Source organism: Lutra lutra, chromosome 6 (genome assembly GCF_902655055.1).
Source record: "Lutra lutra chromosome 6, mLutLut1.2, whole genome shotgun sequence".
NCBI lineage: Eukaryota > Metazoa > Chordata > Mammalia > Carnivora > Mustelidae > Lutra > Lutra lutra.
The window spans coordinates 69,557,782-69,697,955 of NC_062283.1; the positions used below are offsets into that span (position 1 = coordinate 69,557,782).

General features: G+C 36.3%; 4 protein-coding genes across 8 annotated transcripts in view; 2 read left to right on the forward strand and 2 right to left on the reverse strand.

Moving 5' to 3' along the window:
* Positions 1 to 1,331, forward strand: part of RSPH4A (radial spoke head component 4A) — a 12,010-nt gene extending 10,679 nt beyond the window's left edge. Inside the window, exon 5 of one of the 2 annotated variants that reach the window (XM_047733994.1) lies at positions 325 to 478. In XM_047733994.1, the coding sequence (XP_047589950.1) occupies positions 325 to 347 (23 nt within the window). In that variant the 3' untranslated portion in view covers positions 348 to 478. Of the gene's footprint in view, positions 1 to 324 lie in introns of both variants that reach the window. The other variant, XM_047733993.1, reaches the window with a different exon arrangement.
* A 2,217-nt stretch (positions 1,332 to 3,548) lies between these two features.
* On the reverse strand, positions 3,549 to 32,788 carry ZUP1 (zinc finger containing ubiquitin peptidase 1). 2 transcript variants are annotated; one of them, XM_047733995.1, is made up of 10 exons: positions 32,542 to 32,788; positions 30,668 to 31,243; positions 20,834 to 20,944; positions 19,018 to 19,139; positions 17,076 to 17,244; positions 13,846 to 14,034; positions 13,263 to 13,428; positions 8,717 to 8,868; positions 7,443 to 7,663; positions 3,549 to 3,790 (listed from the first exon to the last, which is right to left on the reverse strand). In XM_047733995.1, exons 2-10 carry the CDS (start codon positions 31,227 to 31,229, stop codon positions 3,743 to 3,745), a joined length of 1,740 nt encoding a protein of 579 aa, XP_047589951.1. In that variant the 5' UTR covers positions 31,230 to 31,243; positions 32,542 to 32,788; the 3' UTR covers positions 3,549 to 3,742. The 2 variants fall into 2 exon arrangements, with proteins under 2 accessions (XP_047589951.1, XP_047589952.1); XM_047733996.1 differs by lacking the exon at positions 3,549 to 3,790 and having other exon boundaries at positions 7,631 to 8,303.
* Positions 32,789 to 34,770: 1,982 nt separating this feature from the next.
* Positions 34,771 to 91,273, forward strand: KPNA5 (karyopherin subunit alpha 5). Of its 3 annotated transcripts, XM_047734417.1 has the most exons (15): positions 34,771 to 34,998; positions 35,130 to 35,288; positions 41,327 to 41,460; positions 42,887 to 42,988; positions 43,092 to 43,191; positions 44,169 to 44,263; positions 46,288 to 46,419; positions 48,836 to 48,924; positions 58,357 to 58,456; positions 69,051 to 69,214; positions 71,181 to 71,259; positions 73,722 to 73,847; positions 74,619 to 74,746; positions 85,246 to 85,424; positions 88,690 to 91,273. In XM_047734417.1, the coding sequence occupies exons 3-15, from the start codon at positions 41,332 to 41,334 to the stop codon at positions 88,875 to 88,877; spliced, it is 1,611 nt and encodes a 536-aa protein (XP_047590373.1). In that variant the 5' UTR covers positions 34,771 to 34,998; positions 35,130 to 35,288; positions 41,327 to 41,331; the 3' UTR covers positions 88,878 to 91,273. The 3 variants fall into 3 exon arrangements, with proteins under 3 accessions (XP_047590373.1, XP_047590372.1, XP_047590375.1); XM_047734416.1 differs by lacking the exon at positions 35,130 to 35,288 and having other exon boundaries at positions 34,772 to 34,998; XM_047734419.1 differs by lacking the exons at positions 34,771 to 34,998; positions 35,130 to 35,288 and adding an exon at positions 35,737 to 35,755.
* Positions 91,274 to 106,138: 14,865 nt separating this feature from the next.
* Positions 106,139 to 113,155, reverse strand: FAM162B (family with sequence similarity 162 member B). The gene is made up of 4 exons (XM_047734980.1): positions 112,746 to 113,155; positions 112,475 to 112,586; positions 109,177 to 109,285; positions 106,139 to 106,322 (listed from the first exon to the last, which is right to left on the reverse strand). The coding sequence occupies exons 1-4, from the start codon at positions 112,915 to 112,917 to the stop codon at positions 106,224 to 106,226; spliced, it is 492 nt and encodes a 163-aa protein (XP_047590936.1). The 5' UTR covers positions 112,918 to 113,155; the 3' UTR covers positions 106,139 to 106,223.
* Positions 113,156 to 140,174: the final 27,019 nt, after the last annotated feature.

The following is a 140,174-nucleotide window of genomic DNA, read 5'->3' on the forward strand; positions in this document are numbered from 1 at the left end:
TGCTGAAGAGTAACTGTTTAAATTAGTTGTTTTGTTTTTTTCTGAAAATAGCAATTAAATGATTAAAGATGGTGGTCTAGGTGTAGCGTACATGTTGACAGTTTGGCCCACCTCTTAGCCAGCTTAAACGGTTTGGATCACAGTAGTGTGTCCTGTAGTAAAAGAATCATCGAGGGCTCTTTCATCCCTAGCACTTAAAATGTAATGTTTTGAAATTATGGGACCATAACACTGAGAGTGATCAGCTTTTACAGGAGAGAAGGATCAATTTTTCTTACTGAAAAATGATATAATGATCATCAACTTTCTTTTCAAATTTTATAGAAAGTTTGAAAATTTCTACATAGGCTGGGGTCATAAATATAGTCCGGACAACTACACACCCCCACCTCCACCACCAGCTTGCCAAGAATACCCCAGCGGGGCCGAAATTACAGAAATGGATGATCCTAGCGTGGAAGAAGAGCAGGCTTTCCGAGCTGCGAGGGAAGCAGCAGTTCTTCCTGTTGAAGAAATGGGAGAAACTGAGGAAGATGAAGATGAGGACGATGATTCTGACCAAGAATAGTATCAGCCCAGCCTTGTGTGAGACTGGTACACATATACTGTGTGTGGACTCTTGGTTTTACATATATAGTATATAGTACAGAATTACATAAAATTGGCAACTATTCATGTACAAAATGTTATTCCTTGAAAATGTCCAGTTTGGAATTTCATATGTTCAACTACTAATATGTACCTCTAGAAAGACATTCAATGGAATTTTCAGAGGCTAAATAACACGTTCCTGTTCTGTTGGCTACAGCTAATAGAATAATGTGCATTCTTAAAAAAAAAAAAGTCTTAGGTTTAATTTCTAATATGGCAAACATGGAAAGATGTAATCCACAAAATCTTCTTAGGGACTTGAATATTTGTCAGCAGGTACTGGGACCAAAATTATTGATAGTCCCTCAATCAGAGCATGTATTTTTAACCAGTCTGTGAAGCTGTACACAAATACTGTGTATGTATGTGTGTGGGAGGGCTTGTTTTTTGTTTTGCTGGGGAGAGGATTTATAATTCTATCACCTGCTCAGAGACTGTGAGCACTCAAAATTTTGACACTTTAGTCACTTTTTTTTTTTTTTTAAGATTTTATTTATTTGACAGAGAGAATGAGCACAACTAGGGGGAGAAGGCAGAGGGAGAGAAGCAGGCTCACCGCCAAGTGGGGAGCCGGACACTGGATGCAGGCCTGGATCCCAGGACCCTGGGATCATGACCTGAGCCGAAGGCAGATGCTTAACAACTGAGCCACCCAGGTGTTCCTCCTTGTTACTTCTTAAAAAATGTTCTCAATCCTGGAATCAAATCCTCCATCTGGCTCTTTGCTCTGCAGAAGCCTCTTTCTCCCTCTGCCTGCAGCTCCCCCTGCTTGTGTTCTCTCTGACAAATAAATAAATAAAACTGAAAAAAAAAAAAAAAAAGTACTCAGTCTGACTCCTTTATCCTACAGAAATTGGTTTGATCTGATTAGGGAAAAATGATCTGCACAGAGATGGCTAGCTGGGATATCCAAAGACTTCAGACCACTATTTTTCTACTACTGTTTCTCTAAAACTAGTTATTATTTCCATTCATTAAAAAAGGTTTTTTTTTAAGGCCTCTATGTGTCAGGCACTCTGAAACTACTATTAAAAAGTAGGCATTGCTCCTGAATCCATTCAAGGAGGGAAATATGAAAAGGGAAACAGAAAATCAGAACAGTTTGCAACTTAGCAGGTATTGTGATATAAATGTCACAGGGTACCATAGAACAGGGTTTCCCACAGTGGCATACCAATTTAAAAATAAAAATTCTCATCCAATGCCACTATTTTGTGAAATAAAGTTATCACAACAATTCTGATTTCTGTAATTATCTTGTCACGGACTGGCAGTTCTCAGATCACTGATCTATCTATACTTTGAAAAAGACTGCTATCAAATACTTAAAAGGTGCATTTAATCCAGACATGAGCTTTGCAGAAAGCATTTCCAAGAGGTAGAGAACTATGGGAAGATGGGTCAGAGGCAGCATCAACTGTTTTTTGGCAAAGGACTGTAGGCTGGAAGGAGTAGAACTTTGAGGGTGGTGAGAGATGAGCCTGAAGAGGTAAGCAGGGCCCAGGTTGTGTGGAATGTCTGGACTTTATCCAGTAATGAAACAATGAAGGCTCAACTAGGAAGTCACAAAATCACACCTGTATTTCAAAACATTTGGCCTATTTGTGGAAGACTGACTGACACAGGATCAAGACAGGGAGACCAGTTAGGAGATTATTATATTATCTAGATAAAAGGTAACGATGGCACAAAACAAGATAAAGTAGCAATCTGTAAAGTAGATCTAAAGTAGAAACAAGATAACATAGGTTACCTGTCTGAGAGATAGAGTATTAGGAAAGATGATTTCCAGAATTTTCCAATTGGCAGTATTATTCACTCTTCGGAGTGCAGCTTTTACTATTTGATGGAGTAGCTAATATTTATAAAACCTTATTCAAGTATGTTCTTTTTTCATCGTGTTGCTTTTTGTTGTTGTTGTATAATATCCATTTCCTTATCTACCCTAATTTCAAGAAACTGCCTCTATCCCATGGCATAGTCTCATGCCAATCAGATGTGGCCTTTCTAGAATCTGAATTTTTTTTTTTAAAGATTTTATTTATTTATTTGACAGACAGATCACAAGTAGGCAGAGAGGCAGGCAGAGAGAGAGGAGGAAGCAGGCTCCCCACCGAAGCAGAGAGCCTGATGTGGGGCTCGATCCCAGGACCCTGGGATCATGACCTGAGCCAAAGGCAGGGGCTTTAACCCAATGAGCCACCCAGGCGCCCTAGAATCTGAATTTTGAACAGAGACAATTGACTTGGCTCCTAACCAGATAGTTCCACTATAAATCAGACCACATTCTAGTCTCCAGAATTGCCTTTGTTCCAGAACAGTTTCCTAGTTACCTGTGTATTCTCTGAGCTTCTGATGATCTTTCAATGAATTCCCTTCTGCTCAAATTGGCCAAAGTAGGATTTCTGCTTGCAACCCTACTGGACACATCCAACATGAATCTGAAAGTTTGTTTCCTACAGGACATGTGAAACATAGGTTCTAACTCACAATTGCATGGGTAAGAGTATAAATATTTAACAAAAGCAAAACCTCTTTTTAGAACTATACCTGTTAAATATTAAGGTAATTTCTAAGTGATGAGGAGGGAATTTCATTATATACGTTTTATAACAAAAGAAAGCAGAATGCTCAAATGTAAGAGCTTGGAAGTAAGACAGCCTGGGTTCATACCCTTGATTACAATCATTTTCTTGGGTGAATTATAAACTTTGCAGAACTGCAGCTTCCTTCCAGGACTAACAAAATGTCTCACAGAATTGAAGATTACACTAATTAAAAATGGAAAAATACTAGGATACCTAACAGAAGGACCCAATAAATATTATATAGGACTACTACACAAAACCAGTTTCTAACACATATGAGGAATATGAGGATATGAGGAAACACAGAACTCATAATGCAAACAAAATAGTTTATTGAAATAGTTACTAAACAGTGAGGTACTTGAGGTATGATTTAGATGTTTTAGACATTAAATTATAAGTTGAGTATTTAAAGAATTTAGATTCATAGCTGTATTAGGGACTTCAATATCTGAATTTAGAAAATAAAATAAAATTCCATGATCATTGAAATGCTTAATTCTTCAAGGAATCTTCTCAGCTGTGAAGACTTGAGAAGCTTGTCTCCTGGCCTTGAAAAGGAATTTTAAAGAACTGTTAATTTTAAGAAGTCCATTATTTAGAATTTATATTAATTATCTAATATAAAAAATAAAATCTAGAAAATTTTTTGAAGATAATGAAAATTCCTTAAGAAAAATTACAACTTCAAACTTAAGAAAAAGAAAATTCAAACTTAAGAAAAGAAAATTAAACTTTTTTTTTTTTTTTTTTTAAGTAGACTCCTCACCCAGAGTGGAGCACGATGTGGGGCTTGAACTTTGGACCCTGAGATCAAGACCTGTGTGAGAGCGAGTTAGATGCTTAACTGAGCCACCCAGGCACCCCAGAAACAAACATTTTTAAAGCCAAACCAAAAAAGAAAAAGAAAGAAAAAAAAAGAAATTAAACAAAATACCAGGTGAAAACAAAACAGAAAAAAGTAAAAAGAAAATTCTATGTTTTAAGGAATAATGAGTCAAAGTAAAAATGATGGCTCACAGTCAGAAAGAGACATGTATAAACACAGAGGAGAGAGAGAGGGCTGTGAACAGAGAATCTTTAAGAAAATTATTTCCTTCATTATGGCCTTAAAAATTTCACTTTTAAAGACTTAGAGAGAGAGGGCGTGCACAAGAAGGGGGAAGAGGGAGGGGAACAAGCAGACTCCCCACTGAGCAGGGAGCCTGAGGAAGGGGAGGGGAGGGTGGCTGGATCCTAGGACCCTGAGATCATGATCTGAGCTGAAGGCAGATGCTTAACTGTCCAAGATACCCACGTGCCCCTAAAAGACTTTTAAACATTTCTTCCATTTTCACAACTTGTGTTTACAAGTCAAGACATATTATACCAAGCTAATTTAAAACAAAGTTAAATCAAGTTAAGAGTACAAGGATTACATAATGGAAAACAAAGAATGCAGTGATACAATTTAACTACAACATGTCAACACATAAAAAGAATTGAGGAGAATGGCTATTAAATAGGTTTGTATCCATTACAACTGAACTGTATTAGGAGATACCTTCCAGCATAAATCCTTTCACCTAAACAAGTGGTCCAAAATCTGTAACAGTTTGGAATTATTAGATACTCAAAATATATTTATGGTAGAAATGTATTATGGTAATTATAGGACAGCCGCCAGAATGAAAACAGTTTTGTGAAAACCAATTCCTCTCCTTGAGTAAGAGCTGCATGATTATTAAAATATAATTAATTAACTCCAAATATGAGGAACAAAACATAAGATGCAGTTACAAATATCTACATTTTACAATACTTTAAAATACCAAATTTGTTCTGAAATTCCTACAATTAAAATTATAGTTATCACTTAGGAGGAAAAAGATATTTTAAAATGAGATATAAGAAAACCACCACCCTGAAATAAAAAGTAAAGTCATTAATGCGCCCTTAGTTACAGACGCCAAGTTTCTATCTGTTGATATGCAGATCACTCAATACATCAGTATTTGCTGAATTCCTATAATGTATAAAAGCATTGTTAAAAATGGCAGAATAACTATAAGACACAGTGATTAAAAAAAAAAAAAAAGGAAAAAACAAAACCCTGAGTTTGCAAGTGATATACGGAAGCAATATTAACTGATGATTTTTCGGTTTTCAAAATATACTGTCCTATCTTTCCAATAAAAGTGAATTGTTCACATATAAGCTTACTTAGCAAACATGAAATGATGAGACTTTGTATCCTCCCAGAAGAAACAATATAGAGGACGCTGGATGTAGATGGACTGAACTGGAATCCTGCCTCATATAACTTAGCAGCTGCATGACTTTAGAAATATAACAACTTATTGAACTTAGGTATCCTCATTTGTAAAATAGTGCCTACACTATGGGGTAGATTATATTAGTTAATATCTGTGTAAAATGCTTAGGATGGTGCCTAATACAAAGCAAGCATTATAAAGTACTACTTTATTAATATTACAATTATAATCACTAATCATATTGTTATTTCTTCTCTATCTGGCGGTATTATACAGTTAGTCAAGTCCTGATTCTTTTGGTTAAAGACACAGCTACCCTCCATGACTCAAAAAAAAAAAAAAAAAAAAGTACAGTAGCATATTACATTTTTAGTATTCTACCAACACCAATGTCTCAGTTTCCAAAACCAGAAAGTTAACAACTAAAATGTTCAGCTAAGGCTCCATGATAATATTTAATCTCACCTATACTCTGCTGATGAACATTTATAACTACTAAAACTAACCTCTAACAAACAAAAGCAGACTCTTAATTATAGAGAACAGATAGCTACCAGAGGGGAGGTAGGTTCAGGGATGGGTAAACTAGGTGAAGGGGATTAAGAGAACCCTTAACTGAATAATGTATAGAATTGCTGAATCACTACATTGTATAACTGAAACCAATATAATATTGTATGTTAACAACACTGGAATTACAATAAAAATATAGGGACGCTTGGGTGGCTCAGTTGATTAAGCGCGTGCCTTTGGCACAGGTCATGCATGATCTCAGGGTCCTGGGATCAAGTCCCATATTAGGCTCCTTGCTCAGTGGGGAGCCTGCTTCTCCCTCTGCTTGCCGCTTCTCTGGCTTGTGCTCTCTCTTTGACAAATAAATAAATAAAATCTTTAAAAATAAAATAAAATAAAAATATAGGGGCACCTGGGCAGCTCAGTCAGTTAAGCAACTGCCTTCCACTTGGGTCATGATCCCAGGATCCTGGGATCGAGCCCTACTTGGGGCTCCCTGCCCAACAGGGAGCCTACTTCTTCCTATCCCTCCCCCTGCTTATGTGTGCACGCATGCTCTCTTGAATAAATAAAATCTTCTAAAAAATAAAATAAAAATATAAGTCCTTTTAAAAGTAATAAATTGATTTTGGCATTTATACACAACAAAGAAACCTTTAAGATGTAATTAACTGAAGAACTTCTGAAACAATCTTCACCTTTATAGTCCAAGTTGTAAGGCTGAAAAGATGAACTCTAGTTCTCTCTCTCATTTCAAGTGATTTTAGTGCTTTTTCTTGTAATCCTATTACTCTTCATAAACGCTCCTCTCTAGTCCTCTCTTTTCTCCTCAGAGGGAAACAAATCATGTGGAGTAGTCTGGTAGGGAAATTTCTTAAGATACTGAGGACTGTATTTTCTAGAATTGATATAACATTATGTAACTTCAGTTTATACCAAGTGGAGGGTTTTCTATACCTAGAAATTCTTCTGAATGTACCAGTCACCACTTAACTGTAAAGGATAAAGAGGCAACTGTATGAAGTTAAATTCTAGAACTGTGTCGTATATCCAGTAACTGCAGATGTTTAAGATAGAGCCACAATAATTATAAGAATCATACTTAATAAACCATAATTATTAAGACCAATACGCATCAGGTCTCCTGGGATTGAGTTAGGTTTTCTTACCACATATGTTGCCATTTTTCATCATTTGCCTGGCATTAACAATTACATTATGTAAGATTAAACATTTTTATGAAGCTGAGTAAAGTATTTGAAAGTCATTAGGTAGTATTTGAAATTTAAAGATGTCCACTCCAGAAATTAAATGATACAAAACCAAAATAATGCAGAATGAGATACAAAGGGATAACACTGATTTTAACTAAAAATCTTAAACTTGTAAGTTCAACTTGTTCAAGCTTCACATAATCAAATATGTAGATACTTACAACTTTCTCCTCTGAAGAAAGGACACCCTCTACTGCCACTATCTGGTATTGCTTATGTTTTAAATTTCCCACAAATTTCCGAAGTTGCTTGAGATTGCTAGCCTCCATGTCTTGCTTTAACAGTTTCTGCATTTCTCGAGAAGGACATCCAGGATCAAATATTAGTAAACATAATGTTCGGTTTTTTCTCTCTTCAATTCCAACAACTGTGCGACTATGACCTATCAAAAAAACAAAAAAAAAAAACAAAAAAACCCCCAGCTATATATGTATGTGTCCTATCTATTGCTATACATATAGACATGTTACTGAACATACACACACACACAGTATATATATTCTCTGCAGTATGTGCACATGTGTGTTTAGAATAGAAATACAGTCAGTCCCTGTAACAGGTACTCTCTCTCTGAAGACACAATAGTTTTAGTTCTATTTCTTAGCCTTCAGTTTTCATTTACTCAATTTTTCTTTTCTTAAAAGTTTCATTACAAAAAACTCTGTGTCTACTGTGCCATATTATTTTAGTTTTCCTTTCCTAATCCCTTGATCTTTCTTATCCAAATTATCTCACAAGAAAGCATTTGAAAATTACCTACCACAGAAAAAAAATTCTCATGAATCCAAAAGGTTAACAAAAGTAAATTTATATATACTAGAATTTCAATGGAAAGGGCTTAACTTTTACAGCTTGTATTCCTAAATGATGAAACTCCCAACATTTACTTCTCCTATTTCTGTTGCTTCAAATCATCCATTCAACAAAATTTATCAAATGTCCATGTGCCAGGTGCTATTCCAAGCAGTTAGCTATACAGAAGCAAATAAAACAAACATTCCTGCCTTCATGGAGTTTTCACTCTAAAAGGAAGGAATATAAACAAAGTAAATAAATAAGCATATTATTATGTTAGAAGCAAAAAAAATAAAGCAGGGAAGAGAAACAGAAAATGCCAGCGGTGAGGGGTGGATAACAAGATGGAATTTCAAATAAGGTGATCAAGGAAGTCCTCACTGAAGTCTTAGGTGAAGACCTAAAAAAGTAAGGGATGAACAAGACAGAACAGTGAACTGGGTGGCCCTGAAATAATATAAGGGATAGCACCCTTCACTACCCAGGAAGGTACCAATCATAAGGACAATGTAGCTCTGAAAATCAGACTAATGTCACAATACTCTCCTCTGCCGTATTACCTGAATCTTAAAAGAGCAAACGTCAATTAGTTTTCCTGTAAAGGTATAAGCTATACTTATTATCTATGAGTTATACCAACCTTGATGCTGAAGATAGATTGGAGGTTTAAATGTACACATTACTTTTGGACTCCCTTCTCGGTCTGAAGAATAATAGTTCAATATCCATTCAAATAAACGAGGATGTGTACCCAAAGGACCAGTTGACTTATGAAAATCAACTATGTGGCACCTATAAAAAAATTGACAAAATGGACTGTTTGTAGAAGAGTTTTTAAAACTTTCACCAATGGAGTCATCAAATACAAAGAAATTTTAATTTAGAACTAATTTTATCTCATCAGTATTTTCTTAAGAAGAAAATAAATATAAGTTCCATTATGTATCCAGAAAAATGTCATTTTATGACGAAATAATTATTTAAATAATTTCATAATAAGACTGATCACTGATCTAAAAGTTACATTTTCTGACACACATAATCCCCATGAACAGTAAATAAGGACCATACTTGGTTTTTAAAAGTCATCTACATGTAATGTGAGACACAACTTTCATCCTAAATTCTCTAAACCTGATGATCAATTAGAAGCTGACTTCTAATTTTAATTCCGCAATAGCCATTCACATCTATCAAAAATATCCTGAGTATTTTTCCTGTTGGCTCTCACAAATTCCAATAACAGACAAGAAAAGAATACCTACAAAGATCTCAAAAAACCCTATATGGACTTCCATCTATACATCTATCTATCCGCTACTTGGCACTAGACTACAGTGGTATTCCTTCCACAGAGGAAGTCAACCTTGAATAAATCAAATTATTTTAACCAGAAGCACTATTGACAGTCCTCAGCAACTATTTTTAAAAGGTCAGGTATAAGCAAGGGGCACCTGGGTGCTCTGTGAGTTAGCGTTCTAACACTTGATTTCTGCTCAGGTCATGCTCTCAGGGTTCTGGGATCAAGCCCCATGTCAGGCTCCCTGCTGAGTAAGGAGTCTGCTTGAGATTCTCTCTCTCCTTCTGCCCTTCCCCCAACCTGTGCGTGTATGCTCTTTCTCTCTCATAAAGAAATAAAATCTTAAAAAAAAAAAAAAAAAAAGCTCGGTTATAAGCAATAGCAATTAAAAAGTTTTTCTTTCACTTTAAAGTATAGGACAGATATCCTGTCCTTCCTTGTCTCTCTTGACAAAAAAAGTCTCCCAATACACTAAAATTATAATGGTTGCTATCCTTAGCCTCAGCAAGTTTAGTGTTGAGGCTAACTTTCAATTGATTACTATTGTTTTATTTTTTTAATTTTAATTTTTTTTTAAGATTTCATATATTCATTTGTCAAAGAGAGAGAGAGAGCGCACACAAGCAGGGGTAGCAGCAGGCAGAGGGAGAAGCAGGCTCCCCGCTGAGCAAGGAGCCCAATGTGGGACTCGATCCCTAGACTGCGGGATCATGACCTAAGCCGAAGGCAGACGTCCAACCGAGCCACCCAGGTGTCCCTACTATAGAGTTTTAAACACTGAAATGAACTTCTGAATAAATTTTTTAAAAAGCAGGTACCTTTCAGGTTAGAAATTGACTGCATATTTAGATTTAGAATCTGAATAGTACCGTCAAATATAACTCAGAGAGTGAAAGAAAGACATTTAAACAAGTAGTAAACAAATTCAGAGCACAGTATTAAAGAGGCTTTACTAAAAAATTAAACTGTTTCAAGCACCAACAGAAAAAGCTGGATATTAACCAGGTATTTTAGACAGATATTTTCCTTTCCTTAAATATTATTTGAAAACTTAGTATATGATATATAGATGTAATCCGAAAATGTGAACAGACTGGCAAGAAGAAAAGAAGAAATAGTAAAGTTAGAAAACATTAAAAGTCCTTTTGATTTAAATAATTCAAGAAAATTATTAATCAAGGTTTTCCTATTTGTTTTCTTTTAAAGATTTTATTTATTTTGAGAAAGAGAGCACGAGTGGAGGAAGGTGGAGAGGCAGGAGAGAGAGAGAATCTCAAGCTGAGACTCCACACTGAGCAGAGAGTCCCATGTGGGGCTCAATCTCACAACTGTGAGATCATGACCTGAGCTGAAATCCAGAGTTGGACGCTTAACCAACTGAGCCACCCAAGCACCCCCAAAGTTTACCTATTTAAAACTTTAAGAAATAGTTTTACTTCTGAACCTAATCAATTAATGTGATAAAAATGATATAAAACAAATATAAAGGAAAACAGAGCCATGAAGCTTAAAGGCAAACTTTCCCTTAAAAATGATCATAAGCATCTATCTCCATTCCCTCTTTTTTTTTAATACTTTTTTTTTTTTTTTTTTTTTATTTGACAGAGAGATCACAAGCAGGCAGAGAGAGAGGAGGAAGCAGGCTCCCCGAGAGAGCAGAGAGCCCGATTCGGGGCTCGATCCCAGGACTCCGAGATCATGACCTGAGCCGAAGGCAGCGGCTTAACCCACTGAGCCACCCAGGCGCCCCTCCATTCCCTCTTGAAAGCCCAACATCATCATACTGAAGGAGAAAATGATTCAAACAGCCAAAGACAAAGAGAATGGAGACAGCCCAAATTGTCCTGTATTTTTGGGAAATGAAAAGCAGAAAAGGAAACATAAAAGTGAATGGAAAAAACAGACAATTGTCTTAAAATCCCAGAGATGCTGGAAGCTCAGAAGCACTAGTTATTGGGGAGAGTAGTAATGGGGCTATAATGTTAAAGGAATTGAAAACTTGCATAAGAAAGGCAAATTACTGCTTAACTAACCCACTCCATCAATGCAGGAGCTCCAGGCAGGAGAGTGGAGAACTCTTCTCTGAATGGCTCCAAGAAAAGATCTCTTCCTATATTAAAAATTCTGGAGTTCCCCAAACAAATAGCAAGCTTCCACCCAAAACTCTATAAATGGAGTCTGCTTATCTGCAAGCTCCAAGTAATCCTATAGGACCGCTGATCTTTTAGTGCTTCATCCTCACTCTAGGAATGGACAACTAAGGACTTACAAAAGTTAGAAGAAAGACTTCAAAATGCAAAAGACTAAAATAAATAGATGTGAAAACAAATTAACATGGAAAAAACCCACAAAACGCAAGGAACAGAAAGAAAGAAAATGTTGGGAAAAAATTTGCAACCATAACAGACTATGATGCTATGAAATTACCCCTTAAAATTAAAAACATGATTGCTAAGATACAAATTTCAATAGAATAGTTGGGAGATAAAGCTGAGAAAATCTACATAGTAGAGCAAAAAGCAAAGAGAAAAAAAAAAAAAACATGACCAATAAACTTAAAAAGTCAAAGGAGTTCAGTGGCCAACTACCAGAAGTTCAGAAAGAAGAACAAAGAAAATGGAGGGATTGTATTATCATTAACCTCTGAGCTCTAACTACATTCCAGTCATAGTTCTAAGCTCTTGATCATCTCAATATCACTGCAACTCTATGGAGCAGTTACTATTTACATGTTCTTTTAATCAATGGTGGGACTAGACTACAGACAAATTAAGTCATACAGCCAGCCAATATGCAGGAAAACTAGAATCAGTTGTAGGAAGCCTGACTCTGAAGTCTAAGCTCTTAATCACTACACTAGGATCTTACAACTCACAATTCTAGATTCAAAAGGAAAAACAAATGCCTAATACAATGAATCAAAGCCCCATGGTGAAATTTCATAATAGCAGGACTAAGAGATGATGCAAAAAACTTTCAGAGAAAATAAATAGGTTATACAAAAAAGGAATGAAAATCAGATAACATCTTACCTTCTCAATAGTAACACTGATTGCTATAAGTTAACAGAGTAAAAACTTAATTTGATATGAAAATGATTTTAAATTTAGAATAACACAGCCACCCAAATGATCATTTAAGTATTAAGGACCAGGCACCTTTTTTTCAGGAAGCTTATGAAAGATGTACTTAAGCAGGAGAACAATCCAAAAAAGATAGACATGGAATCCAGAAAAAAGTCCAGGCTCCATTTCAAGAAAAAAATGAAGAAATGCCACATGGTTATAGCTTTGAAGGGGATTTAGGAGACCAGAGCAAAGACAATAGAGAGCTTTAAGGAAGAAGTGTCCAGGATAGGAGTGCCTCAGATTACATAAGCAGAGGTTGTGAAAAAGTTTGAGACCATGATGTAGTCAAAGAGTAAAAAGGAAAGAAAAGACGATTCTTAACTCAAGGAAAAATTTTAAAAGCTTTTCGGGAAAGTAAATAAAATTAGCAATGAATAATATTAATACAGTCATGATCTAAACTCTGACTTTAGCAAATAAAAAGTGAGATTTAACCAAATTATAAGGACTGAGGGTGAACACAGGTGGGAAACATGAGGGAAATGGAACAATGTCTAAAACTAATAAACCAAGAAAAGAAAAGAAAGAAAAGCCCTGAAAGCACATTATTCAGAAATAGTGGAAGTAACAGCTGCCTCTGAGAAATCAGACTTGAGAATAGAGAAGAACATGAGATAGGGACTGAATTGGTTTTTAGCATAAGCCTTTCAGTGCCACTTAAATTTTATTTTTTAACTATCCTTTGATAAAAGAAAAAAACAACAGGGAAAACTTCCCGTATATGACAATAACCTTAACCTGGGTTTTCAGGTACATACTTTACCCTTAGGGAGGTCAGGAGTGTGTATACTTCACATGCTCCGATCCAGGCCTTCGTTCCCTGTAACCTGTTATTAAGTTGAGAGGCACCCTGAGGATCAAAACCTTCCTTCCATGCATCTTCAATCATAGACTGAATTTTTGGAATGCAAGGAATTGACATACCTAAAATTATACAAGCAAACATATTACATGACAGTTACTGAAGTACTTTATATTACTTCATTCCATATTATATGTACAGTTGATCCTTGAACAATACAGGGGTTAGGGACACTAACTGCCTGCAGAGTCAAATATCTGCTATAACTTTTTGCTCCCCCCAAACTTCAAACCTACTGTTGACGGAGAGCCTTACCAACAAACATAAAATGAAGAGTTGATTAACACGTATTTTATATGTTATACATATTGTAAACTGTATTCTTATAATAAAACTAGGAAAAAGAAAAAAGAAAAATCATAAGGAAAATACTTTTATATTAGACTGTAAAAAATCCGTGTATATGCAGTGCACACTCATGTTCTTCAAGGGTCAACTATGTATCAGCAGACAAGTTAAGAGAATTATACTTCACATACCTTTCAGGCAATCGTCATAGGCATCATTTTGTAGTAATGATGAAAGTAGCATCTGGAAATTTCTATAACCACAACCCCAACCTTTGTCACCAAAAGATGAATGAAAGTGATCCACCCCTGTGGAAAGCCAAACGCGCCTCACATCTGTAGCAGCATTCTGATAATATCTATAAAGTGCTTCAATAATTCCTAAAATAAAAAAGAGACTTAGAAGATTTAGAAGGATAAGCTATCATCTTTTATGGCTGTCTCATATATTTCTAATATTAGTCTCTTCCTCAAGTGCCCCATCTAAATCCTGTCAATTCCATCTTCTTTATCTTTTTACTGTTATAAACTTAGTTCATGTCTTGTTACCACTATGCAAGTTTTCCTAACACTAGTGTATTACTTATACTAGGACAATGGTGCCTCGCTGTCTAAGTAACATGGTCTTAGCAACCACATTATATAATTATATAACACATATATAATTATATAATTGTATATATAATAAAAGAAAAATTTCCTCATAATAAAATTTTTTATCCTTAGCCCCTAAATCTCTTTAGATATTTTCCAATATCTTTTGTTAAATTATCATCTATTGTTGAAAAGAAATAATAGCTTTAACTAATAGCTGCTTCAATTAATATTTGCATAACTCACAAAAATAAAAATCTTTGCCACATAATCATTGAATTTCAAAGCAGTTTATAAAAAGGACATAGTACATAACAGAGCAGTATTCTTTAACCTCCTACAGATATATCAATATTATAACAGCTATACATACTCTACTACATTCTACAGTAATTCTAAAACATATGCACAAACAGAAATTAAAGGGTAACATAAATTAAAAACAAATAGAAACTCTAGTATTTTCTTCTTGTATACCCTAATGAATCGTATTCCAGATCGGCTGAAATGTCCTATCCCACAGAAACCTTTTTACACAGAGATCTTTGAAGAAATATAAAGATGGCCTTCAGAAACAGACTAATGGATATGAAAATACACGGCACAGGGAATCACAGATAAGTGGGGAAAGTACAAAGTCACTTTCCTTTCTTATTGCTTGAGATGTATAAGCAATATTATACATCTTATATAAAGTCTTATAAATAAGACCTTATAAGTACTGTATAAATAAGGGGAAAAACTGAATCCACACCTTCCTTCTCTTTCTCTCTCTCATACATACATATGTGCTAATAAATTCCAAGTGAATTAAAAGTAGAAATATGAAAAGCAAAGTGTAAATGTTTAAAGAAAATATAAAGAGAAAGTTTTATGACCTCAAAGTTGGGGGATTTCCTTGAACAAGACACTTAAGATATAAATAAAGACAAAGACAGAAATTTGATTATATTCAAATTTAAAACTAACTAAAGATACCATACATAAAATATAAAGGCAAATTATAGATGTTGAAGAAGGTATTTGTATTTCATATAATCAACAAAGAATTAGTGTCCTGAATACTGAAGGAACTCCTATAAATCAAGAAGAAAAAGACAACTCAGTAGAGGGCAAAAGAAGGGAATAGGTTATTTACTGAAGAAACTAACTCAGGGGTAATGAGGAAAATGCACATTAAGTACTATCATTTCAAAAATGAGTGGCAAAAATTAAAAAGTGTCACCATACAAAGTGTGAGTGAGAATACAATGATGCAAATGTAGATTATGATCATTTTGGAAAACAATTCTGTAGTAACTTTAACAAAGTTAGAGATATACATGCCCTTTAACCTTGTATTTCCAGTTCTGGTTGCATTACAGAAAAACTCTTAAAAAAGACCTCTTGAGAAAAGGGAGTAAACTGAGGGTTGCTGGAGGGGAGGTGGATGGGGGGTGGGGTAAATGGATAATGGGCATTAAGGATTAAAAGAAAACCTGTTCATAATTTGTAAGCGTAAGAAACTAGAAACAACCTAAATGTTTGTCAACATGAAAACAGGTAAATAAGTTGTGTATAATTCTAACAAAGGATATCAAAGTCAAAATGAAGTACAGCTATAAGAATCAACATATCTGAGGAGACCAAATAGGAACATATGTATAACAATTACACATAGTTTAAATACATTAAAATATTACATATTTTTATGGATACCTACATATATGGTAAAAGCATTAAAATACATATGAGACTGGTAAATACCAAATTAAGGATATCGGTTCTCCGGGTGGGTGAGGAGGGATTAGAATCAGAAAGGGATGCACGTGGGATTTAAAATACAGATGAAAGGTTTACAGCTTTAAAATAGTAAGATTAGCAACCTCTTTAGTAGGAACAAAGCTGTTTCCATATAAATTTTTTTTACTATACTAGTGTACATTAAAAAAATACCTTAAGAAATATCAGGGAAAAGGTATTCTTTGGAGCAAGGCAGATTTAGATTTGATTGTGAATACTAGCTGGGCCAGTAAGTAGCTATGTGGTTACAGTGAGAAAGTAATTTAATCTATCTAAATCACAATTAACTAATCCAGAAAAATGTAACTGTATACAAGTGAATGTCTGTTTTGCAAGTTAAATGATGCAGTATATATAAAGGTCTTAGTGTCTAAAACTATACTAAAACAATATAGTAGCCACTATCTAAGTATGACTATTAAACATCTGAGATGTGACTTATCCAAATATAAATACTCTATAAAGTGTAAAATACACATCGGATTTTGAAAAATGTACAAAGGCTGCAAAATATTTCATTAATAGTTTTTTTTTTTAATATTTTATTTATTTATTTGACAGACAGAGATCACAAGTAGGCAGAGAGGCAGGCAGAGAGAGAGGAGGAAGCAGGCTCCCTGCTGAGCAGAGAGCCCGATGCGGGGCTCGATCCCAGAACCCTGGGATCATGACCTGAGCCGAAGGCAGCGGCATTAACCCACTGAGCCACCCAGGTGTCCCTCATTAATAGTTTTTAATACTGATTATATCACACAGCATTGATCTCAAACATAGTAAACACTCAAAAAAAACTTCTAAAAGGCCTATTTTCAAATGTCAAGTAAATGAACACAATATAAAAGTAAATTATTTTTAAGTGGATTATTTAATAAAAATATAAAAGTACAAGAGTTTAAAAAAATTTTTTTTAAAAATTATTTGAACAGGGTCACCTAAAAGTATATAAACTATGGATTATTAAAGTTAAGCAAATTAAAAAAACCCTGATTATTACTTCACTGTTATATGAAATACTAAAATAATGATTTTGATGTTTAAGTACTCACCAGAAGTTTTTGTTTTCCCATCATCAATACCAATAGCTAGCGATTCCATCATATCAGCTTTTCTTCTGTGAAATTCAGATGGATGCATTCTTCCCCTATTGACTTCTATTTCCATATTTCGTAGTTGCTGTTGTTTGTATCCTCCAGAATTATCTAAGCCATATTGTCTCTATTGAACATAAAAATGACTTACTTTTCATGTCCCTTAACTTCAATGAAGATGGAAACTTACTACAATTTATTTGGAAATGTATTTTGAAACATTCTGCTTTATAGACTTTCATACAAGATTAAGATTTTTTATTAGAGATTTTTATTAAAGATTTTTCTTAAGATTTTTATTAAAGATAAATAACACACATACACATACACAAATCCCTCAGTTAGTAACAGCCTTTCTCTGTAAACCGCCAGGGCAAGAGATTTGCTTTCTTTGTAGTAGGAAAAGTAGACTATCCTGTCTTCCTACTAAAGGTACTAAAAAAGGCAGGTCAGTTCTGAACATAGCACTGATTTATTTAAGAAAACTTGTCAGTACTTATTATTTGTTCCCAGGCTAGCCTATTAAGGCCTACTTAATCCACAATTCATTCAGGCAGTAATTCTACATAGTAAATTAACTTTTTTTTTTGCACACTGATAGAGAATCTCCAATTATAAAACAACCTCCAAGGAAAAAGTTTTTGAGATCTAAAGAACTTGTGAAGTTACTTAACAAACGCATTTAAATACTGGAAACTTTTCGTATTTATAATGTTCAAAATTATATAAGACAAAGAAAACTTAGGAAAAGCCAACTTTTTTGCCTCCTCTGAATCTTGGTGGGAAAATGTTTTACAAACAAATGAATCACTAAGGAGAAAAATAGCCTAAGTTAGATACTCCAAATAGAGAATTACATGGTCATGCGTGACATATCTGAACAGAAAAACTCAGAAGTGAGTCTGAGAAAATTATGATATGTACAATGCACATTAGTACATTAAAGGTTTTGAAAAATCTTGCAGTATACAAATGTATTTAACTGAATACTTTCAAACCTCTTCAATCATAAACTCTTTTTTTTCAAACATTATCCTATTAGCACACAGAAAAAGAGTAATTAGAAACTCAGTGTTATTAGCACAGGTAATAGTTCACAGAAAATTAGGACTGAAAAAAGTAGAAATAATCTTTTAAAAATGTACATGCACTGGGGCGCCTAGGTGGCTCAGTGGGTTAAAGTGATCCCAGGGTTCTGGGATCAAGCCCCGCATCAGGCTCTCTGCTCCGCAGGGAGCCTGCTTCCTCCTCTCTCTGCCTGCCTCTCTGCCTACCTGTGATCTTTGTCTGTCGAATAAATAAATAAAATCTTAAAAAAAAAAAAAGTACATGCATTAAAAATATATTAGATGCCACCAGTTTAGTTCAGCAGATACCAACATCAACCCAAGATAAAGTCTCAAATGTCATCAAAAATAGATTTTCCATTAAACGGCTCTTTTTAAATGCTTGAATTGCAATCACTAAAAGAATTTAACACTCAGACAAGAGATATTAATTCTAAATTTCTTCTTTTAAGTATCTATACAAATGCTTAAATTCTTTGTTTCCTAATCTGCCCTATCAATTTAACATAGATTTGAATCCAGGTTTTACCATTTAATATAGCCTGAACCTGAACAAGTTACTAGCTACATAAGCACTGTCTCTGCTTCCTCATCTGTCATTTAGGGAGTTGCTGTGAAGATCTTAAGGTACTATACGTGAAGTGCTTATCCCAGTACATGACCAGAATGAGTAATTATAAGTGGTAGCTGTTATGAACTATAAAATGTGTATGCAAAAAGAGTATTTTGTGTATCAACAATGACGAAAATAATAGGCTGTAGTCTCGACAGCATGTTTGAAAAATAAGAACTCTACCAAACCAAAATACTACTATTGTTATTAATCTTCATACCTGCAGTTTCTGAAATTCTTCCATTTCTTGTCGTGATTCCTCAGATCTCTTCCTTCTGTCTTCTTCTTGTTGAAGCTGGTGAGCCAACTCTAGATCTCTAGAACACTGGACTCTGTCTATGCCTAATATATATTTTTAATGTTTAGAATAAATTAACTACTGAATTTAAATCTCACTTATTATATGTTTAACTCATATCTTTTAAATGGAATAAATGCCATTATTTTGATATTTACTCATGACTACGATGTCATGGAAACACTGTTTTCTAGTAGAACTTGAACAGCTTCTGTAAGGGTAGAACCTCCACTTAAATCACTAATATACACTGAATAGGTAGGCTGTGACAAGCATTTTTCATTAATTGTCTCATTTGATCCTCATGATACCCTTAGGAAGTTATGTATTATCTCCTAAGGAAAACAGAACTTAGAAAAATTAAGTAATATTCTTCATTGGTGCTCCTTATTAAAATAAATAAGGAAAACTGGCTTTTAAAATAAACTGGGACAGAAAAGGAAATAATGAAGAGCATAAAAATATGTTTGCAAAGTACAGCTTAATTACAGTCTGGTCGCAAACAAATGGTACAACTTTGCAACATATTGCCCTGTTTCCTCTCTACCCAGTATCCCACAGATCCATTAGTCAGTGGCTTCTGGACAGGATCTGGTCTCCCTGACTTCCATTTTGATATTTGAATTATGTATTTGAGTATTCTTTCTTTTCTTTCAAATCTCCCAGTCTCTACTCCATCTTCCTATTTGGTCCCCACTTCCAACTGCCAAGGATAAACAAATTACAACTGATTTTTAGCATACTACTGACACTATCTACAGTGATTTACTCAGGCCATATCGTTCATTATTTACCATGGGCTTACAGAATAATTTATGTACCCATACAAAGCCTATTATAAACAAAAGAATTATCAGACATTCAGCTGCAGAGGGGTATTTTCCCACAGTAGTTAGCAGAGAATCACTGGAGAAGAGGACTATTCGATCTTTGCTCCAGTGATTCCCATTTTGGGATTAGACTGAGTGAACAAGGAATATTACTCATGAAGATCACTGACTGGTATTAGGATCATATAATACTGGATAATGAAGACCCCTGAATTAATAGGAGATATCAATGTACCTTAGAAAATGAAATCCAGTAGAACACAATTGGTTTCTCTTAGGGTCTACTTTATATTTTTTTCATTGGGATTATGAAATTCACAGAATCTTTCCACTTCTAAGGCACAATAAGGATTACCTTATCAATGCCACTATTCAAAAACGTAAGGAACAGAGAAAAAACTGTATAGAGTCACTTAAAAAATTAATAAGCGGTTAATATAAGAAACTGGACAAACTGGAAATGAACTTGAAAAACATTTAAATCATACAGTTCGTATATTCTTTAAAAATCATATGTGCCATACGGCAGCTTCCTGGTTCAACAACAATTTTTGCTGATCTGATGCTAAATCTAGTTATTTCTAGCTGCTGAAAGAATGGCCTCAACTTCATCAAACAGATTTCTTAAATTGTACAATTTCATTGTCTTCTGAATATTCGTGTTCTGGGGAAAAACTCTAGGGGCAAAACCACTAGTTTGGTTACTGCCCACAGTAGTTCATTCTATACAACTTTTCTGAAACAACTTCTAAAAAGAAGCTGAAGTCATATTATAATTCTCTAAAGGGACAAATTTATTTTTAACCAGTATGCTTTTTTCCCTCTTTATTATTACTCTAAAACTTAGATATAACCTAGGAAGCAGAAATTAAATCAAGAGATTCTTATTTTTAAACATATCAACATACCGTGTCCAAAGCTGCTTTCTTCCAAATGTAAGTCAACATGTTCCTGGAGAATAGGGTAATTTGTACAGATGAGCCCACACATAGGACAGTCATACAGAGGTTGATCATGGTCTGTTTTAGAGATATAATTCAGTTGTTTTATTTTTAAAACGTTTAGATTTTTTCACCCTAAGTCAAAGATTATCCACTGTCCACTAACCTTATTAAATAAGAAATAAGTAAATAAGTAAATAAGCTTTTCGTAGTTGGATTTAAAGCTATTTTCTACTTTTAGGGTCAAAATGGAAGACTGAGCAGAAGCACAAATCTCTCTTACCACTATAATAAAAGAAAAAACCAATAACAAATATGTGGATCTGTAGTTAAAGCAAGAAAAGGAAAGTATAAAGGAAAATCAAAATGGTAAGTAGGGGCCAGTCTATGCATGAATTTTAGGGGTTAAATTATCAGCACCCTCCTTCCAAACTAAGTGGTGAGGTACAAAATTCAGCATAAAGCCTTCAGCGTAAAGCTTGGAATTGGGATCGTACTGCCTAGTTGGAGCAGGAGATCAAAGAGCTGCACCCATCAAGCAGCATGGCAAGCAGATAGGTGCAGCTTACGCAGAACAGAAGCAGTACCTCTGTGTAGACCAAGACCTGACTGATACTGGGCACAGAAGAGGGACACTGAGGACTACAGCCGAGCAATCCATACATGTAAGGTCTGCTCTGGAAGTGGAATAAGTGTATTCAGATAGTAGCTGAAACTGCTAGATAGCTGTTTACTTCCACTAAGTGAAGGTGACTGGTCTCATTTTAGATGGATCAGCTGACCTTAACTGAACTAAGTTAATCTGACATGTTTGGAGAGACACCGCAGTCAAAAGACTTAAAATTAGTTTATATATCCTATGGTAGTGAAAATGGAAACCAAGCTATTGCATTACCTACTGATGTTTTTTCCAAGGTAAAATTAATTCAAACAGAGAAATTAATTCAGCACTTTGGTGAAATCAGCCAGGACACAGGTAAGTACTATTTTGGAGATGAAGATACACTAAAGGCTTTGGAAGTGGGAGCTGTAGAGATTCTAACGGTTTATGAAAATCTGGATATAATGAGAAATGTTCTTCATTGCCAAGGCACAGAAGAGGAGAAAATTGTCTAACTGAAGGAAAAGAGAAGGATAAATCTCATTTCGTGACAGGACAGGAACATGAACTGATTGAGAATATGTCCCTCCTGGAATGGTTTGCTTAAAACCATCAAAAGTTTGGAACTACACTGGAAATGATCACAGATAGGTCATAAGGAAAGATCCTAGTTTGTAAAAGAATTTGGTGAAACTGGAGTACCTCATAATACTGAGTTGATTTCCATGGAATGGAATATCAAGGAAGAGATGATGAATTTTTTTACTTTGATGACTAGTAGGTAATTGACATGGTAAAGAAAATGTGCCTCACCCTGCAGCAGTCAACTCAAGAAATATAGCCCTGGTAGAATCAAACAGATCCCTGCCTTACAACCAGGCCACTTTCAGAACTTAACCCAAGAACACTGGCTATTGAAAACAAAACCAAAACAAAATCAGAATCAAACCCTATATTTGGTTTTGTCATGGTGTCAACATTGCAGCCTACGACTACGTTCCTAAATGCTACTTTGGACTAATTTTAAAAAGAAAGGCAGTTTTTACTTTTACTTGATGACCAAATTGAGTGCTCTTATATTTTATGAAAAATTTTTTTAACATTCATACATTCAAGCAAACATAATTTAAGTGCTATAAATCTTCAAAAACTAATAGAAGTGACATCCTTAAAAAAGAAAGAAATGTTAGAGCTCAAACCCTTGGGCTTATTAACAGGCTGGACATGGCTGAGGAAAGAATCTCTGAGTTTAAGGATATGACAAGAGATATTTCCCAAAATGAAATGTAAAGACAAAAAGATCCTCCCCAAACGTCCCCCAAACATAACAAACAAAAAACAAAACAAAAAAACCCAAAACCCACAACCTACAAAAACTGTGGGAGAACTGCAAAAGGTATAACATACACAAGATGGGAATACCAGGAGAGGAATGAAAGGGAAAAAAGTATTATTTAAAGCAATAAGGCCTGTGAATATCCCCAAGTTAATGTCAGACATCAAACTATGGATCTTGGAAGGTCAGAAAACACCAAGCACAGTAAATTCCAAAAACTACATCTAGGCACACTTTATTCAGACTTCAGAAAAATCAAAGATAAAAAATCTTGAAAGAAGACAGAGGGAAAAAAACACCTTACCTATAGAGGAACAAAGATAAGAATTAAATACAACTTCTCGAAGTCATTCAGGTAATAGGAGAGAGGAGTGAAATATTTAAATTTTCCAGAAGAAAAACAAAACAAAACAAAACCCACCAACCTAAAATACTGTACCGTCAAAATTATCCCTCAAAAATGAAGGAAAAATGAAGAATTTCTCAGACAAAAATTGAGGGAAATTGTTGCCAGTAGACTTGCTGTGCAGGAAATGTTCAAAGAAGTTCTTCAGAATGAAGGAAAATAATATTGGCCAGAAACATGGGTATCCATAAAGGAAAAGATCATATCCATATCCATAAAGGAAAAAATAAAAACTTTTATTTTTCTCATTAATTGATATAAAAGATAAGTTTATTCAAAATAAAAATAGAAATGTAGGGGTGCCTGGGTGGCTCAGCGGGTTAAAGCCTCTGCCTTCAGCTCAGGTCATGATCCCAGGGTCCTGGGATCGAGCCCCACATCGGGCTCTCTGCTCAGCGGGGAGCCTGCTTCCACCTGTCTCTCTGCCTACTTGTGATCTCTGTCAAATAAATACATAAAATCTTTAAAAAAAAAAAAATAGAAATGTATTCACTTATATGCGTGTGTGTTTGTATATATGTATATATGTGTGTGCTTACAGTTACTTGAAATGAATGACAGCAACGACACAAGGGATGAGGGAGGAATTAGGAATATCTTTTTATGATAAGGTCCTTGTACTCACACAGTCATACAACAGTATTCAGAAGTAGACTTGGATTAGTTGTTAATGTATACTGCAAACTCTAGGCTAAGCATTAAAAAAGTAAAAATAAGCATAACTGATATGCTAAGAAAAGCGAGTATTGAGCAAGTGAAATCTTCTGCCTATATAACAGGAGTAGAAGTCCAAATGCTTCTTGATATCAGAATCACCATGGAAAACATAATGCAGTCAAGTGCCGGTCAGAACACTTTACTCATAGAAAACATAGAGGAACACACAGAGAAGAGAAAGATTGAGATCTTCCTCAGTATTAGACATTAATCTGCCATGGCCAACGGGTCCCTTCCAGCAGCCAACGCAGGGTAACTGGTCTGTACACACCTCTCTTGCACAACACAATGAAGGATATCATCCCCTTCCAGCAGAGGACAGACCTAGCATTAAGGCTGTTCAGGTGCCATATGACACACAAAACAAAAGAATACACACTACTGCCTGGAAAAGGGAAAGATATTTCCATACAAAGGCTGTGAGAACTCTTGATAACGAAGTGTTCTACGCCCAAGGATCATTCTTATGTGGCCAAATAGCGTCAAAAAGTTACATGTACGAACTGTTTTCCCCCATGGAGAGAAAATGAAATCATACGAAATGCTCAATTAAACTGCAAAAAACAGGAAAAAATCAAGGATAAGAAAAGAAGCAAAGAACAAGGGCAACAAATAGAAAACAATAACAAAGATGGTAGATACATTAATCTAACTATAGAAATAATCAGTTTTTTTAAAAGATTTTATTTATTTATTTGACACAGAGAGAGATCACAAGTAGGCAGAGAGGCAGGCAGAGAGAGAGGGGGAAGCAGCTCCCCGCTGAGCAGAGAGCCCAATGTGGGACTCGACCCCAGGACTCTGAGACCATGACCTGAGTCGAAGGCAGAGGCTCAACCCAGTGAGCCACCCAGGCACTCCAGGAATAATCACTTTAAACGTCACTGCTCTAAACATACACATTAAAAGATTATCAAGGTGGAGAAAATATAAGACCTACCTATACGTCATCTTCAAGAAATCCATTTTAAATATAAATACACACATAGAGGGTCACCTGGATGCCTCAGCTGGTTAAGTATCCAACTTGGTTAGATCTCATGGGTTATGAGATGGAGCCCTGTGTGAGCTTTGCACTCAGTGGGGCGTTTACTTGAAGATTCTCTCCCTCTGCCTATTCAACCCCCCAAATAAATACATAAATAAAACAAATTTTATCTCCCTCCCATTCTCTCTCTCTATATATATATATGTTAAAAGTGAAGGGATAAATAAAGACACACCATGCTAACACTAACCAGAACCAAAACCAAACAAACAAAGAACCAGGAGTAGCTCTATATTATTTTCAGAGAGGGCAGATTTCAGAACAAGGAATGTTATACAGGATTAAGTGGGGCATTACATAATGACAAAGGGTTCAATATTGCAAGAAGACATAAAAAACCCTAATGTGTATGGGCCTAACATAGTGTCAAAATATGTGAGACAAAAATTAACAGAACTGCAAGAAGAAACAGATGAATCTGCTATTACATGGTTAGAGAAGTTTTAGCACTCCTCTTTTATTTTTTACTTTTTATTTTTTTTGAAGGTTTTATTTATTTATTTGACAGACAGAGATCACAAGTAGGCAGAGAGGCAGGCAGAGAGAGAGAGGAGGAAGCAGGCTCCCCGCTGAGCAGAGAGACCGATGCGGGGCTCAATCCCAGGACTCTGAGATCATGACCTGAGCTGAAGGCAGAGGCTTTAACCCACTGAGCCACCCAGGTGCTCCAGCACTCCTCTTTTAGAAATGGACAAATCTAGGAGGCAGAAAATAAGTAAGGATATAGTTGAACTCAAGTACCATCAATCAACTGAATATACTTATAGACAAATTCATCCAACAACAGCAGAATATATATTCTGCTTAAGCTCATATAAAATATTCACCAAGACAGACCACATTCTAGGTCATCAAACAGAATCTAGGCCATTAAAACTTAGGAAATGTAAGGAATTAAAATCAAACAACGTCTGCTCTCAAACTACAAAGGAAACAAACAAAAATGAAGAGAAAGAGCTAAAAAATCCCCAAATACCCGGAGATTAGATAAACATTTAAATAATATACCAAAGAAATCTCAAGGGAAATTTTAAAATATTTTGAACTGGGCGCCTGGGTGGCTCAGTGGGTTAAAGCCTCTGCCTTCGGCTCAGGTCATGGTCCCAGGGTCCTGGGATTGAGTCCCGCATTGGGCTCTCTGCTCTGTGGGGAGCCTGCTTCCTCCTCTCTCTCTGTGCCTGCCTCTCTACCTACTTGTGATCTCTCTCTCTCTCAAAAATAAATAAATAAAATCTTTAAAAAAAAAATAAAAATAAAATAAAATAAAATATTTTGAACTAAATGAAAATTAAAATACTACTTAAAATCTGTGAAATGCAGCAAAAGCATGGCTTAGAAGGAAATTTATAACATTGAATACATATATAAGAAAAGAAGAAAGATCAATCATCTAGGTTTCCACTGAAGGAAACTAGAAAAAAAAGAACATGTTAAATCCAAGATAAGAAGAAGACATTTAAAAAAAAAAAAGAGCAGAAATCAATGAAACTGAAAACAAATAACCAATAGAGAAAACCAATGAAACCAAAGCCTCTCGCCAAGCTAAGTAAGAAGAAAAAAAGAGAACACAGATTGTTAACACCAGAAATAAAAAAGTCCTATGTACATTCTGAAGATAAGAAAGTTATATTACAAACTACGCCATAAATTTATAAACTAGATGAAAAGGACCATTCCTTGAAAGACACGATTAGGCAAATTAATACCAAAAAAAAAAAAAAAAAAAAGGGCAAAAACCTAATGAAATATATAACAAGATACACATGAGAAAAAATACAAAATTCTGATGAAAGAAATCAAAGAAAAACTAAGTTGAGAGATATTTCTTGTTTATGATAGGAAGACTCAATAATGCTACCATGCCTATGTTTCCCAAGTTGATCTATAGGTTCCAGACAATCCCAATAAAAAATCTGAGCAAGTTATTTTGTGGCTATCAAGTACCTGACTCTAAAATTTATACAAAGAGGCAAAAGATTCAGAATAACCAACACAATGTTGAAGAAGAGCAAATTCAAAGGACTGGCTCTACCGTACTTCAAGACTTACTATAAAGTTAGAGTATCAAGACACTGCGGTATTGAAAAAAGAACAAACAGATCAGTGGAACAGAACAGAGAGCCCAGAAATGGACTAATAGTCTAGTCAACTAAATCTTTGACAAAGCAAAGGCAAAACTATGGAGGAAAGAAAATCTTATCAACAATGGAACACATGGACATCAAAATGTAAAGAAAATGAATCTAGACTCAGACCTTATACCCTTCACAAAAAGTAACCTGAAAATGATCATAGGCCTAAACATAAAATGAGAAACCACAAAATTCCTAGGAGATAACATAGGAGAAAACTTAGATGACTTAGGATATGGCCAAGACAACACCAAAGGCTTGGCGAAGTTACAAAATAGGTGATAAGGTGGACCTCATTAAAATAAAAAACTTCTGTTCACCGAAAGACATTGTCAAAGTGAAGACGACAAGTCACAGAATGAGAAAAAATATTTGCAAAAGATATATGTACTAAAGATGTTATCCAAAATATACAAAGAACTCTTAAAAATCAACAATAAGAAACAACAATAAGAAATCAACAGATTTAAAATATGGGCTGAAGACCTTCACAGACACTTTACCAAAGAAGATACACAGATGGCAATTAAGTATACAAAAAGATATTCATGTTATGAGAGAGCACTTCAAATTAAATTAAGATGAGATACCACAACAGAAATATTAGAATGGTCACAATCTGGAATGCTGACAGTACCAAATGCTGGTGAGGATGTGGAGCAACAGGAAATCTCATTCACTGCCACTGTGAAAGAGTCTGGCAGTTTCTTACTAAAATTAAACACACTATTATTATACAATCCATTAATCACATTCCTTGGTATTTACCCAAATGAATCGAAAATCTGTCCATATAAAAACCTGCATGTGGATATTTAAAGCAGCTTTATTCCTAACTACCAAAACTTGAAAACAAGCAAGATGTTTTTCATAGGTGAATGGATAAATATACTGTGGTATATCCAGACAATATAATATTACTCAGCTCTAAAAAAAAAAAAAAAAAAAAGCTATCAAGCCATGAAAAGACATGAAGAAAAGCTTAAATGCATATTAATAAGAAATCAATTTGAAAAAGCTATATACTGCATGATTCCAATGACTTTCTGAAAAAGGTAAAAATCGTAGTAGTAGAAAGATCTGTGATTGCCAGGGGTTAGGGTGTGGGAGGGGTGACTAGGTGGAGCACAGAGGATTTTTAGAGAAGTGAGACTATTCTGCATAACTAATAAGATGGGTAGTTGTTATTACACATTTGCCAAAATCTGTAGAATATACAACACCAAGAATGAATCTTTTTTTTAATTTTTATTTTTATTTTTATTTTTTTATCTGACAGAGAGAAATCACAAGTAGGCAGAGAGGCAGGCAGAGAGAGAGGCGGAAGCAGGCTCCCTGCTGAGCAGAGAGCCCGACGTGGGACTCGATCCCAGGACCCTGAGATCATAACCTGAGCCGAAGGCAGCGGCTTAACCCACTGAGCCACCCAGGCGCCCCACCAAGAATGAATCTTAATGGAAACCATAGACTTTGGGTGATAATAATGGGTCAGTGTAGGTTCACTGAATATAACAAATGTATCACGTGGTACAGATATTGATTGTGGAGGAGGTTTTTAGTATATGAGGACAGTAGGTACATGGGTATTCTCTGTACTTTTTACTTAACTTTGCTATGAATCTGAAACTGCTCTAAAAAATAACATTTATTAATTTAAAAAATGAATCTAGACACACTCTCCTTATACCTTTTAAAAAATTAACTCACAGACTTAAATGTAAAATTCAAAACTATAAACCTTCTAGAAGATAACACAGGAAAGATGAGCTTGGGTTTGGTGATGAGTTTTTAGATATATCAAAAGCATAATCTATGGATGAAGAAATCAAGTAAGTAGCACTTTATTAAAAGTTAAAAATTCTGCTCTGTGAAAAACACTGTGAAGAGAATGAAAAGACAAGCTCCAAACTGAGAGAAATATCTGCAAAACACGTATCTGATAAAAAACACATATCCAAAATAAAATAATTACTCTTAAAACTCAATAATAAAGAAAGAGATGATTCTAAATGTACTGTATGCAAGAAAAACCGAGCCTCCAAATTCATAAAATACAGCCTGATAGAGCTGAAAGGGAAAATAGATGAATATGTAATTATAATTGCGGACTTCAACAACCGCCTTTCAAAAACTGGTAGAAATGCTAGACAGGAAATCAGAAAGGATATTGAAGACCTGAATACAAACAAAATGATCTAAATGACAAATTTAGAACACTCAAACCCACAACAGCAGAATATATCTCTCTTTCCCAAGTGTCCATGGAATATGTACCAAGACAGATCATATACAGTATCTTGGCAGATAAAACAAGTTTCAACACATTTAAAAGAACTAAAATCAGAGTGTGTTCTCTGATCATAAGGGAGGCAAACTCAGAACCACAGAAAATCGGAGTCCAAGACAGTTCAGATGCCATTGGGCTGATGGTAAATAAAAGAATGCCCTCTGAAAAACGGACTCTGGGTATAGGCCTCCTCAGAAAGGTTCTAAAACTACTCTCAAAGTAGTTGAATTATTTATTAATTGAATCAAAAATTCTTTTCCACAACTGCATTTTTATAATAATAGTAAATGAACAATGTTATAAACTGAATTTAAAAAACACATTTGCTGGAGGCATAATATTCCACTGTATATATAGACCATATCTTCTTTATCCATTCATCTGCTGAAGGGCATCTTGGTTCTATCCAGTTTGGTGACTGTGGCCACTGCTACTATGAACACTGGGATACATATGGTCCTTTTGTTCACTACATCTGTATCTTTGGGGTAAATACCTAGCAGTGCAATTGCAAGGTTATAGGGTAGCTCTATTTTTAATTTCTTAAGGAATCTCCACACTGTTTTCCAAAGTGGTTGCACCAACTTGCACTCCTACCGACAGTGTAAGAGAGTTCCCTTCTCCACACCCTCTCCAACACTTGTTGTTTACTGTCTTGTTAATTTTGGCCATTCTAACTGTTGTAAGGTGGTATCTCAGTGTGGTTTTGATTTGAATCTCCCTGATGACTAAAGATGATGAACATTTTTTCATGTGTCTATTAGCCATTTGTATGTCTTCTTTGGATAAGTGTCTGTTAATGTCTTCTGCCCATTTTTTTGACATGAATACCCAACTTTTGTATCAGCATGGATGGGACTGGAGATTATGCTGAGTGAAATAAGTCAAGCAGAGAGAGTCAATTATCATATGGTTTCACTTATGGAGCATAAGGAATAATACGAAGGACATTGGGAGGAGAGGAGAAGAGAGTTGAGGGAAATCGTAGGGGGAGACAAACCATGAGAGACTGTGGGCTCTGAGACACAAACTGAGGGTTTTGGAGGGGAAGGGAATGGGGGGGTTGGGTGAGCCTGGTGGTGGGTTTTAAAGAGGCCACGTATTACATGAAGCACTGGGTGTGATGCATAAACAATGAATCTTGGAACACTGAAAAAAATAAAAATAAAAAATAAAAAACACATTTGCAGTAATCTGATTTACAAACCAACTTTTAGGACACCACATATTAAACTGACACTACTGTTAATTATCACATAAAAAGAGTATCTTACCTTCTGATGGAGTGTCTAAAAGATCAGCATGCTTTGTTTTCACATGATTTTCCATATCTTGACTACAATCTTCTATTCTTCCACAGAACGGACATTCAGGAGAACTATACGTTGTTTCATAAATTGATCCTTTTATTTTAGATGGGTCACACTCTTTTTCCTTACTTTTAAGGAATTTTCTGGATTCAGTTAAGTTCTCCGAATAAAAGGTTTTATGTTTTAAAGTACCATCATAAGGCAGGCTTTGCGCTGAAATTTTTGGATGACTAGATGCACAAGCTGAATGGACACTAGAATTAACTTCCATTCTACACTGTAAGGTGTTGTCCTTCCTGTTATCTGAAGTTCTAATCTGTATTGTATTGATCCTCGCGAAGCTTCTTTCTAGTTCATTTTGCTCAAAATGAGCAGTTTCAATATGAAAACACATTTCATCATAATTCACACCTGACAACTTGCAAAATGGACATATAACTTCATTTTCCATGTGAACAATTAGCAGGTGAGCCTTCATGTCTGGTTCTGAGGTTACTGTTTCACCACAAATATCACAAGAAAGCATAGTACATCAGGTAGCTAGAAAAGAATACAATGTTATTTTAAGTTTGAAAGACTGGAGAAAAAATGCATTCTATAAGATGATCTGAAACAAATTTTTAACAAGTATCTATTTAAAACTGGATTATTTGAAGATACTTTCAATGTACTAAACTGTTCCTCTAATGTACAAACTTCATTATAAATCTCAACCAAAATTTCTCTACTGTATTTTGAATTTATGGTTTCAATAAAATAAAGGCAATAATAGTTCAAATTAAAATAAATAATTTTAAATATATTTCAAAAAGCGTGTCTGGTGTGAGGTCGAGAAGAAAATAATGTTTATAAAATTGCCCAAGTATGGTAAGTCAGTTAAGAGAAAACGAAAAGAAATCTTAACAACTGATCTATCTAAATACAGAAACTTAAAGATGTTAACAATGGAGAGGGTAAATAAACACATCTTAATAAAATAAGTTAACAGTTAAAGAGCTTTAATTATATCAAAGTAATTTAAGTAGCGTTATTATCCTCCTATATGGAGGAAACCCTCGCTCAGATAGGTCACCGAGGTCAGAAAATGGTGAGCCAAATGCTAACCCAGTCAGGCTCCAAACACTGTCCTCTCAACCCAAAGAATAAAAAGAGCGTCCATGGTAGCAAAGAGCACGGATTCCAGAACGAAGAGAACTGGAATGCAATCTCACATTTCAGAATTTACGTAAGATAGCTCATGTCTTTGAGGATCGGTCTATAAAATGAATTGTACTAAACCAGCAATCATTTTAGGGTTTTATGGACTAATAGAAATACTGGGTACGGACAAATGCAGATTTTGTTAAGAATTTTTAAAATCAATCACAGCCACAACCTTATGTTGTTCAGCTAAGGACTATTTAAAAACAAACGGGGAGGGGGTAAGGAAACCATTCCCATTATTTGAATAAATTTAGCTTTATAAGAACTTCCTACATTGTCCTTTATGTTTCTTATTCTCTTTAAACAAGTGAAAATAGTTTCTGATTTTAGAAGGAAACTCTCCCAAACCACCAGTGGAAAGAACGTCACACCCAGTTTCTTATTTTCCTGCGGCTAGACAGAGGGATACACTTGAACTCCCAAACACTCTGATCAGGACAAGTGGTTGAGAGATATAAGGAGACTGTGACAGGTACCAGGCTGAGCAGGCGGTGAGAGAAGCCATAAGGGCCGCATGCCAAAGGCCCACTCTGCCCAAGAGTCCGCGCAAACTTCCAGGACTCGAAACCAGCCCAGACACTGACTGGGTCATAGTCGAGGCCGGGGGAATATGGGAAGGGACCATTAGTTCCTACCGGCCCAAAGATCCGGCCGCGGCCACACTGCCTGATTATCCTGGGCTTCCTCTTCGGGTCGGCCGCCGACACCGTCTGGCTCTCCCGCAGAGAGACGTTCAACGTCGATTACCTTTTCCGGCCCCGCAGACTAGGACGCACAGGCCCTCTTTACACCCTGAGAATCACAGTTAACCAAGAAACAAACCAGCGCCTCCAAAATACTTTCACTTCCATTCTCACATTCAAAAAAGCTTTTCCTCTGTACCCCCGGAAGGAAAAGGCTCCCAGCATGCACTGCTCCACGCTAGTCTGTGTTGTAGTGTTTTCTGGGAGTCGTAGTCTTTTTTGCATCATCGGTTCCAGGTGCAGACTCCTAATTTACTAGGAGACACACAGGGCTCTGAGAATTTTCAGAATGAATTCCTACGACGGAAGCTAGGACATTACACGAGTACACAATACCCTAGGGCTTAACTGCCACGGTATGTCAAGACAGGGGCCAAATCATGTAGACTCTTATAGAGAACTATTGGAATATTTTTAAAAGAGAGTGGCATAATTTGATAATGTACAGTATATTTGGGGTTTTGTGGTTCAACGCGGCAGACTGAACATGTACATCTATATTCCCTGCCTCTCAAAATCTACTAAAATGACAGAATAAAAATAATAAAAATAAATGCTAATGAGATTTTAATAACATTTGAAAGCTAGAAAAAGGATGGATGAGTAGTAACTAACTTGGCTAAGAGAAGTCAACAAAAATAAATCAGTTTATATATCAGAATTCTGGAAATGTTCAAAAATTAAAGACCATATCCTTCTAAAAAACATATTAAAATTGGGCCTGAAAAGAGGAACACTTTGCATAAGAGTCTCAATAAGGAGCAGTTAACACCCTACCTCCAGATTTCCTCATTACCAGCTTGCCAAGTGACTGATCTTTCCTTCCAAGATAGAAGACTATAGGTTTGGTTTCATAAAGAAAATTAATCAAAAAGACTATTAAGTCAGAAATGCACAGCTTAGAGTTGGGGAGAGGGAGAGTCAAGGTGTTGGAATATAAGTGTGAATAGTGCAAACTAAATACTGAATTATGAGGCTAACCACACACACACCTCCCATCATATTCTGATGTCAGGAGTTTAGAAAATTTCTCTCCAGGGCAAATTATTGGTCAGAGAGAAAAGACCTACAGATAAAGACTTTTAGAAAGTCCTCCAATGAAACAACAGCTGGCAAGTAAACAGTCAGCAGATACACAAGTTTACAATAGTTTTCTTTAGTGTCTCAGTCTTAAATATGAATGGATACTCAAGGATCACTGGGCATTAGAGTATAGCTGTGGCAAGAAAGACGAAAGTCAAAATGATCAAAAAAGAAAAACACTCTAAAGAATCAGAGACTATGAACGGAGGAGAAAAAAAATACTTAGAGGAAACTAATATCTTCAGAGAGATATTAGAAAAAAGATTTAATTCCTGAATCAAAAATAAGAAATAGCTCTTGGGATTAAAAATACAATAGCAAAATTATAAAAAATACAACAGCAGAATCTATCAATCTATCTATCTATCTAATCCAGAGCTGGAATATAACCTAAGAAATTTCTCAGAAAACAAAAAGAACAAGAGATAAAAAAACAGGATCTTCCTCAGGGCAGGAATCACGTATTACTTATCTTCTAGAATATAGAAGATAAGTCTCTTTTCAGTGCTGTTTGTTGAACTCCAAGATGGATTACAAAGCTTATGTGTGTTATAATAATTTAGAATTCCTTATTTGGAATTATTTATTTCATATATCAATGACTACCATTTTGTTAGAAATCCACAGATGTTATAGAATCCAAATTTTAAATAAATGGCAAATTCCAAAGCTTGAAATGAATGAGCAGGACATACAGGAAGAGGTTAATGCAGCTGAAGAAGAGCCTCTGTAAAGCTCCACGAGGTTGGAATTTTTCCGTTGTGTATGCTATAGCAGCTCTAATATCTAAAACAGTGTCTAGCACAGCTGAGTCCTTCCATCAATACTATCTTGTAGGATGAATGAATGAATAAACAAACTAAACCAACGAATGAGTGAATGAATGAGAGCTCGCACAGAGGACTCGCACAGAGGGCAGTCTGACACACCGCAGACACGGCGTCGGCGCGGAATTAAAATTCCGGAGTCAGTGCATGAGCCGGCTCCTCCTCCTTCGGTGGGTGGAGCTGCGACGCTCGCTGCTCTCCGCCCGTCTACCGGCGGGTGCAGCTGCCGCCGCCACCACTGCGGTCGCCGCATGCAAGGGCTTCTGGGAGCCGAGCCTCGGGGTCTCGGGGAAGGGGCGCAGGTAGCCGCCATCTTGAGCTGCGAACCTTGTCGCTACGTTCAACGCTAGGGGCGGAGTGGCGACCCTACTGTTACCTGCAGCGGACGCAGCAACCGGGAACTGGGAAGTTAAGGCATCGGGTACTGCCACATTAATGGGTAAGTGGGAGTGACACAAGCCAGTTTGAGTGAACCTCGGGCTTGGTCCTTTTGGGAGTCCACTGTTTTTATTTACCCCTTCTCTGCGAAAGCTTGAGGACCAGGCCATGCTGCCGGGTTTTTTCCCTCAGGTTACCGAGGGAGACCGCGGTGGCGGGGGCGTGGCAGCCGGACCTATTCCTTACTGACGCGAAGGTGCGGGGAATACAGATCGTCGTAGGCAGCCAGGCTGGCCTTCGGAGGGATCCTTAAACGCTCATCCTCCTGCGGTTCGGCTTCTCCGTACCTTGGTAGTTCCTGTTCCCGGTACACGGGCTTGTCAGTCGTTCCCCTTCACTCCCTAGGTCTCAGCGTCTGTGTGAGCCCAGCAGCAGCGTATTCGTTCCAGTTTCCAGAATACGGCAGGGTGGCTCTGGGGCTGGGGGCGGTGAGGGCTACTTGTCGCACCGTCGCGGTCGCCCTCTGTCCTCCTCCACCTGGACGCAGGTGCCTCGGAGGGCTGTGTGGACGTCGGCAGGGGTGGGTTAATAACCTGTCAGCTCCCTTCCAAGATGAAAATTTAGTGTTTCCGCGGTAATGCATAAGAGATAAAGGATTCGAAAGCTGTGAAGCGGGATAGTGATACTTCAAAAATATACGACATCAGCATTTACTCTTTGGCTTTTAAAACATTTTTTAAAAACAAACCTCTGACTTGATGTCTCTTAATTACAACACTTAGGATTCATATTCTGTAGGAGAGCGACTTTCTTCCTTGGTAAACAAGAAACAGCTCTGTCCTTTCTGTCTTTTAAGTACTAAGGGCTCACTCAGCACACTTACCCTTTTGTACCGATGTTATGATGTTACTAATAGGAACCCAAACCGTAGAAATGGAGACTTCGGGGCACAAGAAATTCCGTTAATAGGTACTAGAAAAAGTTCAAATTCCAGTTAGTCTCCCAGCCTCAAAACAGTTTTTCAAAGAGCTGAGTGAAAAATAAGCCCTCTAACCATTTGTGATCAACATCCTCACATGTGAGCATCTGAATAGTATTTCTAATATTTAAAATAACTTGTATGAGATGGCAACCTTTGAAATACAGCCTTTAAAGTTATTTTCCAGAAAAGGGAACAATCCTGTTGGGTCAGGCACCTTTAGAGATGATTTTTCTTGGTCCTTATGTCCGCTTTAAGGCAACTGCAGTGAGGATTGCAGATGTTATTAAATGTAGGACATCAGAAAAAGGAACAAATGATATATGAGCTGTTCAGAGTAGATTTTATTTGGTTAACATATTTATATTAAAGGTTTTAATGTGGTCACCTAAATTAATGGTTTTAGAAGAAGTATCCAGTGTGTAGGTTGTGGAGGCACAGGTAATTGAATCAGATATGGGGGAAAAGTATTAGAACTTGTTTCTTTACCTTTTAAAATTATTCCTTTCTAAAAATATTCTATTTAATTAATTTATTTATTGTTACTTTGTTCAATTAGCCAGATTACAGTACATCATTAGTTTTTGAGGTAGCGTTCAACGATTCATTAGTTACATGTAACATCCAGTGCTCATCACAACACGTGCCCTCCTTTAATTTTATAATGGGTTAGATTATTATGCTAGTAATACTTACATATAAATAAACATTGAGGATGAATGCAGAAATAAATTTTGCACATGTGAGGATGTGTGATCACAAATGGTTAGAGAGGGGCACCTGGGTGGCTCAGTTTTTAAGCATCTGCCTTTGGCTTGGGTCATGATCCCAGGGTCCTGGGATGGATCCCCGCATTTGGCTCCCTGCTTGGCAGGAAACCTCCTTCTCCTTCTCCCACTCCCCCTGCTTGTGTTCCCTCTCTCTCCTTTGTCAAATAAGTGAATAAAATCTTAAAACAAAACAAAAACGGTTAGAGGCCAATGGCCTCGAAAAGCCTAATGTAAGTGGTAAGTATTAAGAGGTTTATTGCTGTAAACATTTCATTTTGCTAGAATATTTTATACTTATTGAGCATAATTCAATTTGCTCTGCAATGAACTCATCTCTGTTATTCCCTTCCTAGAGCCTAAGTTGTTATTAATGAGACAGAATTTTTATATATGAAATACTTAGGGAATAATGCTGAACATTGTTATTAATAAAGTTAGATTAAGCTATTTCTTTTTTTTTTTTTAAGATTAAGCTGTTTCTAATGGTAAGTATTTGTAGGTCTACCCAGTATTGTTGATCAATTCATTGAATACTTTAAGGATATTATAAATATTATAAATTATAAATATTATAATTATAATAAATATTATAAATAAGTATATTTTAAATATATAAATATAAGCATATTATAAGTATACTTAAATTGCTAGAATGTACATGTGTTAGGTTCAAAGGCACAAAGTACTTTTTAAATCATTCTGAAGGGTTCAGCCTATTCCATTCTACTTTTAGCTCTACCACTAATGAAATTTTTCTCCCTATCTTTACCAGTGACCTAATTATCCAGTCTTATGCCTCATGTGGTACTTGGCTTATTGTAGGCACTTATATTTGCTGGATGAATCAGTGAATGAATAAATTGAGTGGCTTATTTTTAGTGCTACTACAAATGAAATACTCCTTGTCTTTTGAATTCCTTTCTCTTTCATGACTCTTACTTCTGATTAGCTGACCACTTCTTTTTGGTTTCCGTTGCTCTTTCCTTTTCCCACTCAAATTTAAACAAATGTTCTAGAAATTTCTCCCCTAGCTCAGTTAGGACTATTCCTGAGTTTTGACCCATACTTTTTTTTTTTTTAAGACTTTATTTTATTTGACAGAGAGCCCTGGCAGGGGGAGTTGCAGGCAGAGGAAGAGGAAGAAGCAGGCTACTCACTGAGCAGAGAGTCCGACATGGGGCTTCATCCCAGGACCCTGGGATCATGATCCTAGCCAAAGGCTTAACTGACGGAGCCACCCCGTGACCCGTACTTTTAACCATCTATAGGTCTTAATCTCCTGTGTGTGCCCTAAGTATTATATAAGTATAATACATTTAAAATGAAAGATACTATACATCTATTAGAATGGCTACAATTACCAACAAAATCTGACAATACCAAGTGTTGGCAGAGCATAGAGCAACAGGAAGTCTTATACATTGCTGATGGAATACTTTGCAGTTTGGCAGCTTCTTATAAAATGTGAAGCATACACTTGCCATATTATCCATCAGTCCTAATTCTAGATATTTACCCAAGACAAATGAAAACATATATTTACACAAAAACCTGTGCATGAATATTTATAACAGGCTTATTCATAACTGCACTAAGCTAGAAGCAACCTAAATGTCCTTCAACTAATGAATGGACAAACTGTGGCATATCTATGCAATAGAATACTACTCAACAATAAGAAGGAATAAATTACCGATGCATGCCAACAGTATGGATCTCACAAATAACACTATGCTAAATAAAAGTAGCCAGTTTAAGACTATATACTGTTAACTATTCCATTTATGTGAAATTCAGGAAAGGTCAGAACTATGAAGATAGAGAACCAATCAGTGGTTACCAGGTAATAAGGGTGGGAGAGGGATTATAGGAGCAGCATGACCACATTTTTTAGGGGTCATGGAGCTGTGTCTTGATTGTGAAAGTTTTATGCCTGTGCATTTGTCACATTCATAGAACTTTATACCAAAAGAGTGATTTTTTTTCTTTCTTTGCTGTGTATAATTTAAATATAAATTGAAAAATAGGGACTCCTGGGTGGCTCAGTCAGTTAAGCGGCTGCCTTCCTGGCTCAGGTCAAGATCCCAAGGTCCTGGGATAAAGTCCTGCATCCGGCTCCTTGCTCAGTGAGGAGCCTGCTTCTCTCTCTGCCTGTCACTCTCTCTCTCTTTCCCTCTCTCTCTCTCTCTCTCTCTGAGAAATAAATAAATAAGGTCTTTAAAATTTTTAAAAATAAAACAATTCATTGTTTTCATCTCAAAAACAAGGAGGCAACCAAACAAAACCATCACTTTGATACTCCATCTTTATTCCTTGTCTTGGCTTATTTTGTTACTGTACTGAAATAGATCAAGCTATAAAAACCTTGGAGTCATCATAAACTCCTTTTTCTTTTTCTTTTCTTTTCTTTCTTTTTTTTTTTTAGATTATTTGTTTATTTATTTGACAGACACACACACACACACACACACACACACACAGAACACAAGCAGGGGGAGGAGGAGGAGAAGCAGGCTTCCAGCTGAGCAGGGAGCCTGATGTTAGCCTTGATCCCTGGGATCATGACCTGACACGAAGGCAGAAGCTTAATTGAGACACCCAGGAGCCCTAAACTCTTTTTTCTTCTTCACCACATTTTCCTTACGTTGATTTGGTCTCTAATTCTTATTAAATCAATTTCTGCAATGTTTCTGAAATCAACCAGTCTTCTATATTTCCAGCGTAGCTGCTAATTTAGTTCAGATCTTCATTAAAGTTTGAGACAATCTTCTCTTTTTTTCAATTGTTAACTTAGGATCATGTCCAAATTTCTCAACCTCATTGCACGAACCATGTGTTCTTAGTTACCTTTCTAGCTTTATCTCCTGTGTTTTCTCCCACAAATCTTGTTTAGGCACACTTAGTCTCTTACTGTTTTGTGTTTGTGCCAGTCTTCTGCAAGAACTCTTTGCCTTGACATATAGTCCTCTGCTTGAGGTGCTTATTCCTTCCTGATTTTTCCTTTTCATCCTCTTCCCTGATAAATTATTGCTCTTTTAAGATAACTTTCAGAACTCCCTAAAGCACAGTTAGTTGCTGTGTCTTCTGTGCTCTCACAGGATTTAATGCATATGTTTTAGTGTACTTTACTACTTACAGTATAATTTACCAGTTCATTAGTCTGTCTTCGACATCAGAGATGGCAGATAAATGCCAGCCTTTCCTTTTCTTCTTTTTACTTCCTAAGTGTTAATTGACGACAACACTCTCTCTGGTTTCTTTTTTTTTTTTTTTTTTTTAAGATTTTATTTATTTATTTGACAAGGAGAGAGAGATCACAAGTAGACAGAGAGGCAGGCAGAGAGAGGGGGGGAGGCAGGCTCCCTGCTGAACAGAGAGCCTGATGCGGGGCTCGATCCCGGGACCCCGAGATCATGACCTGAGCTGAAAGCAGAGGCTTAACCCACTGAGCCACCCAGGTGCCCCCTCTCTCTGGTTTCTAAAATAAAATTATATTATTTTAAACGTAAAGTGTTATGTAAAATATTGTAAGTATACTTGTAAGAATATGTTTACATAAATATTAATGCTTTCAAATATATTTCTTTTTTTTTTTTAAAGATTTCATTTATTTATTTGACAGAGAGAGATCACAAGTAGAGAGGCAGGCAGAGAGAGAGGGGGAAGCAGGCTCCCCGCTGAGCAGAGAGAACCCAATGTGGGGCTCGATCCCAGGACCCTGAGACCACGACCTGAGCTGAAGGCAGAGGCTTTAACCCACTGAGCCACCCAGGAGCCCCTCAAATATATTTCTAATAAAACTACTTAAGTATACAAGTATTTCAGTATTTATTTTTTTTTAAGATTTTATTTATTTATTTGATAGAGATCACAGTAGGCAGAGAGGCAGGCAGGGAGAGAGGAGGAAGCAGGCTCCCTGCTGAGCAGAGAGCCTGATTCGGGGCTCGATCCCAGGACCCTGAGACCATGACCTGAGCCGAAAGCAGAGGCTTTAACCCACTGAGCCACCCAGGTGCCCCAATATTTCAGTATTTAAAAAGAAGTAATTATACCCTAGTATTGCAAATTAGTATTGCAGTCATGACTGAAGTCATGAGCCATGCAACCTTAGTTCTGAAGACAGCACCTTAAGTAAATGAAAGAAGCCAGACCCCCCAAAATATTTGAGGGATGCTTAATTGAAGCCTAATAATATATTCCATTGAAAATAGAGATACTTCACTCATTCTGGCTATCTTTTGATCTTGCCAAGAGCTGTAATTTAAAAGTTTTTTACCCAACTACTTCATGATTGATTATATCCTGGCAGACAGTGATTTTAAGATGCATCCCTCTTCCGAAAGGTTAAAACTCCAGGCATTGGGGAGTGCATCTTAAAATGCATCCTAATGAAATTAGGATAATGACTTTATCTGTGTTTAAGCCAAAATCTATCATTTGTTTGATAATTTAGTCCAAAAATTTGGTTACTTCACTCTAATATTGATGTGGGAATGAGGGAATGTATTCTTTGTACATAATTTTCAGAATCAATTTTGTCAATCTGTTTAAGCAGTAAGCATGAACTTAGTTTTCCTAGTAAACATCTCATGTTGTTTTGAGAATTATCAGTATCTGTTTTCTTCTCTCCTAACCTCAAGATGCAATGGCTAGTCCAGGGAAAGATAACTATAGAATGAAAAGTTACAAGAATAAAGCCCTAAATCCCCAAGAAATGCGTAGACGAAGAGAAGAAGAAGGAATACAGCTTCGAAAACAAAAAAGGGAAGAGCAGGTGGGTGTTTTAAAATATTTAAATCTATTTAACACAGACACATCATTATATAGATTTTAGAAGTTACATTATCATTGCTTATTTTTAGATAATTTAAAATGATAAAGTATCTTTATTCCTAAAGATTCCTAAAGATAGATTGAATATCAATCTATTCTTTATTAGACTCTAGGAATACTTCATGAATCAGAATCCTGTGCTGTTTTTAATCACTGAGAGGAATAGCTTTTCTGTTTTATTGATAAGCCTTTTATCTTAATCATATTTTATCCCAATGTTAAGAAATTTTTACTCTTAAGCCTATTTAGATCACTTCCATTTGTCACTACCAGATTTGCCCACTCCCCCCCCAAAAAACCATAATATTTATTTGTTGCTTTGTGGGTTTCCATAGTTCTTGCTCCTAAGTTAATTACAGTCCTCTACCTATCCTACTCATACTGTTCCTTCTATAGTTTAGCCAGTTAGCTCACTTAGCCTTCTGTTTTGAACTTCGTGTATGTGACATAAGGAATAGAAAAATCCTTTAAAAGAGTATATCTCAACATTTTTCTTTCCAAGACACACTTAAATTTAGAAGTATTTATATTAAGAGGGTATAGTCTTCACACGCACAAATTAAAAACTAATGTGTAGAAAATACTAGCAATGATGAAAGTAGAGAAAGGCCTGTTTTAGAAATACGATTTGTCATCTTCCTATCTATAGTATCTAGCACATTCCCTACTTTATTACATTAAGGACTCAAAAAATCTGTTGGATGAATGATTAGAAGGAATTGTATACTGTTTGAAGAAGAGCAGTATTTCTTTAGCTATCAGAAAGAATTTACCAGATTTTTTTTCTTCTCTATTTTGATATAGAAAATGTATCCATAAATTCCCCTCAGTGATGTTACTGTGCTTCACTCCTCCTCTCTCTCTCTCTCTCTTTTTTTTTTTTTTAATTTATTCCTGAAATAAAAAGGATAGGGCCATATTTCCTCAGAGATGTTCTCTGCTCCTTATTAATCTGTAATTTGTTTGTTAATATACCACAGTATTTCTCCCATATAACTAATTTGCTTTTTTATTAAGATTTTCTTGGAAAAATTCTTAGACATCTCAGATACCACTGTGAGCATATGTACTTTTTCAAATTCTATTAAAAGTAAATGCGTATTCTACTTATGGGACCGGCCATTGGTAAAAGACCTGAGAATAAGAATTGACCCAAAGTGGTCTGCTCGTAAGAGCTAACCAAGTCAGGAGAGTTTAACTTCTCAAAGATAATTTAGATCTTCATGGTATAGTGATTGAGAAATAGTAAATATGTAGAATTTTAAATGATCGTTTTGTTTTGTTCACATAAATGAAAAATGTAATTCTATGGGAATTCAGTGTTTTATGGAAAGCCCAGTGTATAAAGTGATTTCTCTTTATTACAGTTGTTCAAACGCAGAAATGTCTCTTTGCCCAGAAACGATGAGTCTATGCTAGAAAGTCCTATCCAGGATCCAGATATCAGTTCCACTGTCCCCATTCCAGAGGTAGATATTACAAAAATGTATTTCAAATTATACTTCAACAGTATTTCATACAACAGTTATTCATGCAAAATATTAAGTGTTAAGTTATATTTTCTGTTTTTAGGAAGAAGTTATCACCACAGATATGGTTCAGATGATTTTTTCTAACAATGCTGATCAACAGCTAACAGCAACACAGAAATTTAGAAAGCTGCTTTCCAAAGGCAAGAATTATTTTCAAGTATGCTTATTTGATATTGAAAGGTTCTGAGAGTTTTATTTATTAGATATTTTTTATTTTAAGACATCATCATTGCCAGTAAGTCAGTAGGTCTTAATTTTTCTTGAAAATATACTTGTAAGGAAGATCTATTTTTTTATAAAGTGTATATTTATTTTAAGTAGACTCCATGCCAAATGTGGGGTTTGAACTCACAACCCCGAGATTGAGTCACTTGCTCAACTGACTGAGCCATCCAGGGAACCCTAAAGGACGTCTTTTTTTATCCTTTTTGTTATATAAATATGGAACACTAACAGAATATCCCAGAGAACCACAAGAGCATACTTTTTGTTGAAGCCAAGGGAGAAGGAAGAGTTGTTGGTACTTGGGTTGTCAGTAGCTGAAATATCTTGGTTTTAATTTTGCATATCTTTGTTTTAAAATTTCCTAGAGATTTTATGATTCTCAAAAGCCCTCTGCCTTTCATGAAAATTTATGAAGAATCCTACATAGTCCAGTAGGTTTTCTGTGAATAATGAATGATACCCTCACAGAATAGAATATCATTTAGTTGAGAAGCATTAGATAATGGTTGATAAGGAAGGAGACATCTATGGAAAATGAGGTATTCTTATATAGGATTAGGGGGAAGATTATCAGTTGGGGTTTTGAGTATTAGACTGAAATACTCCATGTTGTGAAGATGACCTTCTAAATATCCTTCAACTTATAGTACTAAATATTTATGTAGGCAGTATTTTAAAATTTTTCATACTATGATTAATGAAAAAGAATTTGCTTTCCAGTAAGGACTGCATTTTTGAGAATATTTGTTTACTTCAGTTAAACTCACCTGAGGCTTTTAAACTTCAGTGAAACCTAGGAAAGAATTATTTTGTGCATCCTGTTAATTGACACAGGGACCAGGTTATTATCTTTCTGTGCCTATAAATAACTTAATTCTTTTTTAATTTTTAGAACCTAATCCACCAATTGATCAGGTTATACAGAAACCAGGAGTTGTACAGAGATTTGTGAAATTTCTTGAAAGAAATGAAAATTGTACTTTACAGGTGAGTTCTAAAGTTTTCTTTCTTAATCTCTTTCCAGAAATAACATATGATTAAAGTTTCTAGTGAACTTCTACAATACTAAATATATTGTAAGCATTCAGGAAATACTTGGCAATTAAAGGAAAAGGTAGTGCCATTCGTCTTGCCTTAGTCATGTTTGCAATGCTAGTTTTTTGTAGGAACTGTTTCATTAAAACAATTTTGGGAAAACTATATAAAATCATTCATAATGTTCATAAAAATTTTGTAGTTGTCAAACTTTATTAACTTTTTCATTTTAGTAAACCTCAAATGAAAATGTTAATGGGTAAATTTTTTTTTGGCTCTTAGCTAATAAGGGTTGTAACTTTTTAGTATAAACTCTTTTACCTTTTAAAACATTTTTATCTGATATAGCTTTTAAAAAAAAAATCAGTAAAATCAATTAAAATGTGACCAAAGTTAGGTTTGTCCAAATGAGCATTGCTTCTCAGCTATACTGTAATGACCCCTATAAGATGTCTTCCAAATAATTGGCTGCTAATAGTAAATTACTGAATTTTGCAAATATCTTACTGTTTCTTTTTTTTTTTTTTAAAGAAAGATTGCTTTTCCTGATTTCATTGCTATGTATATTTTTAAGTAGGAATACAATGTGGAATTATATCTATCAGGAATTGCACAGGAGCTGCACCTAGTTTACCAGTGCTATTGTCAGTAATGGAAGATTGTTGCTGGTATTTGAGTAATACTTGTTGAAATTACAACTTGGAATAGTGTTCCACTTATTTGAGTATTTTGGGAAAGCTCCTCACACTTTAGATAAGAAGCAAAGAAATGTGTTACACACATGAATATTACCTATCATGATTTTTATGCTGAAAAATTTTGAGAGTGTTTACAATAAGGATGTCTGAGGAAAAATCCACTTTGTGTTATATATAGTAATACTGTCCAATAGTTTTCAAGGTCTTTAGGTGTAGTCTGTAAGGACTACAGGTCATGATTTTTAGTTCATTTGCTTCTATTTAAGCCTCAAGTCCGGACTAAAACCCAAGCCTCCTGATACTTAATTATTTGGCTTTTTAGTTATAAATGAATGAAAGAGGAAATGAGTAAATACAAATAAATAAAATCGAGTGTTAGTTTTAGCCATATATTGTGTGTAAGGCATTGTATTACAAAATTAAAATATTGTTTTTATTTACTTTTTAGAAATTTTATTTTTAATACATTTATTTTTATATTTTTATTTAAAATATTGTATTATTAAAATAACAAAATTAAAATACTAAAATTTTATTTTATTAATCATAGTGATATGTACCTTTCATGTGAAAAGTTGTCTGTGCCAAATATTTTTGAAGTTATGGTCTCTTTAGTTTGCCTGTGGATTTATAGATCATTTTCAGTACTTTGCTAGTTTACTGTTTGGGAGCCATGGGTTGAATTTTCTGTTTCTTCTGTTACAAATCCATCACATTTAAGTATATTCAGATTTAAGTGGAATTGATATGAATGACTTTTCAGAGGTTTTATTGCTTACAGGAATACAAGTCCTGCCTGTGGCTCTGCTAATAGTGAATTCTTTGAACAAATCATCTAAGTCTCCCTAATTAATTTCTTAAATGAGGTTGGAACTAGGTGATCCATCCCTAAGGAAACAAAAGTACCTTTTAAGATTCTAAGTTCCATAAATGCACTATTGCTCTTTTAAGTAGTGTCTCATTATTGTTAAACTGCTTGCTTTAGGACTCCTGGCTCTCTAAATAGTAAGCATTAGGAGTTCTGTGAAATACAACTTCAGATGTGTTCATTTATTGTTTATGATTTTGAAAATTTTCATTACAGTCTCAGTTTTATTTTTCCAGATTGAGTCCTTTCTTTAAAACCAAGGGTTTTTATTTATGAAATCTGATTAATCTTATTAATAATAAATCAGTCTTTAAAGGCTTGTCCATCTAACTCTTTACTCCCTCTCTTCTTCCCTTTTTTTCTGACATTTCTTTGGTGCTTTCATTTATTCTACCTTTGTTTTTCCTTAGTTTGAAGCTGCATGGGCATTAACTAATATAGCATCTGGAACTTTTCTGCATACCAAGGTAGTGATTGAAACTGGGGCTGTTCCAATTTTTATCAAACTTCTTAATTCAGAGCATGAAGATGTGCAAGAGCAGGTATGTTTCTAATCTGAATGGTTATATTTACTAGATTTTAATGTTCTCTTGAGAGTTGCATGTGCATTGCATTTGTTAAAATACAGTAATTTCTCTTCAGTGTCAAATTAGAAGGAAGCCAGAATGCTCTGTCTCAGGCATAATCCTGGGTTCCCTGTAGGTGTGATGTCAGGTATCAGAAAAAGCATACTATATAAAAAAGCATACTGAGACTCAGAAAAGTTAGTAATCTACTTAGTCACAGTGAATGGCTGAACTAAATTTTAAACCTGGGCTGGTCTGACTCCTTATTCTTTGCATGTACATAGATTATTTTGTTACTTCTTTCTAAAATATCAAAATTTTTTAAGCCATTAGTCGATTTGCTCTTTTATTTATTTTTATTTATTTTTAAATATTTTTATTAGCATATAATGTATTATTGCCCTAGGGCTACATTTCTGTGAATCGTCAGGCTTACACATTTCACAGAGCACTCACCATATCACATACCCTCCCCAATGTCCATAACCCAGCCACCCTTTCCATACCCTTCCTCCCCCGCCAGCAGCCCTGTTTGTTTTGTAAGATTAAGAGTCTCTTATGGTTTGTCTCCCTCCTGATTCCTAAAGTGACTTTTTATTTTCTTTCATTTTTATTTATTTATTTATTTTTTAAAAGATTTTATTTATTTATTTGACAGGGATCACAAGTAAGCAGAGAGTAAGGCAGAGAGAGAGGAAGGGAAGCAGGCTTCCCACTAAGCAGCGAGCCCGATGTGGGGCTCCATCCCAGGACCCTGGAATCATGACCTGAGCCAAAGACAGAGGCTTTACCCCACTGAGCCACCCAGGCGCCCCCCTAATGTAACTTTTTAAATAGACATCATAAATTCTCACAGTTGTTACAAGAGGGAAAATTTAATCACATTTACTTTGTACCAATGAAAGAAAATAAAATGTTTTTGTTTTGAACTATTTTTAGGACAAATTGATCTGTTGATCTACCATCCATCTGTTTAGTTTTATATATATGTACATATATATGTATACACACACACACACACACACACACACACACACGGGTTGGTATTTTTCCCCACTTAATTGATGTTGGTAGCCTTTTCTAATGGCATTAATCTTCCAAGAAAATTTTCCTGATTACTCATTATCTAGTCGGGTATGAACCATAATTTGTGATCTATTTCTCAGTTACATATTAGAGTAATTTCTGGCGTATTAATATTCTGATAAACATCATTATCAATCTGTATGTATATCTTGATTATTTCATTAGGAAAAATGACTTAACCCTGGTAAAAGAAAAATTTTTCAAGTTCTAATCATGTATTTCAAAGTTGAACTCCAAAGAAACTATACATAATAATTTCCCTATTAGTATTAGACTTCACAGGGTGAAAAATGTCATTACTTCAAAAGATTTTCTTAAGGTGGCTCTATGGGTTACTTGGTTCAGACACATGTCTTGTAAAAGATTTTTCTTAAAAAATAGAAAATAAACTTAGGCCTAGGGTAGATATTAAAAATACTAACTCATGTTTTTTTTTTTTTTTTAAGATTTTATTTATTTGTCAGAGAGAGAGAGAGAGAGAGAGCGAGCACAGGCAGATAGAGTGGCAGGCAGAGGCAGAGGGAGAAGCAGGCTCCCCACAGAACAAGGAGCCTGATGTGGGACTCGATCCCAGGACCCTGGGATCATGACCTGAGCCGAAGGCAGCGGCTTAACCAACTAAGCCACCCAGGCGTCCCCTAACTCATGTTTTAAATGTTAAAATTTTCCCAGTTGAAAAAGTAACTTATTTCTACTTTTGCACGTATTTGAAAAATGTGAAGTGAAAATATAATGAAATGATGATTTGCATTTGCATAATTTGTCATTTAATTGAAATTTAATAAGTGAATAATTTGATCTTTTACTTAAATTATTTAAAAAATTATAATGAACCTGGACTAATTCTAAGCTTATTTTCAGAGATCAATCCAAGCTAATTCTCATAGTAGCTTTACTTCACTTCTCCATATTTTGTCTCTCCTTCCCTTCTTTTATAAATCAATCCCTTCCCAGTGAGTGGAGTCCTTGGCATAGGAACAAACTTCTAGTATAGGTAATTGCAAAATTCACTAAATTGATATATTTTGTCTCTCCATGTAGATTCGGAGTAGGCAGACTATCATCTTTGTTGAACAGAATAAACATTTCACCATGTGTAATGAAAAAAATGTTAATGCCCTATCCTTCAATTGATTAAAAATATTAGTAAATGGTACTTTTAAACTTTCTTTACTGTCCTACTAGCATTTTTTTTTTTAACATCTTGGAAACTATTACTTTGTTCATTCTGTACTAAAATCTCGTTCTTAAGAGAGAGCATCTTATTTAAGATATTGTAACAGTATTTTTTTCTCATTTTTCTAAGGCTGTTTGGGCACTTGGTAATATTGCTGGTGACAATGCAGAATGCAGAGATTTTGTTTTGAATTGTGAAATACTTCCACCTCTTTTAGAGTAAGTACTTTATCACAATTAAATTAATACCAGTTTTGGAAAAAAAAACTATTCTGCATTGTATTTCTACATACACAATTACGTTCTTCAGTGATGCTTTTAAATCTGGGGTATGTTTAGCTATTTCTGCAAGAGCAATAGCAAAAGCAAACCAAGAAATTTTCCGGTTTTGTTTTGGTCTTTATATTTTCTTAAGCCATACTTAATAGTATTTATTGTGTGCTTGATGCTTACTATGCTGAAGTAATAATTCTACAAAATAAGGATATGTGGTAGTTTTTAGTACAATAAAAATTTAAGTTTTGCTAAAGGAGGAAATCTTTAGTACATGAACAGAGGATATATTTAGGATATCAGGTTTTTATATTTGATATGGAAATGTTCAGAGAACAAAGATCATAAGAGATTTTTCTTTTGGAATTAGAATTAAATGATTTATTTAGTAATTTCTTTTTAAAATACATTATATATTTTTAAAAAAGAAATTACCCTATAATGTAAGGACCTTTACAGAAATTACATAAAATTATTTGAAAGGTAGATTCCTTTATTCATCTTGGTTATCATTCACTAAGAGGGTCTTTTTTTTTTTAGGCTAGATGCCACTGGCATGTAGTGAAAAAGAAAAAAGTAATTGAGGAGATGGTAAAAGGAAAAATTTTATTGTTTCTGTGCTATTAGCCATCCTCTCCAAGCTAAAGAATTGAAAGGAAGAATAAATTTTTGGTTATTAGCTTGCAAAAGGTATTTTATTATTTTAGAGAGAGTAGCTTTCCATGGACAGAGTGATTTCACAGTGTTTCAATCAACAAACATTGAGTACTTAACTACGTGCAGGGCACTGAACCACTTACTATAACTTTGGTCTTATTCAAAGTTAATGTTCCAAAGTATTTAAGAATTTAGCTGAGCTATAAAAGGAAAATACTGATTTAGAGTTCAATATCAGGGTTATTTTGAAATTCATACTATTTTTGCCATTCTAACTGGTGTAGGGTAGTATCTCCATGTGGTTTTGATTTGCATTTCCCTGATGTGGTCCATATACACAATGGACTATTACTCAGCCATCAGAAAGGATGAATACCCAACTTTTGCATCAACATGGATGGGACTGGAGGAGATTATGCTGAGTGAAATAAATCAAGCAGAGGAAGTCAATTATCATATTGTTTGACTTATTTGTGGAACATAAGGAATAGTATGGAGGACATTAGGCGAAGGAAGGGGAAAATGAAGGGGGGAAATTGAAGTGGAAGACGAACCATGAGAGACTATGGACTCTGGGAAACAAACTGAGGGTTTTAGAAGGGAGGGGGGCAGGGGGCTGGGTGAATCTGGTGATGGGTATTAAGGAGGGCACGGATTGCATGGAGCACTGGGTGTTATATGCAAACAATGAATCATGGAGCACTACATCAAAAACTAATGATGTACTATGATATACTGTATAGTGACTAACAATTAAAAAAAAAAGAAATTCATACTATTGAAAGTATCTCTTAAATTTTCAATTTGAGATTTGTCTGGCCTTATTATATGGTTCATAGATTAACTGAGCACTTTGTTTCTTTTTACTTTTGCTCTCTGTCTCATTTTCTTATTCCTATCTCAAGTGCTAATTGTTTCTGAATTAGTAAGTAAACATTTCTTAGGTCTAATTCCTTTAAATGGTCTAAGGAGCTTTTAATCATGACCAAAGAAACCAAACTAAAAACTAAGCTCTAATGGAGAAAAAGTACCCAGCTATGTAGTGCTAGTTATAAATATAATGAATTTCAGAAAATAAGTAGGCTTAAAAAGTTAGAAAGTTTGAAAGTTTCATTAAAAAATTGAGAAAAATAGCAAAAAAGAATTTATGTCAACCTAGCTACCAGATACTCTCACTTTTGTTGGGCAAAAGAAAGAAAGTTATTGGCTTTTATTAAGATTATGGTTTATCTGTTGTTCACATTGAAATTCATGTTTTAGCTATTGCTTAAGTAAATGTAAAACTTCTATTAATGTATGGTTTTATCAATTCTGTTTGAGTTTTAATTTTATTCTACTTCCATTTGATTCTCAGTAAACGTAACTGTAGTAAGCATAAATCAGCAAACGTAAATCTTACTACTGCGGGTTTCATATACTGACACATTTGCTGTTTTAATTTAATTTGACTTTAATGATTATAATAACCTCATTAATATAGATAAAGAATAGTATACAACACAGCTTGGCCAACTACAGGCCTCAAGCCAAATCTGGCCTGCTTCCTGTTTTGTAAATTAAGTTTTATTGGAGCAATGACTCCCATTTGCTCACTTATTATCTATGGTTGCTTTCATGCTACATCAGCAGAGTTGAATAGTTGCTACAGAAAAAGACCTGCAAAGCCTAAAATATTTACTGAAAAAGTTTTTCAACTCCTGATATAGAAAGTTAGTGTAATTATTTTATTTTTAAGTGAGTTACGGTTTTCGGAGGTTTCAAAGACTATAGGAAAACCTGTAGAACAGATTTTTTTTTTGTATATGGTAAAATATAACATAAAATTTATCATTTTAACTATTTTAAAATGTACAGTTCACTGGCAGTGTTTTATACCTATCACCACCATCTAGTTCCAGACAGAAATCCCAATACCTGTTAAGCTGTCATGTCCCATTTCCTTCTAGCCTCAGCCCTTGGAAACCACTAATCTGCTGTCTGTGGATTTGCCTATTCTGGATATTTCATATAAATGGAATCATGCATTGTATGACTTTTCATATCTGGCTTCTTTCACTTAGCATATTGTTTTCAAGGTTCATTCATAGTATAACATGTATCAGTACTTCTTATTTTTATAGCAGAATAACATTCTCTTGTATGGATGTACCACATTTTGTGCACCCATTCATCAGTTGATGGTCATTTATTTTCTACCTGTTGATTAAATAGTATTCCTCTGAACATTCATGTACAGGATTTTGTTTAAATAGCTTTTAATTCTTTTTAGGTATATACCTATGAAGAGAATTGCTGGGTCATATGCTAACTCTATCTTTGACTTTTTAGGAACTGTTTTCCATAGCAGCAGCAGCATTTTACATTCCCATCAGCAGTGTATGAGAGTTTCAGTTTCTCCACGTTCTCACCAGCACTTGTTATTCTGATTTAAGCCACCCTCGTAGGTGTGAGATGGTATATCATTTTGCTTTGATTTGCATTGAACATCTTTTCATTGGTTTGTTGACTATATCTATATCTTCTTCTAAGAAATGTCTGTTAAGTCTTTTGAATAATTTTTAATTCAGTTACTTATCTTTTGTTGCTATGTTGTAAAAATTCTTCATATATTCTGAATACATTCTTATCAGACTAATGATTTACAGATTTTTTTTTTTTTTTTTGCATTTTCTGGGTTGTTTTCACTCTTGATAATGTCCATTGAGTCACAAAGTTTTTAATTTTGATGAAATCCAGTTTGTGTATTTTTTTCCTTTTGTTGCTTATTCTTTTGGTGTTGTATTTGAGAAACTGTTGCCAAATCAAAAGTCATGAATATTTGTCCTTATGTTTTCTTCAAAGAGTCTTATAGTCTTAGCTCTTATATTTACAGCTTTGATGCATTTTTTTTTTTAAAGATTTTATTTATTTATTTGACAGAGAGATCACAAGCAGCAGGCAGAGAGGCAGACAGAGAGGCAGGAGGAAGCAGGCTCCCCGATGAGCAGAGAGCCCGATGCGGGACTCGATCCCAAGACTCCGAGATCATGACCTGAGCCGAAGGCAGCGGCTTAACCCACTGAGCCACCCAGGCGCCCCGACAGCTTTGATGCATTTTGAGTTAATTTTTTATATGATGCAAGGGCATTCACTTATCACAGCATAATTTGTTGAAGAGAGTATTCTTTACTCATTGAGTGGTACCATATTGTTTTGGTTAGAGTAGCTTTGTGATAAATTTTAAAATCAGAACATGTGAGTCCTTCAGTGTTTTTGTTTGTTTTTGTTTTTGTTTTTGGTCAAGATTGTTTTAGCTATTTAGGGGTACCTGAGTGGCTCAGTCAATTAAGTGTCTGACTCTTGATTTCAGCTCAGGTCATGATCTAATGAGTTGTGAGATCAAGCCCCACATCAGGCTCTGTGCTCAGTGGGAGTCTGCTTGATATTCTCTCCCTCTCTCGCCCTTGCCCTCTTCCTTTGCCCCTCCCCCGCTCGTGCATGCTTTCTCTTTCTCTCTCTCAAATAAATAAATCTTTAAAGAAAAAGATCGTTTTACCTATTCAGGGCTCCTTGCTATTCCACATGATTTAGTTTTTAATGTACAGAATTGGTTAATTTATTCCTAAGTATTTTATTCTTTTTGACACTATTTTAGATGAAATTTTTTTTTTACTTGTTCAGTGGTAGTGTATAGACATACAATTGCTTTTTGTGTTTTAATCTTGTAGCCTGCACCTTTGTTGAATTCATTCATTAGCACTAATAGGGTTTCATTGTGGATTTTCTTAAATTTCTCTATATAAAATCATGTCATCTGTGAATAGTAATAGTTTCAGTTATTGCTTTCTAATTTGGATACCTTTATTTCTTTTTCTTGCCTAATTGCTCTAGCTAGAGCTTCTAGTAGAGTGTTGCATAACAGGGAAAAGCAGATATCTGCATCTTGTTTCTGATTTGAGTAAAAGGTTTCACTTTCACCATTGAGTATGTTGTTAGCTGTGGATTTTTCATAAATGTTCTTATCATGTTGAGGTAGTTTGCTCCTTTTCCTAGTTTGTTGAGTGTTTTCATTATGAAAGAGTGTTGGGTTCTGTTAAATGCTTTTTCTGTATCAGTTGACAGGATCACACATTTTTCCACCTTCATTCTGTTAATGTATATTATTTATTATTTGTACATTGAACTATCTTTGCCTTCCTAGGTAAATTCCATTAGGTTATAGTATACAACCATTGCTGGATTCAGTTTCTTAGAATTCTGTTGAAGATTTTTGTGTGTGTATTTATTAGAAATACTGGTCTATACTTGTGATGTCTTTGGCTTTGGTATTAGGGTAGTGCTGGCTCATAAAACAGGTTAGGAAATGTTCTCTTCTATTTCTCAGGAGAGTTTAAGAAAGATTCAGTTCTTCTTGTATTTGGTAGAATTCACCAGTGAAGCCATCTTGTGCTGGACTCTTCTTTATTATGAGGTTTTTGATTACTGATCAATATCTTTAATCCTTATAGGCCTATTTAGATTTTCTGTTTCTTCTTGAATCATTTTGGTAGTTTATATATAATTTCTAATTGTTCATTTCTTCTGGGTTATTCAATTTGTTGGTTTACTCTTGCTCATAGTACTTTTTTTAAGATTCTATTTATTTCAGAGAGCAAGAAGGGAGCATGAGTGGGGGAGAGGCAGATGGAGAGGGAGAGGCAGACTTCTCTGCTGAACAGGGAGCCTGATGTGGGACTTGATTCTAGGACACTGGGATCATGATCTGAGCTGAAGCCATATACTTAACTGAACTGAATGAGTCACCCAGGCACCCCCATAGTATTCTTTTATACTTATATTCTTATTTCTGGAATATCAGTAGTAATAGCCCCACATCTTTTAATTTTTTTTAAGATTTTTTTTTTTTTTTTTTTTTTTTTTTTTAGATTTTATTCATTTGAGAAAGTGTACATACACATGTACCTGTGCTTATTCTGGTTGGGGAGAGGGGGAACAGAGGGCAATGGACAAGCAGACTGAATGCAGGGTCCAATGAGGGGCTCAATTCTGCCAAAATCAAGAGTCAGATGCTCAACCGAGTCACCCAGGCACCTGCTCCTCCCCACTTCATTCTTAATTTTGAGTCTTTTTTCCTTTATCAGTCTAGGTAAAGGTGTTAACTTTGTTGATTTTTTTCCCCAAAGAATCAACTTTTGGTGTAGTTCATTTTCTCTAGTATTTTTCTGCTCTTTATTTCATTTCATTTACTCTTATGCTCTTTATTATTTCCTTCCTTCTGCTAGCTTTGGGTTTAGTTTGCTCTGATTTATGTAGTTTCTTTTTTTTTTTTCTTTTTTTTTTTTTTAAAGATTTTATTTATTTATATGACAGAGAGAGATCACAAGTAGGCAGAGAGGCAGGCAGAGAGAGAGGAAGGGAAGCAGGCTTCCTGCTGAGCAGCGAGCCCGACGCGGGACTCGATCCCAGGACCCTGGGATCATGACCTGAGCCGAAGGCAGCGGCTTAACCCACTGAGCCACCCAGGCGCCCCTGATTTATGTAGTTTCTTAAGGTGGAAGTTTAGGCAATTGACTTGAGATCTTCTTTCTTTAATGTAGGTATTTATAGCTATAAAATTTTCTCTGAGCATTGCTTTCACGGTATCCCATTAAGTTTAAGTATGTTTGATTTTATTCTCATTTATTTTAAGATATTTTCTCATTTTGTTTTTTGTTTTTACCCATTGATTGCTTGAGTATGTTTTTTAAAATTTCTGCATATTGAATTTTCCAGTTTTTCTTCTATTAGTGATTTTTAGTTTCACTGTGGACAGAGAAGATACTTCTTGTGACTTCAGTCTTTTAAAAATATATCAGATTTGCTCTATCATCTAATATACAGTATATCCTGGAAAATGTTTAATGTACAATTGAGAAGAATATATATTCTGCTGTTGCTGAGTTGAATGTTGTATAGGTGTCTTTTATGTTTACTTGGTTTATCATGTTATTGAAGTCCTCTTTTTTTCTTACTGATCTTCTATCTAGGTATTCTATCCATTACTGAAAACAATGTACTGAAGTTTCTAACTATGATTGTATAACTGTATTTCTCCCTTCAGGTCTGTCAGTTTTTGCTTTGTGCATTTTGCTATGTTGTTATGTCTTCTAAGTTTATGAGTGTTAGAGCTTCATGATGGGTTGACGTTTTTATCAATATATAATGTCCCCTTCGTCTTTTAAAATAATTTTTGACTTGAAGTCTATTTGTCTGATATTAGTATAACTATGGGTTATTATTTGCGTGGAATATCATTTTCCATCATTTCACTTTCAGCCTATTTGTCTTCAAATCTAATGTGAGTATCTTGTAGGGGCTCCTGGGTGGCTCAGTTGTTTAAGTGTCTGACTACTGGTTTCAGTTCAGGTCATGATCTCTTGGGTTCTGAGATTGAGTCCCACCTGGGGCTCTGTGCTCAGCATGGAGTCTGCTTGAGATTCTTTCCTTCTCCCCTCCATACCTCCCTTGCTCTTGCACATGCTCTCTTCCCTCTCTCTAAAGTAAATAAATCTTTAAAAAATAGTGAAGTGTCATGTAGAGTATATTATAGATGGCTCGTCGATTGTTGTTTGTTTATCTAGGGGTTTTTAAAAATGTATTCTGCCAGTCCCTGCCTTTTAATCCAAGAATTTGAACCATTCACATTCAGTATAAATACAAGGAAAGACTTCCGCCATTTTGTTGTTTCCTATGTTTTATATCTTTTTCTTTTCTTAATTCCTTATTGCCTTCTTTTGTGTTTGATTTTTTGGGGTAAGATATGGTATTGATTACCTTCTCATTTCCTTTTCTGTATATTTTTAGTTAACTTTCTTAATGATTAGTCCAGGGAGTACAGTTAACATCTTAAACTTACAGTAATCTTGTTTGAATTAATACCAGTTTAGTTGCAATATTATGGAAAAACTGCTCCTGTACATCTCTGTTCTATCACCTTTAAGTTATTGTCAAAAATAACATTATACATTGTATGCCAGTTAAGATAGATTTATAATTATGGCTTTATGTATGTTGTTTAAATCATAGAGAAAAAAAGAAAATTACAAATCAAAATTACCACCTTTAGATTTATCTGTATAGTTATTTTTTTTTTTAAAGATTTTATTTATTTGACAGAGAGAGATCACAAGTGGGCAGAGAGGCAAGCAGAGAGAGAGGGGGGGGGGAAGCAGGCTCCCTGCAGAGCAGAGAGCCCGATGTGGGACTCGATCCCAGGACCCTGAGATCATGACCTGAGCTGAAGGCAGAGGCTTAACCACTGAGCCACCGAGGTGCCCCTGTATAGTTATTTTTGGTGGTATTCTTTTTCTTCTGGTTTTGAGTTATTGTTTATTGTCCTTTCACTTTAGCTGAAAGGATTCCTTTCAGTTGCTCTTGTAAAGCAGATCTACTGGTGATGAGTTTTTCTGCTTTTGTTCTAGGAATCTTTTGCTTTCTCTTTGATATTTTGAAGGATAGTTTTGTAGGATATAGAAATATTAAGTGACAGCTTTTGCTTTTAACAGTTTAAATATAATCTCATTGCCTTCTTTTCTTCATGGTTTTTTGATAAGAATTTATCTGTTGATCTTAATGAAAGAGTTCCCAGTTAGACAAAACAAAGGCAGGCCCCTTGCATTAGTCCATCAGACAGCACCCACACAGATCAAAACAGACAAACACAATTCCTTGGAAACAAGTGTCCTTAGCTCCTTTTTGGAACCAGGAACCCACAGTAGGAATTCTAGCTTTCTTCTTTAAGACTGCTGCCAGACTTAGGGGGGAGTTGGCCAAGGGTAAATTATACTGCCTGAAATCTCTCCTACCACATCACAGCCCTTTCCTAATTAAAAGTTTTCTTGGTTACTATAAACTATTGACTATCTTCGAGAGTTCTGATAAAGTTGATTCTGACAAAGTTTACAAGGTTTTTTTGGTTGTTTCTGGGGTGCTGACAGGCTGCCAGAGTTACCATCTCTGCCATTTTTGCCATGTTCACTACAGAATAGGGATTTTTTTTTTAAACCTAGTTTCTCCATACTTGTAATAGGTTGCAGATCGAAAATACTGACAATCTGTTCAAAACAAACACCTTTTCTCAGTAGCTGATCTTCGTTCAGTTTGACCCTGTATTCTTTACTTCCTGAAATGTATTATTTTCATCGTTTAAAACAATGTAATATAATATTCTTTTTAAAGTATAGTGAATAATTTTAATTAAGCACCAAACCCAATGTTTTGTATCTTTTTTTTACTAAGATAATTTGGCCTTAATTTGTAATGCTTAGGCTACTTTTGATAAGACTTTAATCCATTCCCTTTTCTGCTCCTCAAAAGTCCCAGTGTAAAGATTTCATATTCAAAATTGTATTATCTGTTACTTTATATTGTGACTTAAAAACAATAAATCTGTCAAGGTTTAAAAAAATAAAGTATATAGAAATAAACAAATCAGTTTTCCATGACCCCCTTTATTTTGGACATGTTTTGTGTCTTGTAAGGATCCATTGAGATCATAGATTCAGAATTTTAAAAATAAAATACATATATATATAATTTTTTTAAATTACCTTTTCCTACTTTACCACATTGACTGTGTTATAAATATATTGAGAATTTTTATATTTTATGATATAAAATAGCTAAAGAGAAGAAATGAATGTAAAGTGACAATTTTCTTTTTTCTTTTTCTTTTCTTTTCTTTTTTTTTTTTTTTTTTGGCAGGTTATTAACAAATTCAAACAGACTTACAACAACCAGAAATGCTGTATGGGCCCTCTCAAATTTATGTAGAGGCAAAAACCCTCCTCCAAACTTTAGTAAGGTATGAGTAAAATATACAAATTAAGGAATCTATGTACGTAAACTTTTGAGTCTCCTTATAATAGACTTTTAGAGATTGAAGGAACTTTATGGTTTTTTAGTAATTATTTATTGACTATACAATATTTGCACATACTCAAAGTCTAGAGAATATACAATAGAAAGGAAGTTTCCCTTCTACCGTTAATTTAGGTCGTGATTGCCTCTTAGCAAACAGTGTCACTTGATGTTTATGTATGTTAGTGTTGACTTTAGAAATCTTCTAATCTAGTTCTTCTCATTTATTTCCTATAAGCGAAATTGAAGCCTCCAAAAAGGTTAAGGTAATTCATTAGTTTAAAATTGGAAAAGCTATTAGTCCTATAAGTTGTAAAATTGGAAAAGTAATTAGTCCACATGGGCTTGTGCTTTCCCAGTGTACTTTTTATCTGTTTAGAATATCTGTTCCCCCATCTGCTCATATTCTGCTGCTAAAAGAATAGATTATTAATAAATTTCTAACCTATTTCTATTTTCTTAACCAATAAGATGTTAAAAAGATAGAATGTAGGTAAATTTCTGGGCTACCATCATACTTCTTTCTAATTCAGTATCTAGGAATGAAAGGGAAATACTGATCATAGCACTAAGAAGTGTGCTCAAAATCTGGTGAGGATTTAAAAGTTGCTGGAGGCAAAAAATAATAAATTCCTAATGAAAAATATGATGCATGAGTTGGTATGCCTTCTCATTTATACTTTTACCATTTCAGTTTGAAAAATGCATGATTTTAGCCACATTTCATCTGAACCACCAACATGACTTTAAAATCTCATTGGTACTATCATCTATTGACCTTTTTTTTTTTAAAGATTTTATTTATTTATTTGACGGAGACACAGTGAGAGACGGAACACAAGCAAGGAGAATGGGAGGGAGAGAAGCAGGCTTCCCACTGAGCCTGACTCAGGGCTTGATCCCAGGACCCTGGGATCATGACCTGAGTTGAAGGCAGACACTTAAAAACTGAGCCACCCAGGACCCCCCATCAATCTATTGATCTTTTCCCATACCCCGTAGCATGTATGGGTTTAATCATAGTTCATAAAATGTTTCTATAACCATCCATGCCTATTCTATTCCATGTTTATTGATGAGTACATAACATAACTAAGAAGCTAGTTTAAAGTATTATAAAGTATGCTAAAAATAAAAGGTTTTTGTTTTTTTTTTTTTAAGATTTGTATTTCTTTGAGACAGAGAATAGAAAAGGCACACATGCATGTGGGGAGAGAGGCAGAGGGAGAGAATATTAAGCAGATCCCTGTTGATCAGAGACCTCCCACTCCCCACCCATGCAGGGCTTGATCTCATGACCCATGAAATCATGACCTGAGCCAAAATCAAGAGTCAGGTGTTTAACTTACTGAGTTACCCAGGCACCCCCAAAATTATTATTATTATTATTATTATTTTTTAAGATTTTATTTATTTATTTATTTGTCAGGGACAGAGGGAGAGAGAGAGAGAACGAGCACAGGCAGACAGAGAGGCAGGCAGAGGCAGAGGGAGAAGCAGGTTCCCTTCCCAGCAAGGAGCCCGATGTGGGACTCGATCCCAGGACGCTGGGATCATGACCTGAGCCAAAGGCAGCCGCTTAACCAACTGAGCCACCCAGGCGTCCCCCAAAATTATTATTTTAATCAGAAATTTAGTTTAATAGATATGTATCTTAGAAAAGTTTTGAGTAAACTATATACCACAACTCCCCAAGGAAGGAAGTTATGAAATAATGTTGCACCAGTGGCCTTAGTTAGATTAAAAGGATTTTTTATAATTTTAACTTTAATAGTAGAAGGACAAGGTATGAGTATTTGACCTGGGTATAATACAAGGAAAAGATTATTTATGTGGTACACAGTACCCTTCAATGACCTTTTAAAAAATTATATATAAAAACATCATTTGGCAATGACTATTATAAAATTGAAAGGAAAGAAAATGTTCATATTTTGTCTGAGGAGGTAATAAGGGTTAATTCAGCTGATGATGGTGAATCCTTCACCAGCTATTTGTAGGTTTAGACTTGCATATATAGAATTGGCTTGCTAATTATATATATATTCATAGTTTTAGCAATCAATAGTAATCTATTTTACCTTTTATTTATTTATTTATTTATTTTTACTGTGTCATCTTAATTGCCATACAGTACATCATTGGTTTTTGATGTAGTGTTCTGTGATTCATTGTTTGCTTATAACACCCAGTGATTCATGCAGTCCGTACCCTCCTTAATACCCATCATCAGGTTCACATATACCCCCCACCTCCCTCCCTTCTGAAACCTTTCGTTTGTTTCCCAGAGGAGTCTATAGTCTCTCATGGTTTGTCTACCACTCCAATATCTCCCTCTTCATTTTTCCCTTTACCTCTTAAAAAATGGTATGGGATAACTATATTTTTATTGAGTTTTTACCCAGTGAACTTTGGTTTATGCATTGCTTTTCATTTGAAATTTCTTTCTTTAAACTACAAAGTCCTTTTAAGAGTTTAGAGGTTTTTTTCCCCTTTGCTTTTAAAATAGCGTGCATCTATATGTGTATATGTTAAAATAATAATTATGTGATAATAGTTGTAAATATATAATTAGTTTAAAATGCCATATTTCATTGTTCCTTTTTTTCTGCTTAACACATTTTTTTAAAAAAAGATTTTATTTATTTATATGACACAGAGAGAGAGAGAGAGAGAGATCACAAGAAGGCAGAGAGGCAGGCAGAGAGAGACGGGAAAGCAGGCTCCCCGTTGAGCAGAGACTCCAATGCAGGGCTCAATCCCAGGACCCTGAGATCACGACCTGAGCTGAAGGCAGAGGCTTAACCCACTGAGCCACCCAGGCACCCCAGTATTGCATTTTTTTAAGGCATTGCTTAAACTTTGAGATCTTTTAGTGTTCTAATTATATTACGTGCTTTTTAGAGGGTTTTTTTTTTTAAGATTTTATTTATTTATTTGACAGAGAGATCACAAGTAGGCAGCGAGGCAGGTGGGGGGGTTGGGGGGAAGCAGGCTCCCTGCTGAGCAGAGGGCCAGATGCGGGGCTCTATCCCAGGACCCTGGGTTCATGACCTGAGCCAAAGGCAGAGGCTTTAACCCGCTGAGCCACCCAGGTGCCCCAAAGGACTCATTTTTAAAAAGTTTTTCTCATAGAGATGCTTTTCCTGAAGAATTTGCTTTTTTGAAAGATACTGAAATTTATAAAATTTATAATTCAGAAAACTGATAGTCTAAAACACAGTTTTCTAAGCTTCCTTTTTAAAAATGATTGCCTTTATGAGACATCTAATGGAGCATTAAGGACTTTGAGAAGTTATATGAATCTTGAGAAGCTATGTGGTTATCAATTTCAGGCCAATTCACATTTATAATGGCAAATAGATATTTTAACAGCTAGCCAAAAAAAAAAATAGGATTTCTCAACTAGGAGACTGTTTCTTATTTTCTCTTCCGTCCTACCTCTACTTCTTTCTCCTTCCTTATTCTCAACTTATGACCCTGCTTCTTCACTGAGAAAATTGAAGAGAACTTCCATAGATTACTACCATCACTACATTTGCCATCTTGTCATTTGTACCATTATACATTCCTGTCATTGTTGGTTACTTTAGCCATGCTGCTTTATAAAGTTAATTCATCTGTTTGAGCACAACATAGCTTTCTGTTTTCCCTTTTCAGGGTCATCGCTCAAGGTCCATCACTCCTTTCCTCTCCAACATTAGTAATTTATTTTACTCTCTCCTACATCATTCTCAATACTATAAAAATATACTGTTATTTCTCTCATATTAAATCTTTTCTTGGTCCCTGAAAGCCTTATTAGCTTCCATGTTTATTGCCATCCATTTCTTTGCTTTCTTTTATAGTAAAATTCCTCATTTGTCTAGTCTCATTGTCTCCTCTCTCTCCTTTCATTCTTGTTGAATCCTCTTCAGTCGGAATTTTCCCTCAGTGACTACACTGAGTCTGCTTTCACTAACTGCACATGTGTCTTCACATTGTGAAATCCAGGGGCGAATGTTTAGACCTCATCTTAAATGACTTGCTACATCACATTGATTTCTCAGTCTTCATTTTACGTGATCTATTGCCTTCATATGATGCATTCGATCACTTCCTTTTCCTACGTAATTTTTTTCCACTTCGTTTTCAGGCCGCTTCTCTCTTAAGTTTTCCTTCTACCTCAATGATTGCTCTGTCTCAGTTTCATATATTAGTTCCTCTTCTTCTCTTTTTCCTCCTTAGGTTGAGAGTACACAGTGAGTGGTTTTGGCTTTTTCTTATCTTTATCTGCATTCAATTCCTTATTGATATTCCCTTTCTGTGACTTTAAATGTCATCCACATGCCAGCAACTTTCAGATTCTTCTACTGGTTGGCTCAGATGTTCTTTTTGACTCCAAACTCAGCATCTTTATTTGGATATCTAATAGATATCTTAAACTTAACATATTTAAAATATAATTCCTGTTCTTTTCCCCCAGAACCTTCTATGCCAGCAGTCTTTCATATCAGTTAATAGAATTTCCATCTTCCATTATTAAATGAGGTACTTTAACATTTTTTGCCTGCTTTCTCTTTTATCTCATTCTCTATAGTCACTCCATCAGTAAATTCTGTTGGCTGTACTTCCGAAGTATATTCAGGTAGGGGTTCCTCTAGCCAAATTTGGTACTGTTTGAGGATCAAGATGAATTAAGGAAAGGAAATACTTTGGACATATTGAATAAAAAGAATCTGGGAAGCCTGGGTAGCTCAGTTGGTTAAGCATCTGCCTTCAGCTCAGGTCATGATCCCAGAGTTCTGGGATCAAGTTCTGCATGGGGCTCCTTGCTCAGTGGGGAGCCTGCTTCTTCCTCTATATGCCACTTCCCCTGCTTGTGTGCACACTCTCTCTCTCTCTGACAAATAAATAAATAAAATCTTAAAAAAAAAAATCTATGAGTCTATCCTAATACTAAAAATGGGGAAAGAAAGCTCTTTTTTACAGAAGGATCCCAGTTAATACTTGTAGAAGGACTTCATATTAGAAAGGTCAACCACCATGCTAATAAGTGATTTAGGCAGGAATCATCAATGAGTTCTAAAACATTTAGGTGAAAGATTGTTGGGGAACAGAATATTGATGTGGTTCGGAAGTATTGCCCTACAGAATATTTATTAATTACAAAGGGGATGGGAGGGAGTTTTATTTACTGTTGAGAATTTACTGTTGAGAATTTATTTACTGTTGAGAATTAAAATTCTTTAATCACCTTAACCAAATGATTAAGTTCAACATTACTAATGAAGGGAAAACTGATTATTATGTCCCTTTAGATGGGACATGACTAAAAATAACACCTCATCACCTATGTAACACCCTGGCTGGAAATGTTTAGTTTCAATCTAATAATGAGGTAACAGTAAGACAAATCAGAAGTGAAGAATGGTTTGTGAAATAAATGTCCTGGACTTTTAAGAGTATCAGTGGTGTGAAAGCACACAAATAGACTGAGGAGCTATTAAAGATTAAAAAACAGTAAAGGCAGACATCTATTAGAATGGTTAAAATCTAAAAAGCTAATAATACCAAGTGCTGACAAGATGGACAGCAACTGCAGTTCTTAAACATTGATGGTAAAAATGTAGAATGGCACAGACACTTTAGTAAGAAGGCAGTTTCCTATTGTGCTATTTAGGAATATGGTATACTTACCCAGGGAATAGGACATAGTATGTCTCCAAAAATACCTGTACATAAATGTTTATGAGAGCTTTATTCATAATCACCAAAAATTGGAAACAACCCAAACGTACATCAGCTGGTACATGGATAAACAAATGATGTTTCATTCATAAGGTGGACTGTGATTCAACAATAAAAAGGAAGAAGGTTTTTCCTTTGTACATGCAGCAATGTGAGTGAATCTCACAAGAATTAAGCTAATTGAAAGAAGCCACACACAAATGCTACGTTTTGTATGATTTCATTAATATAATATTTTGGGGAAGACAAAACTATGAAACAAAATCAGATCAGTGATTGCCCGAAAGAGACAGGAGGGTAGTTTCAGAGATTGATAGAAGTGTTCTGTCTTGTGATTGGGTGAATGTCTTTGTCGGAACTCTCACTAGAACTGTACACTTAAAAAGAATTATTTTGACTGTAATTTTTACTTCAATAAACCTGACTTTACTTTTAGGTACTAATGAGATACAACAAGTAAATGCAATGTTTAATTACTGATTAGATCATGGATCAAAATTAAGTCTTAGCTTAAAATATTTAAATTTGCTTTAGACCTTAGAAATATTATTGTACCAATGAAAAATTTTTGGATGTGACAATTATATTGTCTTAGAAGAATGTAAAGAAATGCCATTTTTCTTAGGAGACACATGCTGAAGTTTTAGGGGTGAAGTACCATGATAATATCTGCAGTTGGTTCTCAAATAGGCCAGTAAATATATTTTTAAAATGTATTTTATATGTATGTGTGTTTGTGTGTGTGTGTGTGTATATGCATATTTCCCATTACATCTCACAATGTCTTCAAAAGACATGTATTCAAAAATAGAGAATTAATAAAATTAGTAATTTTTATTGCTTCTACAAGGTAAATTCTTAAATGAAACAGGCATCATCCCCCCACCCCGCCTCTTTGCAAGTTTGTGAACATAAAGAATATAAAGATCTGTGGTACATTTTGGTATCACTGCCTTGATTTATGCTGAGTTTTACCCACCATTGCTTTTGTAGCTTTAGTGCAAATATCAACAAAATGAAAAATGAAAAAGACCAATTATGTGTTAGTATAATTATGAAAATGGTTCTGGCATCTTCCCCCAAGGTTTCAAGAATCCTTTAGGGGTCCATGGACCACACTTTGAGAACTACTGGCCTACAACTTAATGCTTAATATCTGCTTAATATCTGCATAATTTCCTCATCTTCTGTAAGTGCTTGCTTATAAGTTACCTTTTCCATGAGCTCTACTTCGACTACCCTGCATAATAATGTAATCTCTTACTACCCCAGCCACTGACCTCCACATTTTACTCTTAACTTTTTTCTTAGTAACTTTTAATATAATACATGTTTTTAAAAATGTATTATATGGGGCGCCTGGGTGGCTCAGTTGGTTAAACCTCTGCCTTAGGCTTAGGTCATGATCTCAGGGTCCTGGGATCGAGCCCCGCATTGGGCTCTCTGCTCAGCAGGGAACCTGCTTCCCCCTCTCTCTCTGCCTGCCTCTCTGCCTACCTGTGATCTCTGTCTGTCAAACAAATAAATAAAATCTTTATAAAAAATGTATTATACATTTAATTTTTTAAAAAATCTTTCTTCCACTAAAATATAAATTCGTCAGTTAGGAATCGTTGACTCTTTATTTATGTATTCCAAACTTACTGTAATTCACATTAATAAGGCTTAAGACTTTTTTTTGATAAATTTTCTGTGATTTTCTGAGTTTTATCATTCACATTTTCTTGAAATTTTTATTTTCACAATCATTTTCAAGGATTTTTTTTGTTCTCTGATTACTCATCTTTAGGTGGAATTTTTCTGTATCGGTGTTACAGCTTTTTTTATAGACTCAGCAAATTATCTACCTGAGGATTTATAATTTTCTTGAAGTTTTCTTTTTTCTGGTGTCTGCTTCTCTATATGTTTTTGTTTTGTTTATGGTTTCTTTGTCTTAGTCTCTTTTTTACTGGGAAATCTCACATAACTGGTGATCCTGGGCACTCTGGACATACTTAGGAGGCAGATACTAAAAGCTAAAATGAAAAATAGAGAGGTGAGTGTTTAGATTCGTCATTTCTTGGGCTTCATTATAGAGTAATTGGGCAGCAAAACCATGTTTTCTATGAGGAACTCAGAATTTCTGTGTTTTCTGAGATCATTCGTTTTTCCAGAGACCAATTTTCCAGTGTTCTGCTGGAAAGTAAATAGATTGGGTTGAGGTTTAAAATAGGTAATACTACTAGCGAGGGGCAAGCTGGACATTGGAAGAGGACTAGAGGCTTTCATCCATCAGTATGTAAACTTTTACTTAATCTGTAATTTCTGGTCTCGTGCTTTATTTCAAACTCGTGTATATCTGATACCCCAAAGTTCAGTTTCTATAGTTCACTTCTCATTTTTCAGTTCCTTAAATCACTTCTCATTTTTCAGTTCCTTAAAATAAACCTCTAGTCTTTGGTAGCATTAAGAATATTAGACACCTACCTATAGTCTAACGTGTTTGTCATTTAACCTTTTAAAGTTTCTTTCTGTTTTACACCATTCCTCTTCTGTTCCCTCTGTGATAACTGGCACTTCTGATTCTTTAGGCTCTTTGAAGTGATTTTTGCAGGATAAATTAGCTTTCTTCTTCTTTTTTTTAAAATTAGCTTTCTTCTTATTGGTAGTTCCCTCTCCAGGCATTGAGGTATCCCCTTTCTCTTCTCATAATCCTATCCACAATATATTGTGGGCATGATTACAGATGTCTGCTGTATTCCTTAGAAATGGGATTTATATTTCACTTTCTTCTTTTCCTTGTTTCTGAGAAGACGTGGGTCAAAATGATTTTATTTTGCTCCCTTAAAACTAGAAATCTGTAGTGCTTCATTTTTTAAATCAGTAAAAAGATACAGATCTGTATGCTTATTTTTTAACTCAAAAATTTATATTTGCTTTAAAAAATGATTCTCACATTTCTCTGTTCAAGGAAGGAGGAGGTCATTGACAAGGGTGAAGGCCTGATTGTTTGGAAAGGATCTAGTTGTACAGATTTGTTTTATTAACTTACAAACACATCTATAACAAAATTTTTTTAAAAAAGCGAACTTTGTTTTTTTGTTCATGGGCCCTAGTGTCATCCTGACAGAAGGTCCCAGTGAAAAGATAGATAAGTATTTTTAGAAGGTTATAGTTTATGTACTGGCAATCTTTAAAGCAGAGGTAAAGAGAAAATTTATCTTAAGTACTGGAACCTTAAAAAAGCTGTCATTACTCTTTATTTGTGGTATATCTAAATTTCATATACAGCTCTTATCTGAGGTATACTTTAGGTTGCTGTTTAAAAAAAGGGGGGGGTGCCTGGGTGGCTCAGTGGCTCTGCCTTCGGCACAGATCATGATCCCAGGATCCTGGGATCAAGCCCCACATTGGACTCTGCTCAGCAGGGAGCCTACTTCCTCCTCTCTCTCTGCTTCTCTGCCTACTTGTGATCTCCTTGAATTAAATAAAATCTTAAAACAAAACAAAACATGGGGCAGCTGGGTAGTTCTGTTGGTTAAGCATCTGACTTTGGCTCAGGTCATGATCCCATACTTCATCCTCTGCCTCTGCCTGCTGCTCCCCCTGATTGTGCCATTTCTCTCTCTCTGTCAAATAAATAAATAAAAATCTTAAAAAAAAAAAAGCTCTATAAAAAAACTTTAAGGATTGTAGTAGAATCAGTACTGATCATGGCAATAAAAAGAGCTAATATCTCTGTGCTTACTATATGTCAGATACTGTTCTAAAATGCTACATATATTCTTAGTAATTTAACAATATTGTTTTATCCCTGTTTTGTAAATGAAGAAATCGTGTTTCAGAAATGTTAGATAATTTGCCCATGGTCATACAGCTAGTGAATCTAGGACTGTCCGGTTTGAGAAAGTAAGGATCATAGAATTTCTCTAATTCAGCCTTTGTATCACAGATTTGGAAACTGAGTCTCAGAGAGGTGAAGTGATATGCTCATTTCACAACTAAGTAGTTGTAATACTTAGAGGGATTAAAATCTCTTGTCATGTATGTTGTTTTCCTTTTTTGTAATTAAAAATTCAGGGTTTCAGTACATTAAGAAGTACAGTTTATTAGTGACTTTCATTTAAAAACCTTTCAGATTTCTTTTTGTATTTTCTACACCTTTAGTCCTCAATTGATTATTAGATTTGTTTCTAGTAATGTACATGTAATAAGTAGGGTGATGTTTATTTTAGTTAGATCATATTTCATGATCATATTAAACATTTAAAAAATTAAACATTTTTAGTTAACTAAAACATTTTTACTTCTCTTAATTTGGTATGCCTTTTTTGGGTATGTTATGTGTGTGATTTAAAAATAGGGGATCTCAAACATGTATTTCGTTACTCTTAAAAGTTTTAAATTACACATATCTAATGTAAGATTAATTGGAGGGGCTCCTGGGTGGCTCAGTCGGTTAAGCGTCCAGTTCTTGGTTTCAGGTCAGATCATAATCTCAGGGTCCTGGGATCAAGCCCTGCATTGAGCTCCCTGCTCTGTGGGGAGTCTGCTTCCCTTCCCTTTCTCTCTCTTTCCCTCCCCCAGCTCATTTGTGCTGTCTCTCTCTAAAATAAATAAATCTTTTAAAAAAAAGATTAATTGGAAACAATCAGTTACATGTTCTCATATATGATCATTATTTTTTAAGACAATAGAACATTTCAATTTTTCCGGCATTTTTATAGCATTGAACTTTTATTTTAAAATAGGTTTCTATATTTTTCCTAAAGAAATTTGGTCGTAAACAGAGAAAATTGTTAAATATTGGCTCTTTTCTTTTCTTCCAGGTTTCACCTTGCTTAAATGTCTTGTCACGATTGTTGTTTAGCAGTGACCCAGATGTATTAGCAGATGTATGCTGGGCCCTTTCTTATCTTTCTGATGGACCCAATGATAAAATTCAAGCAGTCATTGATTCTGGAGTCTGTCGAAGATTGGTGGAACTTTTGATGTAACTATAATTTATGATTAATAATTGTATGATTGTGTATTAAATTTAGCAGTTAGAGTAATGGCCTTATAAAGATCTTAAAAGTGACTATCTTCAGGAAGTATTGAAAAGCCATCAGCCTCATTTTTCAGAACAACAATAATGTGAAGAGTTGACCTTCTTAAATTTGTATCCCATCCTTAGTTGGAACTATCATTTTGTGAATGTATTTCACTGGTTTTAATCTTTTTATGACTGGCAGGGACTTAATTCAACAGGTATATATGGAATGCCCATTAGCTCCTAGAGTATTGTACAACATATTATTAATGAAGTATAGAACTTGGTATCTGCTTGTACAGAACCAGTAATCTAGTTAATTGTTCATTACAGTAACTGTAATTGTTCACTTCAGTAACTAATTCCTGTAAAAGTCCATTTAGTATTTCACTTGTTTTAGTAATTTTACTTGCTAGACTATTATTGCTATCTTCTTTAAAAAGAACAGATTTTTTATAAAAGAAGTTAAAAACTTGTAAGAGAATTTGTTTTAAAATAATAGTTTCTTTATCCTTTTCTTTAAAAAGACTTATTATACGACTTCCTTTTGTCAAAAAGCCGTTAGGTAGGCTCAAATGAAGCAGATGGCACAAAGAAGAGAGGTCTGAGAAGGGGTTGTGGCTCTACTCCAAAGACAACATCTGAGAAGGGTAGGCAGGCAGGTCCAATGGGGGGATTAGGGCTCAAGCTTGAGGATGGCACCCACTAGAGCAGAATACCAAGCAGGCTGGAGCAACACATGATGGATAACAGCCTAGCTGGATCAGAAGCCAGTTTCTTATTCTAAGAGAATGGAGATACAAATATGGAAAGGAGGAAAGCCAGAATAATCTTGTGATATTAGATTAGAACTGGAGAATGTGAACTCATGGCTTTCAACATAAAGAGATAGATGTAGAAATAAATGTGTGTGTATGTGTGTGTGTGTGTCCTCTTAAAGGGCGTGGGAGTAGTGACACATCTATTCTAAAAAGCTGAACACACCAGGTCTTGGTTTTTAAATGCTACTCTTCATTAACAGGAACCAAAATTCTTGGATAAATGGCTGATTCTAGGGCTGGGATTGAGAAAAAATAAGATGAACCTGGAAAGTAGTAAGTGCTTAAAGAGTGAAGAACTATCAAAAGAACACACAAACCCGCTTGCAGGGACTCCTGCTGTTCCAACTTCCAAGCTTCAGATGATTTGAGCATTAAAATAAATTATAATAATATGTTATAGCATTGAATAAAATAGGAATTCACGAGCCCCACTAAAATAAGTAGGTAGATCAATAGATAGACTGAAAAGCATGTAGTTGGAATGATGGTATTATTACAAAATTATCATTGGCAACAATATTGATTATTCAGACAATACACATCAAGAGGTGGTGAAAGTAGTCATTGGTGAAAGTGGCATAAGGAATGGGATTTAACATAGTCTAAAAGTATATCCTCTCAAAAATACTAATTATAAAGGGAAAAACAGTAATATTGAAGTGAAGAAATCTGACACACCATTTTAAGTGACTGGAATTCAGTGCCACTGTTGTTGACAAAACAGGTATCAGATGCTATCCTATGTATTGAAAAGATGGTTGCATTTGTGATATCCTAACTAAGAGTATATCATTTGTATCTTAATCATGAGGAAACGTTGGACAAAACCTATAATTGCTTTGTGATCATTATAAATGCCAAGATCATGAAATAAAGGAAAAAATAGAAACTTTTTAATTAGAAGAGACTAGAGACATAACAACTGGGTATAATACATAAGCCTGGATTAGATTCTTCATTACAGAAGTTATTACTGGCATAATTAGTGAAACTTGAGCAGGATCTCTGGGTAAAGATATATAGGACTATTTAGTATTATTTTTGCAATTCTTTTGTAAATTTTAACTCTTGCATAGTATGTGAGTTCATGTTTTTATTATTTTTAGGCATAATGATTATAAAGTTGTATCGCCTGCGTTAAGAGCAGTTGGTAATATTGTGACTGGTGATGATATTCAAACACAGGTGAGTTCAGACTTTAATATGATAAATTGTTGAGATAATGGATTTTAAGAAATTTATTTAGTTTCATACTACTTGGTAACATATTAATCAAGACTTTAGCATTACCATAATTATATAAGTATCTATAATGTGACAGTGAGCATATTCTTGATAATAAGTGATCAGCTTTGAATAGCTATATGTGAAAGCACTGTCCTAGATCTATATCGATACAAAGAAGTACAAGATTGTAGGTTGGCTCTTGAGGAATTTAAAATAAAATTGAGGAGAAAATATATATTAAAGCAAAGCAAATTACCTATCAGTGTATGTTTCTTGAGAACTGATTGGTCAGTAAATGCTATAGAACTTTAAAAAAGAAATCACTGTGCTGAGAAATCTTTGTAGATTCCATAAAGAAGTTGTAATTAAAGCTATATCCTTAAGTTGGGGAAGAACTTAAGTAAACTAGAAGAGATTTATGTGAACATAGGTGTAGAAGCAGACATGTGTGAGTTGTATTTTTTTTTAAAGATTTTATTCATTTGACAGAGATCACAAGTAGGCAAAGAGGCAGGCAGAGAGAGAGGAGGAAGCAGGCTCCCTGCTGAGCAGAGAGCTGGATGCTGGGCTTGGTCCCAGGACCCTGAGATCATGACCTGAGCTGAAGGCAGAGGCTTAACCCACTGAGCCACCCAGGTGCCCCGTGTGAGTTGTATTTAAGAGACATTAAGCTTGACTGGAGAAGGACCTGTTAGTGAAAGGGTGATTGATTATAGTTTAAGCATGGGGTTGGTTGGAAATAGGAGGGCCTTTTATAGCAGATTGAAGACCTAGATTATGAGAATGGAAGGAAAGATAGCAAGGAAATATTTTCCAGATTTGTAACTATGTGTGTGTTTGTGTGTCTGTCCGTCTGTCTTTTGGAAAATAGTGAGATACCAGAAATGGTGTGCTCACAATTGACTTTAGATCTGGAGCAATCTTTCTTGAAGATAGGAACTGAAACTCTGTAACACATTAGATTTTCCTTTGTTTGCCACCATAACTTAAACTTTATTTTAATTTACATGTTACCTTTCAGGTTTAATCTTTTCAAGTCCTATTTAGGTATATTAGTTATTAAACAGTTGATCCTTAGTAATTGATAGTTATTGATTTAAAATAGCTCTTTAAATGAGAATGCCCTTCTAAACATAACACTTTTCAGCAGAATTTTGGTACACTGCTTCATACATTCTTCACCAAGTAAATTTAATGTAAGTCATTGTGGGTATTCTGAAAATAGGAACATAATTATGCTGTGGAAGGAAGAGTATAAAGATGTAAAAGAACAAAGTAGAACATACTTCCTTTTTTTTTTTTTAAGATTTTATTTATTTATTTATTTAAGAGAGAGAGCACACATTAGCAGTGAAGGTAGGGACAGAGCGGGAGGAAGAGGGACAAGCACACTCTTCACTGAGCGTGGAGCCAAACTTGGGACCCAATCTCCACAATCCTGAGATTTTGACCTGAACCAAAACCTTGGTTTTTGATCCCTAACCAACTGTGTCACCCAGACACTCCCTATATTTGAAATTTTATTTTATTTTTTTTAAAAACAAAGTATTTTAATTTTTTACTTTCACTTTAATTTACATTTTTAAAAATTTTTAAAAATTTTATTATGTTTTATTCGTTACCAAATAGTACATCATTAGTTTTTGATGTAGTGTTCCATGATTCACTGTTTGTGTTTAACACCCAGTGCAGTCCGTGCCCATCACCAGGCTAACCCATTCCCCCCACTTCCCTCCTCTCTGAAACCCTCGGTTTGTTTCCCAGAGGAGTCCATAGTCTCTCATGGTTCATCTCCCGCTCTGATTTCCAAAATCCCCTCCATCTTTCCCTTCCTTCTCCTAATGTCCTCTATGCTATTCCTTATGTTCCACATACAAGTAAAACCATATAATTGTCTTTCTCTGCTCGGAGCATACTTCTTTAGTATGTTCTGAAAGAAAAGCAGAAAAGTAAAAAAAGTTTAATGAAAAAATTGACTTATTCTGTACATTGAGGTTTCTTACCTATTCTGAGGTCAGGTACTTTGAAAATGTTTGATTTTTTTTTTTTTTTCATTTCATTTGATAAAACTAGAGGTTGGATAATGATCAGTCACAAAATCTCTCTTGAAGTGTCGTATCAGTTGAATTCTGGAGTGTATTCATAAATATGAGGGACACACTTCTCAGTGTCCTGCTTATTCGCATTTTAGTGGTTTGACAGAGCACTTTACTGCAGCATGTTTGGTGAGTAACTTTGGAAATAACGGAAATAACTTTGGAGTAGACGGTAGCAAGCACCTAAGTTTTACTTTGAGCTGAATTTCTTTTTTCTTAATTTACTTTTTCAAGAGTGATTTTTGTATTTCTATAAATCATTAGCCTATCTTTGTGTAGTTTTTTGCTATAAAACTTTGTTACCATTCCTGATTTCTGTTTCAGGTAATTTTGAATTGCTCTGCATTACCATGCCTCTTACACTTGTTGAGTAGCCCAAAGGAATCAATCAGAAAAGAAGCCTGCTGGACTGTTTCTAACATCACTGCTGGAAATAGAGCTCAGATTCAGGTAAATCCTTCCAGATCTAAGAAAGCAGCAAGATCTCTTAAGTTAGTTTGGACAAAAGTCAGCATTTTATGAATGATTTTTTTGTGTGTGTGAGTTACTTAAAAAAAATTATTGAAAAGTATTTTACAGAACATGGTCTTTTGTCCTCTAAAATAATAACATTCATTTATAGTAATCTAATGAGGAATTGAGTGTGTGTGTGTATAAAACTGCCCACAGTGCTGCATGCATAAGGCTGGTCTTAAAAAGGGATTGATTTTTATTAGTTTTAAATAAGTTTGGTAATGATCTTCCTCTCAACTTTTAAGTAATGATTTATTAGGGTCTTATCAGGCTTCTTGAGTCAAAAATTACCTATCCATTTTGATCAAGTATTTACCTTGTGCTTTATCATCTTTTTTTTTTTAACGATTTTATTTATTTATTTATTTGAGAGAGAGAGAATGTGAGTGGGGTGAAGGACAGAGGGAGAAGCAGGCTCCCCGTTGAGCGGGGAGCAGGATGTGGGGCTCAGTCCTAGGTCTCTGGGATCATGACCTGAGCCAAAGGCAGACCCTTAACCAACTGAGCTTAATCATCTTTAAAATTAATATTCTGTTAATATATTTTCCAGTCTTGAAAGTGTGTGAAAGTTTGTTGGAAGATTAGAAAGATTTCCAAAGTTATTTCCAAATAGTCATTTTAAAGCCGATGGGTCTTATATTTTCTCTACTTATAACATTTTTAAAATAGCATTGGGACTGTCTATGTTGTATCATTTTTCCTCCTCAGGCTGTTATAGATGCAAATATTTTTCCTGTTTTGATTGAGATTCTTCAGAAAGCAGAGTTTCGTACCAGGAAAGAAGCAGCTTGGGCTATAACTAATGCAACATCAGGAGGTACTCCAGAACAAATAAGGTGTGATACAGGGTTTTTTTATATTTATTTTTTTAAATGCACATGGAATAAAATGAAGTACTACATACTTTTTATTTGTTGATGAAACTAAAATATTATTTCTAAGTCAGTTTAAAATGCATTTTTAATGTTAAATGAAAGCATTTGTTATATCAGTTATATTATTTATTCACAGTAGTTTTTTGTTTTTTATGTTTTTCAGTAAAGGATCATTAACATCACTTGCCTTGGCAGACTATTTATGAAAAATCAGAGATTAAAAATCTGAAAAAGAACAGTTTATATTAATTTGCAAAATATACTCTAATGGACATTAAATATTTTTTATACTATTAGAGTCACATGCATATAACTGTATTATATAGAAATGGCTAATGAATTTGAACATCCACTTATTTAAAATAATTTTTAAAAATAAAATAAAAGATAATACTGAAATAGACATTTGTTAATATAGTAATGTTCTCCTAGTCCGTTGTTAGCCTTACCTGTGGATGGTATCTTTTCTTTCCCTGTAATTGTTTCCTTTTTTTCTTTTTCACAATAGCTTTTTTGATAGGCCTTTTGTTGTTTATTTACTTGTTTCTTTTACTAACAACATAAATACTAGGTACACGGGCTTTGAAGTCAGGCTGCTTTCAAATCCTGTTTTTTCAGTAAAAGTTGGGTGGCCTTGACAAAGTCATTTTACCTGTCTGATCCACAGTTTCTTCATTTTTTTTTAAGATTTTATTTATTTATCTGACAGATAGAGATCACAAGTAGGCAGAGAAGCAGGCAGAGAGAGAGGAGGAAACAGGCTCCCTGCTGAGCATAGAGCCCAATGTGGGGCTCGATCCCAGGACCCTGAGATCATGACCTGAGCTGAAGGCAGAGGCTTAACCCCCTGAGCCACCCAGGCACCCCAGTTTCTTCGTTTTTTAAGTGAATTTGATAACAGATAATACCTTATGGTAGTCTACTGATAATTAAATGGGATTCATACATTTAAAGCACTTAACATGGTACCTACACATTAAGTTCTCTACTAAGATTAGCTACTATTATCATTGTTATTTGTAATCATCACAACTTTTATGATCAGAATTGATTCCTAAATTTCTTTTTATCTTGTGCTTTTTACTCTCTTTTGCCCCGTAACAAGGTTCTACTTTGCACTTGCATAAAAGCCTGACTTCCTAACGAATCTTCTTGTACTATGGATTTGTCTGTGAAACTCAGCACTCTTTGGGTTTCTTGAAGTGACTGTTTAGGAAGTATTTTCTAATGAGTGTTTAATTTATGTCTTAATTTATAAAACAAGCAGGCAGCTGCTAGCTATTTTACAAATCACTGAGAGTATTTTGAGATAACCTGTTGTGATAGCTTTGCCTTATTGCCTTCATTTGTGCTATTATCTTGTGTCTAAGATTTATATTTTTATATATTGATAACATCTCTTCCATTCTACCTCTTTCCATTAATTTCCATCTCATTATGTTATGAATATAAAGAATAATAAAACAAGATCTTCCCCTTGTTCTAGCTTGCATTTTTAAATTTTTTTTAAATTTTTTTATTTTTTCAGCATAACAGTATTCATTATTTTTGCACCACACCCAGTGCTCCATGCAATCCATGCCCTCTACAATACCCACCACCTGGTGCCCCCAACCTCCCACCCCCCACCCCTTCAAAATTCTCAGATCGTTTTTCAGAGTCCATAGTCTCTCATGGTTCACCTCCCCTTCCAATTTCCCTCAACTCCCTTCTCCTCTCCATCTCCCCTTGTCCTCCATGCTATTTGTTATGCTCCACAAATAAGTGAAACCATATGATAATTGACTCTCTCTGCTTGACTTATTTCACTCAGCATAATCTCTTCCAGTCCCGTCCATGTTGCTAAAAAACTTGGGTATTCATCCTTTCTTTTTTCTTTTATTTTTCTTTCTTATTTTTTTTTTTTTACAGCTTTATAAACATATATTTTTATCCCCAGGGGTACAGGTCTGCGAATCGCCAGGTTTACACACTTCACAGCACTCACCATAGCACATACCCTCCCCAATATCCATAACCCCACCCCACTCTCCCAACCCCCTCCCCCCATCAACCCTCAGTTTGTTTTGTGAGATTAAGAGTCACTTATGGTTTGTCTCCCTCCCAATCCCATCTCGTTTCATTTACTCTTCTCCTACCCGCTCAACCCCCCATGTTGCATCTCCTCTCCCTCATATCAGGGAGAACATATGATAGTTGTCTTTCTCCGATTGACTTATTTCGCTAAGCATGATACCCTCTAGTTCCATCCACGTTGTCGCAAATGGCAAGATTTCATTTCTTTTGATGGCTGCATAGTATTCCATTGTGTATATATACCACATCTTCTTTATCCATTCGTCTGTAGATGGACATCTAGGTTCTTTCCATAGTTTGGCTATTGTAGACATTGCTGCTATAAACATTCGGGTGCACGTGCCCCTTCAAATCACTACGTTTGTATCTTTAGGGTAAATACCCAGCAGTGCAATTGCAGGGTCATAGGGTAGTTCTATTTTCAACATTTTGAGGAACCTCCATGCTGTTTTCCAGAGTGGTGGCACCAGCTTGCATTCCCACCAACAGTGTAGGAGGGTTCCCCTTTCTCCGCATCCTCGCCAGCATCTGTCATTTCCTGACTTGTTAATTTTAGCCATTCTGACTGTTGTGAGGTGATATCTCATGGTGGTTTTGATTTGTATTTCCCTGATGCCGAGTGATATGGAGCACTTTTTCATGTGTCTGTTGGCCATCTGGATGTCTTCTTTGCAGAAATGTCTGTTCATGTCCTCTGCCCATTTCTTGATTGGATTATTTGTTCTTTGGGTGTTGAGTTTGCTAAGTTCTTTATAGATTTTGGACACTAGCCCTTTATCTGATATGTCATTTGCAAATATCTTCTCCCATTCTGTCAGTTGTCTTTTGGTTTTGTTCACTGTTTCCTTTGCTATGCAAAAGCTTTTGATCTTGATAAAATCCCAATAGTTCATTTTGCCCTTGCTTCCCTTGCCTTTGGTGATGTTCGTAGGAAGATGTTGCTGCGGCTGAGGTCGAAGAGGTTGCTGCCTGTGTTCTCCTCGAGGATTTTGATGGAGTCCTTTCTCACATTGAGATCCTTCATCCATTTTGAGTCTATTTTCGTGTGTGGTGTAAGGAAATGATCCAATTTCATTTTTCTGCATGTGGCTGTCCAATTTTCCCAACACCATTTATTGAAGAGGCTGTCTTTTTTCCATTGGACATTCTTTCCTGCTTTGTCGAAGATGAGTTGACCATAGAGTTGAGGGTCTATTTCTGGGCTCTCTATTCTGTTCCATTGATCTATGTGTCTGTTTTTGTGCCAGTACCATGCTGTCTTGATGATGACAGCTTGGTAATAGAGCTTGAAGTCCGGAATTGTGATGCCACCAACTTTGGCTTTCTTTTTCAATATTCCTTTGGCTATCGAGGTCTTTTCTGGTTCCATATAAATTTTAGGATTATTTGTTCCATTTCTTTGAAAAAAATGGATGGTACTTTGATAGGAATTGCATTAAATGTGTAGATTGCTTTAGGTAGCATAGACATTTTCACAATATTTATTCTTCCAATCCAGGAGCATGGAACATTTTTCCATTTCTTTGTGTCTTCCTCAATTTCTTTCATGAGTACTTTATAGTTTTCTGTGAATAGATTCTTAGTCTCTTTGGTTAGGTTTATTCCTAGGTATCTTATAGTTTTGGGTGCAATTGTAAATGGGATGGACTCCTTAATTTCTCTTTCTTCTGTCTTGTTGTTGGTGTAGAGAAATGCAACTGATTTCTGTGCATTGATTTTATATCCTGACACTTTACTGAATTCCTGTACAAGTTCTAGCAGTTTTGGAGTGGAGTCTTTTGGGTTTTCCACATATAGTATCATATCATCTGCAAAGAGTGATAGTTTGACTTCTTCTTTGCCGATTTGGATGCCTTTAATTTCCTTTTGTTGTCTGATTGCTGAGGCTAGGACTTCTAGTACTATGTTGAATAGCAGTGGTGATAACGGACATCCCTGCCGTGTTCCTGACCTTAGCGGAAAAGCTTTCAGTTTTTCTCCATTGAGAATGATATTTGCGGTGGGTTTTTCATAGATGGCTTTGATAATATTGAGGTATGTGCCCTCTATCCCTACACTTTGAAGAGTTTTGATCAGGAAGGGATGCTGTACTTTGTCAAATGCTTTTTCAGCATCTATGGAGAGTATCATATGGTTCTTGTTCTTTGTTTTATTAATGTGTTGTATCACATTGATTGATTTGCGGATGTTGAACCAACCTTGCAGCCCTGGAATAAATCCCACTTGGTCGTGGTGAATAATCCTTTTAATGTACTGTTGAATCCTATTGGCTAGTATTTTGGCGAGAATTTTTGCATCTGTGTTCATCAAGGATATTGGTCTGTAGTTCTCTTTTTTGTTGGGATCCTTGTCTGGTTTTGGGATCAAGGAGATGCTGGCCTCATAAAATGAGTTTGGAAGTTTTCCTTCTATTGCTATTTTTTGGAACAGTTTCAGGAGAATAGGGATTAGTTCTTCTTTAAATGTTTGGTAGAATTCCCCCGGGAAGCCGTCTGGCCCTGGGCTTCTGTTTGTTTGGAGATTTTTGATGACTGTTTTAATCTCCTTACTGGTTATGGGTCTGTTCAGGCTTTCTATTTCTTCCTGGTTCAGTTGTGGTAGTTTATATGTCTCTAGGAATGTATCCATTTCTTCCAGATTGTCAAATTTGTTGGCGTAGAGTTGCTCATAGTATGTTCTTATAATTGTCTGTATTTCTTTGGTGTTCGTTGTGATCTCTCCTCTTTCATTCATGATTTTATTTATTTGGGTCCTCTCTCTTTTCTTTTTGATAAGTCTGGCCAGGGGTTTATCAATCTTATTAATTCTTTCAAAGAACCAGCTCCTAGTTTTGTTGATTTGTTCTATTGTTTTTTTGGTTTCTATTTCATTGATTTCTGCTCTAATCTTTATGATTTCTCTTCTCCTGCTGGGTTTAGGGTTTCTTTCTTGTTCTTTCTCCAGCTCCTTGAGGTGTAGGGTTAGGTTGTGTACCTGAGACCTTTCTTGTTTCTTGAGAAAGGCTTGTACCGCTATATATTTTCCTCTCAGGACTGCCTTTGTTGTGTCCCACAGATTCTGAACCGTTGTGTTTTCATTATCATTTGTTTCCATAAATTTTTTCAATTCTTCTTTAATTTCCTGATTGACCCATTCATTCTTTAGAAGGATGCTGTTTAGTCTCCATGTATTTGGGTTCTTTCCAAATTTCCTCTTGTGATTGAGTTCTAGCTTCAGAGCATTGTGGTCTGAAAATATGCAGGGAATGATCCCAATCTTTTGATACCGGTTGAGACTTGATTTAGGACCAAGAATGTGATCTATTCTGGAGAATGTTCCATGTGCACTAGAGAAGAATGTGTATTCTGTTGCTTTGGGATGAAATGTTCTGAATATATCTGTGATGTCCATCTGGTCCAGTGTGTCATTTAAGGCCTTGATTTCCTTGTTGATCTTTTGCTTGGATGATCTGTCCATTTCAGTGAGGGGAGTGTTAAAGTCCCCTACTATTATTGTATTCTTGTCGATGTGTTTCTTTGATTTTGTTATTAATTGGTTTATATAGTTGGCTGCTCCCACGAAAGGGGCATAGATATTTAAAATTGTTAGATCTTCTTGTTGGACAGTTCCTTTGAGTATGATATAGTGTCCTTCCTCATCTCTTATTATAGTCTTTGGCTTAAAATCTAATTGATGTGATATAAGGATTGCCACTCCTGCTTTCTTCTGATGTCCATTAGCATGGTAAATTCTTTTCCACCCCCTCACTTTAAACCTGGAGGTGTCTTCGGGTTTAAGATGAGTTTCTAGTAGGCAACATATAGATGGGTTTTGTTTTTTTATCCATTCTGATAACCTGTGTCTTTTGATTGGGGCATTTAGCCCATTAACATTCAGGGTAAGTATTGAGAGATATGAATTTAGTGCCATTGTATTGCCTGTAAGGTGACTGTTATTGTATATTGTCTCTGTTTCTTTCTGATCTACTTCTTTTAGAGGCTCTCTTTGCTTAGAGGACCCCTTTCAATATTTCCTGTAGAGCTGGTTTGGTATTTGCAAATTCTTTCAGTTTTTGTTTGTCCTGGAAGCTTTTAATCTCTCCTTCTATTTTCAATGATAGCCTAGCTGGATATAGTATTCTTGGCTGCATGTTTTTCTCATTTAGTACTCTGAATATATCATGCCAGCTCTTTCTGGCCTGCCAGGTCTCTGTGGATAAGTCTGCTGCCAATCTAATATTTTTACCATTGTACATTACAGACTTCTTTTCCCGGGCTGCTTTCAGGATCTTTTCTTTGTCACTAAGACTTGTAAATTTTACTATTAGGTGACGGGGTGTGGACCTATTCTTATTGATTTTGAGGGGGGTTCTCTGAACCTCTTGAATTTCGATGCTTGTTCCCTTTGCCATATTGGGGAAATTCTCTCCAATAATTCTCTCCAACATACCTTCTGCTCCCCTCTCTGTTTCCTCTTCTTCTGGAATCCCAATTATTCTAATGTTGTTTCGTCTTATGGTGTCACTTATCTCTCGAATTCTCCCCTCGTGGTCCAGTAGCTGTTTGTCCCTCTTTTGCTCAGCTTCTTTATTCTCTGTCATTTGGTCTTCTATATCGCTAATTCTTTCTTCTGCCTCATTTATCCTAGCAGTGAGAGCCTCCATTTTTGATTGCACCTCATTAATAGCTTTTTTTATTTCAACTTGGTTAGATTTTAGTTCTTTTATTTCTCCAGAAAGGGCTTTTATATCTCCCGAGAGGGTTGCTTTAATATCTTCCATGCCTTTTTCAAGCCCGGCTAGAACCTTGAGAATCGTCATTCTGAACTCTATATCTGACATATTACCAATGTCTGTATTGATTAGGTCCCTAGCCTTTGGTACTGCCTCTTGTTCTTTTTTTTGTTGTGAATTTTTCCGCCTTGTCATTTTGTCTAGATAAGAGTTTATGAAGGAGCAAGTAAAATACTAAAAGGGTGGCAACAACCCCAGGAAAATATGCTTTAGCCAAATCAGAAGAGATCCCGAATTTTGAGGGGGGAGTAAGGGGATAAAAAGGGGTTCAAAAAGAAAAAAAAAAAAAAGAAACTATTTAAAAAAAGAAAGCCGATAAAGAAAAAATTTAAAAAGAGAAAATATATATATATATATTAGATAAACTATTTAAAAAACATTAAAAAAGAAAACGGTAAAAGTTAAAAAAATTTAGCCGAAGAAGAGAAAAAGAAAAAAAAAATTGAAAAAGAAAAAAAAATTAAATTAACTGCAAGGCTAAAAAATCCTGGGGAGAAAGCCATGAGTTCCATGCTTTGCTTTCTTCTCCTCTGGAATTCCGCCGCTCTCCTTGGTATTGAAACTGCACTCCTCGGTAGGTGAACTTGGTCCTGGCTGAGTTTCCCGTTGATCTTCTGGGGGAGGGGCCTGTTGTAGTGATTCTCAAGCGTCTTTGCCCCAGGCGGAGTTGCACCGCCCTTACCCGGGGCCGTGCTGAGTAATCCGCTCGGGTTTGCTGAGTTTGCTTTCGGGAGCTTTTGTTCCCTGAGCGCTTTCCGTAGAGTTCCGGAGGGCGGGAATGAAGATGGCGGCCTCCCGGTGTCCGGCCCGGAGGAGCCGAGAGCCTGGGGTCCCACTCCTCAGTGCGCCCCCAGAGAACAGCGCCCAATGACTCCCGTCACCCTGGCCTCCGGCCGCGCTCCGAGCTGACCGAGCTTGCGACCGGTTCAAGGCAACCCCGAGCTGAGAGTCACTCCTCGGCTCTGTCTCTGTAGCCGGCTTTCCCGTTCTAATACCGGTAAGCTCTGTGACACTCAGACACCCCCGATCCTTCTGCGACCCTGCGGGACCTGAGGCCGCGCTGACCCCGCCTGGGCTTCACCCCAGTTAAGCCTCTGGAGCGATGTCCCTCAGCGGAACAGACTTTTAAAAGTCCTGATTTTGCTCCGTTGCTCCGCCGCTCACCGGGAGCTGGCCCCTCCCCCCGCGGTCTATCTTCCCGTAGCTTTGGATTCACTTTTCCGCCAGTCCTACCTTTCAGATAGTGGTTGATTTTCTGTTTCTAGAATTGCTGTTCTTCTTCTCTTCAATCTCCCGTTGGATTTGTAGGTGTTTGCAATCTTTAGATAAGCTATTTAGCTGATCTCCCGCTACCCGAAGTAGTCTCAGCCTGCTACTTCTCCGCCATCTTGACTCCTCTCCGCATTTTTTTTTAATTTTTAAATTTTTTTTATTAACATATAATGTATTATTAGCCCCAAGGGTACGGGTCTGTGAATCACCAGGTTTACACACTTCACAGCACTCACCATAGCACATACCCTCCCCAATGTCCATAACCCAACCACCCTCTCCTTACCTCCCTCCCCCCGGCAACCTTAGTTTGTTTTGTGAGATTAAGAGTCTCTTATGGTTTGTCTCCCTCCCAGTCCCATCTTGTTTCGTTTATTCCTTTCCTCCCAAACCCCCCACATTGCCTCTCAACTTCCTCATATCAGGGAGATCATATGATAATTGTCTTTCTCTGATTGACTTATTTCGCTAAGCATAGTACCCTCTAGTTCTACCCACGTCATCACAAATAGCAAGATTTCATTTCTTTTGATGGCTGCATAGTATTCCATTGTATATCTGTACCATGTCATCTTTATCCATTCATCTGTTGATGGACACCTAGGTTCTTTCCATAGTTTGGCTATTGTGGACATTGCTGCTATTAACATTTGGGTGCACGTGCCCCTTCGGATCACTACATTTGTATCTTTAGGGTAAGTACCCAGTAGTGTGATTGCTGGGTCATATGGTAGCTCTATTTTCAACTTTTTGAGGAAAAAATTTTCCTCATACTGTTTTCCAGAGTGGTTGCACCAGCTTGCATTCCCACCAACAGTGTAGGAGGGTCAGCTTGCATTTTTTTTAATCAACTAATATTATTTTTATCTGCTTTGGGAACCAAAGTTTCTTTGTCTAATTATTTTCATTATTAGGTCTAGTCCATATATTATTACTTAAATTTATTGGTGTGAATCAAGTGTCCAAACTGAGATCATTATTTCTTCTAACCATTTTCACATTTCATTAATTCTACATATATGGGAGGAGATCTTGATCGCAGATTAGTTTCAGCATGCATACCACTAATATTTATTGAATGTCTGATATTTCGAGTTGTTGTGCTAAGTCATTTCAGTTATTAAATGCCAAAGGTGTATCCGATACCTTCATGTATTTTATGTTCTTTAACTTCATACCTCTAAGAGATATTCAATCAACAAATATATTGATTAGCTATAGTATATGGCAAGTGAGTGCTCTAGTGAAGGTATGTAATTAAAAAAAAAAAAAGAGAGAGAGTAGAAACTAACTTTTAGGGGTTCCTGGGTGGCTCAGTCATTAAGTGTCTGTCTTCAGCTCAGGTCATGATCCCAGGGTCTGGGATTGAGCCCCGCATCAGGATACCTGCTCAGCAGGAAGCCTGCTTCTCCTTCTCCCTCTCCCCCTGCTTCTGTTCCTCTCTCACTTGTCTCTCTCTGTAGAATAAATAAATAAAATCTTTGGAAAAAAAAAAAGAAACTAACTTTTATTGAATGCTTAACTGTATATTTGTAGCAACTGTGTGAGCTTGGTACTGTTATTATCCCCATTTTAAGATGGAGAAACTGAGGCACAGGGAAGTCACTCAGAGTCACACAACTAATGAGGAGTGGAATCGGGACTTGAAGCCATGCAGTCTGGCTTCAAGCAAGTACATGTTTTTTTCCTTTAGCTTTAATGGACTTTTTGCCAACTAAATAAATCAGTTACTTTGTTTATATTATAGAGAATGGAAAAGAGGTAATAAAAACTAGAAAAGAACAAAGTATTTAAAAATGAATGAAATAACTTTGTGAACATTGTTTATTAAAATTATTCACAATGTAGTATTCAGTATTGCTTCTGAAACATAGGTGGTATTTTAGAGCATCAGCTATGATTGTTTTTGTGAGAAATTTGATTTAGGTATCCCTTCTCCCTCTTCATTTCTCCCTTCTCCCTCTTCATTTCTGCCTACTTCCATATGACCCCAGTATGTGCACATAGACTCACCTTTAAATATTGGCACCTTGAAACCACTGTTACTCTTAATACTATTCATATGCCATGCAGAAACAGCCCAAGTAACGATTTACTTGTATGTGTATTTTTGTAATATTTGTAATCTCATTTATTGCTAATTTTGTTAAATGAAAATAGAGTAAAAAGTTTTCAGGTTCCTATGTAAGAGAAAATTTAAATATTTTAATGTCTGAGTTTATATAAAGATACTTTTCTTAATTGTTTATTGAACAGTTCACTGAAGAATATTTACTATAAATAATATTTAAGTCTTTCTAAATTTTTTTTTCCCTCTACTTTTTTTTTAATTACTCTGAAGGTATTTGGTAGCCTTAGGTTGCATTAAACCACTTTGTGACCTGTTGACTGTTATGGACTCTAAAATAGTCCAAGTGGCTTTAAATGGACTTGAAAATATTTTACGTCTTGGAGAACAAGAATCTAAGCAGAATGGAATAGGCATTAATCCATACTGTGCTCTCATTGAAGAAGCATATGGTAAGCAGTCATTTCAAAATGTATCATTACAGTCAAGTCTTCTTTTTAACTGACATATAACATTACAAGTTGCCCTCAGGTATACAACATGATGATTCCATGTTTGTATATGCTGTAAAACTATCATGATCACCGTAGTAAGTCTAGCTAACAACCATTACCATACAGTTACAAAATATTTTTCTTGTGATGAGAACTTGTAAGATTTAACTTTCTTAGCAATTTATAAATACATAATACAATATTATTAACTCTGGTGCCCATGCTGTACATTATTTCTCCATGACTTATTTATAACTAGAAGTTTGTACCTTTTGACCTCCTTCCCCCATTTTGCCAACTTCCCCCACTGGCAACCACCAGTCCATTCTCTGTATCTATGAGCTCGGTATTTTTTGTTGTTGTTTGTTTTTGGATTTTACATATGTGTGAGATTATTTTCTCTCTGTGGCTTATTTTATTTAGTATAATGCCATCAAGGTCCATCCGTGTTGTCACAAATGGCAAGATTACATTCTTTTTTATGGCTGAATATTTTATTGTATACATATGTACACGTTTTTTTTTTTTTCTTTTTATCCATTCATCCATCAGTAAACAGTTATGTTGCTCACATATCTTAGCCACCTTAAATAGTGCTTCAGTGAACATTGGGGTAGCAGATGTCTTTTCTAGTTAGTGTTTGCATTTTCTTTGGATAAATACCCAGAAGTGGAATTGCTAAATTATGTGATAGTTCTGTTTTTTTGGGGGGTAGTTTAATTTTTGAAGAACCTCTGTACTGTTTACCATAGTGGCTGCACCAATTTACATTCCTACCAACAGTGCACCAGGGTCTCATTTGTTCCACATCTACCTATACTTGTTATGTCTAGTCTTTTTGATAATAGTCACTCTAACAGATGTGAGGTAATTATTTTCATTGCAGTTTTTATTTAAATTTCCCTAATGATTACTGATGTTGGACACCTTTTCAGGTGCTTGTTGGATATCTGTCTTCTTTGGAATAATTTCTGTTCAGGTCTTCTGCCCATATTTTAGCCAGATTGCTTGTTTTTGGTGTTGAGTTGGTGTTCAGTTCTTTATGTATTTTGGGCATTAACTCCTTAAGGTATATGACTTGCAAATATTGTCTCTATTCTGTAAGTTGTCTTTTCATTTCATTGATTTTGTTGATGGGTTCCTTTGCTGTGCAAAAGCTTTTTAGTTTGATGTAATCCCACTTGTTTATTTTGACTTTTGTTGTATTTGCTTTGGGTTTCAACTCTAAAATATTGACAAGACCAGTGTCAAAGTTTATCACTGATGTTTTCTTCTACTTTATGGTTTCAGATCTTACATTCAAATAAGGTATTCAGAGTTTGTTTTTGTGTACGGTATATGTTAGTGGCCCAGTTTCACTCTTTTGTGTGTGGTTGTCCAGTTTTCCCAGCACCATTTTTTGAAAAGACTGCCCTTTCCCCATTGTATGTTACATTCTTTGCTTCTTTGTAGTAAATTAATTGATTTTATATGTGGGTTTCTTTCTGGGCTCTCTATTCCATCGATCTGTTTTTATGCCAGTAAGTTTTTATTATTACAGCTTTGTAATACAGTTTGAAATCAGAGAGTGTGATGTCTCCAGCTTTGTTCTTTTTCTTAAAGTTGCTTTTGGCTATTTGGGGTTCTGTGTGCTTCAATAAAGGGGCACCTGAGTGGCTCAGTCAATTAAGTGTCTGCCTTCATCTCTGGTCATGACTCTGGGGCCTTGGAATCGAGCCACATATTGGGTTCCCTGTCCAGTGGGGAGTCTGCTTCCCCCTCTCACTCTCCCTCTGTGCTCTCTCTCTCTCAAATATATTTATGTTTATTTTAGGGTTATTCTATTTCTGGAAAAATGCCATTGGTATTTTGACACAGAGTATATTGAATCTGTAGATTGTTTTGGGTAGAATAGACATTTTAACAATATTAATTCTTCCAACCCATGAGCACAGAATATCTTTCCATTTATTTGTATTGTCTTCAGTTTCTTTCATTATAGTTTTTAATGTACAGGTCATTCACCTCCTTGGTTAAATTTATTCCTAGGTAGTTTATTCTTTTTGATGCACTTGTAAATGTGATTATTTTTTAATTTCTTTTTCTGATAGTTTGTTATGGATGTATAGAAATGCAATAGATTTTTGTACTAATTTTATTTGTATACTGCTACTTTACTGAGTTCATTGATTAGTTTTAAGGTTTTTGGTGGAGTCTTTAGGATTTTCTATATATAATAGCATGCAAATGGTGACAGGTTCCCTTCTTCCGTTTTGAATTAGATGGCTTTAATTTCTTTTTGTTGCCTAATTGCTCTGGCTGGTACTTCAGTACTGTTCTGCGATGATACAATTGAAGACGTTTACCTGTAATTAAATGAAAAATATATTCAGCATCACCCAGACTTAGTGTAGATTTTTCTTCTTGTAGGCAATAAAATAGAGTGCTCTAGATTTTGTTAATTTTGTAAAAATAGGCTTTTTCAGTTTTACTAATAGCTTGTACTTTTGTCATATTATACAATAGCTATATCGGATTTGTAAGTAATACTCATTCCATATTGATCTCCTCGGATTCTGTCTCTGAGAGAATGTGTGTATGTTAGTTTGCTCACCTTTTGTTTCTTCATTTGTGTTTGTTTTGATGCTTTTCCTTTTTTGTGCTTTTTTTTTTTTTAAGATTTTATTTATTTATTTGACAGAGAGAAATCACAAGTAAGCAGAGAGGCAGGCAGAGAGAGAGGAGGAAGCAGGCTCCCTGCTGAGCAGAAAGCCCGATGTGGGGCTCGAACCCAGGACCTGGGATCATGACCCGAGCCGAAGGCAGCGGCTTAACCCACTGAGCCACCCAGGCGCCCCTTTTTTGTGCTTTTTATAAATAGCATAATTACTCTGGAAAGGACATGTAGAGTTACATAATCTAAAATTGAGAAATTGATTTTAAAATTGAAAAACTAAAGTATAGAGAAACCAAACTTAATTTGGTCAAAATCACACAGCTAGCAAGGTAGAGTCTATGATCTCCTGATTCCCAGGCTGGTGCTTTTACCACACTGCCTTATGCTGTCATTCTTGAAGTTTAAGACATAAATTGTGTTGGCTCTCAGTATGTGCAAAAATTAGATAGGAACAACAGCCCCATTGCTGATAGACTGACAGATGCTATGGATTCATTATTTTGGTTCACATATATGATGAAACTTGAGTAACAGTTTTCTTTATATATGTATATATATGTAAAACAGGTCTGGATAAAATTGAATTTCTGCAAAGCCATGAAAATCAGGAAATTTACCAAAAGGCTTTTGATCTGATTGAACATTACTTTGGTGTAGAGGAAGATGACCCCAGCATTGTACCTCAGGTGGATGAAAGTCAGCAACAGTTCGTGTTTCAGCAGCAGGAAGCACCAATGGAAGGATTTCAACTTTAACTTGGTGGTGTAAAAATTACTGGCTATGAAGGATAGTTTCAGAGATCTCTTCTTTGTTACAATATCAGTAGGAATGTTTGCTGTGTTTTTACTTAGAACAGAAAAGGAAAAAGTTGATGCACTTTTAAAAAGCAAAACAAAAGAAGTTTCCATTCAGATGCAATCTTTCATTATAGGTTTTTTTATTTTGGTGTACGTATATTTGTGTTTTTATTGTCTTACCTATTTTTTGTAACGTGAGCAATTAAATATATATGAAATTATTTAATAACTTAAGCTTGAAAAGGAGAACTTGGATAAAGTATTATATATAATAGTTCTGAGTTTTTTTTCTCGCATCTTGGAAACTGCACATTGGCAGTACAGCTGATAATTGCATTTTGGCAGTAAGTCTGACATGCCCAGTCTACTAAATCTACCTCTATCTTGAAGCAAAAACAAAAAAGCTTCAGAAGCAAGAAAATAGTGTAAAAGCTAAATTAGAAGGTGAAAATATCTGTTACCTTAAATTATAAATCACTGTGCTGTAGGTTATACTTTGCAAAAAAAAAAATTACAACAGAAAACCTGTAAAATTTATTTATAAAACATAGAAGTATTGTACTGATAATCAATTAAAATGTGGCAATTGTGAAGAGATAAGCTGTTCTTCATGTTGAACACATTAAGATGATTACACAACATTTAAATATTTGTGTTTTTAACATGTAAATGCTATTATATTAGTATATTTTGTATTTTGACCAAAAATGCTACCATTTTTGAAATAGTGCTTTATTATTTTTTCACTCTTCATTTTAAAAAGCATCATGATAGAGATGCCATCATGAATCTAAAGTAGTGCTGCATAGCAAAAATAATACTGTAATCCTTTCTCTGATTTTTTTCAGAGCAGTCATTGTAAAGTTTCACTTTCTGTGTAATAATAAACTTAGGTACTTGAATGACAAAATTATCCTGAAGAAATCACCTTGTTACGTGTTAAATTTTATTAAATGGACTTAATGTTTGGACACTAAAGGATGACACTAATGAAAATTGCTAAGGACTCTTTAATATAGTTGAAATCTGTACTAGGAATTTTTTTTTCATTTTTCATAACACTTGGAGGGCCATACTGCTGCTTGTTGTAAATCTGTATTAAGTTACATTTGTATCAGATTGGTCAACATAATGTACATGTTTTATGTTTTAACAGCAAAAGCCTCTTCAAACCATGAAGCTTTTAAAAAAAAGTTTCAATAGGAAAGTATATATATATTTATTTATAGATACATATGTAAATGGTGTCTGTGTGTTATTTTCACAGTGATGTACTTGGTAGAGCTTTCTAAGCAGATGTGGTACTGTTGAACTCAGTCTTTTCATTTATAGTTATATGCAGGCTATTTACACTTCTAATTATATACCTAAAATACTTATTTAAAAATTAGTATACAACTGTTTTAAGATGGGAACTAAAGCATTTTTGATATGATTCATAGTCTATTCTGTAAAGAAAGATTTCATTTATGATAGCATTTATAATGTTTCTGCTGGAAATCAGAGGCATGTTACAAGAAGAAAATGTATATAGGAATACTTTTAAATAGTATGACACTTTGTAAATTATGTATCATGAAACTATGCTTTTGGCAAGACACTTAAAACCTACAGCTATAAAATACAGGTTTAAATGGTGTCCGTAATGCTGACTGTATCTGCCAAACCCCTTTTTATATATTGTTAAGTAGAGGATTGTATCTGTGCCCTTTTTATTGTAGTGGAAGTTAGAAAGTTTAGTATAAAAAGTTTTTCTCTTGTGTTATGTATAGTCAAAAGAACAGGGTAGTTATATCAAAGATTATCAAATTGATGGTGAATTTATGAGATAAACATTTTGTGGTACAGATGGTTCTAAGTATCAGGTGACAGGGTATTACACTCTTTCTAATCAATTGAACTTGATAATCCAGCATAATTCATAAACTAACCAGCTGTGCCTGCTTTTATTTTGAGGACCCTGTAGTCACATTAATAAATAAGCCAAGTCTTTCAAACAAAATAGTTCTTATAGAAGGAAAAATAATAAATATGTGTGTGCATACCCACACACATATAAAACGATTTTTGAAGAGACAGTTTTTAAATTTTGCCAGTAAAATCTTTTATTTCTAACACAGAATATGTCCATATTTTAAACATCTAAATATAGAATCATATTTAATTTCTTAGATCTGTTATTTGGGTAATTAATTTGATTAGATTTGAATGCAAGAGGGAGTGAGTATCTATCTATTAGTTGGGACCAGCTATGGACATGCTGATGACTTCATTGAATCAAGACTAGCAAATACTTCGTTACTAAAATTTTTTTTTATATGACTACACTTTTCAAATAAAATATTTAAAATGCTCCAAAATGTATTTTTATTAATCTTCACTTACCCTTATGGAAAAAAATCTCTTTTTTTAACTTGCTCTCCTAAAAACAAATATTTAAATTCATTTAGAGCAACTGTGCCAAAAAAAAAAAAAAATTAAAACATTTTGTAAAAGGGAAGTGCATGCAACATTAATGGAAAAAAAGAAAACACTTGAAAGAGCCTTTTACATTTATTTAATTAAATTCATTGTTTTATTTTGTCTGAATTTGAATTTGTACTAGTTAATCTATGCAATTATGCTTACTTGTTTTATATTTGTAAGTACCTGACTCACTAGCCTGGTTTTCTTTAACAGGTTTTATTTTGAAACGTGTTCCTAGAACTTTAATTTTTAGTGTCATTTTGTTCACTTAACTGGTAGCACCAGAACAAGAAAGCAAAAAAACAAAAACAACAACAGAAAAACAAACACATAAAAAGTCTGCTGGCACAGAAATAACATCATTTGGTAACTGTAAAACTTATTTGCAAGGTAAAGGTTGATTTGTTGAATAAAGGACTAAAAGAAGCATTACCTTTGCCTCGTATTTTTTTCTTAAGGAGCATTATGGAAAAGGTAACTCTAATTCAAAGTCTTAGTGAATTTTTGTTGCTGTTCTGAATTCAGCAATCTTCTGGCTACTTTATGAAACTGTGAAATCAAAGTAATTGTTGTTAACCTTTACTCATTTTAGTTCATAGCATTACTATTTTACAAAATGTGACATTAGGAGCCAATATGGTAGGGCTCTACAAGAATAGTGTGTCTAAATTCTGAATTGGGGAGTGGGATGAGGGGAGGATATTCTTCCCTAACTAAATAAACCAACATTTGAACAGTATGCAATATTATGAAATGTTACAGCACTATATTAAAAATAATAAAATACTATTTTACAATTGCATTTATATAAATGTCTCTATTTCATTTGTTCTCACTTAGGATGGTGTACTCCTAATGGAACAAAAATAGGTGCCCTCATTGATTATAATTCCATTCACTTTCTAAAACCAGATTGCTGTTTGTAGCATATCCGATAAAGCATTGTGTTGCTTTTATTTTAGAACTTACATATTGTGCTATACATCAAATTTGTCTTTGTATTTCAAATTTGGCAGTTAGTTGACATGCACATGTTTTGAGATTATTTTTTCCTTTTCTGTTATTTTAATGCAACATAATGCATTTAAGGGGTAGAGTTTTAAACCTGGTGAACAGAAATCAGAGGGAATGTCCGATTTAATTTATTAATGAACTCGGATACATGGTCCACACTGTAGCCAAGCCTAAGCCTCCTTAGACTAGTATTTTTTTTTAATTTTTTTTTATTTTTTCAGCATAACAGTATTCATTATTTTTGCACCACACCCAGTGCTCCATGCAATCCGTGCCCTCTACAATACCCACCACCTGGTGCCCCCAACCTCCCACCCCCCACCCCTTTAAAATTCTCAGATCGTTTTTCAGAGTCCATAGTCTCTCATGGTTCACCTCCCCTTCCAATTTCCCTCAACTCTCTTCTCTCCATCTCCCCTTGTCCTCCACGCTATTTGTTATGCTCCACAAATAAGTGAAACCATATGATAATTGACTCTCTCTGCTTGACTTATTTCACGCAGCATAATTTCTTCCAGTCCCGTCCATGTTGCTAAAAAACTTGGGTATTCATCCTTTCTTTTTTCTTTTTCTTTTTTCTTTTTTTTTTTTTTACAGCTTTATAAACATGTATTTTTATCCCCAGGGGTACAGGTCTGCGAATCGCCAGGTTTACACACTTCACAGCACTCACCATAGCACATACCCTCCCCAATATCCATAACCCCACCCCACTCTCCCAACCCCCTCCCCCCATCAACCCTCAGTTTGTTTTGTGAGATTAAGAGTCACTTATGGTTTGTCTCCCTCCCAATCCCATCTCGTTTCATTTACTCTTCTCCTACCCGCTCAACCCCCCATGTTGCATCTCCTCTCCCTCATATCAGGGAGATCATATGATAGTTGTCTTTCTCCGATTGACTTATTTCGCTAAGCATGATACCCTCTAGTTCCATCCACGTCGTCGCAAATGGCAAGATTTCATTTCTTTTGATGGCTGCATAGTATTCCATTGTGTATATATACCACATCTTCTTTATCCATTCGTCTGTAGATGGACATCTAGGTTCTTTCCATAGTTTGGCTATTGTAGACATTGCTGCTATAAACATTCGGGTGCACGTGCCCCTTCGGATCACTACGTTTGTATCTTTAGGGTAAATACCCAGCAGTGCAATTGCAGGGTCATAGGGTAGTTCTATTTTCAACATTTTGAGGAACCTCCATGCTGTTTTCCAGAGTGGTGGCACCAGCTTGCATTCCCACCAACAGTGTAGGAGGGTTCCCCTTTCTCCACATCCTCGCCAGCATCTGTCATTTCCTGACTTGTTAATTTTAGCCATTCTGACTGGTGTGAGGTGATATCTCTGGTGGTTTTGATTTGTATTTCCCTGATGCCGACTTTTTAAATAGTTTATCTAATATATATATATATTTTTTCCTCTTTTTATATTTTTTCTTTATCGGGGTTGTAGACTAGTATTTTTGTTCGCTGCTGCTGCTGCTCTGTTTTTTGCTTTGCCTGGTTTCCTTTCCTTCAGTATTTGAAACAGATTAATCACAGAATAATGAAAGTAATTGGATGTTATTTTTAGGGTACCTTTCAATAAAGCAGTCTGCAAATCTAGTGACAAATGAATTCCTGAAAATACAATGTACAAGTCAAACAATAGGCAAATATGCAGTGGCATTCCCTTCCCAGAAATTCCTAAGTACATCCTTTAATGATATGTTTGCTCAATTTTATATATGTTTTTTTTTTAAACTTTTAAACATTTTTTATTTAAATTCAGTTAACATATAATGTATCATTGGTTTCAGAGGTAGAGGCCTATGACTATTAGTCTTATATAATACCCAGTGCTCATTACATCACATGCCCTCTTTAATGTCCACCCAGTTACCCCATCCCACCACCCTCTCCCCTCCAGCAGCCCTCTGTTTGTTTCCTATGATTAAGAGTTCTTTAATTTTGGCAGCGCCTGGGTGGCTCAGTGGGTTATAGCCTCTGCCCTTGGCTCAGGTCATGATCCCAGGGTCCTGGGATCGAGCCCCCCATCGGGTGCTCTGCTCAGCAGGGAGCCTGCTTCCTCCTCTTTCTCTCTCTACCTGCCTCTCTGCCTACGTGTGATCGCTCTGTCAAATAAATAAATAAAATCTTTAAAAAAAGTTATTTAATTTTCTTTCATATTTGAAGAGTTGACTAAGTTCAATGAGCACATTGAATTTAGCACATTAAATAATTTTTTTTAAAGATTTTATTTGACAGAGATCACAAGTGGGCAGAGAGGTAAGCAGAGGGAGAGAGGGGAGGAAGCAGGCTCCCTGCAGAGCAGAGAGCCCGATGTGGGACTCGATCCCAGGACCCTGAGATCATGACCTGAGCTGAAGGCAGAGGCTTAACCCACTGAGCCACCCAGGTGCCCCCAGCACATTAAATAATTTTTATATTTGTTTCAGTAGCTTATTTAGGAAACATACATCATATCGTTATTAATAGCACTTTAACATTTCAATTTTCCATTCTGTTATGAAATAGAACTTTCAAATAATTGCACTGGCTATAAAGCACCACCAGAACTAAAATGTCAGTTGGGGGCAACCCCATGAAATAACGTGGAATGCTCAGTAGTTAATGCACAACCATTTTAATTTGGAGACAATAGGCAGTTGAGGGAATTTAATGTGTAATGCCCAAAAATGCCTGTTATTTAAAAATTGAGTATTTTAAACACAGATTACTTTTGAGGGATCTCTCCTGTTCTTTTTCAGTTATGGTTAACATGTTTTTAAAAGCTAAAATAGCATGACAAAATTTAATACACTTTATTTAGGGTTTTGACACGACTCTCTATTTTCTGAGCATTCCATCTTTTAAATTGTTTTATTATAAAACATACACAAAGAGGATTGTAAGAAGACAGTTTGAATAACAAAGGCCTATATATTCACCACCCAACTTAAATTATCAGTCCTTTGTAACCATTACTCTGGATTGTGTTCGTAATGCCTATGCTTTTCCTCATTGTTTTATTTCATGTTTATGAACCCCTAAAATAGTTTCACTTCTCTGTTTTTGAAATATGTAAAATGAGATATTTTACATATTCCGTAATTTTTTTTAGCTCCATGTTAACATTTTTTGAGATTCATTCACATTGATGCATGTGTCTGGTTCATTTTCTTTGCTTATACTATTCCATTTTGTGACTACGTGATTATCTGATAAGGCAAGTCTGCTATCTTGTTTTTTCTTCAGGATTGCCATAGCTCTTTGCATTTTCACATGAAGAATTCCCAAATTCTGTTAAGAGCCCCATAGGGGTTTTGGATGAAATTAATCTAGAGGACAATTTTGGAGGAATTAACAACTTAATGATACTCTTACTATCCATGAAGAAGTTAAAACTTGCCATTTACTTAGAGTTCCCTTACTGTATTTCAAAAAATAAATTTTGTAGTTTTCTTCACAAAGATCATTCACGTTTTTTTTTAATTTCTTTTCAGTGTAACAGAATTCATTGTTTACGCACCACACCCAGTGCTCCATGCAATACGTGCCCTCCATAATACCCACTACCTGCCTCCCCCAATGTCCCACCCCCCACCCCTTCAAAACCCTCAGGTTGTTTTTCAGAGTCCATAGTCTCTCATGGTTCATCTCCCCTTCCAATTTCCCTCAACTCCCTTCTCTCCATCTCCCTATGTCCTCCATATTATTTGTTATGCTCCACAAATAAGTGAAACCATATGATAATTGACTCTCTCTGCTTGACTTATTTCACTCAGCATAATCTCTTCCAGTCCCATCCATGTTGCTACAAAAGTTGGGTATTCATCCTTTCTGATGGAGGCTTAATACTCCATAGTGTATATGGACCACATCTTCCTTATCCATTGGTCCATTGAAGGGCATCTTGGTTCTTTCCACAGTTTGGCAACCGTGGCCATTGCAGCTATAAACACTGGGGTACAGATGGCCCTTCTTTTCACTACATCTGTATCTTTGGGGTAATTTGGGGACTTCATCAAGATCAAAAGCTTCTGCACAGCAAAGGAAACAGTCGACAAAACAAAGAGGCAACCCATGGAATGGGAGAAGATATTTGCAAATGACAGTACAGACAAAAGGTTGATATCCAGGATCTACAAATAACTTTTCAAACTCAACACACAAAAAACAGATAATCATGTCAAAAATTGGGCAGAAGATATGAACGGACACTTCTCCAATGAAGACATACAAATGGCTATCAGACACATGAAAAAATGTTCATCATCACTAGCCATCAGGGAGATTCAAATTAAAACCACATTGAGAGGGGGGTGCCTGGGTGGCTCAGTGGGTTGAAGCCTCTGCCTTCGGCTCAGGTCATGATCTCGGGATCCTGGGATGGAGCCCCGCATCGGGCTCTCTGCTCAGCAGGGAGCCTGCTTCCCCCTCTCTCTCTGCCTGCCTCTCTGCTTACTTGTGATCTCTGTCAAATAAATAAAATCTTTAAAAAAAAAAAAAAAAAACAGTGAAATACCACCTTACACCAGTTAGAATGGCCAAAATTAGCAAGACAGGAAACATGTGTTGGAGAGGATGTGGAGAAAGGGGAACCCTCTTACACTGTTGGTGGGAATGCAAGTTGGTGCAGCCACTTTGGAGAACAGTGTGGAGATTCCTTAAGAAATTAAAAATAGAGCTTCCCTATGACCCTGCCATTGCACTACTGGGTATTTACCCCAAAGATCATTCACATTTTTAAAGTTTAAGGTAGGACCCTTATGTTTTTCATTGTTGTAAAACAATTTTGTTACCCAAAATTTTGTAACTTGCTGCTGGGGTATACAAATGTAATTGAATTTTATATATTAATCATGTCTAACAACCGTGTCAAATTCCAATTTATAGATGATTTGGGGGTTTTGTAGACAAAATTACCTGAATAATGACATTCATTTCAAATCCTTGTTTCTTTTTATTATTGTACTACGTAGGATCTCTAGTACAATATTGATTGTAATAGTAGCAGGCATTTTAAATTTGTTTTTTTTTTTGACACCTCTAATGTTGAACCACAAAATATGATGTAGTCAGTGTAGTTTCTCTTGGTTTTTGCAGATTCTTTATCATCAAATTTCCCTACTCCCCCAAATCAATATTCAGGTCATTTTCAAGGTTACTTGTGGACATTGTGTAGAGTGGCAAAAAATTTGAGTCACCTAAGGCACATGTTCCCAGCTGAGGTTGAACAAAACAATGCTCTGCTTGCTCATTTCCACCTTTATACTGTAAACAACTATCCTTTCCTGATCTATTTAGGGCCACATTTCTTACACTTTTTCTGGTTGATTTTGCTGTTTAAAAAGGCCCCCAAGTATAATGCTGAAGTGCTGTGTAGTGTTCCTAAGTGCAAGAAAACAGTCATGTGTCTTTTTTTTTCTTAAAGATTTTATATATTTATTTTATATATTTATTTGACAGATGAAGATCACAAGTAGGCAGAGAGGCAGGCAGAGGGAGACAGAGGAGGAAGCAGGCTCCACGCTGAGCAGAGAGCCCAATGCGGGGCTCTATCCCAGGACCCTGGGATCATGACCTGAGCCGAAGGCACAGGCTTTAACCCACTGAGCCACTCAGGCGCCCCGAAAACAGTTACATGTCTTAACACATTATGTTACCTAGGTTTTGTTTAGGCATTCGTTACAGTTCTGTAGGCTGTGAGTTCAATGTCAATGAATCACGTATACAGTCTTTAAACAGAAACACACGTAGAACAGATTATGTATTGAGTAGTTGGCAAAAATGTTACCAGAGGCCCTCAGGAATCTAACCCTGTATCTCCCCTAGGAGTAATGAATCAGTACTTGCTAATTCAGTGTCTGCAGCAACTTTATACGATAACTCCCATGAGTAATGATAATTGACTGTTTTTGTGGGCTTTTTTTTTTTTTGTAGATAGTTTTTGTCAGCTTTAAAAAGTGAGTTTTATTCCTACAGTAAGGTTTTTATTTTGTTCTATTTTAACTTGAATGATGTTGAAATTTATCTGGTGTTTTTTCTGCATCATGAATAAGCATATGGTTTTACACTGTTAATAGTCTGAATAATAGACTTTCTAGCATTGAACCCATTTTAAGATATACCCAATGTGTCATTTATCATTTTATTGCTTTTAAGCTCCAAATGCACCCTTCCTCAACCTACTTTGTGATACTGGTACTGGACCCTGTAAACATTTCTCCTTTGCCAAGTGGCATGATGTTAAGCTTTGTCAATAGAAGGCACTGGAGAGACACTGAAGGAGGAAGTGTCTTGACCTCCTCCAAGTGTGCTTTCCTTAATTTTTGCTCCTGTGATGCTCAGCTATTGTGCGGAAGACTTAATGGGGTTCACCTCCAGTGTAGTTGCAGTGGTACTTCTGCAGGCAGCTTCATGGTAAGTTTCATTGGCCCCTCCAATCAGCTTCCCAGCAAGTTCAGTGGCACTCATGGGTAGCTCCCTGGAGAGTTACCTAGTGACCCATCTGGTTTTCCTTTTCTTCCTTCCTTCCTTCCTTCCTTCCTTCCTTCCTTCCTTCCTTCCTTCCTTTCTTGTTCTTTCTTGATTTCATTTATTTATTTGACAGTAAGAAAGAACTAGCAGGGGGAACAGTAGAAGGAGAGGGAGAAGAAGGCTCCCCACCAAGCAGGGAGTCCGATGTGCGGCTCGATCCCAGGACCCTGGGATCATGACTTGTGCCGAAAGCAGACGTTCAACTGTCTGAGCCACTTATGTGGTCCCCCACCCCATGATCTGGTTTCCAGCAAGTTGTACAGGCACTCAGGAGGTGGCTTCCCAGCTCATTTCACTGGTGCCCCAGCAGGCTTGCTAGGAAACTTGCAGGCACACGAGTGGCAACTTCTCGGTGAAATTAAGCAGCACCTTGCAAGCAACATTCTAGGAAGTCCTCCAGCACCCCTGAGAACAACTTCCCAGTGAGTTTTGTTGGCACCTTGGCGGACAGTTTTTGGTTTGCCAACTTCAGTCTGAGACACCTAAAGAACCTAGCTGACATCCAGGAATGCTACATAGCAACGAGGTCTGAATCTTAACCTTAAAGAGAGGGCCCTATTCCAAGTTCATTCTTTCCTTGGACATGGTGGCTGTTCCCCACATCTGTTCCTCCTGTTATTTATCAGACTTCTCTTTACCTCTAGCAGCCAATCCCTCATTACATAATCTTATTACATTAAATTTTCCTTGCTCAGGGCATCAAGGACATGCTGCTTTCTTTAAAAAAAAAAAGTTTTATTGAGATATTCACTTACATACCATGCAGTTTAGCCACTTAAAGTGCACAATTTAGTGGTTTCAGTAATTTCTGTATTCATACAGATGTGTAACTGTCACCACAATCAATTGTAGAACATTTTATTTTGAGACTCTCTTCTTTCATTTAGCATAATGTTTTCAATGTTTACCCATGTTGTACCATATATCAATATTTCATTGCTTTTTATTACTGAATAATATTCCATTGTATGGCTATAACACATTTTATTTATCTATTCATTGGTTGATGGACATTTGGGTTTCTTCCACAGATTGGTTATCATGAATTGTCCCCTTTACCAAATAACCCTCTTTATGCTTGGTAATATTCTTTGTTCTAAAATCTAGTATAGCCACTTCTACTTAGTTTTATGTTAGCGTGGTATATCTTTTCCATCTTCCTATTTTTAATCAATTTCCTCCTTTTTAAGTGGATTTCTTGTAGGCAACATATAGGTCTTGCATTTTTATTCTGATAATATCTGCATTTCAGCTGGAGTGTTTATATATCATTAACAATTATGATTATTGATTTAGTTTAGACCTACCATCATGTTTTTTGTCCTTTTTTGGGGGGGGACTGCTTTGCTTTTTCTACCTTGTTTTGGATTAACTAAGAAGTATTTTTTAAGGTTCCATTTCATCCCCTTTTTGACTTATTAACTATAACATTTTATATTTGTTTTTCATTTTTTATTGGTTGCATTATGCTTTAAAATAGGCATTTTTAACTTTGGCCATTCTCAAATAATATAGAAGTATATCACATATAACACTGCACTTTTGAGCACTTGAAATGTGGCTAGTACCATTGAGAAATTGAACTTTTAATATTATTTTATTTTAATCAAGTTAAAAATAAAAACTGATAACTTTACTTGGTTATTAGAAAACATAAGTATATTTGGAACAACTTGGATATGGGAAATTTTTTTACTGTACATTTTATGAAGTCAAATATAGACCAAGTGTTTCTGATCAAAATTCAGTGTTTGAGATGTAAAATCTACATTGGATCTAAAAATATAAAAAGCAAAAAAGAATGTAAAATATGTTGTTTATATTATGATTACTTGCTAAAATACTATTTTGGCCATATTAGATTAAATTCCATTAAAGTTAATTTTACTAATTATTTTTGCTTTTTTAACAAGGTTATTAGAAAATTATAAATTTCATATGTGGCTTTATTTATCTATTTGACAATACTGGTATAACCAGCTTAAATACAGCATACTTCCATTTTCTCCTTCTCAGCCTCTGTCCTATTGTTTTCATGCATTTCACTCCTCTATATGCTATAAACCCCATAATACATTCATGGTTTAGTCATAAACTTTTGCTATAGTCCATTATTTTTGAAAGCAGCTTAAAAATTATAAAGTTTTTAATATATGCCTTCATAATTACCATTTCTAGTGTTCTTCAATTCTTTGTATAGATGTAGATTTCTATCTGGTATCATTTTCCTTCTATATGAAGGATTTTAGTATTTTTGTATTGTAAGTTTGCTGGTGGTGAATTCCATCAGCTTTTGTATGCCTAAATAAGTCTTCACCTTCGTTTTTGAAAGTTTTTTTGTTTTTTGTTTTGTTTTTTGTTTTGTTTTTTGTTTGTTTTTTGTTTGTTTTTAGAGAGGGAGAGAAAGGGTATACAGAGGGAGAGGGAGGGAGAAAATCTTAAGCGGGTTCCACAGCCCATGACCTGAGCTGAAATCAAGAGCGGATATGCGTAACCAACTGAGAACAACTGAGGCCACCCCAGCCCCCTTGAGAGAGATTTTTATTGGGTATAGAATTCTAGATGTACTTTGTTCTTTTAAGATATTGCTCCACTGTCTTCTGACTTGCCTTTTTCTTACAACAGTTTTTCTATCATAATTATCTTTGTCCTTTTGTAAGTAATACTAACTCTTTCTTTGGCTACTTTTAAATTTTTTTCTTCGTCACTGATTTTAAGCAATTTGGTTAATGATGTGTCCTCGTTTGCCTTTTTTCAATGTTTCTTGTTCTTGCAGGTAGCTGAGCTTCTTGGGTCCATGAGTTGATAGTTTTCATCAATTTTGGAAACCTTCCAACCATTATTTCTTCAAATATTTTTTCCATTCCAATTTCACTTTTACTAGGCTGCTCAAAATAGTCATACAGCTTACTGATGCTTTGTACATTTCTTTTTCTTTATGTGTTTGGATAGTTTTCAGTGCTTTGACTTTATTTTTTTTTAATTGAAATTCAATTTAGTTAACATACAGTGTATCATTTCAGGGGTAGAATTTAGTGATTCATCATCAGTTGCATATTAACACCCAGTGCTCATTACGTCAAGTGCCCTCCTGAATGACTAAAATTAACAAGTCAGGAAACAACAGATGTTGGCAAGGATTTGGAGAAAGGGGAACCCTTTTACACTGTTGGTGGGAATGCAAACTGGTGCAGCTGCTCTGGAAAATAGTATGGAGTTTCCTCAAAAAGTTAAAAACAGAAATACCCTATCACTCAGCTGTTGCACTAGTAGGTATTTATCCAAAGGATACAAAAATAGTGATTTGAAGGGGCACATGCACCCCAATGTTTATAGCAGCAATGTCCACAATAGCCCAACTATGGAAAAGAGCCCAGATGTCCATTGACAGAAGAATGGATAAATAAAATGTGGTATATATATGTACAATGGAATACTACTCAGCCATCATAAAAAAAATTAGAATCTTGCCATTTGCAAGGATGTGGATAGAAATAGAGGGTATTACGCTAAGCCAAATAAGTCAGAAAAAGACAGATACCATAGGATTTCACTCAAGTGTAGAATTTAAGAAACAAAACAGTTGAGCATAGAGGAAGGGAAGGAAAAATAAAAAGATAAAAACAGAGAGAGAGGCAAACCATAGGAGACTCCTAACTGTAAGAAACAAAATGAGGATTGCTGGAGGGGAGCTGGCTGGGGAGAGGGGGTTATTGAGTCTTTAAATTCACTAATTTTGTCTTCTGTTGTGTCTAATTCACTCTTAATTCCATTAGTGTATTTTTCTTGTCAGATTTTATATACTTTATCTTTAACAGTTCTACCTGGGTCTGTTTCATATCTCCCATGTTTCTTCTTATACTCAAGCTTTCCTGTACTCTGTTGAACACAGCGAGTATGATTATAGCTGTTATGCCATCCTTATCTGCTAATTCTATCATCTGGTCTGTTTCTTTTTATCCTTTTTCTTCATTATGATTTGTTCCATTTTGCATGTATTCTTTTCAAGTCTGATAATGTTTTATTAGATACCAGGCATTGTGAATGTTTCCTACATTTATTCTTAAGCTTTGTTATGGGACAGAACAAAGTTACTCAAAGACAATTTGACCCTTTACAGTCTTGCAGTCTTGCTTTTGCGGGGGGGTGGTTTTTTTTTTTTTTTTTTTTTTTTTTTTTACTCTTACACTTTGTAAGGCAGGCACAGAACAGCCTTTATTTTACACTGAGGCAAGGCATTCTAAGTGCTCCTCTTCTCTGTCAAATATGAGAGTTTCTAATTTGACGGGTGGAACTCAAACTATTCTTGGCCACGTGTGAGCTCCAAAAATTATTTCTCCTTGTACTTTCAAGTGGTTCTTTACATGACCATGGGTAGTGATCACTTATGGTCATCGGTACTCAGCTCCAGATCTCTAGAGCTCCCTGAACAGCTCGATCACTTTGGTTCCCTAGCCTGTGATACCTAATTGTCTTATCTTCCCTGACTCTTCTCCTCAACTCTGAGAGACTTTCAGGTCCCACCCAGGTTTTCTATCTATGCCATGCAGTCTTGAAACTGTTTAGGCAGTAAAGTAGAACAATTACTGGGCCCAACTAACTTATTTTCTCTATTTCACAGATCACTGCTCTTCATTGTCAGACGCCCAATGTCTGGAAATTGTTGTTTCATGTTTTTGTCTAATTTTTTAGTTGTCTCAGGTAAGAGAGTATATCTTATCCTTATTACTCCATTTTGGCCAGAGCAGAAGATGGCATACCAATTCATAATGTTCTTTTTAAAATCTCTGTTGTACCATGGCTTTCATCCCTTTCATCATTTCTAAACTGTTTTTTTTTATACTTTTTATCTTTTGTCTTGAAGACTTTGCCAAATTGTTATATCAACTCTCTATATTCTATGTTTTTATTTACTTCATTAGTTTCTTCTCTTAATTTTGTAATTTCCCATCCTCTATTCCCTTTGGATTTATTCTACATTTCTTTTTCTAATTTCTTAGGGATGTTTAGTACATTTGTTATAAACATTTCTTTTCTAAGAAAGGCATATTGAGGCTAACAATTTACTTTGAATTACCACTTCACTATCACTTTACCAATTCCACAAGTTCTGATATATAGCTTTTTCTTAATATTCGGTTCTAAGCATTTTTAAATTCCATTATGATTTACTCTTTGGCCTATGAGTCATTTAGAAGTGTTTTTGAATCTTCAAGCTTTTAAAAACCTTATGACAATAAATAAGTGAATAAAAAACACTATGCCGTTAATTTCTAAGTTGTGATATTGCATGTAATTCAAAAAAGTTGATGCTTTATTGTTTACTACGTGCTGTTTTAGTGAATGTTCCATGAGTGCTAAAAAAGAATGTGTATTATTAATTGATTCACATCTTTTATATATTTACTAGTCAGTGGAATTTGTCAGTTTCTAAGAGAGATGTGTTAATTTCCCAAGTTAATGGTGGGCTTGTCCATTTTTTTCTTGTAGCTTGGACCATTTTTTAATGTATTTAGGTGCTACATTATTTTGTGCATACAAATTTAGAATTAGTATAACATTTTTCAAGTTCGAATGAGAATTTGTATATTTATGCATTAAAAAACCAGAATAGTTATTACAAATTTTATTTGCAGCATATGTGATGCATGAATTAAAATAAAACAAACTAGTTGAAACCTAATTGAGAATATTCTTTTTAGTTCTTATGGTGGGAACAATGGATTTTGCTGCTGAAGGCTGAAGACACAGCAGCCTTATTATGCCAAGATGAAAATGAGATCAGATTGAAGGTTCAATCATAGCTTTTCATGGTGAAATCTTTTGTACCAGGGCACTAGAGAATGGCCACCATCCAAAAAAGCAATAAGTATACAGAAGGAAAGAGTACAAAACCTTTGGTCTAGGATTTACTAATTTAAAAAAACTTAGGTGACAGGGAACAGATTGATTAATAAGATGAGGTAACTAAAACAAAAGAGGACTAACAACAGAAGTCCTGCTCCAATCTCTGTTCTAGGTAATTTTACTGTAAACATCTTTGCCTTAAGCATTTTCCCTTCAAACCTTTTTACAACCTAATTGGCTATAAGGCAATTCTGCCATAAAAGATAAAATATCTGGTTGATGTTTGGTTTAATTCTCCAGTGATGAATCAACAAGCTTTAGGAAAGTCAATGTCTTGAAGATAGGTGTCCATTTGGTTTTTTCATTTCTCCATTGACAAAATCCCCATTTTTACATTCTATGAATCTGTGCTCTTGTAATGGTCTATACAGTATTCTATAGTTTTAGTAATGTCCTTTCTATACAGTGTATTACTGTTACTAATACATTCCAAGTATCTTTGTCTTCACTTACCAGTTTGTTTCATTTATTTGGAATACCAATAAATCTGGATTCATTTTAACCACGTTATTTTGTCCTGTTTCTCTCTTTTCTATTCTCTCTTTTTCTTTCCCTTCCCCCTTTTCTGCCTTATGACTAAAGTCAGTCGTCTATTTTTTAAAAATCTCTACTTGTTTGAGGGTTCATATTTTCTCATTACCCTAGCCTCAATATGCCTTTCTTAGAAAAGAAATGTTTAGCATATATATTTAACTTAAAAAATCTAAAGTTGATAGTTTTACATTCCTCTCAGCCAGTGCAAGAGTCCTACCCAAATACAGTGGAAATTTGGTTGAAAATTTAGATTTTGAAGAACACTTAGAGAATGACATACACAGAGTGCTCATTTCAGCATTATCTGTATTGGGCCCAAACTGGACCAAATATCCAGATAAACTGTTGCATATTCATAATGGAATACTTTAACAAAATAAAGATGAATAAACTCATGCTACACAAAATTTGTGTAAGGATCTCACAACATAATGTTGAGTCTAAGAATTCACCCTCACAAGTGCATTTGTGTAATTCTATTAATATAAATTTCAAAAACAAGCAAAACTCATCTATGGTGATAAAACTCACAACAGTGGTTACCTTTGGATGGTAATGACTGACAGAGGGTAGAGGAGAGGTTTCTGAGATGTTACTGGTGTTCTGCATCTTGACCTGGGAGGTGGTTTTGCAGGTGTGTTCACTATGTAAATAGGTATCAAGCTATACACACTCTGAGCACTTTTCTGAATACAGTTCCACTTCAGTAAAATTTTACTGAAAATAAAAATAAAAAGACTTTTTGCTTCTCTTCCAAATAAAACCATGGCAGTTATTTCATTAAATATTCTATTTTACCTATCTTTTATTGTTTTGGTAATAGTAATGATCCTCTGATTAACACCATGTCACTCGGAATTTCATTTAGCCTTAGCCTGTGCGGCCAGTGCAGCTTCTTCACGCCACTTAGCTTTCTTCGCCAGGTTCCAACTTGTTAAGGATTCATGTCGTTCTGCTGCCTGAAAAATAAGAATAACAAAAACAAAACAAAAAATGAAGCAAAGCATTGTAACTCTCTGGAAAGAATTTGTATTTCAGACATATACGAGATCCTCTGTGAAAAGGAGAAAAGTAACTTAAAACATCTGTCACAAACAGTATCCAAGAAAAATGATCCTTTGGTGTAGAAAAAAGTAGCTATGTAAGTTGCGAGACTTGCAGTCAACAGGACAACTGACATCGGAAATCTGCCCTGGATCTTTTGGCACACAAAGACATATTTTTTGGATTAAAAAAATAACAAAAATATTTTCAAATAGTTATGCTAAAAATCAAGAAAGGGAAATCTTCAGGTATCAGAAATGGAAAGAACTCAAAAGGCATGAAATGGTGGGAAATAAGAAGGATTAAAGCCAGGAAGGGAAGGAATGATTTCAGGCATGGGGCATTAGGAAAAAACACAGGTTGTAGCAGCTGGGAGCTGGGAGTTTAATCTCTGCCCCAAAAGGTGAGTGCAGAGTTTGGATCTGGAGTTGGAAGTATCAGGTACTCCATTGAAATGACTAAAATTATTCTTACTAGCCCAAGGAACTGGCAAAGAGAATAGAAATTTTCTGGGGGGAAAAATCACTCCTGAAGAGAAAAGATGATCAGCATCGTAATTAAGACATAAAAACTCTAGCTAGAAAACAGATCTGCGGGAATAATCTAAGTGCAGTGCAGAGAAACAGATACAAAAAATAGAAAAAGAGTTAAGAGACATGGAGAATAGAATTTAGAAGTTCCAACATACATACATAACAGGTGGGAAGAATAGAGAGACTGGTGAAGGGGCCATATTTGAAGTTATGACAGCTTGAACTTTTTCAGAAGTGAGGAAATCTATATATAGGTCCTCAGACTGAAGAGTGTATGAAGTCCTTAGCAGAAAAAAAAAAAAAAAGATATGGATGAATTCCTAATCCGTCCCTTACACTTACTATATTCCCAGTACAGGACTTGGTGTATTTTGCCTGTTGTGCCTACCAGTTCTCTCCCCAGCATTACACATCTCCACAAATGGTGGCACGATCAACCTTGTTGCTGAAGTAAAAAACCCAGGCTTTTTGGTTTCTTTCTTCCATTTACTTTCCTCTTCCCACATCAAATGTACCACAAAGTTCTATCCTTTCTACCCCCCCCAAATACATCTCAGATTGCTAAACTTTTCTCCGCCTCCATCTATCACAATCTCAGTTAAAGTATATGCATTAATTATTTAAAACAAAAGAATTGGAGAGAGGCAAGAGGGACAACCATGAGACTCTTTAGAAGATATTGGAATCAGTTTGGCAACAGATGTTGGTTATATCAGACCAGGGTGATATCAAGAGAGATGGTGAGGAGTGGTCCAACTGTACGTATATTTTAAAATGGAGTCTACAGGATTGCTGATGTATCATGGCTTACTCATGAGTAGCTGGGAAGATGATAAGATAGTGAGCACCTGGGCAAAGCCATGTTAAAGCAGGTGGTCATGGAAGATCTCTGCCTGGAGTGAGAATAAGCCAGCTATGGAAAGGCCAGAGGAAGGAAGGAAAGCCTAGTGAGGAGAAAGGGTTTAGTGTATTAAAAAAATAGAAAAGACCTAGAGTAGATGGAGCATAATGAACAAAGAGAAGATGTTATAAAAAAACAAGGAGGGTCCAGACAGTATCAGACTCCATTCTATCATTCAGGAGCTAGAGAATCATCACCTTGGTGGACAGTCATTTTATCTACAGTAGGTTATAAATAAGAGGTCACCAAATTTCTTTATTTCTATGTTTGAACATTTAAGAAATATTTAATAAATTTCCCCTTTGATGAGAATCCTTTCAAAGCGCACATTCTCTGACACATACCCATGAATGGGTATGTACGTGACATCAGTAAACTTACAGGCTCAGTTCCTATGTGAATTACTGGCTCAAATACTCTCAAAAACCTGAAAAGTAACCCAGGGCAGAATCACAGGACAAGGGAGAATGGTAATTGGCTACACACGCCCAGAGAGGGAAGATGTGCAGATCCAAGCAAATTCTTCTGTGTGATGTGGCTGCCAAAACTTGCTTTCAACTCTGGTTGTGTTACTAGAATACAGTTCACGAACAAGGAAGTTAGTCCCGCTCTAATGGGTTCAGTTGCAAATGCCGCCGTGAAGGGAGACACTGATAAAGGGCAATGTGTTCAGAGGAGAGGAAAATTGTATGGGATAGGGAAATTAAGACTGGAGAAGAGAAGACTTGTAGGGATGTGTTAGATGTCCCCCAATATTTGTGGCCTGCTCTTCCTGGTAAAAAGTGATCGGTAGATGAAAGGATTTGGGGAAGCAAGAAACACAATTAGAGTAATCAGCTCTTAATTTCTCTCTAGAAACCACATACTGGAGATGACAAGGCAAGGGCTCACATGCAGGATACAGACAAGTTGGCCTTGAGCATGTCCAATAATTGCCATTTCTGAGGATTTCATGGTTCTGTGCGATAGTTATGACTGAGTTCATGACTTCTAGAATGACCAAGTCTGGGTAACTTTCACATAGCAAACTTCTTCTTGCACAGATTTTAACCAAGCTATGAACTATCCTGTTTAACCAGGCTATGAACTGTTTTTACCTTATAAACGGAAACAAACTTTTGTTCCTCCTCTCTAACCATGTAGTTTGCATTTGTGGGCTGAAATTTTCATGACAGAAATTGTTTCCAGGAGGAGAGATATCTATGGATGGTTCAAGAAGTCTATGATGACATTGTGCTTACACGGAAAACAGAACAATAATCCTCAAATTAAGAATAAAGCTCACAGTATTTCTTAAAATTCACCAGTCCAGCTGTATTTTAAAGAGATACTCACCCTTTTGGCTGAGACGATCACTGCAAAACAGGCGATAATGGTGAGTCCAATCATTATGTAACAAGCTTTCACTCGAGCCTTGTTTCTTGCAGCATCTATCATTTCTGGCCTAAACCAAGATGTGTATTCTGTTAATTATATTGCAGCAATCTGCTTTTCTCTCCCTGGCATGATAGACAATCCCTGAATGCCAACTGCAGATGTGGAAGACATCCAAAGCCGAGCCCATTATGTTCCCAATTTCAAAATAACAGGTATAATTACGTCTTCATTAATGTTAGTCACCGTGAAACCACAGTGTAGTATATTTAGTTTCTAACTTCTCAAAATATAACTTCTTGAAATGATGGCCTGATTCTCCTTTTTTTTTTTTTTTTTTTTTTTTTTTTTTTTTTTTTTTTTTGGTCACAGGTCAGGGTAAAGGTTAAGAATTTAAGTCTACATATGTCTATGACTTGTGTTCATTTGGTCCCTTTGTTATTAAGTGGGCTTCATCTTTAGTTTTTTTAAAGATTTTATTTATTTATTTTGAGAGAGAGAGAGAGCAAGAGAGCATGGGGGCAAAAGGGAGGGCTAGAGGGAGAGGGAGAGACAATCTTGAGGGGACTCTGAGCTGAGCCTGAAGCCTGAAGTGGGCTCCATCTCACGATCCTGAGATCATGACCTGCTCTGAAAGCAAGAGTTGGGCCTTTAACCACTGAGCCACCTAGGCACCCCTCCTTCTTGGTTTTAATCAGGTTGTTTTTTTTAAATATTTTTCCCTCATTTTTTTTTTCTCACTGGGCTCCCAATCCCTTCTTGCCTTCTCCCATCCTATCCTGATTAGAGAGACTGTTATACCTTGTGGGGACCTCTATTAGAGAAAAGGTGTTTCCTTTGTGGCTTTTGCATGAAGTTTTCAAAATAAGTGATCAAAATTACAATGATTTGTTGAAGAAAAAGACAAAGTCACCTTCGTTTTCTTATTATTCTGAAATTTTCTATACTTGATCGAATACTGGGGGGACTTATTTATTAATATAAAGTTACAGGCAAGTTGTTTAAGATTTTTGCAATGTTACTTAACAGAGTCAAAAACTTAATTGTGTCTGTGGGCCTTTTATACTGAAATAAACTTTAACAATTTGCAATAATATGAAGTGCAGTTTATAGATACACGTGACTAAAGAATGATTCTTGAGAATGTATGCAACAGTATTCTTTCTTATCTAATGCCAAGTTTAAATAGAATGTAGTTACATTCTTCTATTACTTCTATTATTTGTAGTTACTTCCTTCTATTACTTCTCAGAAAGACAAGTTGCAATTTCTCTTAAAAATGAAAAACCTTTTCTTTAACTTTTCCACCAGTTTAAAGAGCATGGCAAACCAATATCTACCCTGTTTTCCTTAGATTTGAGACAGCCAATGTGAGTTTTAAGATGTTAGTTGCAAACAGGTGAATATGAAGGCATTATTAGATTATATTTGTTGCTGACTTTTGTTCCAGATGGAGCCTAGAAGATATGATCTTTTTTACCCATCCATCTGGCTTTGATCTGCTATACCAAATTAGGTGTGCGCTGAAAAAAAACATGAAAAAGCACAGTTATGATTAAGTATCATTAGTGTATAATACAAAAATTATAGCTCACTTGCTAATTACATGTCTATTAAGAGCATACAAAGTGAAAGCTTTTCACGCTGTAAGCCTAAAACTTAGCTTGGGGAGGTATATCCCTCAACAGCAATGCTTTAAAAAATTATAGGAAAGAGCAAAATGAAAAATATTCAAATACTTTAATGTTTCCAACACCAAACTACAATTCCTTTCTTAGACATCTTATTTGAAGTTAGATTCCCTTGTTTATAACACTTCTGTTGACTGTGATCCTGGGGAAATTAAATTATTTCTATAAAATGGGTCTCTTCACACACAGAGCTGAGAAACTCAAAATTCCAAAAAATTAAGGATGGTATTTTAGCTTTTCTGAGGATGATTTCTGCTTTGGGCTGAGTCTGTAGTTCAGAATCTACAGATCTCAAGGAAAACAATATTTGTCTTGTAATATTAAAAAAAAGTATCTGGGGTTGAATAAATGCTGAATATAGATTTCAAATTCTGTGTTATTTCAAATTCCATGTCCATTCCTCATTAAATAATTTGATCCAAGAAAGGGATAAAAAGGTTTGAGAATTCACTATTGAGCCAAAATTTCCCAGCACGTGTTTCTTTCCTCATTTTTTTAAAAATATGTTTTTGGTAACTAGTAAATTACAAAGTAACAAAAGTGTTGACAAGTACACCTAAAACTAATGTAATATTGTGTGTCAACTATACTTCAATGTAAACAAATGTACATTTAAATTTTGATTTTAAAACATGTAGGTAATATGTGCAGAACAAGCTGCAGGCCTAGTTTCCATTATTCATTCCACTAGGCATGGATTATTACATCGTATAAAAATTATATACAGGACATCTCTAATCCGTATCTGATATTATAGTTCTAGTCTCCTCTTTTTTTTTTAATTTTATTTTTTATTTTTAGATCAGCTTAAAAAGTAGTAGATTGGTTTTATGCTTAGTTTCCTTCATTGCCTTTTTAAAATCCACTCCCTTGTAACAAATGCTGAGAAGTATTTTGGGCTTGCATAAACTGAAACTGTAGGAAGATGATTTCTACAGGTTAAATTTACCCTTGGGGTGAAATTGTCAGTTTGAGTTTTATCATTTAAGCGACCCTCTATCTTGGTTTTGGGATAGTGAAGAGACCAGCGATGCTGACGCTCCGCGGGCTGCAGAACCAGGAACATCAGGCTTCTCCCGCCCCAGAATAGGAGGTCTCCTGGATGCGGCTTCCTCCCAGAGGCTCTTTAGTCCTCCCAGGAGCCACGAGCCTTCGTTAGGTGGACAGGGAGCTGCTCCCTGGGCAGAGCCCCTCTCCCTCTCTGGGGACCCTGCAACCACCCGGGGTGCACGCGCGGACCTTGCCGTCTGTGTGACCGAAGCGCTCCGCTGCCTTGAGGCTCTGAGCTCCCTGGGGCGGGTATCTGGGCGATGGTGCAAGTGCCCACCGAACTGGGTTTTCACCCAACTTCAACAATCTCCTTGTAAGCTTAGGTGCCCACTGTTCACTCAAGGCATTTGACATTTAACCGCACTAGGGGGAGGCTGGGGAGGGTTATTCCTCAAGGTGGTGGGTGTTGTGAAGCACCGCGGCTGCCTTCTTTCCCGGGCGCGCCGAGGTCGGGAGGTGCATGGAGCAGGCACCCCTTCGTGAGCACGAAAACTGGCCGCCGCACAGGCCACACTTACGGGATCCGAGGCGGGATGTCCTCCAGCGCTTTGAAACGCCCGGTCCACACCAGGATTTTCTTATCGAATTGCGAAGGCTTGTACTCGGCGGGGACCCGGTGGACCTTTCCTGCTGCGAAGGCGACAGGGGTGGCCGGAGGAACGGACTGACCGATGGCATAGTGGCTCAGAGCGCACTCACGCCACCCCCTCCCTCCCTCACCCCAGGTGCGGCTCCTCGCCCGCTGCTCCGCACCCTCTCCTTTCCAGGTCGTTCCCAACCCGGGCTCACCTGGACCCTGGGGCTCAGAGCCGCTGGCGGCCCGGCCGCTGCAGTAGCGGGTCAGACCCCGAGGCCGCAGGGGCGCGATGGGCCGCGTCGCGGCTACTCCGTGCGCTCCGGGGGACCCGCGGAAGATGCGCGCTAGGCGGAGGCCCCGGAGGCCCCCGACAGCCGCGAGCATGCTGCGCCCGGTTTCCGCCCTCCCAGCTCCCCGGCGGAGTTCTGCTGCTGCTCCCCGGCCCGTCCCACCCCGCGGCGCTCCCAGGGGATCCCGGGCGGTGCAGCTGGAGCCTCCCGCACGTACACACTCGCTCCCGGTCCCCGCCCCCGGCCTGAGACCCTGGCCACGACCCTGGAGGCCAAGTCCCCTGCGAGCAGGGCCCAGGAGGCTCCTTGTCTCTGCTGGAAAACTTCCGGAGCAGATTCACCGCCTCCTGAGACTGCTCCCGGCAGCTCCTTTTAAAGCCTTTCTTTGTGTAGAGTAGAAACGCTTCCCTCAGACTTTCTTCCTTTGGTTCCAATGTTTGGTGTCAAGAGAATAAACCTAACCCCTCTCCTCCAGAAAAAACCAACTGTCCCTCAAGGGCAGGGCACGCCAGATGTTTTCCAAGCAAGTGTGAGGACATGCAACAAACTTCTGAATTCCCCATGAAGAGAGATTTTGAAGTTGGCTCCTCATCCCACCCTCCATTCCCACACTTTCTCTCTTTTCTAGGCAAAACCACCTCAGTTGCTGCAATTTCTTTTTCCCCATCTTTCATTTCTTCCTAAGACCACACACTCTCCAAACGTTCTTCCAAATGAGCCTTTCTTCTACCTTCCACCATTTTCCCTCTGCAAGAAAGGGGTGGGGAGGAATCTGCTATTCTTTGGCAGATTCTGGGAAAGGGGTGAGGAAAGCTGTCTACTCTGAAGGACTTTACTTAACTCTGCTTACTCCTATTTCCTGGACAACAGACCCCAGCCAAGTAAGGGTGCTTTTCAGGACCCAGCCCCAGGCCCTCCTCTCCCTCCTCCCATTATTGTCTCTGAGGTTCCTTCCAGAGCCGGACACTGCCTTACACATTTAGTTGGATCTCCAGATATTTCTTTTCTTCCTAACCAGACTGTCAGGCTCTTGAAGGCCAGATCCCTGTACCTCCAAGTGTCTTTCACATAACAATGCTTAGCAAAAGAAGAGAGTCATACCTCCCTACAGAAATATGCATTTGAAGGAGCGGCTGTAGAAAGAACACTGGTTTTGCCTTCATACAAAGGTGGAAGCCCCTGATGTATGACTTAAGAGTCTCACAGTCATAATAAGCAAATCATTTATGCTATCAGTCTTGGTCTCATTTGTAAAAGTATTCCTACCTCTCAAGTTCATTCATGGAATGACTACAAAAAACGGTACAATCGGCCAGCTACTTTTCAGAGCCACGATAGAGCTTTGAACAATGTCAAGTGGGAATGAGTAGTTGAAAAAACAAAAAGCAGGATGAAAAAACCAAAAAAAAAAAAAAAAAAAAACCAAAAAACAAAGGAAGTAGGGTGGAGTGGAAGATATTTAGAAAACTTGGTTAGGGATACCCTTCTAACTGCGCCTGGCACATAGTAACATTTCAAAAAGATGTTGTCATTTCTTCCCTTCACATCTTTTGTTTCACTCGTCCCAAAACACACGGGCATTTTAACTTGTGAAATCTCATGGAGCGAATTATGGGAGGCTATGACCTCCCGGAAGGTAAGGGTTATGTTTTATTGAACACCATATCCTTAGGATGTAGGTGAAAAATTTGGCACTTAGATCCTTGATACGTATTTGTTAGATGAGTAAATGAGTGCAAGTCTTCAATGATAAAATAGACTGTTTGGGCTAGTTTAAGAAAAGACTGAAGTATTTGAGGACACAATGAACTGAATGAATTCCTGCTTGACAAAGTATATCACCATGAATAACATCTGATTGTTTCAGGAAAATGCTACTTGAAAATTCTCACATTGCTCAGACACGTTCCTTTTCCTTTTAAGATTTTATTTTTCTTCATGTTTCTGAGAAAAAATATCTCTGGGAAACAACCCTTCATTAATCGTTCACCGAGGAGTTATTAAACTGGCCAAGTAAGTTTATTTCCCTGGAAAGAACCAAATGTCAAGCATCTACGCATGATTTTCTATCTCCAGCTTCTCTAGAAAGGCAGAACGACAGAGCAAGAGTGTAAGAGCTTCTATCATGAGAAAAAGAACAATTTGCATTCTATTCTCTATTCCTTATGGGATTAAAACATCACTATTTGGCCGTGGTCTGCGTAAGAAAAAAAAAAAAACACAGCTGCTTGGGAGATGTTTTCTTTGGTTCTAGAATGGGACCAAATTTAAAAAAAAAACTCAATCAACTTTTAATAGAAGAAAACACTAATTGTAGCTAATTGTATTCCTTTCTTTTCTTTTCTCTTCAAACCAGGACAGCTTATTTATTCATTGAACAAATATTTACTGAGTGCCTCCCCTGTGCTGGGCTCTGTTCTAGGATCTGACGTTGCAGCAGGTAAGTGAATAAAACTCTTTCCCCCTTAGAGAGTTTATTACTAATCCATGGTGGTTTTAGTCTACCCATTGTGTACTATATTATATTACTTTTCAATCCCGTGGTTCATCTGATTTGTATATACTATTTTCAGTTTTGTTCCTTCTGGGTTTTTGATTAGTATGGTTTATGTTTTAATTTCTTAGGATGGTTTATGTTTCCATTTCTTACAGTTAATTTAGTTACTTCTTAAGATTCACAGTTAAGGGGCACCTGGGTGGCTCAGTGGGTTAAAGCCTCTGCCTTCGGCTCAGGTCATGATCCCAGTGTCCTGGGATGGAGCCCTGCATCTGCCTCTCTGCTCAGCAGGGAGCTTGCTTCCCCCTCTCTCTCTGCATGCCCCTCTGCCTACTTAAGATCTCTGTCTGTCAAATAAATAAATAAAATCTTTAAGATTCACAGTTAAAACTAGGACTATATTTTAAATGAAACTATTATGTAGACTGAGGGGAAAATGGGGGTAAATTTTAAATTATTTTATTATCTTTATTTATTGTCGAGAGCCACTGTGTGCTCTCCACTGGGCTAAGACAGGAGATGCCAAAATTGCCACAAAGCTATCCCTGAGAATTTCCCACTCTGGCTAGGATGATGAGGGGTTGGGAGGGAACTTGACTAATTTATTTTCCAATCCCCTACTAGCCTATCTGTAGGGAAAGCTCTAAGGTGACTGTTGACCTGCAGACCCAACTCACTGGAGTCTCCAGTGGTTCAGGAAACCTTATTTAAGTACCTGGTCCAGGCGGTAGCCCAGTTACCCAATAGGTATTAAGCAGAAATTTACAGCACTAGCAGAAGCTCAAAATGAGATCTGAAAAACCATTAATGAGCTCCTACACTCAGATCTTCTTGTTATTCCTCTCAATTCACATTTTCATTCTTATAGTTCAATCTTTCATTCTCTCATTCTCTCTCAACCATGCCATTGTAATGACCCCTAAAGCCTTTTCTCTATCTCTAGTTAATTCTTTCTTTCATCCTTTCTCTGTCTAGCCCCCAGAGATAGTTTTTGAAAACTCAGAAGCTATCATATAAAACTTTCATGGGGCCAGTCTCTTCCCTATTCTCTCCCTAATCCTGCACTCGACCTCCTTATCCACAGACTACAAAGAGGACCCTGAAAAAAATCATGATGAGGCAGGGAGGACTCTTTCAAAGTTTCCTGCTTTGATATTTTGCAAAGTCTGATTCAAGTTCTCTGTCTTTGTCATATCCCTAGACATTGAAAATGTCACTAACCACAGGTACGTGGGTCACATAGAATTATTGTGTGCTATCACTGGTGTGTGCTATCAGTTAACATCACAAATGTAGCTCTGGCTTGGATGGTGGGATAGGCACTGTGTGTGTGACCAGTGCTCATCAGGGCATGGCTGAGTTCTGACTGGATGAGTTGCTTTTGTCCCATTGTTCTAAACATTAGTCAGAGAAATACATTCAGAAGAAAGCAGATTGGATTAACTCCTCCTGCACTATTTAATAATACATGGCTTTTTTCAGAAAGGATGAATACCCAACATTTGCACCAACATGGCTGGGACTGGAGGAGAATGTGCTAAGTCAAATAAGTCAAGCAGAGAAAGTCAATTATCACATGGTTTCACTTACTTGTGAAGCATAAGGAATAGCATGGAGGACATTAGGAGAAGGAAGGGAAAAATAAAGGGGTGAATGAGTGGGGGAGACCAACCATGGAGACTGTGGACTCCAAGAAACAAACTGAAGGTTTTGGGGGGATTGATGTGGAGATGGGTTAGCCCAGTGATGGGTATTAAAGAGGGCACATACTGCATGGGACACTGAGTGTTACACGCAAAGAATGAATCATGAAACACTGCATCAAAAACTAATGATGTATTTATTGTATGGTGACTAACATAATATAATTAAAAAAATAATGCATGGCTTTTATTTGTTCTAGAAATAGCAAATCTGAAATGCATGTATATTTCTTAAGTACTGTTTATGCAGACTGGCCCAGGACAGTGAAGGGGTGTCTGCAATGGCCATGTCTCTCACATTCTTTGGCTGTTTCGATATCTATTAAGACTCCTGCATGTGTCAGATTGTATGCAACTGCTTAACCACTTCATAATGGGGCAGCCTCTGGTCCTTCCCCAGTGATCAAACTTCAAAATTTCTGCTAACAATCTCTTGTAGCAAAATTAGCATTTTACAGTCCCAGGGTCTAAATCTGCTACAGACTTTTCACCCTCGAGGCACAATGATGACTTTATGTAATTCAAATGTGTATGCTTTGAAAGAATTTTAGGATGGCTTAAGACTGCTGCTCAGCTCCCCGTCTCACACCACCCTCTTCAGACACATATAGAGAAGAGGTCTTGCAAAATGAATTGGACCCATTATAAACATGCAGTGTGATACCTTTCCTATCTAATTACAATTAAAGAAGGCTGTTCATAATCATAACGTGAATGATGCCACCCCAAAGTCCTATAAGAAAATTTCCTTTTGTCCTACCTGCATTTATATAAATCTTAGCTTCTCTCAGCCGCTTGTCTCTCTCTTGACTTATATGGTCATGTTTTCTTGGAAACTGGGAACTGACCTGTTTGAGTACTTTGCCTATTGAGGGATTTAAAAAAAAAAAACTTATCAAAGAATTTTCTTTTTTTCTCTTTCAAGCCTTTTTACTTGGGGCTAGTTATACTGATTTCTGATTTCCAGTGTGAAGTATAGTAATATCTAGGCAGAGCTAATTAAAAGGGCAGAGACCAAGGTTTTTTTTTTTTCATACTTCTCATGACACTACCATCTACAAATGGAAACAATTATTTATGATCATGATAATAAAGATATACAACAGAATTTGGTACAGATGATTAGCACAAATCATTTAAATTACCAAAGCTCTACAACAAGAGGTTAGGCTTGGTTGGTTTAAAGAACCAAAGTCTAGGGAAATTTTTTAAGGTTGAAACTGAATAATCTATGAGAATGTTCTAGAGGTTAAAGATCAGCTATTTTATTTGTTCATTAATTTATTCATTTCTTCATCTAGTCTCCTGTTTTTTGAACTTTTGTTATCATAAACTATGCTGCAATGAGTATTTTTGACATAGCTCCTTGGGTACGTGTGTAATATTTTGTCTTGGGGTATTTACCAGTAATGGAATTTTTGAATCTAGAAATGATCTCATTTTAGAAATTAAATGTCAAATTTAGTATAATGATAACTATCCTGGGCTTTATTTAAAAAGAAACTGGCCTCTCTCTCTGAGCTCAGGTCTGTTTCAGGCTGGAAGACTGCCACTGGGATGGGCGTGTGTCATCAGTTTCTTATCTGTCACCTCCCTGCTTCCTGCTTCTCTTCTATCTCTGATTGACCCCCCAACCTCATCCCCTTCACCAGGTCCCTGGGGGTTCCTGCAAACCTGGAAAGGAGAAGGGGTGGAAAGAGAGGCAAGGGACAAGAAAGGTCTTACTTGACAGATTTATTTATTTATTTACTTACTTATTTACTTACTTATTTTTGTGATCTGATGTAGGCACTCTGTCTTTGATGGTTGTCAGAAACTGACCCTTTTTCTTGGTGGGACTAGGGGCTTTCTGGAGGTTCCTGAGAGATACTGTGTACAGCCTGCCCCCGCATCAGTGGAGGTAGGGCTGACTTCTGAAGCAGCCATCATCTCTCTGAGGTTGGATAGATGGCTTCTGTCACAACCTTTTGCCTTTAAATGTGTTAGTCATGGGTCAAATTCGGTGTTACATGGGTCAGGTTCTCCAAGAGGTTTTTCCAGAACTTGTCTTCCTGGAATTGAAGTGAGAGAAAAGAATTGCTCCTCCACTCTCCTCCTAACCAACCCGTATGGGAATGAGGGAGATTCCAAAGCACTTCAATAGCTTTTTCCAAAAATGTCTCTCTTAGGGGCGCCTGAGTGGCTCAGTGGGTTGAAGCCTCTGCCTTCGGCTCAGGTCATGATCCCAGGGTCCTGAGATCGAGCCCCGCATCGGGCTCTCTGCTCAGTGGGGAGCCTGCTTCCTCCTCTCTCTCTACCTGCCTCTCTGCCTGCTTGTGATCTCTGTCTGTCAAATGAATAAATAAAAATCTTCAAAAAAAAAATGTCTCTCTTAAACACATACATCCTCCTGGCTTGTCCAACATCTTAAATATCCATAAGGTAGGTAATAAGGATCCTGTGTCTTTTGCATATGACAAATTTGTCTAAACCGGAGGGATTATTATGGATAATGTGAAGCTCCTGGTATCATGAGAATGCTGGAGGGGTGCCGCTCAGCTTCCAGTAACTGCTCTTGGAAACCCACACAGAATTGGCCTGGTAGGCAACTCTGTCTTCTCTGACCCAGAGCCACCCCGCCCCTGTCCCGATTGGGCAACTCTTGTTGCCACGGTTGACCCCAGAACATGCTGACTTGTCACTGCTAAGCCTAAATTTCATATGGAGGCATAGCAACAGCAAGGAGAATGGGAAATGTATCTGTTGTTATTTTTTATTTCATCTTGGAAAAGCAGCACTCATGGTGGGCATCCGTGAGTAGGTCCACAAGTCCACAATAAGCCACAGAGTTCTTTTTGGTGATTTCTTTTTCATGTCTTCATGGATGGCCCAGCACCTTGCTTTGAGACATGGAGGACATGGAGATATTTAGCACCTATTGTTTTGTGTATTTTGTGAGTTAGGGATCTAATTTGTTTTGTTTGTTTGTTTGTTTGCATTAAGGAGAGCTGCTTGTTCCTGCCATTATTTAATGAGCCACCTGTATTTCTGCATTGATTTTTATGTGGCCAAAACATAGATCTGGCTTTCATTTCTGTTTTATTCGTTGGGTTGGTTGTCCCTTCACTATTGCCATGCTCCTTAGATCCACTTTCCCTTGTTTTTCAAGAGTAACTTAATTCTTTGTTCTCCCACATACATTTAAAATCTGTCAATCTTGTTGAGATTTTATTGGAAATCTGTTGAAATTAATCATGTAGAAAATGACCTCTCTATGATAGCAAGTCTTCTAATTCATGATTGGAAGTTTCCATTTATTCAGGTTTTCTTTAAAATCCTTGATAAACATAGTTATTTCTTCATAAAGGCAATACTGTATCTCTGTTCATTTATTCCTAGGGATCTTATAGTTTTTGTTTTATTTTGTTTATTATTTGTTTTATTTTATTTTGTTTTTTTATTTTATCAATACTAATTTCTGATGGGTTATTAGCAGTATATGGACATGCTATTGAATTTTCTATGATGATCTTGTATCCATTGATCTTGATGAATTTTGTTATAGTTCTTTTAGTTTGTACATATTCTTGAATTTTCTATTTATATAATTATATTATCAACAAAATAAGGCATTTCAGTTTGTTTCTTTCCCACTTTTGTACCTTTTTTTTTTAAATTTTTTTATTTTTTTCAGCATAACAGTATTCATTATTTTTGCACCACACCCAGTGCTCCATGCAATCCGTGCCCTCTACAATACCCACCACCTGGTGCCCCCAACCTCCCACCCCCCACCCCTTCAAAATTCTCAGATCGTTTTTCAGAGTCCATAGTCTCTCATGGTTCACCTCCCCTTCCAATTTCCCTCAACTCCCTTCTCCTCTCCATCTCCCCTTGTCCTCCATGCTATTTGTTATGCTCCACAAATAAGTGAAACCATATGATAATTGACTCTCTCTGCTTGACTTATTTCACTCAGCATAATCTCTTCCAGTCCCGTCCATGTTGCTACAAAACTTGGGGATTCATCCTTTCTTTCTTTTTTTTTTTTTTTTTTTTTTTACAGCTTTATAAACATATATTTTTATCCCCAGGGGTACAGGTCTGCGAATCGCCAGGTTTACACACTTCACAACACTCACCATAGCACATACCCTCCCCGATATCCATAACCCCACTCCCTCTCCCAACCCCCTCCCCCCATCAACCCTCAGTTTGTTTTGTGAGATTAAGAGTCACTTATGGTTTGTCTCCCTCCCAATCCCATCTTGTTTCATTTACTCTTCTCCTACCCCCTCGACCCCCCATGTTGCATCTCCTCTCCCTCATATCAGGGAGATCATATGATAGTTGTCTTTCTCCGATTGACTTATTTCGCTAAGCATGATACCCTCTAGTTCCATCCACGTCGTCGCAAATGGCAAGATTTCATTTCTTTTGATGGCTGCATAGTATTCCATTGTGTATATATACCACATCTTCTTTATCCATTCGTCTGTTGATGGACATCTAGGTTCTTTCCATAGTTTGGCTATTGTAGACATTGCTGCTATAAACATTCGGGTGCATGTGCCCCTTCGGATCACTATGTTTGTATCTTTAGGGTAAATACCCAGCAGTGCAATTGCAGGGTCATAGGGTAGTTCTATTTTCAACATTTTGAGGAACCTCCATGCTGTTTTCCAGAGTGGTTGCACCAGCTTGCATTCCCACCAACAGTGTAGGAGGGTTCCCCTTTCTCTGCATCCTCGCCAGCATCTGTCATTTCCTGACTTGTTAATTTTAGCCATTCTGGCTGGTGTGAGGTGATATGTCATGGTGGTTTTGATTTGTATTTCCCTGATGCCGAGTGATATGGAGCACTTGTTCATGTGTCTGTTGGCCATCTGGATGTCTTCTTTGCAGAAATGTCTGTTCATGTCCTCTGCCCATTTCTTGATTGGATTATTTGTTCTTTGGGTGTTGAGTTTGCTAAGTTTTTTATAGATTTTGGACACTAGCCCTTTATCTGATATGTCATTTGCAAATATCTTCTCCCATTCTGTCAGTTGTCTTTTGGTTTTTTTAACTGTTTCCTTTGCTGTGCAAAAGCTTTTGATCTTGATAAAATCCCAAAAGTTCATTTTTGCCCTTGCTTCCCTTGCCTTTGGTGATGTTCCTAGGAAGATGTTGCTGCGGCTGACGTCGAAGAGGTTGCTGCCTGTGTTCTCCTCGAGGATTTTGATGGATTCCTTTCTCACATTGAGATCCTTCATCCATTTTGAGTCTATTTTCGTGTGTGGTGTAAGGAAATGATCCAATTTCATTTTTCTGCATGTGGCTGTCCAATTTTCCCAACACCATTTATTGAAGAGGCTGTCTTTTTTCCATTGGACATTCTTTCCTGCTTTGTCGAAGATGAGTTGACCATAGAGTTGAGGGTCCATTTCTGGGCTCTCTATTCTGTTCCATTGATCTATGTGTCTGTTTTTGTGCCAGTACCATGCAGTTTTGATGATGACAGCTTTGTAATAGAGCTTGAAGTCCGGAATTGTGATGCAACCAACTTTGGCTTTCTTTTTCAATATTCCTTTGGCTATTCGAGGTCTTTTCTGGTTCCATATAAATTTTAGGATGATTTGTTCCATTTCTTTGAAAAAAATGGATGGTACTTTGATAGGAATTGCATTAAATGGGTAGATTGCTTTAGGTAGCATAGACATTTTCACAATATTTATTCTTCCAATCCAGGAGCATGGAACATTTTTCCATTTCTTTGTGTCTTCCTCAATTTCTTTCATGAGTACTTTATAGTTTTCTGAGTATAGATTCTTAGTCTCTTTGGTTAGGTTTATTCCTAGGTATCTTATAGTTTTGGGTGCAATTGTAAATGGGATGGACTCCTTAATTTCTCTTTCTTCTGTCTTGTTGTTGGTGTAGAGAAATGCAACTGATTTCTGTGCATTGATTTTATATCCTGACACTTGACTGAATTCCTGTACAAGTTCTAGCAGTTTTGGAGTGGAGTCTTTTGGGTTTTCCACATAGAGTATCATATCATCTGTGAAGAGTGATAGTTTGACTTCTTCTTTGCCGATTTGGATGCCTTTAATTTCCTTTTGTTGTCTGATTGCTGAGGCTAGGACTTCTAGTACTATGTTGAATAGCAGTGGTGATAACGGACATCCCTGCCGTGTTCCTGACCTTAGCGGAAAAGCTTTCAGTTTTTCTCCATTGAGAATGATATTTGCGGTGGGATTTTCATAGATGGCTTTGATAATATTGAGGTATGTGCCGTCTATCCCTACACTTTGAAGAGTTTTGATCAGGAAGGGATGCTGTACTTTGTCAAATGCTTTTTCAGCATCTATGGAGAGTATCATATGGTTCTTGTTCTTTGTTTTATTAATGTGTTGTATCACATTGATTGATTTGCGGATGTTGAACCAGCCTTGCAGCCCTGGAATAAATCCCACTTGGTCGTGGTGAATAATCCTTTTAACGTACTGTTGAATCCTATTGGCTAGTATTTTGGCGAGAATTTTTGCATCTGTGTTCATCAAGGATATTGGTCTGTAGTTCTCTTTTTTGTTGGGATCCTTGTCTGGTTTTGGGATCAAGGTGATGCTGGCCTCATAAAATGAGTTTGGAAGTTTTCCTTCTATTGCTATATTTGGAACAGTTTCAGGAGAATAGGAATTAGTTCTTCTTTAAATGTTTGGTAGAATTCCCCCGGGAAGCCGTCTGGCCCTGGGCTTTTGTTTGTTTGGAGATTTTTGATGACTGTTTCAATCTCCTTACTGGTTATGGGTCTGTTGAGGCTTTCTATTTCTTCCTGGTTCAGTCGTGGTAGTTTATATGTCTCTAGGAATGCATCCATTTCTTCCAGATTGTCAAATTTGTTGGCGTAGAGTTGCTCATAGTATGTTCTTATAATTCTCTGTATTTCTTTGGTGTTCGTTGTGATCTCTCCTCTTTCATTCATGATTTTATTTATTTGGGTCCTCTCTCTTTTCTTTTTGATAAGTCTGGCCAGGGGTTTATCAATCTTATTAATTCTTTCAAAGAACCAGCTCCTAGTTTTGTTGATTTGTTCTATTGTTTTTTTGGTTTCTATTTCATTGATTTCTGCTCTGATCTTTATGATTTCTCTTCTCCTGCTGGGTTTAGGGTTTCTTTCTTGTTCTTTCTCCAGCTCCTTTAGGTGTAGGGTTAGGTTGTGTACCTGAGACCTTTCTTGTTTCTTGAGAAAGGCCTGTACCGCTATATATTTTCCTCTCAGGACTGCCTTTGTTGTGTCCCACAGATTCTGAACTGTTGTGTTTTCATTATCATTTGTTTCCATAAATTTTTTCAATTCTTCTTTGATTTCCTGGTTGACCCATTCATTCTTTAGAAGGATGCTGTTTAGTCTCCATGTATTTGGGTTCTTTCCAAATTTCCTCTTGTTATTGAGTTCTAGCTTTAGAGCATTGTGGTCTGAAAATATGCAGGGAATGATCCCAATCTTTTGATACCGGTTGAGACTTGATTTAGGACCAAGAATGTGATCTATTCTGGAGAATGTTCCATGTGCACTAGAGAAGAATGTGTATTCTGTTGCTTTGGGATGAAATGTTCTGAATATATCTGTGATGTCCATCTGGTCCAGTGTGTCATTTAAGGCCTTGATTTCCTTGTTGATCTTTTGCTTGGATGATCTGTCCATTTCAGTGAGGGGAGTGTTAAAATCCCCTACTATTATTGTATTCTTGTCGATGTGTTTCTTTGATTTTGTTATTAATTGGTTTATATAGTTGGCTGCTCCCACGTTAGGGGCATAGATATTTAAAATTGTTAGATCTTCTTGTTGGACAGTTCCTTTGAGTATGATATAGTGTCCTTCCTCATCTCTTATTATAATCTTTGGCTTAAAATCTAATTGATGTGATATAAGGATTGCCACTCCTGCTTTCTTCTGATGTCCATTAGCATGGTAAATTCTTTTCCACCCCCTCACTTTAAACCTGGAGGTGTCTTCGGGTGTAAGATGAGTTTCTTGTAGGCAACATATAGATGGTTTTTGTTTTTTTATCCATTCTGATACCCTGTGTCTTTTGATTGGGGCATTTAGCCCATTAACATTCAGGGTAAGTATTGAGAGATATGAATTTAGTGCCATTGTATTGCCTGTAAGGTGACTGTTATTGTATATTGTCTCTGTTTCTTTCTGATCTACTACTTTGAGGGTCTCTCTTTGCTTAGAGGACCCCTTTCAATATTTCCTCTAGAGCTGGTTTGGTATTTGCAAATTCTTTCAGTTTTTGTTTGTCCTGGAAGCTTTTAAACTCTCCTTCTATTTTCAATGATAGCCTAGCTGGATATAGTATTCTTGGCTGCATGTTTTTCTCATTTAGTACTCTGAATATATCATGCCAGCTCTTTCTGGCCTGCCGGGTCTCTGTGGATAAGTCTGCTGCCAATCTAATATTTTTACCATTGTACGTTACAGACTTCTTTTCCCGGGCTGCTTTCAGGATCTTTTCTTTGTCACTAAGACTTGTAAATTTTACTATTAGGTGACGGGGTGTAGACCTATTCTTATTGATTTTGAGGGGGGTTCTCTGAACCTCCTGGATTTTGATGCTTGTTCCCTTTGCCATATTGGGGAAATTCTCTCCAATAATTCTCTCCAATATACCTTCTGCTCCCCTCTCTGTTTCCTCTTCTTCTGGAATCCCAATTATTCTAATGTTGTTTCGTCTTATGGTGTCACTTATCTCTCGAATTCTCCCCTCATGTCCAGTAGCTGTTTGTCCCTCTTTTGCTCAGCTTCTTTATTCTCTGTCATTTGGTCTTCTATATCGCTAATTCTTTCTTCTGCCTCATTTATCCTAGCAGTGAGAGCCTCCATTTTTGATTGCACCTCATTAATAGCTTTTTTTATTTCAACTTGGTTAGATTTTAGTTCTTTTATTTCTCCAGAAAGGGCTTTTATATCTCCCGAGAGGGTTGCTTTAATATCTTCCATGCCTTTTTCAAGCCCGGCTAGAACCTTGAGAATCGTCATTCTGAACTCTATATCTGACATATTACCAATGTCTGTATTGATTAGGTCCCTAGCCTTTGGTACTGCCTCTTGTTCTTTTTTTTGTTGTGAATTTTTCCGCCTTGTCATTTTGTCCAGATAAGAGTTTATGAAGGAGCAAGTAAAATAATAAAGGGTGGCAACAACCCCAGGAAAATATGCTTTAGCCAAATCAGAAGAGATCCCGAATTGTGAGGGGGGAGAAAGGGGATAAAAAGGGGTTCAGAAAGAAAGAAAAAAAAAACTATTAAAAAAAAGAAAGCCGATAAAGAAAAAATATAAAAAGAGGAAAAAATATATATATATTAGATAAACTATTTAAAAAACGTTAAAAAAAGAAAACGGTAAAGGTTAAAAAAAATTTAGCAGAAGAAGAGAAAAAGAAAAATAAATTGAAGAAGAAAAAAAAAATTAAATTAACTGCAAGGCTAAAAAATCATGGGGAGAAAGCCATGAGTTCCGTGCTTTGCTTTCTTCTCCTCTGGAATTCCGCCGTTCTCCTTGGTAGGTGAACTTGGTCCTGGCTGGGTTTCCCGTAGATCTTCTGGGGGAGGGGCCCGTTGTAGTGATTCTCAAGCGTCTTTGCCCCAGGCAGAGTTGCACCGCCCTTACCCGGGGCTGCGTTGAGTCATCCGCTCGGGTTCGCTTTCGTGAGCTTTTGTTCCCTGAGCGCTTTCTGTAGAGTCCGGAGGACGGGAATAAAGATGGCGGCCTCCCGGTCTCCGGCCCGGAGGAGCCGAGAGCCCGGGGCCCCACTCCTCAGTGCGCCCTCAGAGAACAGCGCCAAATGACTCCCGTCACCCTGGCCTCTGGCCGCGCTCCGAGCTGACCGAGCCTGCGACCGGTTCAAGGCAACCCTGAGCTGAGAGTCACTCCTCGGCTCTGTCTCTGCAGCCGGCTTCCCCGTTCTAATACCGGTAAGCTCTGCGACACTGAGACACCCCCGATCCTTCTGCGACCCTGCGGGACCTGAGGCCGTGCTTACCCCGCCTGGTCTTCACCCCAGTTAAGCCTCTGGAGCGATGTCCCTCAGCGGAACAGACTTTTAAAAGTCCCGATTTTGTGCTCCGTTGCTCCGCCGCTCGCCGGGAGCCGGCCCCTCCACCCGCGGTCTATCTTCCCGTCGCTTTGGATTCACTTCTCCGCCAGTCCTACCTTGCAGAAAGTGGTTGATTTTCTGTTTCTGGAATTGCTGTTCTTCTTCTCTTCAATCTCCCGTTGGATTTGTAGGTGTTTGCAATCTTTAGATAAGCTATTTAGCTGATCTCCCGCTACCCGAAGTAGTCTCAGCCTGCTACTTCTCCGCCATCTTGACTCCTCCTCACTTTTGTACCTTCTTATAACCATTGGCTATGAACTCCAGAACAATCTTGATAAGAAAGCATCATAGTGGATTTTGTCCCTGAATTTGATGGGAATACTTTTAGAAGTTTCACCACAAAATCTAATATTGGTTCTATTGTGTGAATGTTTGTTTTCCCAAGATTCATTTCTTGAAATCCTCACCACCACGGTGGTGGTATGGAGCCTTTGGGAGGTCATTAGGTCATTAGGGTGAGGCCCTCATGAATAGAATTAGTACTTTTACTAAAAAGGTCCAGGAAAGCACCCTTGTTTTTCTGCCATGTGGAGCTATAGGGATGGTCATCTAGGAAGTGGGCCTTACCAGACAGGGATTCCACCAACAACTTGATCTTGAACTTCCAAGCATCCAGAACTACAGTAAATAAATGTTTGCTGAGTTTATGAGATTTTTGTTGTAGCAGCCTTAAGACAACTGTCCTTAAAGTTTGGGTGGTGTATTAGTTTCCAGGAGCTACCATAACAAATTACCATAAGCTGAGTGCCTTAAAATAACAGAAATTTGTTCTCTTTGAGTTCTAGAGGCTAGAAGTTCAAAATCGAGGTGTTGGCAGGGTCATAGTTCTCTGAAGTCTCTAGGAGAGTACACCATCATAAGATTTTGGATGCCTGTATTAAAAGCTGCTTGTTATATTATTTTTCATATACTGATGAATTTTATTTAACCAGTACATTTCTTTTTTTTTTTTAAGATTTTATTTATTTATTTGACAGAGAGAGATCACAAGTAGATGGAGAGGCAGGCAGAGAGAGAGAGAGGGAAGCAGGCTTCTCGCTGAGCAGAGAGCCCGATGCGGGACTCGATCCCAGGACCCTGAGATCATGACCTGAGCCGAAGGCAGCAGCTTAACCCACTGAGCCACCCAGGCGCCCACCAGTACATTTCTTAAAAGGACCCTCATCCTCAGTTAAAAGCTTGACTGAGCATAAAATTCTAGGACAAAAGAAATTACAGTTTTAAAGATTGTTCCATTGAACTTTAGCACCAGTATTGCTGTTGAGAAGTGCAGTGTTACTCAGATTCTAAATCTTTAGAAGTAAACGCCTTTTCCCCCTTAAAAAACTTTTGGAATGTTCTCTCTGGCTCTGGTGATTTGAAATTTCAGAATGCAGTGCTTTGTCATGGATATCTTTCATCCCAAGCACTTGGTGTTTTTTGGATTCTGTTTTCAAAAATGCATGTTACTTACTAATGAGAGTAGTGGGCAATTTCTTGAATCTTTCTCTGATAAAGTCCACCTATCATTTCTCTGTACTCTATTTCTGGAAACTCTATTTAGATGTGGGTCTCTTAGAGAGGTCGTCTAATTTTTTTCTACTGTTTTCCATCTCTTTGTCTTTTAACTTACTTTTCAGAGATTTTTCTCAGGTTTATTTTTCAAACCTACTCTTTATTTTAAAATAATTGTTGATTGTCTATGCTGTGAAAAAAACAGTCCTAAGCACTGTGATAACGTCAGTGACTAAAATGAAGATCTCTGATCTTTTGAAATTATTAGTCTGTTTGGAGGAAACAGAGCAAAAACTAAATGTCATAAATAGGAGAATTAGTATGTTAAAAGTTATACAAAAAATTGTTTTAAATATAATATTAAAGAGGATTCAGAATGCAAGGATAGAAGGCAGATTGCAGTTTTATATAGGATAGATATATTTTGAATGCTCAGTCAGCAGAATTTCTGTAAGGAATGATGGTGGAACATAAGATAAAGAGAAGACTCCATTCAAGAAACTTGATAGATATAGTTTTCAGTAGATGGAGAAGAATATAGGACTGTAGGCTGAAAGGGTTTGTGGGGGCAAGATATGTAGTTCAGTTTGGGATATTTTGAGTTTAAGGTGTATTAGAGTTCTCCAGAGAAATAAAATATATATGTATGTATGCATATGTATGTGTTTATATATATGCTTTCTGTCTGTCTCCTCAAATATTTACATATATATTTGGTGGCTGGGAGAGAGGGAGGGAGAGAAAGAGGGACAGAGAGAGACAAAGAGAGAGAAAAAGGATGAGAGATTGACAGATTTTAAGGAAATTGCTTGGGATTAGTGGGATTGTGGGAACTGACAAGTCCAGAATCCACACTGAAGGTCAGCAGACTGGAGACCTAGGGAAGAGTTGGTGTGGCAGCTTGAGTCCAAGACAGTCTGGGGAAAGAATCTCCTCTTCTTTGGAGGACTTCAGTCCTCATCTCTTAAGACCATTAGCTGAGGCCCATCCACATAATAGAGAGTAATCTGCTTTACTCAGAGTCTATTGGTTTAAATGTTTATGTCATCTAAAAAAATGCCTTTACAGAAAAATCTAGAATGATGTTTGACCAACTGTCTAGGTGGGTATCATGGCTTAGTCAGTTGACACAGAAAATTAACCATCACCAATGTCTATTAGACATCCAAGTGGAGATGTGAATTCAGAATATGAATATACAAGTCTAGAGTTTAGGACATGAATGAGAGATATTTCAGTATATTTAGGGGTTGGTTGAGATCACCAAGACAGGAGTATAGATAGCAAAAAGGACCAAGGACCATGACCTGGAACATTATGACTTGAAGAGATCAAGAATTAGAAGAGGAACCAGCAAAGGAGAATGAAACATCTACTTGATTGGAAGAAGAAGGAAAAAGGAGTGCAATGTTTCTGAACCCAAGTAAAGAAAGTACTAAGGAGGAAATGTGATCAGCTGTATTCACTACTACAGAAGGTCAGTAAAACTGAGATGAAGAACTGGTGATTTTAGTCATTAACAACATGGCACCTTACTGAGAGCACTTTTGATGGGGGCTAGAACCTCACTGCAGTGGGTTTAGGAGAGGATGGGAATCCCCGAAGGGGTTGGGATTACTGTTGTCCTGGAATAATTGTTATTAGTGCTTTCTTTCATTCCCAAAATGTCCCTGTTTGGATGATAAAATGATATATCCCCAGAGGAAAGAGGGAATATAAATATCTCTTAAAAGGAAATTTGAAATAGACATGAAAGAGCAGAAAACTCCTCAGACATTAAAGAAGCAACTGTTACTTTATTTTTATTTATTTATTTATTTTAAAGATTTTTTTAAAATTAATTAATTTATTTCACAGACAGAGATCACAAGTAGGCAGAGAGGCAGGCAGAGAGAGAGGGGGAAGCAGGCTCCCTGCCAAACAGAGAGACCAATGCGGGGCTCAATCCCAGGACCCTGGGATCATGACCTGAGCCAAAGGCAGAGGCTTTAACCCACTGAGCCACCCAGGCACCCCTGTTACTTTATTTTTAATCTTAAATTGTAGTACATCATGATGAATGGATGCCCAGCTTACCAGTTTTCTCCTTTTCTCCTTTAGTCTGAGGCAAACACTAAGGTGTATGTAGTAGCTCAGCAAGAACCCAGCTGCAAATCACTTGAGAAATCACTCAAATCACTTCAGACACATTTAGTCTTCTGGTTGGTTATTCCCTCTGCTCCTGTCCATCTCATCTTCCAGTACTCCAGGAAGAGGAGAGTTTGTACCTGGGGAAATGCCGATTCTCCTGTGGTGTCGGTATCATCAGGTCGGCTGATAATGGCTAAGAGTAATGCGCGGTAACCAATGTCATAGCACCTGCGGCATGTTTTTGCCCTGATGTTAAAGAAGCTTGTGCTTCTCACCAGGTCTTCTTTAAATTTCTGATGCTCCAGCCCTTCAAATAATTTCTAGAAGTAAAACTTAGCTATAAACCTATAAAACTAGACAACTGAGGCTTTGCAAACATAGATGATGCAAAACAAAATTTCTAATGAAGATTGTTAAAAATTGTGCACTTTTAAATCTTGTTTCATTTATATGTTGGCAATACAAGTACTTCTTTAACATCAGAAAAATATTTGAATATAGTTCTGAGTTAGCACAGAGTTAAGCTAGGAATACCTGAGGGTGTTTAATACCTGTTATAATAATCAATAAACCAGGGCATGAATTATACAATATATTTGAAATATCTCAAAGTAATTTTCTTTTTACTTGCCTCAAGGGTGCCATTGTACGCATATGGTGAATGAATAAATGGTGAAATTGTTTAAAATTTTTCTATGAAGGTTTTGTTTATATACATTATAATTAGAATATTTGGGAAGAAAGAATAATTTCTAAAACCACTTTTTCCTAAGGAAGAAAAATGTGTGAAAGTTGAAAATGAGGAATTATTGCCCTGCTGATATTAAAAATTGTATTTTTTTCCAAAGAATCAATTCAAAGAATCTTTGTTTCTAAGAATATATATCTACATTATCATTTCCTAATTTTTTTGTTTGGGAAACTAATAAAATATATAGTTTAATGCCTGTATTAATCAGTATTAGTCTAAGTGGAAACATCATTACTAGTGTTTATCTAAAAGTGTTCATGAGGGTTTCAGTTCCAGTTATTCTATGGTCTATAAATAAAAAGTAAAAACATAACCGTCCACCAGGTGGCAGTAGTATATCAAATTGTTCTACAAACGCACATCTGCAAAGTAGGGGCCCCTTACTAAATTCTTAGGATGTGAAGAAATTGAGTTCTGTCCCGGCCTTCAGCTAACTCACAGTCTGTTCTGCAACTCAAATATATGTACTTTGTGTCTCTTTTTCTTTTGCTAGTAAGAATCCTAAGTACGGACTATTCTTACATGTTATGGGAGGAAAATGAGGCTACCATAGCTCTTTTGCTAGTGTGGAGCCTGAGCTACCAAGTGGTTTTGTGACATTCTTGGAATCATATTATGAGCCTGGTATCCCTCCCCTGCTGTCCCTAGGTTAATCTAATAGACATTCTGTGATAGTATTTCCACTAAAAATATATGTGATTTTAGGCATTGCACTTTTTTGTGTGTTATTCCATTGCTCCTAGACAATTAAAACTGGTATTTATTGATAAGAAAGTTGTGCTTTCAAGGTATCCTGTCACATCCTAACTAGTGGCCGCAGAGTTGCAAGTTGGTGGGAAAAATCTTACTCTTGTCATCTGTACATTTCAATATGCTCCATTAGATTATTTAAATATATATTGTTACAATAAAATTAAAGGTAACACAAAAGTATCCCATATTCTCACATTCTCAACACAAATATTTTCTCTTTCTCTCTGCTTCCTGTGAATCTTTATCTACATTTATACAGAGTTCTAATCAAAGTACCCATAGCACCGAAAATCTTTCACTTAGTTCGTAAACCGTTTTTTATCTTTAGCCTCATCTTTATATCTATCTTTTTGTTTGGATTTTTAAAAAAAGATTTTATTTATTTATTTGACAGAGAGAGAGATCAGGCAGAGAGGCAGGCAGAGAGAGAGGGGGAAGCAGGCTCCCTGCTGAGCAGAGAGCCGGATGTGGGGCTCAATCCCAGGACCCTGAGATCATGACCTGAGCCGAAGGCAGAGGCTTAACCCACTGAGCCACCCAAGCACCCCTTTTTGTGTGGATCTTAATATTTAGTTAGAAAGACATATTATAATTTATTTTACTTTTGTTGTGGATATGGGTTGTATCTAATTTTATATGTTATAATTTCTAGAATGTATGATGTTCCAGATGGGCTTGAGGTCAGATATCTTGTTTAATTCTGTCTGTAAATACTCTCATCTTTATCAAAACATGTTCTGAATTTGATTCCCAACACCTGTCAAGAACCATGTAAATTGTGTGTGTGTTTGCCAAGAGTTTTATTCTGGGAAATTGACTTAAGGAAATAGTTCAAACAAACAAACTAAAAAGTCTGAGTAATAGAGTGTTAGGATGTTTCTTCATACTATATTGAAATTCTGGAAATGTTAGCATAACGTTATTTTTTGTAACTAATGTTTTCCTTTTCTTTTTTCTTCTTTCTACATTTCTATAACCAAATAATTGACAGGGAGTTCACTTGAGGTATAAGTTTTAGTCTAAATCAATTTTCTCTATATTGCACTGCAATTATCTCTCTTTATTTATTAAATAATGTTCACTTGTGAGCATTATTTTGAGAATTATGTGGGGTTTTTTTTTGGTTTTTTTTTTTTTTTTTTTTTTTTTTTAGAGAGGGAGAGAGAGAGAAGCGGGGGAGGGACAGAAGGAGAGGGAGAATCTTAAGCAGACTCCATGTCCAGGAGGGAGTCTGATGTGAGGCTCGATCTCACGACCCTAAGATCATGACCTGAGCCGAAATCGAGAGTCAGACACTTAATTGACTGAGCCACACAGGCATCCTGAAATTATGTAATTCTTACTTCACTGAACACTTAAACATAACATATATAGTGATATATCTAGGTTTTAAAAATCAAATTTATTTATGTTTGTTTTTGTGTCAGTTTTGCATCATTTAATTACTGTTACTTTATCTGGAAGGACCAGAGGTGCTTGGCACGTCTTCCTTCTTTATCCTTATTCTTTTTTGGAATATTCTTTACCACTTTTTCATTTTTTATTTTTATTTTTTATTTTTTTATTTTTTATTTTTATTATTTTTTATTTTTATTTTTTTTTATTACATAAAACATATTTTTATGCTTTTCATTGAGATAGCACCAAACCAACAAACAAACTGGTTAAGAAATTGTCTTTATTTTGAAATAAAACATGCTCATTTTAATGAACATTCAGACAATAAAATAAGTGAAATAAGTGAAAATAAGTGAATAAGTGAAAGTCTTCTCAATCATACACTTTTTTAAAAAAGATTTTATTAATTTGCTTGACAGCATGCAAGCACAAACAGGGGAGCAACAGGCAGAAGGAGAGGGAGAAGCAGGCTCCCTGCTGAGCAGGGAGCCCTACACAAAGCTCAATCCCAGGACCCTGGGATCAAGACATGAGCTAAAGGCAGACACTTAACAAACTGAGCCACTCAGGTGCCCCTCAGTCACACACTCTTTAGGGAAAATTTGTATTAACACTCAGATACGTGTCTTTCCAATCTTTGTATATATCATCTATGCAAAAATTGTATTATTCTGAAGCTGGTTTCCATTACTTACAATGGATGGCATGGTCTTTTAATATCTGTTCATATAAACTTACCTCACTTTTTCAAATGGCTGAACAGTCTTTTATTGAATAAATGTGTTATAATTTATTTAACAAATTCTTTAAGGACCTTCAATTTTTTCAAGTTTTTAAAATTTTTTTATTATTATAAGGGTTGTTATAAAGAACATCCTCTAAATAAATATATCTCTGTATAGTTGAGAATTTATATCTGAGGTTTAAATTTGTAGCAGAAGAATTGCTAAGCCAGAAACTGTTTAATTTTGATAGACACGGACAAAACGGCCTCTAAAAAGTTGCTCTGAACTGCCCTTCCCTCCACAGCATATAGTAATTCCCATGTCCAAACTAGTATATTTAACATATTTTGAAGGTCAGAGAATATCTGTCTTTTTATGGCTGGGGAAACATTCTGTGGAACAAACACATCCTCTCTTCTTGTTTCATACCTGGTTTTGGTTGATTCACTGGAGAAACAGATTTATGATTCTACCCTGGCATTTTGACTCAGATGCCTGTGAAATTATTTAATATAGTTCTTCACAAGTTTAAGCATGTTAGATCAAGGGTATGAAAAAAAAAGTGTTTCTGTATGACTCTGGAAATCTTTTCTCTTTCTTATGTTCAGGGCACGGATTTTTATGGTTTAGTAGTAACTTGGGGGGTGTGAATTCATATCACCTTGGGCACCAAATAGTTGTGGGATTTGAGGCAAGACACTTAATCTTACTGTTCCTTGATTTCCTCCTCAGTAATAGTTACCATCCTCACGAGCTTGTTGTGAAAACAAATAATGACAATGATGAGGGTAGTAATAATATTTTGAGTAGTGATATATACCTTTCAAAGCACTTTGATGCCCATTATCTCTTTTGATCTTCATAATAACCTTATATGGTAGATAGGACAAACATTTTAATCATTGGTTTTTCACATAAGAAAATGAAGGTACAGTCAAGATTGGTAAAAATATCAACAAATGTTCCTTCGAGAAGTTAAAATTGTTTCACAAAGTTAATACCAAGGACAAGGAAACGTAAGTGTTGCTGGCCAGGAGCTTTGGGGAATACAGTACATGTATGTGTATGACATGCCTTTTCCCAACGTTCCAGAAGATGTTTGTGACCAGCCTTTCCCCCTTCTCTTTTCCCATCCAAACTCCTTGTATGTAGTTATAGAGAAAGCTTAATTACTAGAAATCTGCATGTGATTTATAAACATTTATATCATTTAAAAACTGAGAATCATCAGACAAGCATTGGGTTCATATAACACTTCATCTCATCCATGCCCAACGAAGATAGGATGGGTACGTTTTCCTCCCTTGATCACCACTGGAAGCCTTGACTGTGCATCTGGCTTGTAGCTTCTCTTTTCTGAGCTTCCACTGGAGCCTCATTATAAGCACTGATATGTATGTATACATATATCTCTTTTGGAGGGGAAGGGGGTTGACTTAAAAGAGAAGAAAGCCCTGACATTAACAGAAGCAGGAGTTCAAGTTCTAAAACTTGGATCATACTTTAATCTACTAATCTAGTAAATCCTTTAAAAATATTCCCTGTTTTCCACCAGTAGCAATCAAGAAATATCAGATCTTCATGTTCATTATGAATGGAATGATTAATCATTTTCCCCTTTAGCTTGGTCTATGTCAACAACAAATAACTCTTTTGGGGTATTATACTTCCCATGGAATCAGATTTGCTGTACAATGTGTATTTCTCACTTGGGGTTTAAACACATTCAGTAATTTAATTACATTATTTAGCTCCTTTCCCAGGAAAGGGAGACTGGGGAACATGTATCTGACACTGCTTTTTTGGGGATGTAGATGGGAAATAAGTAAGCAAAGTTTTTTCATAAAAAGGATAGGCTTAGAGAGTGGCCACCCTGTCCTTTTCAATTACTACAAGAATAGTTATTGAGAACCTACAAAATATTAGAAATTTTGGGTACTAGACTAGGTGAAATAATATCCCTGTCCTGAAGGAGTTCATGCATTAATCTAGTTAGAACTATAGATTTTAGGCTCAAAAGGGAAGTTTAAAAAAATTTTTTTCCATGTTTTCCATTTTACAGATGGGAAAATGTAACCAGTGATGTGAAGCACAAGGGTTTTAGTCACAGTTCTTTCGTTTCAATTACAGAAATCCAAAAAAATAATCTGAAGAAAAACAGGAAAATTTTGTCTCTTGTAGCCAATAGTTTAGGATTGTCTGGCTTTGGGCACAGCTAAAGTCTAAGGATATAGTTCAGCCTTGGGCACAGCTAGATCAAGGTGCTCAAATCTCCTCCCTCCTTTCTCCTCCCTCCCTCCTCCCTCCCTCCTCCCCCTCCCATTCACTTCCCCTCTCTTTCCTCTGGCCCTTCCTTCCTCCTCTCTGTCACTTGGCTCTGCTTCACTTTTCATTTTGACCTCATTATCTCCTGTATCAAACTGTTTTCCTTCATCTGACAGGAAAGATGATGGTTGGATTCACAAACTGAAATCAGGGAGAGTCTTCCTATCTCCCTCCAAGGGCAGAAAGGACCCAAAAGGACTCTTACAGTTCAGTGTGAGCCACCTTTCCACCGCTGTGGTGTTCCAGGTGATGGACAGCCCTTCCAGTGGCACCTAGAATGGACAATTCCTCAAAAAATTCTGAAGAGGAAAGCGGTCTTGTAAGGTTATGTGGCAAATACAGAAGGAGCTGAAACCAGAAAACAAACCTCCTAGGCTACAGACTTTCCAACATTACTTCAGTTGATGCTTGTGGAGGACTATGGTGTCCACTTCTCTCTTCCTTGAGGCCCAGTGTGAATAAATCCTAGCCTTGATTTCAGTTACCTGCCTTGTCCCACTCCATATTTGACTTTTAAAATACTTATTTTAAGAATTTTTTAAAATACATTTTCTTTTCATAAAATTCACATTAGATCTTGGAAATAAGTGGTTGCAAACATGATAAATAGATCGTACCCACCAACACTTTCCTGTGCTTTTTACCAACATGGTGTTCTCTCACTAGATAGTCTCCCTTCTATTCAGTCTCATATAAGGACATAGCAATTTTTCTAATATGCCAGAATCCATTAGTTTTACACTGCTAACTCCCAGAACCTGGCTCTAGGTTTTCTATTTTATCTTAGTATCTACAATGGATAGCTGTTTAGATGAGAAATATTCCTAACACAGACCCATTGGTTAATTGCAGACTAGATTTTACACTTTCAGCTTGTACATTTTTAGTCATGCCTTCAATGTCTAACAAGCAAGAAACAGATCAAGGTCACATGTTTATGGGTATGAAAGGATGGCTATTTGTAAAAATGGGAAAATATTTGATTAATATGTTTTCAGATAGGTCTGGAATTTTCAAAATTTCACTTTCTCATAACCTGAGTTGGGGTGGAAATGTAATGCCAGGTATCAGAAAATTATGTAAGTGCAAAAGTTGTAATGTAAGAAATTTTGATCACCTGAGGTTTTCCTACAAGAGGCTATTGGATGTGAGTGCATCTTTTTGCTGTGTTCAGTTTTCCAACTCTCCACATTGTTTTTGTGACTTGGCCATTCATTAGAGCAGAGGGTCAGCCCACACATGAATTTATCAGGCTGTTTGCTTTCCTTACATATTCTCTAAGCATAAGAAATCCAGGGCTGGAAAGCAAATCAGAGTTTGGCAACCAAGGCTTCTTCAGTCTTGTTGTTCTGCCCTCTTCAGCTGGCAGATCACATCTCAGGGTCCAAGATGGCTGTTCCATTTCTGCAAAAGAGCCAGCAAGAAGAGGAATGGAAGTAGAAGGAGGGCACACTCCTTTCTTTTTAATATCACAGTGGATGTTCCACTTACTACTTCTTTTTAAAAAAATACTTTATTTATTTGACAGAGAGAGAGAACATGCATAAGCAGGGGGAGTGACAGGCAGAGGGAGAGGGAGAAACAGGATCCTCATGGAGCAGGGAGCGCAATGCGGGGCTCGATCCCAGGACCCTGAGATCATGACCTGAGCAGAAGGCAGGTGTTTAACTGACTGAGCCATCCAGGTGTCCCCAACTTACCACTACTAGGTTTAATTTTTTATATGTTTGTTCTTCACCTTCTTTTAACCCAAGTTTCAAGGATTCTGCAATTAACTGCTTTCTACTTTAATTTTTTGGAAGTCTTGTTGCTGATAATGGCAAGAACCTGTCTGAAGGTTTGGCTTAAAGACAGCTCAAGAGCTGTGGAGAATCTAACATGAGGGATGAATGTTGGGGGAAAAAAATTGTTGAGTTATTGTGCTGATTAAGACATTAAGAATATTTGTGAGAACATTAAAGTTACTCAACACCTACTGAATACTAATTTCGGGGATCACCTTGTATGAATGCACAGAAAACAGATATACTTGGACCTTGGTCTTGAGATCCTCACAGCCTGGGCTGACCAGCTTCTGATTTCATCCAACCAATAAAGGCTATGGTGCAATGTGTATTGTTCCCTTACCCCCACATTTTAGCAATAACATATTTTAGTAGTGCATCTCTGTGATCAAGGTAAGAGGATAACTATATGAACCAGTCCATCAGTGAACAGCGCCCCCACCCCCAGATCACTTTGTCTTGACCAATGGGAATGTTTCTGTCTGAATAATGATTTGGACCTGACTAAAACAACCTGTAAAAAATTGAGTGCTTATATAATGGTGGACTGTTGGTTGGTTGTAGAGTGATGGGTTCTTTTTTTGTGTGTTAGTTTTGATTATTTTGATTTACTTATTTTTTAAAAAGATTTTATTTATTTATTTGACAGAGAGAGACAGAGCAAGAGGGGGAACACAAGCAGGTGGAGTGGGAAAGGAAGAAGCAGGCTTCCCACTGAGCAGGGAGCCTGATGCAAGGCTCGATCCCAAGACCCTGGGACCATGACCCGAGCTGAAGGCAGATGGTGAACAACTGACCCACCCAGGTGCCCCTTATTTACTTATTTTTTAGTATTATTTTGATATTGGTTTTATAATAGAAAAAAAGCACTTTATTCCAAAAAGAGTAAGCAAATTATTTAACTTACACCCTATTGAATTTAAATCCTCAAAATTTGACAGAAAAATTAAAAGTACTGTAGTCATTCTCTTGTCTGTTTTACATGATGTCAAAGATGTAGTTTTGGTATCAAGGAATTCAGAACTTAATTTCTTATGTTAAATAACATTTTTTAAATTCTGGAATAATTGTTGAAAGCTATGTAACTGTAGTAAAAGTCACAACTCTTATGAAACAATATTCCTTTCATTGTTCTATTGGCACAACAGTGCCGGGATTTCTGTTTTGTGTGATCACATTCAAGAATCTGGAAGCTCTCCTACAGTTTTGCTCTCATGTCAGTAGGAGAAACAGTTTTCATATCAACAGAGCAATGAGTCAGTGAAATAACAAACACAATACTCATTTCTTAACACTTTCATGTACCTCAGGATATTTTACCCTTAACAATTTCATGAGATGTTATCACCATATTATATGTGAATACATTTGGGTTAAGTAGTAAACTTGGATTACTATCTTGGTGTTTTGTTTTGTTTTTAACATTCTATCTATGTTGGGGTGATACTGTGGAAGATCTTGCTTAGCAAGATAGGGGAATTTAATTCTGAAAGTGATAAGAGGTTATTACATTTTTCTGAATAGGAGAATGATAGTACTGGAACTAACTTGAGTAAAAGCAATCCGTGATGATGTGTTGTGTGTAATAGAAGGGGAGTCCTGGAGTGATAACTAATTTGGACTGTCTCAACAACAGAGGTGTGGGGGATCACGAGAGTCTAAACTGG

Excerpts from the sequence above, each read along its gene's own strand:
- ZUP1 (XM_047733995.1), bottom strand. The coding sequence starts at position 31,229 with ATGCTTTCTTGTGATATTTGTGGTGAAACAGTAACCTCAGAACCAGAC. Across the intron at positions 17,245-19,017 it reads AAGAATTTCAGAAACTGCAG|AGACAATATGGCTTAGATAA; the intron begins GTATGAAGATTA and ends TATGTTCAATAG. Across the intron at positions 3,791-7,442 it reads TTTCTTCAGAGGAGAAAGTT|GCCAGGAGACAAGCTTCTCA; the intron begins GTAAGTATCTAC and ends TTCCTTTTCAAG.
- FAM162B (XM_047734980.1), bottom strand. The coding sequence starts at position 112,917 with ATGCTCGCGGCTGTCGGGGGCCTCCGGGGCCTCCGCCTAGCGCGCATC. Across the intron at positions 112,587-112,745 it reads CTCTGAGCCCCAGGGTCCAG|CAGGAAAGGTCCACCGGGTC; the intron begins GTGAGCCCGGGT and ends TCGCCTTCGCAG. Across the intron at positions 106,323-109,176 it reads TGATCGTCTCAGCCAAAAGG|GCAGCAGAACGACATGAATC; the intron begins GTGAGTATCTCT and ends CTTATTTTTCAG.
- KPNA5 (XM_047734416.1), top strand. Across the intron at positions 41,461-42,886 it reads AACAAAAAAGGGAAGAGCAG|TTGTTCAAACGCAGAAATGT; the intron begins GTGGGTGTTTTA and ends TCTTTATTACAG. Across the intron at positions 71,260-73,721 it reads GTGATGATATTCAAACACAG|GTAATTTTGAATTGCTCTGC; the intron begins GTGAGTTCAGAC and ends TTTCTGTTTCAG.